This window comes from Mercenaria mercenaria, chromosome 6 (assembly GCF_021730395.1).
Source record: "Mercenaria mercenaria strain notata chromosome 6, MADL_Memer_1, whole genome shotgun sequence".
NCBI classification, from domain to species: Eukaryota; Metazoa; Mollusca; class Bivalvia; order Venerida; family Veneridae; genus Mercenaria; species Mercenaria mercenaria.
Window position 1 is genome coordinate 27,842,057 of NC_069366.1, and position 124,983 is coordinate 27,967,039.

General features: G+C 35.9%; 2 protein-coding genes across 2 annotated transcripts; one reads left to right on the forward strand and one right to left on the reverse strand.

The window, feature by feature from the left end:
• Positions 1 to 22,500: 22,500 nt before the first annotated feature.
• On the reverse strand, positions 22,501 to 61,244 carry LOC123550597 (VPS9 domain-containing protein 1-like). The gene is made up of 14 exons (XM_053545467.1): positions 61,088 to 61,244; positions 52,005 to 52,077; positions 47,903 to 47,998; positions 47,270 to 47,471; positions 44,816 to 44,921; positions 44,259 to 44,321; positions 43,393 to 43,445; positions 42,756 to 42,843; positions 41,305 to 41,390; positions 39,293 to 40,324; positions 35,953 to 36,137; positions 33,286 to 33,358; positions 32,529 to 32,633; positions 22,501 to 31,134 (listed from the first exon to the last, which is right to left on the reverse strand). Exons 1-14 carry the CDS (start codon positions 61,178 to 61,180, stop codon positions 31,041 to 31,043), a joined length of 2,349 nt encoding a protein of 782 aa, XP_053401442.1. The 5' UTR covers positions 61,181 to 61,244; the 3' UTR covers positions 22,501 to 31,040.
• Positions 61,245 to 71,513: 10,269 nt separating this feature from the next.
• On the forward strand, positions 71,514 to 119,490 carry LOC123550596 (apoptotic chromatin condensation inducer in the nucleus-like). Its single transcript, XM_053545464.1, is given in 22 exon segments — positions 71,514 to 71,672; positions 78,581 to 78,617; positions 79,437 to 79,450; positions 82,547 to 82,619; positions 96,190 to 96,673; positions 97,812 to 98,095; positions 98,620 to 98,653; positions 99,321 to 99,464; positions 99,963 to 100,046; positions 101,058 to 101,153; positions 102,738 to 102,908; positions 103,549 to 103,594; positions 106,705 to 106,777; positions 107,962 to 108,146; positions 108,994 to 109,149; positions 111,916 to 112,228; positions 114,964 to 115,205; positions 116,594 to 116,701; positions 117,824 to 118,223; positions 118,711 to 118,782; positions 118,785 to 118,817; positions 119,429 to 119,490. Coding segments are annotated over 22 exon segments (3,195 nt in total). The 5' UTR covers positions 71,514 to 71,534; the 3' UTR covers positions 119,437 to 119,490.
• Positions 119,491 to 124,983: the final 5,493 nt, after the last annotated feature.

A 124,983-nucleotide genomic window follows, 5' to 3' on the forward strand; every position in this document is an offset into this window, starting at 1 on the left:
GACCCAGTTTCAAACTTGACCTAGATATCATCAAGATGAACATTCAGACCAACTTTCATACAGATCCCATGAAAAGTATGGCCTCTAGAGAGGTCACAAGGTTTTTTTATTATTTGACCTACTGACCTAGTTTTTTAAGGCACGTGACCCAGTTTCAAATCTGACCAAGATATCATCAAGGTGAACATTCTGACCAATTTTTATGGAGATCCATTCACAAGTATGGCCTCTAGAGAGGTAACAAGGTTTTTCTATTTTTAGACCTACTGACCTAGTTTTTGACCGCACATGACCTTGTTTTGAACTTGACCTAGATATCATCAAGATGAACATTCAGACCAATTTTCATACAGATCCCATGAAAAATATGGCCTTTAGAGAGGTCACAAGGTTTTTCTATTATTTGACCTACTGACCTAGTTTTTGAAGGCAAGTGACCCACTTTCGAACTTGACCTAGATATCATCAAGATAAACATTCAGACCAACTTTCATACAGATCCCATAAAAATATGGCCTCTAGAGAGGTCACAAGGTTTTTCTATTATTTGACCTCCTGACCTAGTTTTTGATGGCACGTGACCCACTTTCAAACTTGACCTAGATATCATCAAGGTGAACATTCTGACCAATTTTCATGAAGATCTCATGAAATATATGGCCTCTAGAGAGGTAACAAGGTTTTTCTATTTTAAGACCTACTGACCTAGTTTTTGACCGCACATGACCCAGTTTCGAACCTGACCTAGATATCATCAAGACGAACATTCAGACCAATTTTTATGAAGATCTTGTGAAATATATGGCCTCTAGAGAGGTCACAAGGTTTTTCTATTTTTAGACCTACTGACCTAGTTTTTGAAGGCAAGTGACCCACTTTCGAACTTGACCTAGATATCATCAAGATAAACATTCAGACCAACTTTCATACAGATCCTATGAAAAATATGGCCTTTAGAGAAGTCACAAGGTTTTTCTATTATTTGACCTACTGACCTAGTTTTTGATGGCACGTGACCCAGTTTCGAACTTGACCTAGATATCATCAAGGTGAACATTCTGACCAATTTACATGAAGATCTTATGAAATATATGGCCTCTAGAGAGGTCACAAGGTTTTTCTATTTTTAGACCTACTGACCTAGTTTTTGAAGGCACGTGACCCAGTTTCGAACTTGACCTAGATATCATGAAGTTGAACATTCTGACCAATTTTCATGAAGATCTTGTGAAATATATGGCCTCTAGAGAGGTCACAAGGTTTTTCTATTTTTAGACCTACTGACCTAGTTTTTGAAGGCACGTGACCCAGTTTCGAACTTGACCTAGATATCATCAAGATGAACATTCTGACCAACTTTCATAAAGATCCCATGAAAAATGTGACCTCTAGAGTGGTCACAAGGAAAAGTTTACAGACGCACGGACGGATGACGGACATTGCGCCATCACTAAAGCTCACCTTGTCACTTTGTGACATGTGAGCTAAAAAAATAGAAATGCATAAAAAACTTGGTGCAAGATAGTCTGGCAGTCGTGGAAGAATGACGTCATTATACCCGACATTGATGTTAAAACAAACTTCTTTCGTAATGATGGCGTTCACATTAACAATGTTGGATTAAAATTTTATTTAGACTATCTAAAGGATACCATTCTTAAAAATATTTGAAAATATATGGTAGTAGAATTTTGGGGGATAAATTAAAATTTATTGTGGCAGAAAAACTCTGTCAACTGGAAGGTGATCTCACATCAAGACAGAAATTTGTCAATTAACAAATATTTGCCCCAAGAGAAACCAGAAGTTAACAAGAGCACCGCCTTGCGGGTGCTGACGCTCATCTGATTTTTTTTTGTGTAATAGAACTATTGTCCTACCCATGATTTTCTAAGTCTAAAAAGGGCCATCATTCTTGCAAAAAGCAGGACAGAGTTATGTTTCTTGATGTTCAGTGTCCATTTATGATGGTGAAAAACTGTTACAAGTTTTAAAGCAATAGCTTTGATAGTTTATGAGAAAAGTTGACTTAAACATAATACTCAACCAAGAAAATGATTTTCTAAGTCCAAAAGGGGCAATAATTATTGCAAAAAGCAGGATGGAGTTATGTTGCTTGCTGTACAGGATCAGCTTATGATGGTGAACAAGTGTTGCAAGTTTCAAAGCAATAGCTTTGATAGATTAAGAGAAAAAGTTGACCTAAACATAAAACTTAACCAAGAAATCTCATATTTTCTAAGTCCAAAAGGGGCCATAAATCTTGCAAAAAGCAGGACAGAGTTATGTTTCTTGATGTTCAGTGTCAACTTATGATGGTAAACAAGTGTTGCAAGTTTTAAAGCAATAGCTTTGATAGTTTAGGATAAAAGCTGACCTAAACATAAAACTTAACCAGGCAACGCCGACGCCGACAACCACTCAAGTGATGACAATAACTCATCATTTTTTTTCAAAAAATCAGATGAGCTAAAAATGCCAATGACACTTGGCATGCTGTAAAAGGTGTTTTGAACGTAATCAAATCAGATACAAGTGACCCTAAGCATCTGTATGGTAAAAGCTGGCACAACAAGCTAAGAGACAAAACTAATTTCGTTAAAAGGCAAGTTTACTATTCAATGAAAAACTGCCAAGGATCAACAGAAAGACTACAACAGAGATCAACAGAATGACTATTACAGGGATCAACAGAAAGACTACAACAGAGATCAACAGAATGACTATTACAGGGATCAACAGAAAGACTATGACAGGGATCAACAGAAAGACTACGACAGGGATCAACAGAAAGACTATGACAGGGATCAACAGAAAGACTACGACAGGGATCAACAGAAAGACTATGACAGGGATCAACAGAAAGACTATGACAGGGATCAACAGAAAGACTACGACAGGGATCAACAGAAAGACTACGACAGGGATCAACAGAAAGACTATGACAGGGATCAACAGAAAGACTATGACAGGGATCAACAGAAAGACTATGACAGGGATCAACAGAAAGACTACGACAGGGATCAACAGAAAGACTATGACAGGGATCAACAGAAAGACTATGACAGGGATCAACAGAAAGACTACCACAAATTCTTGACAGCATTTCCTTTCATTATCAAGATAAACATGAAAACCGTTTAGCAGAATCATGATGTAAAACAGACAGGACAGGACGTGTTGCTCTCCCCTTCCTTGTTTTTGTATTTGTTTTAAGACAGGAATAATGCACGATCAAAATTAATTCTTAAGGAAAGTTTTACAGTGTCTGTTCTTTCCAAAGCAATCAAAAGTCTTCAAATATACAAGACACCAGAAGACTACATTCACTGCATGGATGCACATAATGTAGAATCATTTAACAATGCATGTCTGATATATCTTAACAAAAGAATATTATTTTGGCAAAAAAGAATACGAAAGAAGAACAAACATGGCAGGTTAGACTGGAATGAAAATATTGACAGTCCTTACACATCCTTTCTATGACAGAAGAAACCAGAAATTCCTGGAAGCAGACAGGCAAAAATGCACTGCTTGACAAAACTTTCATCTTCAAGTCTGTGTTGTGGGCTAGAATTATAGATGATATTTACCATATTGCCAATTAATGTTTAGAACTGTGTTTGAACTTGAAAGTAAGAAACTGTGAAGAGATTAATATACAAGTTAGTATTTTCTAAATATAATTATATAATAATGATAATAATAAGAATAAATTCTTTATTTAAAGAGGGTAAGACTCATTAAGTTTCATACATAACATACAAATCTTACATTCAATGAGGCCCTTTAACAAACACAAAACCATTTAATCATACATATGAAAATGTCACAGTCATTCCTTAGAGAAGACTTGTAAAGAAGATAAACATGGTCACATACACTGAAACTCTACACTGTATTAATTAAAAGAAAGTTTCTAAGTAAATATTTAAAAGAATTTACTGAGCTGGCATTTCTAATTGAGTAAAATATATCTTTCCAAATTTCTAAGGTTTATTATAATCAAGTCTTCTAATTTAAAACTAAGTTAAGATTTTACTGATTCATTTAAAAAGAAATAATTCAATGTTTTATACAGATGTTACAACAGTCAGTTATGATTTAAGTTTATGAATAACAGCATTGTTCTTTGCATTTGCTAACAACTGTTAATTAATATGAATAATATAAACTTAACTAAAAATGTAAATACACATTATCTGTAAAATACAGTATATTATATATAAAAATAAAATAAGTGATCTCTATGCTGGTGACCACAAGTCACATAATTTTGAGGTAAGCAATAAAAGCGTCTGCTACAGATAAGCCACACCTTCAATTTGTGTGTCGATTCCCCTTTAAAAGTGAAACAAGAAACGCGGCAATGCCACGAAACCAGGTTTTCAACACTTTTCATAAGAATAAACAAGAGTGCCAGAATGTCACAATATACACCCGTCACAGCAAATTTCTTTACTCTAGCACCTGTATTTGCAGATGTAATTTTAATTTTGTGGTTGTTTAGTAATCATTGTAATTCTTTTGTTTTTCTAAGTCCACAAAAAAACTCCTTACCAGGTAGAGATACCTTAAAATACACCTAAAATAAGAAAGTAACAACTATGTAGTACCACAGAAAAGTGGTCTTGGTTTTTCCCTATGGTCAATTATAAAAAAGTTACAATATAAGTTATTTATAGTAACAACTAAGGGAAGTTAATCTTAAAAAAAAAAAAAAAATACAAAAAAAAAATTGTAAGTCCACATAGAAATCCTTACCAGGTAGAGATTGGTCAAAATACACCTCAAAATTGGATGTAACATGCATGTTGTACTACAGAAAAGTGGTCTCGATTTTTCCCTACGTCTGGTAATGAAAAAGTTACAATATAAGCTATTTATAGTAACAACAAAGGGAAGTAATTCTAAAGAAGGGAACTGCACAAGACACTTCGTCTCATGATGATGTATAATTGTGCCAAGTTACATCAAAATCTCCCTATGCATGAAGAAGATATGCTCCGGACAAAGTTTTCATTCTTGTATCCTTAGACCTAGGGACCTGGTTCTTGCGCATGACACTCCGTCTCATGATGGTGAACAATTGTGCCAACTTTCATCAAAATCCCTCCATGCATGTAGAAGATATGCTAACCTGCTAACCCTAACCCTAACCTAACCCTAACCCTATTTTTAGTAACAATGACCTTGACCTTGATCCCAGAAACCCCAAAATCAATCCCAAGCTACAACTTTATATAAGTTTTCTATACACCAAGTTTCATCATGATAGCTCATTCCTAAGTTAAGTTATTGACCGGAAACCCTTTTTCTATTTTAAGTAACAGTGACCTTGACCTTGACCCCAGAAACCCCAAAATCAATCCCAGCCTTTGTCTTGATATAAGCTACATACATACCAAGTTTTATTCAAATATCTTTACCGAAACAAAAGTTATTGACCGGAAACACCAGTTTGACGCCGCCGCCACCACCGCCCGCCCACCCGACCGACATCTACCCCAATCTAATAACTCAGGTTTTCGTTGAAAACCTGGTTAACAAACTGGTTCTTGTTAGAATGTAGCACAATATTTGTTTCGAACATGCAGAACTTCCTCATTGGGTAGTCATCCGTTGTTACTAGTTGTACAGACATTACAATGTCATGGACTTGCATTTGTAGGAACCTGGTAATAATTGCAAACTGGGTGCATAACTTTTGAAGATTGGCATTAGTATAAATTATGTGTTGTTTGCTATTTAAACAATTACTGAAAATTATTAACATTAATGCATTATATGGTAGATAAAATAAATCCTATTAATATTATGAAATAATAGCGTTTATTTTTGCGTCAATGAAAGTGTATATTGGTATCTTTGGTTACTAACCAGATGCATGGGTCAGTTAAGTTCCGTTGGAAGGAATTTATATTTGATCGGACGTTCTGGTCAGTCATTCGTTTCTGTCCAGCCATCACAGATACATCAGTAAATTTGTTAAGTCTATTAACATCGGCACCATCTTAGACCTTATGCCGGGAAGAGAACGTGGAGTGAAACATAAGGCGACAAGGCTATGCAAGGAACCAATTCAAGATGATTCCCGCTTGAATCAACCTGATCCAGATATATGGATTCTGGGTGATTCGATTCCACACTGGGCAGGCATCAGGGATTTGCAGACAAATAAACCAGACCTTAACGTCCCGGGTTACACAGTTGGATGGTGCGGTATCCGAGGACTACACTGGGGTGCACTTGGCCCTCAAGATCAATAAGATGCAACATCTTGTTAGGTAAACCCCCCTTAGTAATTTTCATCCACCTGGGTGGAAATGATTTAGCAACGGAATCATTAACTAGACTCAGAAATTCAATTTAGAGAGAGATTTCTTATTTATGGGAGGCTGCACTGTCCGCCATGTTGGGAAGACAGTTTGGCTGCAAATAAAATAGAGTCCAAAAGAAAATGAATAAATCGCTGGGATTGCCAACAAGTTAAACTACACCCTTTATCTGACACAATTTCTATGGAGATTGATACCACAACATTGGGATTTTATCGCAGAGACGGCATCCACATGTCCAATGTGGGCTTGGAAATGTACTTAGATTACATTAAAGACAGTATTCTCAAACATATAAATTTAGTTATTTGTTTCATGCAAAAAACACAAACTATGCATTCTTTTGACCTGACAATTTTTGTGGTTCCAGTTAAATGTTGATTTTACGTAATAAAATCATGTAGACAGTATCAAGTGTTTTATTATCTGGACATCTTTAATTGCGATATCTAATATTTATACTTTCATTATCATTGCTCATTTGGGTAAATTTTCGGGGGAATAAATTTTTCAAATTTACTGTGGCAGAAAAGTGCTTTCAGCGGGGAGAGTAGGCGGGTGCATCTATAAATTAATTGTTGTAACGCTAAAATTGTGGTTCTTAGCGATACTATGGATGACTTGTTCATAACGCCTTAGTTGAGCTGGGAACTGTGATTTTCATAAATCGTAATTTACTTAAATGGGGTGTCGGTTTCGGGCTACTACACCAAGATGATTTAGGTTAAGTGTGTCAACCCCATGGCCAGTTGACCACATTAGTTATCAACCTGGTGGTTGGTTGATGGTATTTGATAACAACCTGGTGGTTGGTTGATTGTATCAATTAACAACCTGGTGGTTGGTTGATTGTATTAATTAACAACCTGGTGGTCGGCTGTTTGTATTAGGGCAGAAATTTAGATCATTCCGTAGGAATAAGATGAACACGTGCTATCATGCTATTAAATGTAAACTGAGCGACAAAGAAAAAACTCTCAATGTCTGCTTTGATCTTCTTGAAGACACGGAACTGTTACAAATCTTTTTTGTCTGGTGCTCTGAGCGAATAGCCAACATGGGCCAATGCAACTGTTGCAGCAACCCAAGTGTTAGATGTCAACATGCAAAAGCTACTGGTACCCAGGGCCTGGGCATCAGAACATGAACCCAGTAGGTGATGTTATTTGCCCTCATCCCTACAGCCGGGCCTAGGTACAGGAAGCCACTTAACGGTGTGGATAAAAATAACAATTCAAAATTTAGTGCAACCACAATTTCTCACAATGGAATAAAATCTATGATGAAGCATTTCTTTACAGAAGCCAGCATTGACACAAACGATCGTAAGAAAACAAACCACTCTGCATGAGTATCTCTTTGTACATAATACAATAAGAAATCTGCGGACAAGGTCATAACTAGCCAGTGCAAACACAGGAGTAACGCTGTTCAAGCTTATCAGAGAGAAGAATTTGATATTTTGAACAATATTAGAGCTGCACTCCAGCCTGAGTTGAAACAAGAGGGCCAAGATGGCCCTAGGTCGCTCACCTAAGAAACACACCTAACAGTGTAAAACATGTTTGACCTAGTGATTTCATGGAAACAAATATTCTGACCAATTTTCATTAAGATTGGACCAAAAAATTGGTCTCTTGCGATAAAACAAGCATTTTCTTAGATATGACCTAGTTTTTGACCCTAGATGACCCATGTTCAAACTCGACCTAGATTTTATCAAGGCAATCATTCTGACCAAAATTCATGAAGATCAATTGAAAAATACAGCCTCTATCACATACACAAGTTTTTTCTTTGATTTGACCAAGTGACCTAGTTTTTGACCTCAGATGACCAATATTCAAATTCGACCTAGATTTCATTAAGGCAATCATCCTGACCAAATTTCATAAAAATCAATTGAAAAAAACAGTCTCTATCGCATACACAAGATTTTTCTTTAATTTGACCTAGTGACGTAGTTTTTGACCTCAGATAACCCATATTCAAACTCGACCTAGATTTCATCAAGGCAATCACTCTGACCAAATTTCATGAAGATCAATTGAAAACTACATCCTCTATTGCATACACAATGTTTTTCTTCGATTTGACCTAGTGACCTAGTTTTTGACCCCAGATGACATATTTTCGAACTCGGCCTAGATTTTATCAAGGTAATCATTCTGGCTAAATTTCATGAAGATCAGTTGAAAAATACAGCCTCTACTGCATACACAAGGTTTTTCCTTGATTTGACCTAGTGACCTAGTTTTTGACCCCAGATGACCCATTTTCGAACTTGGCCTAGATTTCATCAAGGTAATCATTCTGACCAAAATTCATAAGGATCAATTGAAAAATACCGCCTCTATCGCATACACAAGGTTTTTCTTTGATTTGACCTAGTGACCTAGTTTTTGACCCGAGATGACCCATTTTCGAACTCAGCCTAGATTTCATCAAGGTTATCATTCTGACCAATATTCATGAAGAATAATTGAAAAATACAGCCTCTATCGCATACACAAGGTTTTTCTTTGATTTGACCTAGTGACCTAGTTTTTGACCCGAGATGACCCATTTTCAAACTCGGCCTAGGTTTCATCAAGGTTATCATTCTGACCAATACTCGTGAAGATTGATTGAAAAATACAGCCTCTATCGCATACACAAGGTTTTTCTTTGATTTGACCTAGTGACCTAGTTTTTGACCCGAGATGACCCACTTCAGAACTCGGCCTAGATTTCATCAAGGTTATCATTCTGACCAATATTCATGAAGATTAATTGAAAAATACAGCCTCTATCGCATACACAAGCTAAATGTTGACAGACGACAGACGACGGACGCCTGACATCGAGCGATAAGAAAAACTCACCTGAGCATTGCTCAGGTGAGCTAAAAACCAAAAGTCCAAGTAAAAGGTGATGCACTTGAGCTGGAGTTGAAAAAAAAAACAAGAGGGTCATGATGACCCTGGATCGCTCACCTGAGTAACATGAGCTACATGTTTCAAAGATCAAACTGATGATTAAATATTAAGAAAGTCAGTAGGTCACATTCATGGTTAATGAAATTCTGTTTTAAGAATAGTGTGCAAAACTGTGTATGCCATCAAAATTTCAAGGCTGTATCTTAAAAACCAAGAAACTAGGTCAAGGTCACAGACAAGTGACATCATATTACTTGTTGTCATCAGGTAATTATAATTTAACAGTCTTGGAAATAGGATCAAATGAATTTTTAAGTATCTTTTCCTATATAGCTCACATACTAATTAAGTGACCCCAGGGTGGGGCCTCTTTTAACCCCAGGGGCAAAATTTGAACAATTCTGGTACAGGACTACTAGACAATGCCTCATGCCAAATATCAAAAGCATAGGTTGTATGGTTTCAGACAAGAAGATTTTTAAAGTTTTTCCCTATATAAGTCTATATAAAACTTAGGACCCCCAGGGCAGGGCCTCTTTTCACCCCAGGGGCAAAATTTGAACAATTTTGGTTGAGGACTATAAGACAATGCTATAAACCAAATAGCAAAGGTCTAAGTGTTGTGGTTTCAGACAAGAAGATTTTTTAACTTTTTTTCATATTAAGTCTATGTAAAAACTTGGGACCCCTGGGGTGGGGCCATATTTCATCCCAGAGGGCTAATTTGAACAATTTTGGTAGAGGACCACTAGATGATACTACATACCAAATATCAAAGCACTAGGCCATGTGGTTTTGTATAAGAAGATTTTCAAAGTTTTCCCTATATAAGTCTATATAAACCATGTGACCCCCGGGGCGGGGCCATATTTGACCCTAGGGAGATAATTTGAACAATCTCGGTAGAGGACCACTAGATGATACTACATACCAAATATCAAAGCCCTAGGCCGTTTGGTTAAGTACAAGAAGATTTTCAAAGTTTTCCCTATATAAGTCTATATAAACCATGTGACCCCCGGGGCGGGGCCATACTTGACCCCAGGGAGAAAATTTGAACAATTTTGGTAGAGGACCACTAGATGATGCTACATACCAAATATCAAAGCCCTAGGCCATGTAGTTTTGTATAAGAAGATTTTCAAAGTTTTCCCTATATAAGTCTATATAAAACACGTGACCCCCGGGGCGGGGCCATATTTGACCCTAGGGAGATAATTTGAACAATTTTGGTAGAGTACCACTAGATGATGCTACATAACAAATATCAAAGCCCTAGGCCATGTAGTTTTGTACAAGAAGATTTTCAAAGTTTTCCCTATATAAGTCTATATAAACCATGTGACCCCTGGGGCGGGGCCATATTTGACCCTAGGGGGATAACTTGAATAATTTTGGTAGAGGACCACTAGATGATGCTACACACCAGATATCAAAGCCCTTGGCCCTGTGGTTTTGGACAAGAAGATTTTTTAAGTTTTTCCTTTCGGTTGCCATGGCAACCAGAGTTCTGCATGGAATTCAATTCTTTGAACAATTTTGAAAGGGGGCCACCCAAGGATCATTCCTGTGAAGTTTGGATGAAACTGGCCTAGCTGTTTATGAGGAAATGTCGTTTAAAGTAAAAGTTTACGGACGCCGGACGAAAAGCGATCACAAAAGCTCGTGAGCTAAAAAAGTACAATTTTCTTCATTTTTAAATTTTTTCTTCAATTTTACTGAAAAGAAAAATCTACTATTAAATGCTTTAAAAAGTGACAAGGCTAGCACTTATATATGCATTAAAATTGCAACACACATTAAAATGAACAAATATGATGAATTTAAACTTCTTGGGGGTCTATTAGTTCAAGGGAGACAACTCCTATAAGAATATACATATGTATGTAATAAGAGAACAGAATTTGATTCTTATAATTCTCTGAACATTCTGAATGATTTCACTTTAAGTTTAACAGCATTTCTGTGCTATTTTTCAGTGGAAATACCAACTGTAACAAGCTGGTACACACAACCAAATTGTGGGAAATGGTAAATTGTGTCACAAGAGCACACTTGCAGCACAAACTGGAATGCCAAGGCTACCTTACATTTGATCCGGCCTCATTGCAGCAGTGGGGTTTCGGGTGGCGTGAGTCCGAGCGATTTTAGTTGTACACAGAGATCAATACTGAGAAGGGTGGACCAAAACCAGCAACAGCGAATAGGGGAAGCTCTGCAGCATTTACTCAAACACCAATAGCTACAAACAGCCTTAGAAAAATATGTCTGGGTGGGAACACTCCAGCCCCATCTGGGAGCTGTTTACAGAAAAATGCAAACATAATAGATAACATTGTTACTGAAGAAAACAAGAAAGACATGAGGAGAATAAGGGAAGAGCTGAAGGTGAACAAATATAGGAACCAGTCAAAATGCAAGATAAATGTACAGGCTGATGGCATGTATAACAACAAATTATATAGTGGTGTGGGGCGGACACCCTTACAGCCAGGGACTCAAGTATGTTACACTGTTGCTGAAAATATAACATCTAAAAAGCAAATAGTGGCCACTGAGGCTGTAAATAAACCATGTTCGAAACACAGGTTTCACACGAAAGAAGATGAAGATAAAAAATCCAAACCATGCTCTGCCACTGCCAGCACTGAGACAACGATTGGCAATAAAAAGACCTGGGCTAGGCACTGCTTTGAAGATCTACACAAGGATGGCCTGGAAATAAATTATTTAACCACAGATGCAGACACCAGTGCTTACCGGGCTGCACTGGACATGTACAATGAAAAGATCACCAGCACAGAGCCGTTCCATCAATTTGACACCAGGCATCTTGCTGAAAATCACCGAAAAGCAAATGCACAACTGCCCGAGAATTTTAAGCACGATGCCTGGTCATGATGCAGCATTCAGAAAATATCTACAGAACAGATTCTCTCTTGATCTAAGCAGATGTATGGCAGAATTTGACGTGGCATATATCAAGCAATCCGGAAACTTTTTCAACCAATCCGAAGCCACCTTTAAACAACATTTTTTGACCTAAAGACAGATTTTATTTTCATAAAAATAAAATGTTTCACATTATTTAATAAAAATAAACCATTGTAATTAAAAAGATATCAAATTTTGAATACAAGTAGACATGTGACAATTAGAAATATAAACCATTGTAATTAAAAAGATGTTAAATTTTGAATACAAGTAAACATGTGACAATTAGGCAAGAACAAATGTGTAACATTGGTCAGTCAACTATCAAACTGTTTAAGCAGACAACATGAAAATTTGAGTGAATACTAGATGCCCAAGGGCAACATGTTCAGCCCGCCAGCTGTCAAAAAGACTGGGAGTTGCACACAAAACTCTATCTCACTGAGAAACAAATTTGTGCCAAATAAAACAATTGTGCCAGGTTATTTTATAATTCCACATTCAATGACGGAAGTTATTGTCCAGACAAGGTCAATTATAGCCACATTTGACCTTTAAACTCCGAGTGTGACCTTAACCTTTTAAGATATTGACACGGGTTTTGCACGCGACATGCTGTCTCATGGTGGTAAACATTTTGCTAAGTTATTTTAAAATCCCACAATCAATAACAAAGTTATTGTCTGGACAAGGTCAGTTATAGCCATATTTGACCTTTAAACGCCAAGTGTGACCTTGACCTTTAAGATACTGACGCCGGTGTTGCACCATCTCATGATGGTAAACGATAATTGTAGGTTATTTTATAATCCCACATTCAATGACCAAAGTTATTGTCCAGACAAGGTCAATTATAGCCATATTTGACCTTTAAACTCCATGTGTTTTAAGATAACGACGCGGCTGTTGCACACGACACGCCATCTCATGTTGGTGAACAACTGTGCTAAGTTATTTTAAAATCCCACGATCAATGACAAACTTATGGTCCAGACAAAGAAATCCGGATGGACGCACTGACGCACACGCACGCACATACACTGAACAGCCATTTGGACAACTGTCTTCCCTCCCTTACGGGCTTGACAAAAAAATCAGACAAGTTTTGTAATAAAATGCAGCTGATTTTCGTAACTTTTAATTATCGTAACTTTTAATTATCGTAGATCTAGTTTCTACATGACCATGATGACTGTATTCAATTTTTTTTTTAAGACTGTCCGCTCTTCTTTTGTTTCCATGAGTTTAAAAACCCCTTCAGCTACGCTGTTGTATTGCAATTACATTGTAATTTTCACGACGGCGCTTGTCACACAGTGTTATATGTTTACTTCCGAGATACACAATTCTAACTTTCTTTCAGAATCACAACAAAATGAGAAGATGACACAGCATTATAATTTTTTAAATATATTTTCCAGTAGCATATCTATAAGGTAAATAAATGTCCCGTTTATATGCTAAGAATTTCTTATATAACATGAAGCAGCATTCAAAATACGTCTAATGCATTATGGGCGGGTGGTTTGTTTGTTTGTCTGTTTTGGGTTTAACGCCATTTTTCAACAGTATTTCAGTCATGTAACGGCGGGCAGTTAACCTAACCAGTGTTCCTGGATTCTGTACCAGTACAAACCTGTTCTCCGCAAGTAACTGCCAACTTCCCCGCATGAATCAAAGGTGGAGGACTAATGATTTCAGGCACAATGTTGTTTATCAAACAGTCACGAAGAACATACGCCCCGCCTGAGGATCGAACTCACGACCTCGCGATCCGTAGACCAACGCTCTTACCTACTGAGCTAAGCGGGCGGGCTTATGGGCGGGTGGGGTATTGCATATACGCATATACAGCTAACCTGCATTATAAATTTAACCCCACTAGACCTGCGGGTCTTGAACCTTAGACCCCAATGACAGCGGGGTCCCAGTGTATATGTTTCATGAAAAAGGAACACATCGACAAATTTTTGATGTACACGAATTTGTTACACCAGTTTTCGCGTTCTTGATTAACATTGATTCTACAATCATTACACAGTGTATGGTTTTCGGCAACAGAAGAACGTGTTGAAGAAGAACACAATTAATTGAACTCCAATATTTATTTGTAAAACTGGTAATTTTATCATGTTTATGACTATTATGTTAAAATAACTTGTGGAAGCGCCTGAGTCAAGGGCTGATGGAAGATAAACTAGTTATATAACAGAAAGTGATACAGTGCTTAATCAAAATGTCAAAATTACTTTTGTGCTCATCACACATTCACTGGTTGGAGATGTTTCTGTTGCAAAGAAATGGTTGCAATTCATTTAACTTAAAACCACAACCAATTATCAACTGCAAAGGATAAGTGGAGGAAAAATTAGCAATAAATACCATGTTTCCCGAAGGGAAAGATGCACTGCGCATTATCGGCTGAAGTACTTAATTGTTCAAGCAGGAGGCAACGACTTAGACTATTCTTCAATGTCTGTAGAAACAGTCGAGCTAATCATTTTACGACTGGTGAACTTATGAAATCTGTTTAAAGCAAGATACAATATCACGGAAGTTATTGTGTTGCAGCTGCTTCCCAGGCCTGCCCCCAGGTACCTGTCCACCAGTTCCTATGCAGACTTTGTTCACCACGCAAATCGGGTGTTGAAGCGTGAACTTGGAAATATAACTTCAATGTCCTATTGGAAAATCAAGAGAGTTAAAATTCCAATGTGTAACATATTCTGCGATGGCGTGCATTTCAATACAGCAAGAATGACAAAATATTACAATAACAGTTGTGGAGCGGTAATTAAACTTCTGAAGTTGTGAAAGAAGATTGGAAAAAAATCTCGAGAAGTTTCTAGTGACACACAAAATGAGAAAAGTTTCTGATAGAAACTTTTGTGATAAACACGGAATTGTCTAGCAGCGTGAAATACTGACAAGATTTAAGTGGCTTGTTTATCCGACTGTTATCAACGTTTATGTATAAGCACAGTGATTACATTCATTTGTGCAGAAATTGTATTTTTGCCATTTTTAAGTTTTTTATACAATATGTATGAGTGTCAATACTTAGGTTCTTGGTAAAACAGTAAATAACAACATAATCTATAATGACAGATATTTATGTAAATGTGCAGGTACATGTGTAAAATTTTTCATACATTTATGTACAAGCTGTGTCCTGTTTTGTTATTTAATTTATTTAATTTAAAATTTTAGGAAAGACTGTTTTTCTCTTCAAATAAATATGTGTAATTTTTAAGAATATACACAAATCCAAAACATATTACTGGTTTCAGCGGGTTCTCAGCACAATTAAATTTTTCACGGAAGTATATAATGTAACTTTAAATCAGTTTCTTTAGCTTGTAAGGAAGAATTGTAAGTATTTTGTCATACATTTGTTATTGTACATCTTCACCAAAATATTTGATTTATGTGGTAATAATTTTGTACATTTTAATTGTGATTATAGTGAATTGTAACTTTGAAATATTATGTCCAAATTCCCAGTGTTAATAGACTATTGGCACATATCAATTTAGTATAAGATTTGTTGACCTAATAAGGCGGATTTTTTCAGTAAAGGTTGATGCCTTAATTCTAAGGCGTTGATGACACTGTTTATGGTATAGTTAACTTAATCTGTTTTGGGTAGAGTGCCCTAATTATAAGATAGCTGCACAACTTGTGGGATGACACTGTTTACTGTAAAGTATCTTAATTATAAGGTACCAGAGGATGCACAATTTTGTGTTTTATGTAAATGATTATAGTAGATTTGATACCTTAATTCTAAGGTTTCGGGGACACCATTATTGTGAAGTATCTTAACTATACACAATGTTTTCAGTCAAGTACCTCAATTGTAAGGTAGATGCACAATTTTGTGTTTTATGCGAAGCAATACAGTAGTCTTGATACCTTAATTCTAAAGTTTCAATAACACTTCTTTACGGTTATTGGTTAAATACCTTAATTTTAACGTGAATGTGCACAATTTTGTGTTTTACTTCAAACATGTTTTTATAATACATCTCTAGGCAATAATTTGATTATCAATAAAAAGTTTCAGTTTTCTGTCAGGTGACATAATCCTAAAATACCACAAAATTTTGGGTAAATTTGTCCTAGGCTTAGTTTACAACTGTAACATAGCAAGCTTTATCTCCAGAAACATCTGGGTACCGTTTTACAAACAAGAGCTGTCTCCATAGGATGACACATGCCCCCGATGGCACTTTGAATGAATAGTTATGGCCAATGTTAGAGTTAAGGACCTTTGACCTACGGACCTGGGTCTTGCGCGCGACACGTCGTCTTACTGTGGTACACATCCATGCCCAAATTTTTTTAAAATCCAAGCATGAATGACAAAGATATGGACCGGACACGCCCATCAATGCACTATGTTGAAATATGACCTTTAACGTCTAAGTGTGACCTTGACCTTCGAGCTACGGACCTGGGTCTTGCGCACGACACGTCGTCTTACTGTGGTACACATTTATGCCAAGTTATTTAAAAATCCATCCATGGATGACAAAGATATGGACCGGACACAAATGCACTATCATGAAAAATGACCTTAAACGTCTAAGTGTGACCTTGACCTTTGAGCTACGGACCTGGGTCTTGCACGCGACACGTCGTCTTACTGTGGTACACATTCATGCCAAGTTATTTGAAAATCCATCTATGGATGACAAAGATATGGACCGGACACGCCCAACTATCATGAAAAATGACCTTTAACGTCTAAGTGTGACCTTGACCTTTGAGCTACGGACCTGGGTCTTTCGCGCGACACGTCGTCTTACTGTGGTTCACATTCATGCCAAGTTATTTGAAAATCCATCCATCGATGACAAAGATATGGACCGGACACGAAAATTGCGGACAGACCGACAGACTGACAGACGGTTCAAAAACTATATGCCTCCCTTCGGGGGCATAAAAATCTTAAGATTTCACTTATCTTAGCGTAAGATATTGACTTACGAGAACTTTTAAGATTTTCTTAAAGTGTTTTACAAACGGTCTCGTAAGTAGCAAAGATAAGATCTGTCGTAAGTTATTAAAAACTGTGGTCCAGTCTAACTTAGTCATGTGGGTACCGTCACGTGAGGAGGAAAAAAATGGTCGACGACAACACCGGCAGACCAAGGCCAACTGGCCTTGCGGCGAAATACTTTGTCTCGTGAATGAGGTTACTGAAAACTACGACTTCATCTCATCGAAATTTAACTCACAACATACTGCTGGCAGCTGCCAGCAGTTTTGGCGGAATTGTGTGAAAAAGTAAAGCTTTACGCTTAAATGATATCATTTCATCTAGTTTACTTCAGAGTTCGGATATTACTTGTAATCTTTGTTGATAATGACCTGGGTACCGTTTTACAAAAAATCTGAAGATTTCACTTATCTTAACGTAAGATATTGACTTACGAGAACTTTTAAGATTTTCTTAAAGTGTTTTACAAACGGTCTCGTAAGTAGCAAAGATAAGATCTGTCGTAAGTTATTAAAAACCGCGGTCCAGTCTAACTTTGGGTACCGTCACGTGAGGAGGAAAAAATGGCCGACGATAACAACACCGGCAGACAGCGCAAGGCCAACTGGTCTTGCGGGGAAATAGTTTATCTCATGGATGAGATTACTGAAAGCTACGAGGTGGTGGCATCGAAATTTAACTCACAACATATTGCTGGCATTCGCCAGCAGTTTTGGCGGAATTGTGTGGAAAAGTAAAGCTCCTGGGTACCGTTTTACAAAAAATCTTAAGATTTCACTTATCTTAACGTAAGATATTGACTTACGAGAACTTTTAAGATTTTCTTAAAGTGTTTTACAAACGGTCTCGTAAGTAGCAAAGATAAGATCTGTCGTAAGTTATTAAAAACCGCGGTCCAGTCTAACTTAGTCACGTGGGTACCGTCACGTGAGGAGGAAAATGGCCGACGATAACAATACAGGCAGACGGCGCAAGGTGAACTGGAGTTCCGGGGAAATTGTTTATCTTGTAGATGAGATAACCGAAAACTACGAGGTGGTGGCCTCAAAGTTTAACTCGCAACATACTGCTGGCATCCGCCAGCAGTTTTGGCGGAATTGTGTCGAAAAGTATAAAGCTCCTGTATCATTTCGTCTACTTTACTAAATTACTGAGTTCGGATATTACTTGTAATCTTCGTTGATAATGACCTGGTTTTTACAAGTGATGCATTTTTGCCATGCGTGGGGGTATTAAAGTGAAAAACTGTTATGTTTTCCAGGCTACTCAGCCCACATATTACACCTGACTATTTAATTTTAAGAGTACTCCTTGCCTTTGCAAACTATACTTCAAAATCTGGGGGTACACTTTGCTTTTTATTTGATTACTTAAATTTGTTTATACATTTTTTACATGCAGAACTCTTGTGGGTAGGGTATAAGAGATGAAGAAAATTTAGAAAGTTTAAAATGTCTTTCCAAAGTTAAGGACTATGCAATTTTGAAATTATAAATTAGGTGGGTAGGTTACATGATATTATTTCGGCAGTGGCTATGATTACGGTACCGTAATCCTACAATCGGAGGCTAGGAGGTTCCGTATTCCTAGACAACACTTGGAGGATAGGCTAGGATAACGGACATATTTATGAGGCATCAAATGTATAATTATTAGGACATGCATAAATGTAGTCCAAATAATTTGACGTCAAAAGTGATTCTGAGATATTTTCGTGATAGGTCATAATAAGATATTGACCTATGCAAAAATTATCACAATATCGTGGCTCACGTACAATTAGTTGAACTAGCATAAATGATGTTTTAACCTTACATATTTATCTTCAAATAGCGTTTTGTTTTTCATGCCTGCCCTATTATTTCGTGTTATCGATCAGCCATTTTAGGTTAGTATAATCTTAAGCAGATGATATCTTAACTAAGATTTGTTCTGTAAAACACCAAAAATTCTTAAGTCAAGAGTAAGATATATCTTACGCTAAAACTTATCGCAAGATCTTTTGTAAAACGGTACCCAGGACATTATCCTTACAGCTATCAGCTGTTACTGAGTTATTGCCTGTAAATGAGATCCACCTAACAGGTGTTGATAAGATAAGAACAGTACTAATTGATTTTGGGAAATAGGTTAACAAAGTCACTGTTTCCATGGTAACCACTAGTCTGTATCCATATTAAGGCAGACTGTATGACTACAAGGTTATTATTAGAATTCCTGGAAAAGGGTCATGACTCATAGCTCGGACGGATCGTTTACCATGGTGATGTTATGAGCTTCTTTCCAAATTAGGTGGTTCGGGTTATTATTACAAGAGGGCCATGATGGTCCTGAATCGCTCACCTCTTCCCACATGACCCAGTTTTGAGTATGACGTCGTTTTTTCTATTATTTGACATAGTGACCTAGTTTTTGAGCTCATGTGACCCAGTTTTGAACTTGACCTAGATATTATCAAGATAAAAATTCTGACCAATTTTCATGAAGATCCATTGAAAAATATGGTCTCTAGAGAGGTCACAAGGTTTTTCTATTATTTGACCTATTGACCTAGTTTTCGAAGGTATGTGACCCTGTTTTGAACTTTATCTAGATATCATCAAGGTGAAAATTCATATCAATTTTCATGAAGATCCATTGAAAAATATGGCCTCTAGAGAGGTCAAAAGATTTTAATAATTTTAGACCTACTGACCTAGTTTTTGATCGCAGTTGACCCAGTTTCAAACTTGACCTAGATATCATCAAGATGAACATTCAGACCAACTTTCATACAGATCCCATGAAAAGTATGGCCTCTAGAGAGGTCACAAGGTTTTTTTATTATTTGACCTACTGACCTAGTTTTGTAAGGCACGTGACCCAGTTTCAAACCTGACCTAGATATCATCAAGGTGAACATTCTGGCCAATTTTTATGGAGATCCATTCATAAGTATGGCCTCTAGAGAGGTGACAAGGTTTTTCTATTTTTAGACCTACTGACCTAGTTTTTGACCGCACATGACCCTGTTTCGAACTTGATCTCGATATCATCAAGATTAACATTCAGACCAATTTTTATACAGATCTCATGAAAAATATGGCCTTTAGAGAGGTCACAAGGTTTTTCTATTATTTGACCTACTGACCTAGTTTTTGGCGGCACTTGACCCACTTTCGAACTTGACCTAGAGATCATTAAGATGAACATTCAGACCAACTTTCATACAGATCCCATGAAAATTATGGCCTCTAGAGAGGTCACAAGGTTTTTCTATTATTTGACCTACTGACCTAGTTTTTGAAGGCACGTGACCCACTTTCGAACTTGACCTAAATATCATCAAGATGAACATTCTGATCAATTTTCATGAAGATCTCATGAAATATATGGCCTCTAGAGAGGTCACAAGGTTTTTCTATTTTTAGAACTACTGACCTAGTTTTTGACCGCACGTGACCCAGTTTCGAACTTGTCCTAGATATCATCAAGATGAACATTCTGACCACCTTTCATACAGATCCCATGAAAAATATGGTCTTTAGAGAGGTCATAAGGTTTTTCTATTATTTGACCTACTGACCTAGTTTTAGATGGCACGTGACCCAGTTTCAAACTTGACCTAGATATCATCAAGGTGAAAGTTCTGACCAATTTTCATGAAGATCTTGTGAAATATATGGCCTCTAGAGAGGTCACAAGGTTTTTCTATTTTTAGACCTACTGACCTAGTTTTTGAGGGCACGTGACCCAGTTTCAAACTTGACCTAGATATCATCAAGATGAACATTCTGACAAATTTTCATGAAGATTTCATGAAATATATGGCCTCTAGAGAGGTCACAAGGTTTTTCTATTTTTAGACCTACTGACCTAGTTTTTGAAGGCACGTGACCCAGTTTCGAACTTGACCTAGATATCATCAAGATGAACATTCTGACCAACTTTCATAAAGATCCCACGAAAAATGTGACCTCTAGAGTGGTCACAAGCAAAAGTTTACGGACGGACGGACGCACGCACGCACGGACGGACGACGGACGACGGACACCGCGCGATCACAAAAGCTCACTTTGTCACTTTGTGACAGGTGAGCTAAAAAAATTGCTCAGTTTTCTTGGAAACACGATAATATGTTAGTATATAAGCAGTGCAGCTACAAGGAGTTTAGTTAGGTTTTAAGTAGAAGTTTTAGAGTTGAAACAAGAAAGTTTAGAAAAAGTTTTGGGAATTAGATTTAGATTTGGTATATATAATGCGAAGTTCTAACAGATTAAAATAAAAGTTAATAGAAAATTAGAACTGGACTTAGTTTCTTTAATCAACAAACATGCGCCGTTACACAACAGCCCTGTTGAAGATAGGGTAACAATTTTGTTTAAGAACTTTTATTACCTTAATTCTAAGGCAAAATGATTTAAGGGAAAGTGTAACTTAATTTTAAGGTTGCCCTAATTTTAGAAAACTAATAAATGGATTTTTTAATCTAATACTGTCTAGACATTCTGTTTAATACACTTCAACATTTTGTATTACCATGATGCCTTTCAGGTATACTGCCATCAAAACAAAAGCACAACCCGACACCAAAGGCTGCTGCTGCATCTGCTGCCAAACAAACAAAAACCGCCGAACACAGAAGTGGCTTGTCGGATGAAGAAAAGCAAAAGATGATGTAGAAGCTAGTGCCAGCGGTAACTTAAAGTGTTGTTGAAACTCTGGCTGCCATGCAGGTCTTACCTTTCGCAAATTCTAATCATGCACCATCAGCTGAAGTACAGAATCCAAGGGAACGACCATCAGATGAAGCAGTGCCAAGCACATCAGCAGGTGCATCCTCTTTACCTATTAATTTACATGTCAGTCAGAAAGTAAGAAGCAAAATCTGGGCTAATGAATATGTAGATTTGGCAGGTGACAGTGATTCAGAAGTGCAGGAATCTTTTAGAATGGTGGAATCAACTGCTGGTACTCTGGTTATGAAGAAAACACCAAATCTGACGAAAGCCATTACCTCCCTGCCAAAATGGTTTGCCACTTTTAATTGGTATGTGGCTATCTACTCGGAGAAATTCCCTGCAGCAACCCCAGGCCTTATGCAATATGTGGAGAAAATTAGGAAATTGGTACAGCGCTGGTGATGAGGCAGCTTTGTTCTATGACAAAACTTTCCGTCGTCTGTGACAGTATGACCCTTCCTTATCGTTCAGTTCCTTGCATGGCAATACCTACACCGAAGCCATTGCCATGGGTATTAGCCAGCAAAGGAAATTTCTTACAAAACCATTTCGGGCCTCCCCCCCCCCCCCCCCCCCCCCCACCGACATGTCTGCCAACGTTGTTCCAGGCCTCACAGCAAGAAAGCTTGTTTTCAGCAAAGGTAACCAGAACATATTAAGCAAGTCATCTCTGGAAAACAAGCCATCGTCAACTCCTCTAATAAGCGATAACCAGCATTAGTCGTTGTAAGACTTGGATATGTACACCTGTAAACATTGAAAAATTTTCATACTGGTTAAATGGCTACACAAAGACGAAAAAAGATTTACTGGTTAAGTTATTTTGGGACCTAACCTTTGATAATTTTTATGTTTTGGGTGATATAGTGTTATATTGCCCTTCAGAAGTCATAATTATGTATATGCTTTACTAGTTTATGTACATTTTTGTATAATTGGGTTTTGCTGCATTTTGAAAAATGATGTTTGCATGATTTGTTTTTTTCAGAAAATCGCAATGGAAAAGGTACACATCGTTACAATGAGCCTGGTTGTAATGGCAACATGTCGATTTGAGGTACGTTCACAAATCTTTCTTTCTTATCTTTTTACAATTTCACTTACAATTATGTTCCTCTTTATATGTAACTTAAAGATATAATTTGATAATTATATAAACTAAATGTCTATGTACAAATGCAATCACTACTGCTTGTCTTAACTTAAAAAATATGGATGTCATTTGATAAAAAAAACTTCCAGTTTTGTTAGTGGCATTTCATATTCAATTTGTGTTATTTTTTATATTAATGCTGTATTTAGTTTTAGGTGATATAGCGTTATATTGCCCTTTAGTAGTCATATGTATATGCTTTACTAGTTTATGTACATTTTTGTATAATTGGGCTTTGCTGCATTTTGAAAAATGTTGTTTGCATGTTTTTGTCATTTACTATTAAATGGCCAAGTCAATTTTCAGAGTGCATAAATAAAATTTTGTTGTTTCTTCAAATTACTGAACTTAGAATTTTTTCCAGACTGTGTTCTGATATTCTAAATTTTGTTCTGATGTTCCAGACTATGTAATGATGTTCCAAACTATGTTCTGATATTCCAAATTTTGTTCTGATGTTCCAGACTTTGTTCTGAGGTGAAGAAGGTGTAATTCAGTGATGTCTGGCAGAACGCCAAACGTTACATTTGGCAACGTCACATCATTATGTTCTGTAAGCTGTTGGAAACAAAATGGCGTCGAGCAATGCAGGAGGGCAATACAATGGACGTTTTTTTATTATTCTTGGCTGGATAATCTAGGTGGTTAAAGGTGCCAAATAAAGACAAATAAAAAACATAAATCTTAAAAAAAAAAAAAATACACATTTTGAATTATCTACTAAACATTACGACAGCCATGCAATACTCCCTTGAAGTCAAACATGTGCAGAAAACAAATGATTTTTTGTGTATTTTCTTAGACTGGCATGGGCGGTTATTTTGTCCTACTTTAGTGTCTATCGCTCAATTGGGGATCACGTATATCACCTGTATTATAAGAATGATTTTCGTGAATTTTTGTGATTCCCTATGCTATGTTTGTAAACATTATCGTTGGTGTTTGCATCTATTCATAAATTATATGCTGTGTACGTGCAAATCTTTCCTAGATATGGCAATGGGTACACTTGAGAATTATGATAGGCATGTCAAAATTCATATATATTTTGAAGACAGATGATGTGTATAAATTTTATTTATCATTCAGACATTTTATATCATTGCTGTATTACATACAACCACAGCAGTTATCAAGCGCATTGTCATGATAAAAATGAAAAATTATGAAAAACTTTTGATGTTTGTGTTTTGTTTTGTATTGTAGGTAGTAATGATATACTGACAATTTAACTGTTATTGTTTCCGAACTCCCTAACGGCATTAACTTGCTCAACATCTGTTACTGACAACATCTCAACAAGTAACAAAAGCGGCTACGTACATTTGTCCGATGTTCAAAAACGAAAACTTTAGTCTGACTGGTTGAATCTTTCTATACAACTGTCTGTGTTTGTTTAGATGCAGTAATTCCAAAAGATACATTATAGCAAAAACAAGTATTTGGCGGGCGCTCAACCCTGAATATGTTACAACTTCACATGCTGCATATTATTCCTATATGGTTTCATGTCTCTATTATTTTTAAGATATATGCAATAAAAATCTTGAAGCACTTAATGAGATAAATGCGACATAAACTTTTATGTATATTTTCGACTACATCAAGGGCCATAACACTGGTATTTCTGAGATATGCCCGACACTAATTCGACGGACGGATGGGCAGGCAGGTGAGGGGAACACTAATTGCCCCACCTAAACATATTTATTTATTTATTTGGGTTTTACGGCACACCAACACAGTATAGGTTATATGGCGGCAAACAGGACTACAAATTTTGGTTCCACATCTCACCTTAACATAACTTGAATGGGGGCACATAAAAAGAATTATTTCATATTGCTACATTCTCTATGCAAAGGAAATCATTTACGGCCAGTTGCACCTTAAATTATACTTAATAACACATCTTCTTGAAATATGTCCTAACATTTCATGCGAAAAAAGTATACGGCTTTCTTTTTACCGCAGGATACAATGAAAATTCAGATTATTTCAGACTGAATATCTGGATATGACATGTATATGCACTTGCTTATTTATACTTTGTCACTCAATTTTATATTTTGCATATATGTTGTGGACCATATTGTAAATTGGTAAATATGCCAAATGCGTAATCCACAGAAAATAAAGTCTTTACTTACTTACTTACTAATTGTACAATCTAAGTAGGTAACTTGAAAATTACCACATATATTCAGGTGATAAAGACAACTATATAATATGATTTGGAAATACAAGAATGAAAGTATGTTTCAGAAGGTATTAGATTTTTTAAAACGGAATGACTAAATATCTATTTACAAACACAGCATACGCCATGGGAAAATGTGCAACCTGAAACGCCGCCCATAGCGCCATTTGAGACTTTATCATTTTTTGCAACTTCGTAGCTCGAAAACGTCACTTCCGTTGAGGTCAGATTTTGGAACAACGCGTGCTAAAATTTATGGCTACAACTAATCAGAAAGGGTCAGCCACAAACTTATCACTTTAAGTTAACAAATTCGTGTGCAGTCAATGTCGCTGTGGGCTAAAATTTATCTGGTAGAAGTGTATTTCATTAATCTATCAAATGATTTTCTTATGACTTTTTATATCAAAAAAATGCACAAGAAAATGGGGGTAGGGGAAAATTTATGAAAATATATCGAAAACAAAGTCGGTGACCCCTGATTTTTGTTTGCTCATTTTACAGTAAAACAAATTTTAAGATAATATTAGTTTTTTTTAAAAAAATTTATGGACAAGTTTTTGCACACTACTTGGTCATTCCGCACGAAAACAATAATTTCATAGTAAGATTTTGGCATGATTTTTGCATAAAGTGAGCATTTCTTCAGCAAATAGTGAGAGTATATATCTGAAAATTACATCAATAAAATGAACGCCCCAAAACTTAATTAATCGCCATGAAAACGGCAATGTCATAACTATTTCCAACTAGGCTAAAAGGTGAAATCTCGACATCATTTGCGTAAAAAAGTGTGCATTTGACCTTTTCAATAATTGTACATCGGGTGAAGATCAACTTTTGCTGTTATTTACGTTATCAAGGATGCAACTTGTTTTTGAAAATCCCGCTCATTACACCTTCTTCACCTTAACACGTTTTCTATTTTGCAGATGAAATGCCAGAAATGGTCAGCGACAGTAAGCAGCTGCACCTTGCCCTGTTGGGTTCCAACAAAACATGTTCGGTGGGTACATCAGTCACCCTCCCCACAAAGGGACCAAACTAACCAGACCAAAAGGAAGTATAAATCTAGAATGACTGGTAGTTTGTCAAGGATCAGGGACAATGTTAATGGCTTTCCCATTGTTTATACTCCAACCCAGACTTGGGGTCTTACAGGGCAACGATGGGAACAAAGCCAGCAACAAACAGATTCCATTTCCTCCCAGTCTACCACAGTCAATCGTGCAAATCTCTAAAGGTTACACATGAAAAATCACTTGGGCGAGGAACATCCAATGACCAATTTCTCCATTACAGTAAACAACCATTCACAATTAAGCCTAGTCCCAACCAGCAATACCAAGAAAATAACGTCAATCAAAGCCAGGACTACGGCATTCCTGAGGTTTGTTGCAATATTCTGAATTCATCAAAATATCCCACTGAAACACCCCAGCTATATGAAATATGGGGAAATAGAGACCTTGCCTGAAGATGTCCTTGACTGGAGTGGTCATTTTATGACACTCATTTTAGGATGTTCAGGGAACACCAGATTATGCAGTGGGACCTGCTTCACACAGAATTCTGAGTCATGGCAACCACCCAACATTCACAACAATATACATTCAGGTAATCGGTCCTTTATTCAGGGCCAAGCAGATCCTTGCGTCCTGCCCAGAATTCATTTTACAGGCCTTCCAGATTCCTTGACAATACCTGCTGGACATACAATAAACGAGGTTTATGCATAGATTCGAGATGCACAAGGCCACATGTCTATGGATTCTGCAGTGGATCACACCATGCAGGGCTCTGTTTGTTCACATGCAAAGAACAGGCCAGCATGTTCATAACACAAACAACCAAAAGCCCCTTACCCACACCCAGTATCCCCTGTACCCCAAAAAAGTTGTTTCCTTGGGTCAAAACCAACTACGCCACTAAAGGTGGAGGTTTTATTAAAATACCTATCGAGTTATCATGGTTCTGACTACTTAATCCAGGGCTTCAGAAACGGTTTTCATTTAGGTTGCTCAGGTCCTCGGCTGCCTACTTCATACTCGAATCTCAAATACTGCTAGGAGTTTCCTTTTAAATTAGTAGTTCAACAAAAACTACAGACATAATTGTCTGCCAATCGCATCAAAGGTCCTTTCTTGGACCATCCTTTTCTTGGCCTTCAGGTCACTCCCATAGGGCTGGTCCAAAAGAAAGTGGAGAGGAAGAGGTTGTTTTAGGCAAGAAACAAGAATCTTCAAGTGTTATGGTAGAGGCATGCATGAATGTCAGGAAGGTTTTAAGCAATCTTGTGTGGATGGGTCTTAACTTGCACCAAATTGACAGCATGTTTTCCTTATCCTCATAATCACTTTTTCACCAAGAGGAGCATGTAATATATGTCATTTACACTGTGGGGTTTCCAATTTTTGTGGATTTCCCAATTTAGCCAATCCACAAAATTTTATCCCAACAAACAACTTAATGTCCTATTTATTTCATATGGAAATGTTGAAATCCACAAATACATATCCCATGAAAAAGCTGTTTTGGCCAAAACCAAGGAAGTTTGTCCCCATACAATTAACTGATTTCACAGTATTCAATATTTTTACATTTGTATTTAATATTCTATTATATTGCAGGCTCAACAAAAATTTATTCAGTGCATTTTCAACTGCCCTCAAGACTATATCAACCTTTGAGAAGAAATTTGGAGTTTTAAGTATACACAACAAAAATGTCTGAAAGCTCTTGCGGTCTTGCTCTCTGTCTGTCGGGCAAAATTGAAATTCATCTTCCAGAGATGAAGGAAGTTCCTAGCAATATCATGTCTTCCAAGGAAGTGAAAACTACCCCGGTAATGGAAATACCAGCTTAACCAAAAATTGCTACATCAAACAAGAGGACCATGGTGATCCTGAATCGCTCACCTCTTCCCACATGATCCAGTTTTGAGTATGACGTCGTTTTTTCTATTATTTGACATAGTGACCTAGTTTTTGAGCTCATGTGACCCAGTTTTGAACTTTACCTAGATATTATCAAGATAAAAATTCTGACCAATTTTCATGAAGATCCATTGAAAAATATGGTCTCTAGAGAGGTCACAAGGTTTTTCTATTATTTGACCTATTGACCTAGTTTTTTAAGGCACGTGACCCAGTTTTATACTTGACCTAGATATCATCAAGGTGAACATTCTGACCAATTTTCATGAAGATCCATTCAAGGGTATGGCCTCTAGAGAGGTCACAAGGTTTTTCTATTTCAAGACCTACTGACCTAGTTTTTGATCGCAGTTGACCCAGTTTCAAACTTGACCTAGATATCATCAAGATAAACATTCAGACCAACTTTCATACAGATCCCATCAAAAATATAGCCTCTGGAGAGGTCACAACGTTTTTTTATTATTTGACCTACTGACCTATTTTTTGAAGGCACGTGACCCACTTTCAAACTTGACCTAGATATCATCAAGATGAACATTCTGACCAATTTTTATGGAGATCCATTCATAAGTATGGCCTCTAGAGAGGTCACAAGGTTTTTCTATTTTTAGACCTACTGACCTAGTTTTTGACCGCACATGACCCTGTTTCGAACTTGACCTAGATATCATCAAGATGAACATTCAGACCAACTTTCATGAAGATCCATTGAAAAATATGGCCTTTAGAGAGGTCACAAGGTTTTTCTATTATTTGACCTACTGACCTAGTTTTTGACCGCATGTGACCCACTTTCGAACCTGACCTAGATATCATCAAGATGAACATTCAGACCAATTTTCATATAGATCCCATGGAAAATATGGCTTCTAGAGAGGTCACAAGGTTTTTCTATTATTTGACCTACTGACCTAGTTTTTAAAGGCACGTGACCCACTTTCGAACTTGACTTAGATATCATCAAGGTGAACATTCTGACCAATTTTCATGAAGATTTCATGAAATATATGGCCTCTAGAGAGGTCACAAGGTTTTTCTATTTCAAGACCTACTGACCTAGTTTTTGAAAGCACGTGACCCAGTTTCGAACTTGACCTAGATATCATCAAGATGAATGTTCTGACCAATTTTCAGGAAGATTTTGTGAAATATATGGCCTCTAGAAAGCACTAGGTTTTTCTATTTTTAGACCTACTGACCTAGTTTTTGACCGCACGTGACCCAGTTTCGAACTTGACCTAGATATCATCAAGATGAACATTCAGATCAACTTTCATACAGATCCCATGAAAAATATGGCCTTTAGAGAGGTCACAAGGTTTTTCTATTATTTGACCTACTGACCTAGTTTTTGAAGGCACGTGACCAAGTTTCAAACTTAGCCTAGATATCATAAAGGTGAACATTCTGACCAATTTTCATGAAGATCCATTGAAAATTATGGCCTCTAGAGAGGTCACAGGTGAGCTAAAAAGGGGCGTAATTTTGTAAAGAAACAAAGCAGAGTTATGGAATCTGTGCAAAGCAAATGAGTTCATTGCATTGATCAAGTGTGTGAAGTTTCAATTCATGGGTACTGAGATACCAGCTTACATACAAAAACTTTACCAACAAGAGCTGTCGGAGGAAAGCAAAGCTCAAATATTCAACAGCCTTGTAAACTGCATAAGTAAAAATGTTGAACAAAAACATAAATCCAGATGCTCTCACAAAAAAATGCCAAAAAAGCTTCCATAAAAACTAAAGTATGCAAAACAAATTCAAGTACAATATATATGAGCCGTGCCATGGGAAAACCAACATAGTGGGTATGCGACCAGCATGGATCCAGACCAGCCTGCGCATCCGCGCAGTCTGGTCAGGCTCCATGCTGTTCGCTAACAGTTTCTCCAATTCCAATAGGCTTTAAAAGCGAACAGCATGGAGCCTGACCAGACTGCGCGGATGCTGGTCGCAAACCCACTATGTTGGTTTTCTCATGGCACGGCTCATATTCACAAACTCTAAAGTTTTCTAATGAACTAGCACTATTTGGCTGGTAATTGCTAAATAGAGGTAAATTTGAACAGTTATGGTCAAACACAAAGGGTACTATATCTGATCTTGTTCCCAAATACCAGACTGGTTTTCTGTTCCTTGTTCAAGATCTGTCACACCTTTTTTTAGACAGTACTTACAAATTAAGACAGTTTCAATGTTTGAATGAATATAGCAAGGCCATTTTTGCAGAATTTTCAATACACTGGTTTTTTTATACTTTAAGATATGGTTTAACATCTACCATAGAATATAGTGCAATACTTGTGGGATCTGCAGTAGAATGGGTTGATATACTTAAAAGCTGCTGCAGTAGTATGGCTAAGCCATTTTTGCAGAATCTACAGTAGACTGTTTTTTTTTATATTAAAATATTGTTTAAACATCTATGTTTAACGTCTAGTAGTGCTTTTATATAACATACTTCAAGGCTGGTTAATCAAGACTTAGTGTAGTGGGACTGTAATATCTCTAGAAGACTGGTTTAATATACTTGATACTAAAAGAATTGTTCACTATCTGTGATACAATAACATTGCAAGTTCTGCATAATCTCTAAAACAATGGTTTTATATGCTTAGAGAACAGTTCAACATCTGTACAGAATCGTAACATAATTTGAAATAGTTTCACATCTGTTGTACAATGGCACAGCAACACAAAAATGTTTTAAACCTCAAGAAATTGAGGTCATTGGACACAAAATATTTCCTGTTAAACTATAACGTTTTCTGCTTACTTATACCTTCAGATATGAGATAACTGGTGGCTGTCTGTAAAAACATTAAACTATCACGTTTCCTGGTTACCTACACCTTCAGATATGAGATAATTGATGGCCGTCTGAAAAGACGTTAAACAATAACCTTCCTCGCCAAACATGTACCTGGAAAAAACAGAGTAAGAAAAATTCATTGTTATTAAATAGATGTAACAACCATACAGGATCTGTTCCTTTATGAAACTGCATTTTATACTATATGCCAATAGTTAGAATGAAAATATGGGTAAGGGTTACAATTGTTTCATTTCAATCTGACTCTCACCTGGAGGGATCAAAATCACACTATGTGATGTAAAATTGTTCTGTATGAACAAGCTATCCAAATTTCTTGTAGGTCAGTGGTTCCATCAAGGTTAAAAGACTGTCCAGGGGTATACTGAGTGTCTTGCTCCATTCTGATGAACTAATGTACTTATGAACTTTAGATGAATTAACTTTAATAATATTGTGATCCACTTTCAACCCCCTATCACATGAATATTCTGTATATTTTATTCCTTTATTATGATCCACTTTGGTTTGGTGCACGTTAGTAGTCTGTACAGAAGTTGTCTGATTAATTTTGGGATCAGATATGCAAGAAATGCAGGTACAATTAATTTGTCTGGCAGATTGTTAATATTAAACTTAGATAAAATCTATCCAAAAATAATACCATAGAATACCAAAAATCTGAAAACAATAATACTTGACAGAAACTGAATTGCATTTAAAACTGTGTCAAAGGCTACAGAACTGAGTTAGGGAACCAGTCTCAAAACTCTAGCATCTGATTAATAATATCTGTCATGTGTTTACAAATCGGATAGAAATATCCGTCCCGAGGGCACCTGCGCATTGGGTAGTAATGAGGCTTGCCAAATTACCGCCCATGCGCAGGTGGCCGAGGGACGGATATTTCCATCCAGTTCGTAAACACATGACTGATATTTTTTCTTGCATATCGTATACATGTTAGCATTTTATTCTGGCAGATTATTTTTCTTGCATACCATATTTTACAAAAGGTAGAAATACTTTCTCTTTAGCACACTTTCTTATAGTAGAGAATGAACACAAAGCGCGGGAAATTAACGTCCGTAAGCAGGTGACGTCATGATGTTTTGCGTTACGCACAATAACAAAGTTCCGCTTTAGTTTTATAGTTTGTAGCGTAACGTTATGTTTTTACAATAAACTAACGTATTTTGAATCGAGAAATATACTATAAGGAACGGAGAGAAACTATCAAGGTACCTGCTTTTTTCGTATTTTTACATAAACTATATATTATCAGTGCATGAACCACTAGTTGTCATTAACAGCACGAGAGTCATCTGGCATGGGGGGTGCCAGATGGGTTTTGCCGGCATGGGTAAAATCAACGGAAACGCCAGTCCGGTGTGCAAGAATGGTTGTTTCTGTTCATAATTTTGAAATTAACCAATGAAATGCTGCATTCTAAGACTGGTCTCCAAACTCTGTTTTGTAACTGTTAAAGCCTAGTTTTAACTCACCCTTCATGTATAAGTTTCTCCATTGCTTGGCACTCAGACACAAGCTGTGGTAATCCACTTCTAACAACAACATAACACAGAATAGGCAGTAAATCATCTGCTCCCCTAGAATATAAACAATAACTGCATTATCCAACTTCAATATATGAGCCGTGCCATGAGAAAACCAACATAGTGGGTTTGCGACCAGCATGGATCCAGACCAGCCTGCGCATCCGCGCAGTCTGGTCAGGATCCATGCTGTTCGCTTTTGAAGCCTATTGGAATTGGAGAAACTGTTAACGAACAGCATGGATCCTGACCAGACTGCGCAGATGCGCAGGCTGGTCTGGATCCATGCTGGTCGCAAACCCACTATGTTGGTTTTCACATGGCACGGCTCATATGCCTATTCATTATTATGGCAATTAAAACCAATCAAGAAATGTTACGAGTTTACCTGAAAACAAAAATAACGCCAACATTAATGCAACATTGTTTTTTTAACAGAACATTTTTAAGGGATTATTACTGCTAGAATATATTGTAACTAACACACTAAATAACTTTTCTTTAAAGTTGATTTACTTTGAACAGACAAGAAGTTTTATATTATAAAATGTCTGCTTTAAACTCATTTTATCATTTATGTAAAGGTGTCAACATGCGAGACAGTACCTGATCAATTTTATAACAAAATGATATACATTGATAAATCACCTACAAAGAATTATTTAAAATGGAAGCAACTATATAATTGTGTAGTGTATGAACTTACAGACTAGGTGCCTCTGTATCTCTCTGCTTGTAATACTGTTCTACACAGTGCATCACTTCCTTTGAAGCTCTCACTGAAACATATACATCTACACATATTTAGAACCTTTTTAAGGAATTTAAGTAACACTGAATTTCAATCAGGTTTTAATAGTGTCTGTGGAAGGATGTATTGAGACTTATCAGGATTCATTTTTTGTTTGTTTTTGTTTTGTGACATTACACCGTCATGATTATAGGTCTTGTGCGAGTTAAAAGCTTTTCCTTGTGGAGGAAGACCCCAAGTGCCTCTCTCTTCATCATTTTAGGCAGGCATCTGGGTAGAATCACCAACTTTCTAAATGCCAAATGGTTGACTTCCTTATATGCTAAGTTTCGTACAGCTGTGACAGACAAGTGATTCAATGTCAAAGGCTTTAACCACTTAGCCACCAATGTCCCCTCAGAGTCAACTAGAAGCAATTGAAAACTGGAAGTCTCATAGCTCCACTAAAATAATTCGAACTGAATATGCCTAAAATCTTACAAAACAAGATCATCTTCAGGAGTTACCACAACACTGATGGGTTGATCATAAAATTTTCCTTCAACTTTCTTAACAAATTAGTAGTGCTGTGGTCTAGTAGTACACACTTGGTTGCCAATCCAGAAGTCCAGGGTTCAACTCTGATCCAGGCACTTGATATTTTTAAAGTGTCTCCAACCCAACTAAAAGGCTAGTAGTGGTTCTTCCCAGGAAAGAGTTCAGTGCTCTAAACAAAGCACATGAATGAACCAGACTGTCTATTCATGAGCTAGGTAAGTTAGCCAGACATGCCTGTAACTTAACTTTCTCTGACCCTGTTCTGAGGGCTTTGTCTCACTCTGTCCATGTGGCAAGACTTATGTTACTGAATCTTTTTATTACAATCTATTTACATTATAATAACAGCTTGCATGCAAAACTTCAACACAAAATATTCTAAGTCAGCTGAGGACCATCATCTGAATTAATTTCATCCAAGACTTCTCTACTTGAGTATGTAAGAAAGTTTTTCGAGAAGGATGTCTTGTGTGAAGTTTCAATCATTACTAACATACAGCTTCATAGTTAGTAAATTTTTTTACAGTGTTACAGTTTTGCATGCAACTAAGTGGAAAAAGTGCCATATTTCACAATAAGTTCAACCAAAAGTTATCTTACTTGGCTAAGTTGGTTTGATGACTGGGAAGCATTGTGTGCAGTTTCATTGCCATAAAAAAAAGCTGCCACACAGTTGTTACTGAGATATACGGCTTGATATTTAGTTTCACACAAAACTTTAGCCAAACTTTTAGTTCAAAAATGGGCCATAGTTTGCATTACATTCAACCAAGAGTTATGTAACTTGGATATTTCAGCTGGTTTGATGACTGGGATGTACTGCTGGAAGTTTCAATCCAATAAAATATAGTTTTTACAAAGATACAACTTGATGCTTTTTAATCACATGGAACACTTTAACCAAATTTTCTAAGTCGAAAATGGTCCAATTCTTGTACCAAATTTAGCCAAGAGTTATGTAACTTGATAGTTTCCAGTTATTTCAATAGGTATTTTGACTTGGAAGCTGTGTGTGAAATTTCAATCCAACTAGAGATGCTTTTGAGAAAAGCGCATGTCTCCCACAACTGCCCCTATGAAACATGTCTGGTGTGTCTAGATGGCTTAGATGAGTGGATCCAATTAGATAGTCTGGACGAATGGATCCAGTAATTCAAGGGCCATAAACCAAAAAAGCCTGGGCGGATTTGGCTAGTTACTGAACCTGGCTAAGGTCTTATGGCCAAACACATTTTGTTCAAGTTTGGTGAAGTTCGGATGAGAAATGTTCGACTTAGAGAGCAGACAAGAGTAAAAAGGCAGATTTTTCAGTAATTCAAGGGCTGTAACTCCGAAATGCCTTGACCGATTTGGCTAGTTATCGAACTTGACTGAGGTCTCATGGTCAAACACATTTTGTTCAAGTTTGGTGAAGATCGGAGGAGAAATGTTCGACTTATAATGCGGACAAGAGTAAAAAGGCTGATTTTTCAATAATTCAAGGGCTGTAACTCCAAAATGCCTGGACCGATTTGGCTAGTTATCGAATTTGACTGAGGTCTCATGGTCAAACACATTTTGTTCAAGTTTGGTGAGGATTGGATGAGAAATGGTTGAATTAGAGCGCGGACAGGAGTAAAAAGGCCGATTTTTGGTAATTCAAGGGCTATAACTCCAAGAAGCCTGGACCGATTTGGCTAGTTATCGAACTTGGCCAAGGTCTCATGGTCAAACACATTTTGTTCAAGTTTGGTGAGGATTGGATGAGAAATGTTTGAATTAGAGTGCGGACAAGAGTAAAAAGGCCGATTTTTGGTAATTCAAGGGCCATAACTCCAAGACGCCTGGACCGATTTGGCCAGTTATCGAACTTGGCTGAGGTCTCATGGTTAAACACATTTTGTTCAAGTTTGGTGAAAATCGGAAGAGAAATGTTCGACTTAGAGTGCGGACAAGCTTTGTGACGGACACACACACAGACTGGAGTAAATCAATATGTCTCCCACACCACTGTGTGGTGGGAGACATAATAATATAATGGTTACTGAGACAATGTTGACAGAAAGAAATTCAGGTTCTCAAGAATGGTATCAAAATAAATCATACCTAGACAATCTAATTTCTCCAACATTGTGTGGCACTGAATGACCCCTTCCAGTTCTGTGACAGCTGACTGGTATGGATAATCACCAAGACACAGCTTCTCCCTCACTGCAAATGTCTCAGGTGTACATGACTGGTTCTCTGTCATGATGAAAGCTAAGGCAATCTCTTTGGGTTCATTTGCGAGTCTGAAATGTTAATACCTAATCATTAAGCACTACAAAATTTAATGGAACACTATTTCGTTATTTCTGCAAGTTTAAACCAAATGTAGGCAATGTCCACTTTCATTAATATAAGTTTGCATAGATTTAGAAATATTGAAAATTTTTCTTATCTGAAAATTAAATATTCAAAAGAAATTACAGAAATGGGTGTAATGACAATGGCATGCTTTTTCAACAAGAGCTGTTGAAACACGTCTGACAGAATGCTCATCTGCATGAAAATGTTCACCAACATGGTATTATTATAAGGTATAAGCAAGGGTAAGGGATTTGGGTGGGGAGTAGTTCTATGATATGAGGGGTCTAAGGAGAGCACCTAAAAGCTGTAGGTGGAAGTGATGCATTGAGTAGGGAGAGGGTGTAGAGGAAATGGGGCAAGGAGATGGGGTATGAGGGATAAAAGTCAAATTGAGAGATGTGCTATAAAACTTGGACCAACATTATTACATGATCTGAATCATCTGATACCAATGACCTTGACTTTTACACTTTTGAGGCACTTGATCCTAAACTGAAAGATGACTGTCCCTTACTATAAGGTCAACTGATGATTACAGGGTGAGTAGTTGAGAAGATACCATGAAATTGAGATGTGTGCCACAAAACTTTAACCAACACTATTACAATGAAGATTAGATCCCAGTGACCTTAACCAATAGGATACTCTGACTCTAAGTAACAGAAGTCAGTCCCTTACCAAGAAAACCCTTAAGTGAAGTTTGATGATATTAAGGGCTGTAGTTAAGATGTTATAGAGTTGAGAAGCTTGTCTGAATGCAATGAGTACAATAGTCTTGTTCTTCAGATAGTTAAGCTTGAAAGGTATTTAACTGTATCAAAGAAACAAGAGCTGTCCGTAAGACAGCCAAGCTCGACTATTCGAAATATTGTCCAAGAAGCAGGAAAATATTACCCAAAAAGGTTAAATATCAAAAGAGTTTTAAGTTCAAAAGAGGGAATAATTTGACCAAAATGCATATCAGTTATGGGACTTGCTGCTATCAACTAGTTTTATAACCCCGAAGGCACATGTGAAGTTTCAATTCAATATCTGCATTAGTATTGGAGACAGAAACTCGCATGTAAAACTTTAACCAGAATTTTCAAAGTCCAAAAACGGGCATAATTTGCCCAAAATACATGCCAGAGTTATGGGACTTGATCCAGTGAGGTTAGTAATTGATCTAGAAAAAGAAAAAATAAGTTTCAAATCTATATGCCTTTTAGTAATAGCTGTATGTACTTGCACGCAAAACTTTAACAAGAATTTGCTAAGTCAAAAGGGGGCATAATTTGGCCAAAATGAAGGTCGGAGTTATGGGACTTACTGCTATCAACTAGTTTTATAACCCCGAAGACATGTGTGAAGTTTCAAATCAATATCTGCATTAGTTTTGGAGATAATAACTTGCATGTAAAACTTTAACCAAAATTTTCTAAGTCTAAAAGGGGGCATAATTTGCTCAGAAAACATGTCAGAGTTATGGGACTTGACTCAGTGAGGTTGGTAATTGATCTAGAAAAAGAAAAAACAAGTTTCAAATCTATATGCCTTTTAGAAATAGCTGTATGTACTTGTACGCAAAACTTTAACAAAAATTTGCTAAGTCAAAAGGGGGCATAATTTGGCCAAAATGAAGGTCGGAGTTATGGGACTTACTGCTATCAACTAGTTTTATAACCCCGAAGACATGTGTGAAGTTTCAAATCAATATCTGCATTAGTTTTGGAGATAATAACTTGCATGTAAAACTTTAACCAAAATTTTCTAAGTCTAAAAGGGGGCATAATTTGCTCAGAAAACATGTCAGAGTTATGGGACTTGACTCAGTGAGGTTGGTAATTGATCTAGAAAAAGAAAAAACAAGTTTCAAATCTATATGCCTTTTAGAAATAGCTGTATGTACTTGTACGCAAAACTTTAACAAGAATTTTCTAAGTCCAAAAGGGGGCATAATTTGGCCAAAATGAAGGTCAGAGTTATGGGACTTGCTGCTATCAACTAGTTTTATAACCCCGAAGACACAAGTGAAGTTTCAAATCAATATCTGCATTAGTTTTGGAGATAGTAACTTGCATGTAAAACTTTAACCAAAATTTTTTAAGTCTAAAAGGGGGCATAATTTGCCCAAAATACATATCAGCGTTATGGGTCTTGACCCAGTGAGGTTGGTAATTGATCTAGAAAAAGAAAAAATAAGTTTCAAATCTATATGCTTTTTAGAAATAGCTGTATGTACTTGCACGCAAAACTTTAACAAGAATTTTCTAAGTCCAAAAGGGGGCATAATTTGGCCAAAATGAAAGTCAGAGTTATGGGACTTGCTGCTATCAACTAGTTTTATAACCCCGAAGACACGTGAAGTTTCAAATCAATATCTGCATTAGTTTTGGAGATAGTAACTTGCATGTAAAACTTTAACCAAAATTTTCTAAGTCCAAAAGGGGGCATAATTTGCTCAAAATACATGTCAGAGTTATGGGACTTGACCCAGAGAGATTGGTAATTGACCTAGAAAAAGAAAAAATAAGTTTCAAAGCTATATGCCTTTAATTGATGGCTGTATGTACTTGCATGCAAAAACTTAACCAAGGTGTGACGCCGACGCCGACGCCAGCAATCTGACTAAAGTACTTGATCTTCTAAACGAAGATCTGAGAACGACCCATTCACATTCGTCTTCTGTATATTTTGGATTTCCAGTATTGCTATTTTCATTTTATCCAATCAGACGACTTGTTCGAATGTCAAAGAGTAAGAAAAATGTGCAGTCATTCCAGGGCTCGAACCCGGGACCCCTCGCTTACAAAGCAAGTGGCCTACCGACTGAGCTAACCGGCTATCTAGTACATTATGACATAAAAATTGTAAACATCAAAAGTCAAGGCTACAGGTAGATTTGCAAGATGTTGTAAGTTAGGCTCTGATTGGCTAGCGAAAGGGTCGTCAGAACGAGGCAATGAATAGGTCGTTCTCAGATCCTATGCGTAGCGTAATAGGATATGTACTTTAGTCAGATTGCCGACGCCAGGGTCAGTAGAAGAGCTAGACTATTCTTCGAATAGTCGAGCTAACAAAACTAAAATGAAGGATCAGATTTAACAATACTGCTAACCTGAAAAGAACAAGCAGGTATTTCCATATTGGTTTAAAGAAGTATCTTTCAAGTAAAACATTGCACTGGTCCCGACCCTCTGCACTATCCAACTGCTCAAATACTATGACAAACAACACTTGCAGCCTCTCTATGCTAGTTAATATATCCTCGGTCATGCCTTTCAAATGTCTATGATATGCTTCATTTTTAAGCTGAGCAATTTTACTATACAGATTTTCAAAGCTAGGATTCTTTCGCAATACTTTTGGTTGACTCGCTTCTCTTGTTTTGGCTTCAAGTTTATCAGCCATTAAATCACTGGTTTCATCAGATTCATTCTCTTTTTCACAGGTAACACTATCATCTTGCACTGTTTTATTGTCATCACTATCACTATTATTATTATCAGCATCTTTGTCTTCCATGTCACTGTCATCATCAAAAAGATCATCCATATTTTCTTGGTTGTATTTTTCATACTCTTCAGTTGCTTGTCTAGAGAATGATTTTAATCTCTGGTTTTCTTCCTCCAATTTTGTTTTTAACTTACTCCCATCTATTACTGCTTTTTCAATATCTCTTTTAATCTCTGCGGAAACGTCTGCTAAATCTTTGGCATTTGAGTATTTGACACTATCAGTGTCAACACTGAAATCTTCTATATCATTATCTTTAGTATCAAGGTCAGCCATAGGTTCATTGTCTTCAGAGTTTACCTCATCCAAATTTCTAACATCTTGGTCTTCTACAATACGTATATCACTATCAACATTAGACACATCTTGTGACTTACTCAAAGAACCATAAGTGGAATCAGTTTCTTGCACAGTGTCTAAACTGGATTCAGACCGAGCAAGTTTTGTGCCTGGTTTTACTTTTTGGAATGACACCTTGAAGTCTTTTAAATTCGAATCCTCATAAACAGATCTTGGTAAGGGCACTTTAATCTTTTCCACTTTATTTAACTTTTCTTTGACTAGATGTATAAGTTTGTCTAGCATGGTTCTTTGGTATACTTGTAACTCAACAGTTAGCGGATGAGCATCACAACTGAAACAGAATTTTAGTAAACTTTAATAATCATAGTTTCTTAAATCACAATAACAAATACTTCTTATATTCTTTCCGCACCTGTAACGTAATAAAACGTATTAGTGTCTGATGGCCCTTTCACGCTTCCTTAGAATCAACATTTTTTACACGAAATTCATTTTGAAAAATCTTTTTGAAATGTCTAAGTCTGCAGCTCTTAAATGCAGAAATATCTTACACCCAAGGCATATACTGAAACTTTCAGACAACATCAAAAAGGACCACTTGCGCGATTTGACAAAGTTGCAAATATTTCTATGTACCCTTGCTCTGTTATGTACCCAAAAGGGATTTGTGTATATTCCAAGGGCAAATATGTTTTCGTAGACGAAAAGCTGACATATCGTGCTAAAGCCCAGGAATTTTCAATCGGCACATACATTTTGACGCGGTGACCCGTGCGTGACCCCTGACTATACCAAGAAATAGCTGAAGGTTGAGTGACATCATTTTCTGTGTTGTCAAAAATATACAACATATGCCTGGCTAGACTGCATAAAAATGTGCCCGTTGTCCTAAGGATATCAGAAAATGTCTATGTGTTTTTAAAGACTGTCAGTGTTGTTACTAAGTGTGCTGCAGAAGTGTGCTAAGAAAAATGCAAATAAAGTTCACTGTTATTTCTCTTATTTGGTTGTAGTTTGCACAGCACCTGTTTATTGGTTTTGATACTTATCTACCTGACTAGACAATTTTATCAATCTTAACAACCTCCATTTGCCAAGTCTAACTGAATATTCTACAGACAATACAATTTTGAGAATTTTCCACCTAGTGAACAGATCTTTCTCCGGAAGATGAAAGCATACATGTACACAATCTTGCAAACCAAGTAGGTAGTCTGACATCGTTATCAGTAAGTTTACACAAATTCCTTCAATTTTTTAAATAAATTATGAAAACAAATTTAGAATGTATAGTAATTCCATTAATCCTACCTTAACACTGCCGTAATTAGCTCACTTATAACATAAATGTCTGCAGGAGACTCTTCAAACTTTTTTCGTAATTCCATCATCCATAACTGAAATGCCATTAAAAAGTTATTCAAATTAATTAAAAGTAACAACAAGAACTGACACAGGAGACTCAATTAATTCAATGCTGCATTATGAAACCGGGCACAATTTTGAGGAAGCTGGGGCTGTCACAGGAGTGTTTTATTTCTCCAATGTGGATGAAGATATTGGATGTGTCAAATGAAATTCTAGTAAAAAGGGTGCATTACTCATACCATTTTGGTGCCATTATCATAAACATTGTGCCATATGATGTGTGTGACTATGTGAAAAAATCGTTTTATGTTTGAATAAAATCCATTAAGTAACAACAGAGATATCGTGAAAAAAGCATAAACATCAAATTGAATTTCTAAGTAAAAAGGAGACATAAGTCACAAAATATTTTGTGCCACACTTATGGACCTTGTTTCATATAAGGACAATGATGTTGAAGAACTATATATGTTTGAATCAAATTCAATAAGTAATAACAAAGATAAAGTGAAAGTGCACCAACATTAACCTGAAATTCAGAATTCTCAGTTTCTGGTTTTGTCATCATTTATTACTTTAAAATAAAGGACATTCTGACCAAGATATAATTTCATTTTAGGCAATACTCTGTTTTGTTTTTTTTTTTTCAAATTATACTGTTTCATTTGATGAAGGTAATTCCCATTCTGACTGTATTCATATAGCCTTGAATGAATCTACTGACTTCAGAAATAATGCCCCTTCAAATTTTTGTTTCTTTCCATAATCTAACAAGAAGCTGCGTTCAATAAACGCTTGATGCCCCAATGGCATCCTTGTCGATACAAAGCAACCTAAGTCCAAAACGAGGTCAAGTTCAAGGTCAAACTGAGGTCAGGTGATGTATGAAGATGAGGAATGGTCACAGGTTACATCTGCATTAGTATCAAGTCATTCTAGTAAGGGCTATTGATGCTAGACGAAACGGTCCCATTTGGTTAACCTTGTACAGATGGATGGACGGACGAACGGATGGACAAGACAATCACTATAATGCCTCCCGCATCAGTAGATGCCAGGGGCATAAAAATATGGGTTAAGAAGTTAATATTTTAATCAATCCTGCTTGTTAAAAATGACAAGTTTGACACATAAAAATTCTGCATGCTAAATTAATCGGTACAGCATGAACCCATTTTCAGTCTGGAGGTCACTGTGACATTAACCTTTGACCTATTGATCCCAAATCAAAAGGTCTCATCAAAGACCACAGGCAATCATCCTAGAAGGCATTCTCTAGTTATTGACTGGTCTACCTACAGACAGACAGATGGACGGACAGATATCAAAGCAATTTACCATCTCTTCTTTAAAGAATGGCAGAAAAATATTTAACAATTCAGCAATATACCCACATTTTCCTGTTCAAACTCTAGTACTTTCTTGTAAACCTGCCTCTGTTGTTGCTCTTCTTCAGACAGTCCTACAGGAGTGTGAAAACGCCTAAAACACAACCATTGCAACAAGGTGACATGTTGATTGAAAAACATAAAATATATTCATAATTCAACTATACTACTTCATCTAATATTAAACAGGAGTACTGACCAAACAAAACTGTACATCTTCTGATTCATTTCAATGGTGTTTAAGTCACACCAACACAGTGACTTTCCAGTAAAACCATAGAATGTCCATGTTCAAGACCAAGGGTAGGCAATTAGGCTAGATGGTCACTGTATCCTAGTCCAAGCACATATCAAAGACTATACATGTTGAAGCATGGGCAGGCAACAGGGCAGAACCACAAAATGTCCAAGTTCAAATCCAGACAAACATAATTATACATTCTAGTAACATCAACACCATTCAGGTCATCTGGACACTTTTCATTTGAGCAGATTCATCATTCTCCTACAAAATAAGTTCTGAGATTAGGCCAAAGCTGTGCAGGGCAATAAGTTCAGTCATCTAACATTCCCCTCTCTCATGCTGATACCCTTCTAGGTAAACGTACAATCCAACCAATTTCAGAATCAATATGAAACCTACCTTGCTGCTTGTTCTTCCAAGCGTTGCTGTCTCTCTTTCATTTTCTTGGCTAACTATGTAGCGGTTAAGAATTACAATTAATTCCACTTTTAAACATTACCAAAATGTGACTTGACACTTAGCACAACAAGACATTTGCTTAGCAAGAGTCATATTTTGTAAAGACTGTCTACAATGACCACCCTTTGGAGAATTTCAGAAGGTCTTTGTAGACAGGGAGTCTCTATACACAATCTGAGTAGGCGAGGTCTTGGTTTTAGGCAAATAATACAATGTTGTAGTTAGCATTTTATTAAGTTACTTTAACCACTCTGACAAAGCATGGAATATTATATTTTACTTGACCTTTTAAAGCATAGTTTAATATAATCTGCATCACAAAGAAATCAATAGGAATCATCTGCTGGTCATGGCCAACCTCCCTATCAACTTTCATGATCCTTGGCCCAAGTGTTCTAGAGTTATCATCCAGAAACCGTTTAACTGTTCCGGGTCACTGTGACCTTCATCTTTGACCTACTGACCTCACAATCAATAGGGGCCAGCTGCTGGTCATGGCTAACCTCCCTGTCAAGTCCAAGCGTTCTTGAGTTATCATCCGGAAACCATTTAACTGTTCCAGATCACTGTGACCTTGACCTTTGAGCAACTGACCTCAAAATCAATAGGGGTTATCTGCTAGTCATCAACTTTAAAATTTATTATCCTAGGCCCAAGTTTTCTTGAGTTATCATCCATAAACAAATTGGTATATGGACCGACCCACATACCGACCGAGCAACTGACATCTGCAAAACAATATACCCCACTTTCTTTGAGGGAGGGTATAATAAGCTTGTAACAGTACAGTCATGTAAAAAAGATACAGCTTCTTCCTGGGCTCTGGCTATGGCTAAATTTTCTACCATCTTCCTCTGTAGTGTCAGACTCTGGAATGACAAAAAACATCACTATACTTTGGGTCATTCCAATATGTAGAATTCATTCAGAAAGTTTCTAATACTACAAATGATTACCTAAAAGATTTCCTTCAGAATATGTGCATGTATATAATTTTCAGACAAGGCAAGAAAGAAAACATGTTCATAATTATGAAAATCATTTTTTATTGTGAAGTAAAGTATATCTAAGGCAAACTCCATAATACTGTCTTCTGACTGGCGTCAAACAGCAAAACTTTGAACCCTAACGTGCCATAAAGTATTTATTCAGAATCAAACTTTTCTGTTTTGTTAACTGACATTTATCATTTGTCTTATAAGTTTATAAAATACATTCTATTCTAATCTAAATTGAACTATTTTCTCCAAGAAATTACTTTAATCCTAGTTATTGTGAACATCATTGCTAAATGTAAGTCAATTTTCCTGCAAGGCCTCTGCATTACTGTTAAACCTAACAATTATAGTGAATGTGTATTTACCAGATTAGCACTAGCAGACTTGTTCTTGGCCATGGCCTGTCTTTTCCTCAGTGCAATCAGTAGATGCTGATTCTGCCGTGCTGCAATCTCCATAGGTCCAAGTTTCCTGTAATTTACAAATCTACATTGCATACGAGTCACACAAACACAATTTAGGCATACGGCAACTTTTCCATCTTTTGTGAAGGAAGATCCCTAAAAGCACCTCCTGAAATTCTTTCAGGCAAGAGAGGGCACCTGGGTAGAACCACTTACCTTCCTTTAGCAACCTAAATGGCTTCCTCACATTAACCCTTATCAAGCTGGACATGACTGATTCTACCTTTGCGACCAGTGTAGGTCTGATCGTGATCTGCACTGTTCGCCATTCAGTCAGTATCTTTTTGGTAAGCACCCCTTTTCAAAGTTAATGATACTGTCCAAATTGAAAGGTAGACAAGTTCATTATAGAAATTTAGCAGGGTAAGGGTTAAAAATTCTAAATTCCTTGCAGGGTTTCAAACCTACAGCAGTGAGAAGCAAGTCAGTAAGCAACCTTAACCACTTGGTTACGAAGACATCAACCTTATATTTAATATCAAATTTTAACAGGGTAAGTTAATGCTTTTGTGAGTTTTCTAAACACTTTACTGACTATAAAAATGTTATAGAAAAACAAACTTGCTTAAATGTGTGAAATCGTTTTAAAATGTCATTCTAATGCAACTAATAACAAGGCAGTCTGAAAGACAGCTATATCCCCCGCCACTGCTATGGATAGTGAAAGGTAACTCATTTGATTTTAGCTGTGACCTTGAACCTTGAAACTGAACATGGCTGACTATGATTTCTGTCACGGTCTTGATGGGTGATCATTTGACCCAAGTTCATGAAAATCCTTCAAGGGGTTTAGGAGATACAGAGCTGAAAACTTTCACCTTCATTTGTGACCTTGACCTTATTGACATGGCTGACTCATGAAGTTCTTGATGAGGTGATCATTGACCCGAGTTTGATGAAAATCCTTAGGGTTTAGAGATACAGAGTGGACACAAAATGGAAGGCTAAACCTAGCGAACCTAGTTGTGCACCTGACTTGAGCTGGCTGGTGACTCATAATTCTGCAAAAAATCGTTTGATGAGGTAATCATTTTACCCAATTTTTATAAAAATTCATTCAAGGGTTTAGGAGAATATAAAGCGGACACGAAATGGAGGGCTCAAACCATTTCGACCTAAGCTTGTGACCTTGACCTTGAAGCCAGCATGACTGACTCATGGTTTTCTAACATATTCGTCTAGTGAGTGATATTTGACCCAGTTTGATAAAATATCTCAAGGGACCTATTTTAGCTGTACCTTGACCTTGAACTGACATGGCTGTCTCATGAATTCTGCACAAACTGTACTTGATGAGGTGTCTGACCCAAGTTTCATGAAAATCCTCCAAGGGGTTTTAGGAGATACAAGCTGAAACCTTTGACCTTCAGTTGTGACCTTGACCTTGAGTTGACATGGCTGACTCATGAGTTTTGATGAGGTGATCATTTGACCCGAGTTTGATGAAAATCCTTCAAGGGGTTTAGGAGATACAGAGTGGACACAAAATGGAAGGCTCAAACCTCGACCCTTAGTTGTGACCTTGACCTTGAGCTGGCATGGTTGACTCATAATTTCTGCACATCGTTCTGATGAGGTAATCATTTTACCCAAGTTTTATAAAATTCCTTCAAGGGGTTTAGGAGATATAGAGCGGACACGAAATGGAGGGCTCAAACCTTTGACCCTTAGCTGTGACCTTGACCTTGAGCCAGCATGACTGACTCATGGGTTCTACATATCGTCTAGATGAGGTGATCATTTGACCCAAGTTTGATAAAATTCCTTCAAGGGGTTTAGGAGATATAGAGCGGACAGAAAATGGAAGGCTCAAACCTTTGACCTTGAGTTGTGACCTTGACCTTGAGCCGACAAGGCTGACCCATGGGTTCTGCACATCGTCTTGATGAGGTGATCATTTGACCCAAGTTTCATTAAAATCCTTCAAGGAGTTTAGAAGATATAGAGCGGACACAAAATGGAAGGCTCAAAATCTTTGACCTTGAGTTGTGACCTTGACCTTGAACCGACAAGGCTGACTCATGGGTTCTGCACATCGTCTTGATGAGGTGATCATTTGACCCAAGTTTCATGAAAATCCTTCAAGGGGTTTAGGAGATATGGACCAGACACGATTTTGTTACGGACGGAAGGACGGACGGACGGAAGGACGGAAGGACGGACGGACGCAGACCATTCCTATAATCCCTCCGCCACGGCGGGGGATTAACAACAGACTTTTCTAAATATGGGAAAAAAATGGACATAAATCTAGAGGTGTACACCTTTTTCAAGTCTTTCTTCTTTTAAATCACACAGTTTTATACGTGAACATATGTGTAACTTCAATATTTCAAGTATAAAACATCATCTTACCTTGTGGTACTACTGGACATACTATCTAATGTAGAAGTTAAAGTTGCATCTGTTACACTAGGTGGCCTGTTGGGTGTTACTGGTGTTGTTTCTCTTGTCACTGGTGTTGTTGGTGTTGACTGTGACCGTGACCACAGAGGCCCAGGACCAGAATTCAGGGGTAAATTTGTAGGTGTTTGGATACTGGACTTTGGTGCTTTTTCTAAAAAATAATACAAATAATGATTACCAAACTATTACAAATTTTACGAAAAAATAACCTAAACATAAAACAAACATTTCTTAAGCATACTTCATACAAGGACAAAAAGCTACTGTCAACTTAAAATACACACATTCTCAAGGTTCTTAATCATCAGAACACTCCTGTAATGTTTGATTAAAACTAGCTTGGTAGCTTAGAAGATATTCTTTTAAGAAATTGTGAATGATGAATGGACAATGGACAGATGGATGATCAGATGGACATAATATAATCCTAAAAGCATGAATCACCTGTGCTAATAGTAAGGTGAGCTGAAAAAAAAACAAATGCTGACATGTAACAAGAAAACATGCCTTTTTAAGGACATACTCCATTAATGGGCAACCTTTTTTTTCCATGGAAAAATATGCAAGTTTACATGTACATACCTAAACGCTGATTCACTATACTGGCCACTCTGTCCATACACTGCTGACCTAGTTTCACCATTTTCTCAATGTCCTTTGTCACAAACACATGACCCTCTGAAACAAAGCAAATATACATCAATAAAAGAACAGAAATCTTTTTGACAAAATTTGCCTGTTTTGTGTTTAGTGCCATATTACCAGTATTCCAGTTATGTAAAATGAGAATAAATCTCACCAGTTTTCCTGGTTTCTGTACCAGTGCAAACTTTGTTCTCTGCAAGTAACTGCCACATTCTGTCTGTCTTCATATGAAACAAGGTAGAGGATGAATGACTTCAAACACAATGTCTAACAAGAGCACCGCCTTGCGGGTGCTGACGCTCATCTGATTTTTTTTGTGTAATAGAAATATTGTCCTACCCATGATTTTCTAAGTCTAAAAAGGGCCATCATTCTTGCAAAAAGCAGGATAGAGTTATGTTTCTTGATGTTTAGTGTCCACTTACTGTTGCAAGTTTTAAAGCAATAGCTTTGATAGTTTATGAGAAAAGTTGACTTTAACATAATACTCAACCAAGAAAATGATTTTCTAAGTCCAAAAGGGGCAATAATTATTGCAAAAAGCAGGATGGAGTTATGTTGCTTGCTGTACAGGGTCAGCTTATGATGGTCAACAAGTGTTGCAAGTTTCAAAGCAATAGCTTTGATAGTTTAAGAGAAAAAGTTGACCTAAACATAAAACTTAACCAAGAAAACTGATTTTCTAAGTCCAAAAGGGGCCATAAATCTTGCAAAAAGCAGGATGGAGTTATGTTTCTTGCTGTACAGGGTCAACTTATGATGGTGAACAAATGTTGCAAGTCTTAAAGCAATAGCTTTGATAGTTTAGGATAAAAGCTGACCTAAACATAAAACTTAACCAAAAAAACTGATTTTCTAAGTCCAAAAGGGGCAATAAATCTTGCAAAAAGCAAGATGGAGTTATGTTTCTTGATGTACATGGTCTGCTTATGATGGTGAACAAGTATTCCAAGTTTCAAAGCAATAGCTTTGATAGTTTAGGAGAAAAGTTGACCTAAACATAAAACTTAACCAAGAAATCTGATATTTTCTAAGTACAAAAGGGGCCTTTAATCTTGCAAAAAGCAAGATGGAGTTATGTTTTTTGCTATACAGGGTCAGCTTATGATGGTGAACAAGTATTCCAAGTTTCAAAGCAATAGCTTTGATAGTTTAGGAGAAAAGCTGACCTAAACATAAAACTTAACCAGGCAACGACGACAACCGCTCAAGTGATGACAATAACTCATCATTTTTTTTCAAAAAATCAGATGAGCTAAAAACTACGATATTTCATGTAAAAAAATATCTTGCTTAGCATCAAAGACACAATGCACAAACTGTAGATCTGTGCTCTCCCTATACAAGGGGAAAAATTTGGACCAAAAAAATGAATTTTCTGTTATGTTAGAAACATGAAACTGGAATTCAACGTCCTTTTGGGGAATTCATCTTACTCCATACCAAGCGATCAATGACAGTGTTTTTTTTTTTTCAGGTCAATTTGGGGCCGAAATTGGGCCCCAATCACAATGGTAAATAGTATGTTTTTTTCCCCAATTTCAAAGCTAAAATTTCCGAAGTTATTTTTTTCTATTTTTTTTCCAATTTTTCAAACAAGACTGTACCTATGAAACCTTTAACATTTCAAACACAAGACAATTTGTTAACTTAATGCACAATGATAAATTTCATGACCATTTTATTTTTTGTGATATTTTAATAAAAATATGACTTTCAACAATTCCCAATTCAGGTGCTTTACAGTGCATTTTTCCCAAATTGTAAAGGCCCCAGCCCCATTCCCAAATCTGTGGGAAAAAAAACATTGACTGATTCAGATCTCTTCAGGTCTCGAGGTGTTTGCTGTCTCTACATTTCCTTTTGATCAAGTTACTGAGTACTGTTCAAATTATCAATTGCAGGTGAAACTAGATGTGTGTGCATAGGACACTGGTGCCCCCATGCCTGTCACTGTCTAAGTCAAGGGCCATAACTCTGTGCTTTATTTGTAAAATCCCAATTAAAACACCAGCTCTGAGCTGCACAACTTCACGTTCTGAATAACAATCCTGTGAGGTCTGACAGATAGATGGACAGACATGGGCAAATCTAAGTGCCCCCTCCCGCCAAGATTTCTGGGGGAGGGGGGCACAAAACATCTTCAAGAGTTTGTTTTTTAGGAAGGTGGGGGGGGGGGGGCAGGGGGCTAGGAGGGGTGCAACTCGCAAATTAAACACCTATGCCTGACATGCCCAACTTGGGAGTTTTTGCCGCCGGACAAACAGATTTTTCCAGAGCGTTTGTCCATGGGCACATGAATTTTGGAGCCTTAAAAATAATAAAAAGCCGAATTTCGATCATTAATCATTCGCAAACGTTTTATTTCTTCCCAATTTTGCATAAACCTTGCTTAAAAAACGTAATACATCCGCAGACAATACCTTACCTTTGTGGGCCTTTTGCAAAAAAGCACCTGCTATCAGAAAATTCAGCTTCCACGCTGGTCGTATCGAGGCAGCCAAACGGTGTTATAGTAAATATATCATGCGCAGTAAATCGTTGCACTGAAAACTTGTTTTCGGCACGAAATGGACAAATATGTCGTAATAGATCGGGTGGTTCAAAGCCGCCTGAACAGTCTAAAGAACCAGAAAGGCGCAAATCAAAAACACAAAGAGACAAATAGTATGTTCGCAAATGCACATGAGCGTTTAAAGATAGCTGGTTGGTTGCGAAAGGGTGATAGCTCGGGCACGCTCAGATGTGGTAATTAATGTATTGAAACACAAAATGTTGGTTAAATAAAGCAGTTCTAATAAACCTCATATGATGTGGGTGATGATGTCGTACAACTATTTAAAGTCTGAATCAAATTGTTTGGTAATAACAGATATAGAGTGCAAGTGCATCAAAACTTTAACCTGAAATTTTATGTAAAAGGAGGCATAATTCAAGAAATACTGGTGCCAGATTTGTTTTTAAGTCTGAATTAAATCTCTTCTGTAATTACAGAGATATGGTGTTCCATGTGAAAATGTACCAAAATTAAGCTTCAATTCTAATTAAAAAGTGGGCATAATTCATAAAGTATTGGTGCCAGAGTTATGGACTTTGTGTCATATGATATAAGTGATAATGGTGAACAAAAATTTTTTTAAGTGTGAATCAAATCCATTTAGTAATAACAGAGATAGAGTGAAAGTGCAGCAAAAGTTTAACATGAAATTCTATGTTCAAAGGGGCAATAATTCATGAAAAATTGATTTAGAGGTATGGCCCTTATGCCAGATGATGTGGGTGATAATGAGGAATAACTTTTTTAAGTTTGAAACAATCCATCAAGTAGTTACAGAGCTAAAGAGAAAATAAGAGAAAGTGCACCAAAACTTTAACCAAGGTATTGACATAGGGGGGCGCCGGCTCCGACACCAGGTTGAGTAGGATAGCCCTCCATATACTATGTATATTCCAGCTAAAAATATAATGAAATACTTCAACAAAATAAAGGAAAGTCATTCAGAAGAAGGTTTTCTTTTTAACTGGGTCCATATTGCTGAATAACAATCCTTTGATGTTTAATGACTACAGGTCAAATACTTTTTATCATGTATGACATAAATACCAACAGACATACAGTGCCCACTACCCCTCCCCAGTAAAACAAGAGCTGTCGGAGGACAGCAACGCTCGAATATTCAACAGTCTTGTCAACTGAATGAATATTAAAGTCGAAAAAAGGGGCATAATTTTGTAAAATTGCAGAACAGGGTTATAGAACCTGTACGATAGATATCAGCTCATGACAATGGACAAGTGTGTGAAGTTTCAATCCATTCCCATTAGTGGGTACTGACATATCAACTTACATACAAAAACTTAACCAAATCGGACGCAGACCCATGGGCGAGTCCAATAGCTGTACCTATTCTTTGAATAGTCGAGCTAAAAAACTTAGTGAGAGGGGAGAGCCAAAATAAAAGTCAAAACTTTTATCCTCGATATATTGATCTGACCAAACTGATTTATCCATGCATGTAAGAATTGTATAAATATTTACCGTCTGTATAGAGAGTTTTGAGAAGACCAGTAGATACTCTAAGCACACATTCCAGATACTTCTTGTATGCATCCTGAAACAGATTACAGTTTAAAGTGATTTTCCACGGAATAATTAAATTTTTTACTGAGAAACATTCTTCTACTTGTATGTTGTCAAATAATTGTTTTCAACATTGAAGCAATGAAAATTGTTAAGATCGGCGTACTTTCAATGATTCTGATGGGAAATACCACGGAACCACTAACTGTAGTCCACATAACTAAGCTTAAGGTGCACAAGGCATGGTTAAGACTAAAACTCCTAATGCACAGTGAATGTATTCCAAAATCTAATTTACATCAATTTTACTGACCAGCAATTTATAGCACAAGCGAGGAGTAAAGACCCAGGGTTCGAATTTAAGCTCGCATACTCGCAAAATGCAAGTACATTTTGAAAAATTTTGCAAGTGCAAATTCTCAAGTAGAAATTACGACGGTTTTCATTTCATTAACTTTCAGTTTCAATCTGCTGTAAATACACATTTAATGACAGTAACTACTGGTATGTGCGCACACAATATTTGATGGAAAAACCATGTTTTGTACTACACACGCTTACCGGTAGTGTTATGGAGGTCAGAGCCTTGTTTCTGCCTAAAACTAATGAACAAAGTTGGAAATTGCAAGCTGAAATTTTTTATACTCGCAAAAATTTGAAAATGCAAAAATTTGTTGAATTCTAACCCCCGAGACCCAGGGTGTAATGACCCAGAGCCTGAGGAGTTAAGTCCCAGGGTGTGTCGTCCTGGAAGTATAATGTCTTGATACCATTTTTTGTGGTTCATTTTAGGACATTTATACATGTTGGAGTATTTTTTTTAACAATGTAACAGTCTCAGGAAAAATGTGAGGCCTCGACTGGGACTTGAACCTCGGACCTTCGGCTTACCATGCCAACGCATTACCAATAAAGCTACAAAGGCCACCCGATGCGAGAACCGCTACACACCTTAATTCCCTCTTATTGTGAGACATGGCACTCCTTGCCAATGTCTGCCGTAGACTGTTAACCGAATTCAGATGCACCCCCCAGCCAAACTGCTTCGCCTTGCATGGGCTCTAAGGGTGAACATCTCGGTAGAACCTCAAAATGTAACAGTCTCAGGGAAAAAGGTGCAGCCTCGACCCCGACTCAAACCTCAACCCTTACCGTGCCAACGCTCTACCAACTGATCTACCGAGGCCACCCGATACGAGAACTGCTACAACAACATACTGGTTCAAATGAAACAGCAAGGTCTGAATGGACTATGACTTTGATATGTGATATAGCAAGTTTTGTTGTATGCCTGTTTCTCGTCGATTCTAGCTTTCTCATCGATTCGAGCCCTTGTGTTTTAGTAAAATTCATGCTCATGTAGCATGTTCTTCCATCAGAAACTTGTGTCATTTACATATTAAAATGCCTTGGAAAATATTAGTCATGAAACCACTGAAGAATTGAGTAAATATCTGTTCTAATATTTTGCATCAAAAATTGCTTATTTCAAAAGGAAATTACACAGTGGATAATATTGTGAGCCCAAATTTCAAATTATAAGCATCATGAGCATATTTCAACTGTTGTAACGAGTGAACAAGAATTCAATCTTGATAGAAATTTGCTTTATGGAAATAGACTGCGTAAACATTGACACTTATTGACCTACCAAACAAAGGGCTCAAATCGGTGAGAAAGTTTTAAAATGATGTGGAGTTTGACCTCATTCGGTCTCGTGCAAAAAAGTACATATATGCATAAAGGAAGTGGCAATTCCTACGGTCCCGTAAGCCTGTGAGGCTATTCCTACGTATCTCCCATAAGATTGGTGAAATAGCCCGCAGGTGGCTATTCCTACGGCTCAAAAGACAGTTTTGTATGTCCATCTTGTATTGCATTGTACTGAATTAATTCAACTGTTATATTTTCAAACAAAATGTTTACTTTTCAGTATCATATTTCGAATATAGGAAAAGGCTAATTTATATGTCAATTGAGCAATATTGTTGCCATCACATAGTGTATTAGTTACATAATTTAAAGCACATTTTATTATAGTTAAATGACAGCTTTCAACTCTATCCAGTTGAATAGCTGTATTAAACTACATCCAGGCCATATCTCGGGGAGGTCTTATCACCGAGAAAGGAACATACAACGTGTAACATGATATTCAAAACATGATGTAAACTTAGAATAATGACATATTTATTACTCACACTATTATCATTACATTCATTGAATTCATTGATTTGTTGCATATATCTATACATATATATCATTCGATGACAACAATAATACACATAGACATAAATTAGCCTTTTCCTATATTCGAAATCACTTCCTGTTCTCTCGATGTGATACTGAAAAGTAAACAATTTGTTCGAAAATATACCATTGGAATTAATTCAGTACAATGCAATTCAAGATGGACATACAAAACTGTCTTTAGGGCCGTAGGAATAGCCACACCTGCGGGCTATTTCACTATTCTTCCGGGAGAGCCGTAGGAATAACCTGTGCGGCTATTCATACGGGACCGTAGGAATAGCCACTTCCATGCATAAAAGATGATAACATTGTAATTCTTAACTGCTTAATGTTCATTGTTAAATGCAAATATTTTTGTAACAACAAACAAAAATTATTTAATTGAAACAGGTTTACAAAAATATGTACACCCTTAAAAGATTTAAGAGGCTCAAATCAAGGAGAAAGCAGCATACAACAGGTTGGGGAAGGTATTAAATTTAGCTAATTTAGCTATTTATAGCTAATATAGCTACATATGGCTAAAAAGTGAATAAAAGAAATGTGTATTTTTCTCAACCTTGCTCATAATTTTAACACGAGCATCCTGTCACTGTGTCCATCTATTTCACACAATTTTCTACACAGAATTGATCAATCAAGTACAACATTTACCGTTGCAGTTATTGTTAATTGCTTTGTTTAATTGGAGAATTAAGCCCAGTTGTGCCAGTAACCACAATAACCTGCATTAAACACCTAGAGTGACTTTAAGGCCAATGTAAATTGAATCAAAGTTTAACATCCCCTGAATGGTAGTTTTCTGCCCATTACTAGATCTATTTCAAAGTATTTTGATATTACATAAAATTTTGATGGTTTAGCTTATGCTACAAGTATGCACAATTTTGTTTAATTGCAATTAATGTCAGTTAGTTATTGTTGACACAAACACTGAACACAAAAACAACTTGTCTTAGCCTAACAACAATGTGATTTGTTTTGTTTTGTTTTATTCATTTTTATTTGTTTACGCCGCGCTGTGTAGTTATGACTGTTTCCAGCCAAACTAATCAATCGTAGACCCAGCAAGATTTGAATTTTGAGACCCGTTGCCAAATACAGGTCGATGCCTGGATTGATTCCAAAGAATTAGATCAATATGCAATAATAAAAAGAGGACCTTAATTCAAAGCCCGGGTGTTAGTTTGGAACATGTCTGGGTGTTGGCTGGAGTATTTTATTGTTTTTTGCAATGTATTAATTGTTGTATCCCCCTGAATTTTGTCTAAATTGCCAAAATATTGAATAGATTATGAGATATATAATTAAATTTATTAAACATTATCATCCAGAGTAACAGCCACAATTACCTTTCTTATCGCATAGTGCGGCAATTTTCCTTTGATCTTTGCAGCATGTTATACATAGTAACACACATTACTACTACAAAACTGTGCTGATATCTTACAAAACTGTTGCGATATATATCAACACGGAAATCTCTATGGAGTTTCATAAGAAAAAAAGTGTTCCGATATATATCAGCACAGTAAAACTGTTCCGATATATATCGGAACACTTTTTCTCTATTGAGGTCCTATCAAGGGAGTATAATTTTTTCCTTTCAAAGAAAAGATGATTTTAGCTCCAATTTACAGTTCACAGAGAAAGAATTGTCACAAACACCTACATTTATAAAGTAAAAGAATAAATAAACTAGCATATTTCAAAAACTTGATAGTTATTGCCAAATTCAGAAATACATGAAATATATGAAATTCTGAGATTTCTCAAATGTTTCTTTTTCTTTGATTTTTTTTACAAACAAAACAACAAGTTTTACAATATGTCTGGCCAATGAAATGCAAAGATTTAAACCCAATGCAGAAATTTGTTGGGTACTTTTATCTGGGGAACATATTTTCTAAAACAGAAGTTTTAGTGTTTCAGTCAGCGAGGCGCAGAAAGGGAATCAAAATAGTAAAAATAATAAAAACAAATTTAAATGAAAATAATATATAAATTTTAATGATAAACTATGCGATAAAACAGTTATAATATGTCGTTATTTTTCTCTTCACATATCTGTCTCGGCCTACCGGCCTCGACGATATGTGCAGAGAAAAATACCCTCGATGTACCCCTAGCTCTGATATATCCTGGTAACACACTCTCACACATACTATAACTATTACTTACTTACACTCATGAAACGCCAGAGAAGAACTGCCACTAACCATGAACTGTATCTATACTCTAAGCTTTATTTTATTAACATTAAAACTTAAAAACACCTTTAAAAAGAGCCATTTATATACGTCCGATTGTTGTAAGTACACAGGTTATTTATAGATTACACGCCATGCCTACTGCATAATTGTGTCATATCGATAAATATGCTTACTCCATATACTCTAATACATTCAATGTACTTTACCGATACCATTTTACTCTATGTTTTTAAATTGCTGTCATTTTGTCATTTTTTAATGTTTTTCAGATCTGTTTTTTGCACTTTCTAGCCTAAAGTCTGAATTTAATGATTATATCGGTATTAATTACTTTACCCATTATATAGAAAAGATATTTATGATCGCGCTGTATGAAATTTAAGTTGATTTTATCAAAATTCGGCCGTTTCTATGAAATTTTGCTTATTTTTATGTTAGTATTGTACTAAAAATACCCTTGTATTCTAGCTATATACGTTCTTTAGCGATACCAAAAATTTGGAGCAAAACTATGGACTAATAAAAGTTTTACACGCGAATCCTGTGTACCTGACGTCTAAATTACGCGCGAGAGTTTTTACCTAAACTTTACCTGTTTACCTGTTGTTTGTTTACCATTGTCTGTTGCCGTCTGTATGTTTACTGATCATCATCACAACTGGATTTTCCTATGGTGGCGTCTTTCTAGTACCTGTTTTCTTGGACTGGGTGTTGTTTATGCCACCATAGGTCCCTACTACATATATACACTGCTGGCCTAACTTTAATTTAACGGAATACATGTATTTGATATTTTGATATTTCCTTTATCATGATTTTATTCTTTTTATATAAATTATCTTTGTTCTTATATTATTAACCATGAATTTAACTTGTTTAAAATTTAGATCTAGTTAAGATTGGTAAAATTTGATAAAAGTTTGATGAAATTGATAAAATCAGAATCGGCCTTAACAACAATGTGATGACCATGCAGTTTTTATATATGGCATTAAGCTGGTAGGAGGAAATCATGTGTAACTGTATTATTGCATTGAATTTCTATGAAAAATGTGCAAGTTTAAATCTTCATTCAATTCTTTTCACCTCCCTTGGATTGGTTACACATTATACATGCCAGCTATAAAACATGTTGTGTGATATCACAGATCTTTCACAAATCACAACTTTCTGAACATATTTTCATAGATGTGTTAAATTAAGGGTGCTTAGGAAAGAAGAGCTGAAAATTAGCAAAACTGTGAAAAATAATGTTTGTTTTGTGTACTTACCAGATAATTTACTTTGTCACAGATTGTGCGATGCAAGGATAAATTGAAATTATTTCTGAAAAAACGCATCGGTAAATAGATCTAATTTATTTCATTTCTCTAAAATGTTACAAATGCCAACTTCAGATAATATGCAAGTACCGTATTTTCCCGAATTAAGGCCCCCCCTCTAATTAAAGCCCCCCCCCCACCCTTTTTGGAGGGAAAAAAGTCAACAAGAACGGAAAAAATCACCTACCTCATTTTTATAAGTCCACAAAATAAGTAATTCAAAGGTAAATATCCAATTTATTAAGAAATAAACACACTTTTCAAAACAAACAGCCCCTGTACCGAAAGTATAAAGTATACCACTAAGTATCCAATTATCAAAACAATAAATATGTGAACGGTTAACACAAACGTTTATACATCAAACTGATAACGCCTAACGGTTTGTGTAATGTCAGCTGGTGACATTAAAACTTTAATGCCCTGGACTGTCACAGTCGGTTACGTCCGAGTGCTCGCTGTCAGTATCACTCTCAGACAGGACGACTTCACTAGAATTCGCCGACATAACATTTTAGATGACCTGTTCCCCAATGTCAACATCGTCTTGGGAAAAGCCCTCGAACGGCTGGCTATCCTCCAAATCCTGCTCCCCGTCAGACTGCTGCTGGAATAGATGATCATCTGAACCATCAAGGGCTGAAGTGATACCGCATTTCTTAAATGATTTGCGGATGATGTCTGGGGTAATGCAAGCCCATGACTCTTTTATCCATTTCAGTACGAGTGGCTTTGGCGGTGGTTTGCAATTACCCCCAGCAGTCCTTTCAACCTCTCCCTCAAACAGCCACGTGTCGTTTAATTCAGCCATTTTCGACTTGAAAGGTCTGTTCCAGGAAACATCTGCTGGCTGTAAGATTGAAGTACAACCGCCCGGTATCACGCTAAGATCGGTGTTGCAATTCACACACAAGTAATTCTTAACAACAGGTGTCAAGTGACCACGAAAAGCGTCCCAAACAAGCATACGGCAACTCATGTTGTTTTTTCCCCACAACTTCTGCAGTCAAAAGAGAATACTGTCTTCTGTAGCCCACGACTTTTTCCCCGCGTCGCACATATACACTACAATGCCCGATGGAATGTCCTGTTGTTTGAGCGGCCTAACTCCAGGTAAGTGAACTAGAAGCGCCAATTTTGTTCCATCCGCATACGCTCCGAGTGTAACAGTATATTTCTCCTTTTCACCGCCAGTAGAGGTCACGGATATTTCATTATCGCCCTTCACTGCATAGGTACTTTTGCCTGGCATCTCCAAATATACAGGCGTTTCGTCCATGTTACCTATGTCCATATCAGAATAGTCACGTAGACGTCGCATGCGAATGACGTATTTCAAAAATTTATCTACCAAGGCATTTGTGACTTCTACGGTTTTCTGACGAATGTGAGTTGTACGGCGAAATGTAATGCAATGTCTTTTCTTAAAACGAGTGAACCAGCCATTTGACGCCTTAAAAGACTGAGATCCGAATTCCCTGTGAAGCCTCAATGCTTCTACTTTAAGCGCTCTTCCGGTGACTCTAACTCCAGCCTCCCTGCTTTCAAAAAACCATTGTACAAGTCTCTCTTCAATATCGGCAAACCGTACTGGCCGACCGGCTCCTTTGGCTCGTTTTTGCGTAGCCGCCAATCCCTCAATTGTTATTTTGTTTTTGCACCATTCTCGCACACGTTTTCTATCAACTTTGAACAAATTTGCTGCAAAATGTTTACCTTTTTCTTCAGCAACTTTAATTACTTTTAACTTAAATGCCGGCAAATAAGCTGCGCGCCTGACCATTGTTGATTTACAAGTGTATTGGCTATTAGCTAGATCTACCCGCATGTACTAATTAAGGAAAAGGTTATCAGAGTACAACAGCTGTTCGGGTCATGACGTAATAACGTCGCGAGCATGTCAAAACATGGAATACATAAAATACCGTATTTAAATGCATAAAAGATCCATTGCATTAAATTGGATGCCAAATAATTACGTTTTGGAGGGGTTAAACAACATAGAAACACTTTCTAGTTAGTTTAAACGATGTTCTTAATTTCTGAGGAAAAAAGAAAAAAAAAAAAAAATTACCTCAAATAAACGCCCCCTCTTTGGAAAATGTAACGCCCCCGGTAGTCCAAATAATTAGACGTGAAAAAGTTGTCATTTGACGTTCAACAGTCAATATTCTGACATTTTACATTTTTACTATCAAAGCCTTTTTCGACGTCTAAACGCTAAGTATGAAAGAAGTGTAGCATAGAATCAATTTCTAAAACATTATAAAGTCGGTAAACTTTGTACCTAATAGGAACAAAAATACCTTTGCTTCAATTCTGCAAGGTTAAAATGATTTACAATCAATTATTATCCGCGAAATGACGCTTTATCTTTTTGACATCGAATGTTTATATTTGACATGCCACCATCTTGTTTCGAAATTGAAAGTACCAATTAAATTTGATCGGCGTTAGACGAAAAAATATTTCCCGCCAAATACTTTCATTGTAATTTTGATTTTTTTCATCATAAATATATATTTTCTATTTTTATCCTTACAAATTTTAAATGTCTCTTCTGGAAATAGAAAGATTATTGACATTTATAGTTTCTCTGTATCAGAAAGCGAAAAGGTAACTTTCGTTCAAAAAATAATTCTAATATGCAAATCATGTTTACATCCGGAACACCCTTGGTTATTACCGTGCCACTATTCAAAACTTTCAATGGATTGGATACTGGATTAATTAATCGGTTAATTGATAACAAATGAGGTAAAATATAACTTTTAATTGCTGCCATAAAACACATTTATGATTATTCTTCATACTCAATGTGAAAGTTTCAGTCATTTTTGCCAGAAAGTCGTCTAAAAACCTTCAGATCAAAATTCAAATCTGAAGCGATTTTTGTGCTATACGTTATTTCAGTTCAACGTTAAGACCTGACATAACACGGAAAATAAAAAAATGTAAAATATCAATTAAAATGAACTTATAAAGTGATATGAGTTATGTCGGGTCTTGTATTTAGGACTAACGCCCCCGGGGGCGTTAATTCGGGAAAATACGGTAACTAATATGCAGCTATTAACAGTTTAAGAGCAATTAATGGAAACGTGCAGTTCTTTTGTTCAATTTTTAGCCATATATAGCTATATTAGCTATTAATAGCTAAATTAGCTAAATTTGATAGCTTCGATCCCCAACCTGTACAAGAATTACAAATTTGAGAAAACCCCCATGGCATGACAGAAAAACATCGATTTACTTCGTTTCTTTCTTGCCTGTCGAATTTCAGTGCTTCTGAGACATCTTTCATTAATGTTGAAAGACAGGCTGAAAGCACTGTCTGAGACGACATGATGTAAAAACCTTTAAAAACAATATTTTGTATCAGGAAATCACTATTTTCCTCATTTTCTCAAGTGCAAGGAACGATAACTCTGCATATAAATGGGGAAAGGATAAAAACTGAAATTCCCGTAACTGACCGTATCTGTCTGCCCATAAATGTGATAATATGTATGATACCGATCGTCTTTGCTGTATTTATTACCGTACATAGTGCAACACATTCAGTTGGCCAAGCCTTCATATACCATGAACAATATATAACGCTGGATCAAGCGAGAATGGGCCTATTTTTCATCAATTTTTCATGTGACAAAAAATTGGTTCGAGTTCTAGTTACTGCTGTGATTCAAAACATTCAGGACAGCTTGAAAATGCATTGAACCGTATTGGAGTATTAATTGCTGGTATGTATTCTTGGTATAGATAGTATGCCGTTTTCTAATATTCTCAGGGGCCTTGATTAGGGGTTCTTTTATTCCCAATAACAGCTTGACCACTTCCAAAAAAAAAAAAAAAGTATTAGGGTGTAATTTTGTAAAAAATAATCACTTGTCTTTTAGATAGAGCCGTGTGATCTTACAAAAATTATCCTGTTTAATTGTTTTGATGCAGTATTTGATACCACCCCCAACGTCAGAAATGGACCAAGAGTTTCTCATTTTCCCGTGGACTTAGATTTGATTCCAAACTCATTACCGTGGTGCAGTGTAGAGATATATTCTATATTAAATGGAATTTAACCCTGACAAATGTGAAGTCCTTAGAGTATGTAGGAAGAGAAGTCTCATTGTTTATCTCTACAGGTTACATACCACAGAGTTAAAGTCCATCTCATCAGCTAAGTATCTAGGAATAACAATCACCAATGATCTGAACTGGTCACAACATATAGAGAAAATAACTTCTAAGGCAACCTCTTCCCTTCGATTTATTCAGAGAAATGTCAAGACGACAGGCAACATAAAGGCTAAACAAGCCGCATACACCACCTACGTCCGCCCCCAGTTAGAATACTGTTCAAGTGTGTGGCATCCCTGGCAGAAATCTCTCATCTATAAACTTTAACGGGTCCAAAGGTCAGCAGCTAGGTACGTAATGAATGATTACAACTACACAAGCAGTGTTACTGAAATGTTGAAATCCCTACAATGTAAATTCCTCCAGTATCGCAGGTTAAACTGTTCACTGCTTTTGTTCTACAAAATAAGGTCCCACTGTCACAATTGGCCAAGGTTACCTGACCCCCATTAGAAATCTTAACTACTTGATCCCTCATTTTTTGCACTCAATACTTTGCTAACTCTTATTTCCCTAGAACCATCCCTTCCCACATCAGTCAAGGCTAGCCCCAGACTCAGTATCTTTACAGAGAGGCTAGCAGTGGCCACTATGTAATTTTGCCATTCCGTCCTATTTTAACTATAGTATACTGTCCTTTTATCTTTTACTTTTAATACTGTAATATTCTAAATTTCTGTAACAACTGTTTCTCAACAGCGCCGACCAGCTATATCATTTGACAACTATAAGATAAAACGAGAAAAAATGAGAAATTCTGAGAATACTAGAAAAGGGGATATATATTACACTGTCGACGGATTTTCAGGACGACAGAGGCATACGTCAAAAGAAGGCCACATAACGACATTGGAGCATGTTTTGACGTAAAGATACTGCTGTATTTTGCACAGAAATGATAGACCCGAGCAGAATCAATACAATATAATTAGCAAAAAATAATAAATATTAGGATAAGTCAGTGCTTGACATTTTTAGGACCGATGCACTGTTCAATATAATTCAAAAATAGGATATAAATCATAGGGGAAAATGGCTTCCCTTGTTTCAAGCCAAGAGTTATATCAGAAGCTTGACAAATTCATATTTGCATTAAATTTGACACAAGACAATACAGAAGAATAAATAAATTTTATCATTTTACAAGTTACATCATTTCTAATCAGTTTAATCCATAAAGGATCACTTGTGCCAAAGGCCTTTTCATAGTCGATAAAAATATAATACAGTTTAGATTTGTTAGCAAATACCTTCTGAATAAGGGAATGAAGAATGAAAACAGTGCCCGCTATAGATCTTTTATCTCTAAAACAAACTGTTCATCATAGAAAATTCCCCCTGGTTCACACCATTTACTAATTCTATTTCAAAGCATTCAGGAAAATATTTTGGTTGTGCTTTTAACCATCGTAATGCCCTTATAATCGCAAGGATTCTTAGGATCACATTTCTTATGAATAGTATATCTATCGCAGAACTATGATCATAGAAACTGACGTAATAAGAATCACAATACAAATGATGTACAGATAATATTGTCTGGAGTTTAAAACTGTAATAAAATATCAAATCAGGTTTTCCGTCATGTGTCATTTTTTGTTGTTATTTTTTCTGGTCTTTTGGGATCATGGGGTACGTTCCTTTCTACTGTAAATGAATTCCGCTTAAGTCTGTGCTAGGGGCATGAGTGCTGTTGCACAATTTATTACCTCGCATGAACAGACTAAACCAAACCGAGTCAGCTATTACGTTGTTTAGCTGCGTTCAATACTTCCGAAGGATCTTTTCACATCTTTTGTCCAATTTCTTTTTAAAACCACTTTTTTTCTCTCTAGTTTTCCTAATCTTATGTGGCAAGCTGTTCCAATCTGAAATTGCACCGTAGAAAAACGCTGATGAAGATCCATTATTATGATACAATTTAAACTAGAATAGTTGTCGACACAAATACAATTTTTCTTGTATTCTTATTATAATAAAAGATATGCTATAGAACAGTTGAATTATTTTGACAATGTAGCATTGCTTTTATCAGCTGTCACAAGACTTGCGCTTCCGCATTAAAATCTTCTTTTTTGTTTTCAATGTATTATGTAATATCAACCAAGTACTTTTATATTGTGTACAAACCTTTGCTTCATTTTATTATTGAATTGTTTTAGGTAACAAATGGCATTTGAAAATAGTTATACTGTCATTCGCGCACAATAGATGCGACCTAGCATTGCAGAAGTTCCACTATATCGATTTTATTCATGTGCTTTTGTTCATAAAATCGACAAAGTATTTAAATAGGATCAAAAATGGTATAAGAAAAAACAAAATTATGTAACCACCTCAGTAGTCAATGGTAGTGTACCCACTGAGTGCTGGAGATCGGGTGCTCGATCCCGGCCGCGTCATACCAAAGACGTGAAAAATGGTACTGGCAGCTTCATTGCTTAACAATCATTATTCAAAAGGGACGTAAAATAAACCCAGATAAGTGTCTGTTAATATTGATTGATTGATTGATTTATTGATTTATTGACATTTAGGTCTACACCACTTGATAACAAGAAATGCAAGAACAAAACCACGGACCAAAATCTATAAAGATTATTACTAATTATCATAAAATATCGCCCATATTGATTGGTACGTTTATAATATTGTGCCTAAAAGCATACCTTTAAAGGTCCAATACTAAGGAAAGTGAACATTTTAATTTCTTTTAAAAAGCACAGAAACTATTTCATATTATTGGAAAATGAAAGTTGGTATGTAGAAATTCGAAATAAATCGCAGTATATGTACAATTATTTTTCTATGAAGTTTGAAGAAAGTTAAAAAGACCTGGGGGGTCATTCTGTCGATTCATTGAAATTTCAACATAATACACATACATTTCTTTGAGTTCCAAAGACCTTCTGTAAATTTTGACCTGTCAATCTTCATTATTTAGTGTCTTGCAGAAGTCTATGCACTGGCTATGAAAAAAATTGCCAACTCACTTTCCCTTAGTAATGGACCTTTAATATGTTTGAATTACATGTTATTAGGATGCCAGGGACCTTTGGATAACCCATTAAGCTGAAAGTTTATTTATAATGGTGTCCAATAATAACAAAAATAAAAAAGAATGACAACAGTAAAACTAAGAAACTAATGTTGACCGGGGTCAAAGCTTTGGTGGAAAACGGAATTATTAAAAGTATGATTCAATTAAGCTATCACAATCATAAGTATCTAATAAAAAAGGTATCACATAAAAAATAACTAGTATATAAAATCATTTGTACTGTAAGTCGTTTGTTTGTTTAATAAGTGTTTTGTAACTAGCAACTTGTACCTCTGAATATTTATTGTACTCTTAACATCATCTGGCAGTGAATTCCAGTCTCGTATAACAAAGTTTCATATACTAGACATGGTATCATGTTTTGTTTCCTCACAGCAAAAAAAAAACAACAACAAACAAACAAACAAAAATGCCTTTTGAATAAGATGGACATTTATCATAATTCACTCTGTACATATGGTTTAATCTCAGCCGTTTCACTCTATTACTAATATTTAACATATTTAAATATACAAAATCTTCACTAGTAATAGATTCCCTAGGAACATACCCTTCAAAGAATCTGATGACCTTATTTTGCAAAATGTGTAACTTATGTTTCAGACCATCTGCTATTATTTTGTTTGGTTGCATTATATTCTTTTTATTAACTACCACAACGGCACTTGAAGCGTCGTGCGGCGGCTGTAAAACGTCTCCCCGTACTTGGATTCAGTGTTGCTGTATTTGCTGGTCTTTTGGGATCATGAGGTCCATTCAATACCACTATGATACAATAAGTTCTGCTAAAGTCGGTGCTAGGGGCATGAGAGGTATTACATTCCATTACATTTCATGAACAGACTCAGTCAACCGAGTCTGCTATTATTTTGCTTGGTTGCACTCTATGCTTCCAAAAGATCTTCGGACAGATTTTATTAATCATTCATTCCAGGATGAACACATGGATAGTCAAAATGACACTATATTAAAGCAGAACACATAATCTTTTTCTGTTAAAATCTGAACATCTACTCTGTTTGTACAGAAATTTATGTTGACAACATGTTGAGTTTGTTTACTTAATCTGCGTTTCGGTCCAAAAAGAATAAATTCAGTTTTTCCTAGACGTAATGATAATTACTTGTTTACCAACCATTCTGAGCAAGTTTCTAAAACCTGACCAAGTCTGTCTGAAATGTATTCAAGATCATGATGACTAAATAAGATGGTACTATTATCAGCATATAAAATAAATTGACAGTCACTCTCTATACTTGTTACCACATCATTAATATAGCACAGAACACGAAGAGGCCTGTGGCACTCCACGTGTAACAGGATTAGCATTGGAGAGAGATTTACCTATATTAATTACTTGCTTTCTACCTGATAAGTATGACTTAAACCATGAAATTGATCTCCCATTAGTTCTAATTTACCAAACAATATATTGTGGTCTGCTTTGAAGGTCTAACATGATCATACCATTAAAACAGTAAATAAGTGGAAAACCACAGGTCGCCCAACACGACATAACGAAAATGTTGCAGGGTTTGGAGGTGTTCACTTCAATAGTATCCAGTAAGTGTATAAGGCAACTATTAGTTGAGTATGATTTTATGAATCTTGACTGATACTCATACATAATATTGTTAGGTACCAAAAAAGATTCTAATTGCACATAAACAGCCCTTTCTAAAATTTTAAAGACTACACTCGGGATGCTCACTGGTCTATAATTGCCTACTTCTAAAGTAAAACTAAAATCCTAAACTGATTGATTTGATTAAACGCCTATTTCTATACAATGACATATTCAGTGGCGTTGTACATTTGATTTAACAAAATTTAAAATATTAATGACGAAATGTAAAAACTCACATAAAATTAAAAACTAACAGCTACTGTTATCGCATATAAAACAATTATCAAAACAATTAAAACTATGCCATGAAGTCTCTAAAATACAGTATCTTAAGATTTTTAATGTATCAAGTGATTTACTTTTTGGTAATTCTAACGGCATTTCATTCCACAGTTTTGGACCAATAGTACAGAAACGTCTGTCATTAAATGTTTTGCACTTGTTGTATGGAACAACATAACGACATTCAGAATCTTTAGCTCGACTATTCTTCTCGACTATTCAAAGAATAGTAGAGTTATTGGACTCGCCCGTGCGTCGGCGTCGGCGTCGGCGTCGGCGTCGGCGTCCCAATTTGGTTAAGTTTTTGTATGTATGTATCTCAGTAACCACTTGTGGGAATGGATTGAAACTTCACACACTTATTTACTATGATAAACTGACTTACACTGCACAGATTCCATAACTCTATTTTGCCTTTTTACTAAATTATGCCCCTTTTTCGACCTAGATTTTTTTTGTTAAGGTTTTGTATATAAGCTGGTATCTCAGTACTCACTAATGGGAATGGATTGAAACTTCACACGCTTGTTCACTGGCATGATCTGACATGCACTAAGCAGGTCACATAACTCTACTTTATTTTGTTTTTCCAAAATTATGCCCCTTTTTCCACTTAGTAGTTTTTGGTTAAGTTTTTGTATGTAAGCTGGTATCTCATTATCCACTGATGGGAATGAATTGAAACTTCACACAGTCATGATCTGAGATGCACTGTGCTGGTCCCATGACTCTGCTTCGCATTTTATCAAAATTATGCCCATTTTCGACTTAGCAGTTTTTGGTTAAGTTTTTGTATGTAAGCTGGTATCTCGGTATCCACTAATCAGAAAGGATTGCATGACATGCGGTGCTAAGGTTCAATAACTCTACTTTGCATTTTTACAACATCATGCCCCTTTTTCAACTTAGCAGTTTTTGGGTAAATTCTTATATGAAAGCTGGTATCTCAGTACCCACCAATAGGAATGGATTGAAACTTCACACACTTTTCCACTGTCATGAGCTGATAAGCACTGTGCAGGTACCATAATCCTGTTTTGCATTTTTACAAAATTATGCCCCTTTTTTCGACTTTTGTATTCATCCAGTTGACAAGGTTGTTGAATAGTTGAGCATTGCTGTCTCCGACAGCTCTTGTATAACGATCTCAAACATTGTCTAGGAACATACTCTGTAAGCAGGTGCTCTACCCATGTGACATCTTTGCATGAAAGAAAGTACCTTAAACTCAGTCCATGCTTTCACCGGCAACCAATGTAGTCATGCAATGCTTGTTTGGAACTGTCAGATTTCCTCCTGTTAAGTTTTGCACACACGTTTTGAAAACGTTGCACGTACCTCGCCGTTAATAGCTACGATTTTTCTTGTGCAATGGTTTAACTCTAGCTTGTTTAAATTCATCAGAATAGACAGATTTACAATGTAAGTAATATGATTTTTAAGAAAACTGCACCGTCTTTTAAAAATCTTGCTTAACATCATCTAATCCAATACTTTTACTAATATTCGTACTACACAGTTCCTTAAAATCAAACTCTTCAGAAATATGCCATAAGTGGAATTCTTTATTTTCTGGATTTTTAGTCTTTATAAAAATGTACCTGGCATTCTGATTTCAAATCATTTTTCTGTTTGGCATATGGAAGTTTTTCTAACTGTACAGAGGCAATAATACTAAAAAACAACAACAAGAAATTTCAAAAAAAAAAAACCCACAAAAAACAACAACATTAAAATAACTAAATATCTAGTTTGCTGCATTTAGAGATTTGTAGCTCATCCTAAATAAAGATTGTCTTTCCCTTTTTACCTTTTCTGAATCCAAGGATACATGTGGCCGTCAAAATATAAAAGATATTGTAAGTTACTTCAGTCAGGACTAGAGACATTCTTATATATGATAGAGATTATGAAGGACACAAATTCATTGACTGAATTTACAACTATTTGAACTACATGAATACACATATGATTTCAACTTCAACTTCAACTGTCTACTGCCGAACAATCGTCTAGCGATTATGACTGGCAGGCGCTGTTAGGAAACAGTGTTTTAGTAAAACTTTTAGGACAAGTCTATCATATCGATATCATTTAAATCAAACCCATAATTGAAATAATAACCATTATCATGCTGGACACGACTGAATCCGCTTATGCGACCAGTGTACGTAGATATGCATGATCTACTGTATACTACCCAACAATCAATTCTGATTATAACTGGGAGACGCTTTGTCTGGGACAGACTGTTAAAAGATGAGCAAGCTCATTAGGTGCAAAGTTACAAAGAACTGCAAATACTAAGATTAAAAACATAGATATAGATTGGAAGGTTACAGTTGCCAGCCTCTCAGTGAATAGAATCAAACTGGGGATGGACTGTATGTGTAGGGGAATACAGTTCCATGAACGTATTGTTCTTGGAAAAAGGAGTTAGAATGGTCCCAGATAGCAGACATGCGTTGGCCCAACGTTGGGCCAACGGTAGACTCTTCGTTGGCTCAACGAAGATTTCCAACGTTGGCCCAACGCCATTTTGCTAATTGGCGCAACGTTGGCCCAACGGTTGGTACACCGTTGGCCCAATGACTGGAATCCTACACTTATCGTTGGCCCTCCATTGGGCCAACAACTGGTATCCAGCACTTATCGTTGGCCCTCCATTGGGCCAACAGCATTTTTTCGTCTATCATGGTTGGTCCAGCGTTGGGCCAACGCTATCCCAACGATTACAAAACTGAAAAACGACTAAAACTAGCATTATTTAGTACGTATTTTATTTTCAGATAGTTGTGATTTTGTTAAAGTTTAACAACAAAAAATCTAACATTTATTTAAAGCTTGTTGGCAATTTTCCTGAAGAAATATAACAGAATATTTCATCACTACAACATGTCAAATATTGATTCCAGCCTTTTATAAATCTAAATGTTTGTCTTTTTTCAGTCAATGATTAAATCCTACTAAAGTGAATTACTGTCTGTATATTAACTCATTATATATCCAAGTTCTGTTTGATTGTTTTCTTTTCTCACTGAAGTTGCTGCTTTCTTTTTTTCCTTCTTTTTTTTCTTGTGCACCACAGTGCTAGGCACTCCATTATTACTTTCTTGAAAAGCACCCTGTAAAAAAAAACAAAAATCATAATGTTGATTAAACCATCAATGTCAAATTGATAACAATATAACTAAAGAAATGCACATAAACCTCTGGAAATAAACTTGCGTAAAATGTATGAAATTTATTTTTGTCTGTATTTAACCGAGAAAAATATGGTAGAATTAACGAGAATATGAGTTATTTTATTTAAAGACTTTAATACTCAACACAAGTGCCATCCGCCAGCTTTAGATAAAAGTATTTAACGTATGTTCAAGTCACATGGATATTACTTGCATACAGGATAAAATTAAGAAATTCTCTGTTTACAAGATTCCACAACTTTATCAAAAAATATTCAAAAACTTCTACTTACAGTTTATAGCTGGTAGACCGGGTTTTTGTTAAATCTAGATCTATCACATGTATAATAGTTTCTTTACTTCACATATCTGGCCTAGAGAGTAAAATTAACCACATTTTCTGGGATTTCTTACATAACCCGGGTTAACGAGAGTTCATGTTCTGGAGTACTCAACAGATTTATTGTAAACATTTTATGACTGTATAAAATTAGATATTTATTATAGAGTTAGTAGTGTTTTTGTCACATTTTTTTTCAAGGTAGATTTGAAATAGTCCAAAATGTCATTACGGCTGCAGATATGTTTTAGGTTTAATTAGCCTAAATTTAACTGATTACGAATTGGTGCAGAAAAGTATTTAATTATTAATTTAATATTGCATGTTACACATACACAACTAGTGTACCTGTAGGGGCTTGTGATAAAACAGTCACCTGTAAAATATATAATTATTATATTATTACTTTTAATGGGCCAACGTTGGGCCAACGATGTTTTCTCTGTATAAGTCTTTCTCTGAAAATCAATACTGGGCCAATGCAGAGATATCTGTGACTGAAATTCAAAGTTGGTTCAACGTTGGCCCAACAGCTGTATTTACAATAGTTATTAATCATTGTTGGGCCAACAGTGGCCCAACAACGATTATCCTTTGACGGTTTTCCGTCGTTGGCCCAATGACTTCATGTTTACAGGGGTATTGCATATGAGATTGTGGGATCAAGTAGTTCATGTTCCTTGTAGGTGTGAGGTGATTATGGTCAACTGCAATAGGACTGTACTTAATTTAAAAAAATATAATTAGGGATTTTTTACGTGGCGTTGTTCAAGGAATTGCCAGTTGAGATCTTGAAGCATTTGGGTGACACTGCCTGTTTGACCATAGTTGTTACATACGTATCGAGCTGCAGATTGTGGTACTCGTTCAATTTTGTATGTGAGGGATTTTTGTGCAGTCTGATCGTGATCTTCACTGTTCGCCATTCAGTCATTATCTTTTGGTGAGCACCCCTTTTAACAATTAATGGCATTGTCCAAAGATGGATAAGTTAGCATAGTAAGTGACATCATTTAATGTACGGTATTGTACGTGAAATTCCATTGGTTTTAGCTAGACTCAGGCAAAATGGCGGACGAAGAAGATGTAAACATTGGTGGAAAGCCAATTTCTTCTCTTCGTGTCGTTGATTTGAAGAAAGAATGTGATAAAAGGGGTTTATCTAAAAGTGGAAGTAAAAGTCAACTTGTTGACCGCCTGAAAACGGTAATATATCTTACAGTTATCTCAACACACAACGTTTGACATGCGTCGTGTTCAAACAAAGCGAGTTAATTCCCTTTGCTTGGCCGAAGCGTAGAATATATATTCAATAATAAAGTTATCTGAGCTGAAACCCACCATGCTATGAATCCATCTACATACTTTCCAGCAATCAGTGCTGATTAGGATTTGGAAGTGGTTGTTTTGAGACATGTGATTGTCTTGGTGTTTGCATAGGTGACAACTGCTGATTGAAAACGGATTGATCAGGTCGGATATCCGGGCACTTCAGCGTATCGCGTTGCGTAGCAACAAGCGGAGGTGACAGCAAACGCTAAATTGTAATTGAAAAAGACAGTTTAATGAAGTTTTCCTTAGTGCTGGTTATTTTTCTTTATTTAAAGTAAAATTTTGGGCAATATTAAGAAGTCAGTGAATTTATAATGTAGCATGATGTTCGAGAAATCACTATCGAGAAAGAAATCTTTCTTTTTTAGGTTTCAGACGTGATATTCATCATTAATCCGTGTAAGCTACAAGGTCTCATATTTGTGACGGACTGAATGAAAATTATAATTTAAAAAATCGGAGGTCTTTACAAATAAATAAAACAGAAAATCTAGCTCATCTAATTAGGTTTCTCAATTCGTTTCACTTTTCTGATTCTATTTTGTAGCCTACCATTAAAACAGTTCTGAAAGCCAGATAGCTTATACTGTGGTGTCAAAAGTGATTCAGTAACGCCAAATTTAATTAAATCAACACCTCTTACCTAGATTCTGATTAGTATGAGATTTAATAAAAGGTGTCATAATTTAAAGCATAATAGTACATAATGCGTAAAAACTGGATAAGGGATTTTTTTCTCCCTCGAAGCGTATTAGGATCAAAATAGAAGATCTTTAACTGCATTTATAACACAAAGGTTTATATATATATATATATATAAATATATATATATATATATATATATATATATATATATATATATATATATAATATATATATATATATATATATATATATATATATATATATAAACAATTGTTTTAAATGTAATATGACATCTAGAGCTACTGTCTTACACGTGGAGATAAAATGATAATTATTATACAATGTAATAATTGCATCATAGTTTCTTTTCTACGAAAAGCCAGGACGTATCAATAAACTGATGACTTCCTAAAATACGAAAATACTGAAAAATGCTGATCTCTGTTTTGTATTAAATTGTCAATTAATTAAAACTGTGAACGATAATTTGCACGCTTTGTCTAGAATAATTTTAGCCATACCTTGTAGTTTTCAAAATCCATATTTTTTGTTAATTGTTAGACTGTCACAATTGACTGCTTCCACATATAATAAAATTAAAGCATTCATTCAAGTCATAAGTTATAGATCACTATGGAAACCAATCAGTATGTGGTATATTAATGATAATCAGTTTTGACTATCACTAATTAATAGATTGATTTCCTGTTTGTTTCATCCCTCTCATGTACCCTTTCGGGGCCTTATGGTAATTTCCTGTTTTATCCGTTTGATGTATGCCTTCAGGGTCTTATGATATTTGGAAGATGTACATTATTGTTATTTGAATGTTAACTGACTAAGGGATTAATAGAGCTCCTACATAAAAAAAACCTTAATCAATACACATATAGTTCATTTGAAATTTTAAAATCAATTCACCAAACTAATTTTAAGCTGGAAGGACATTTCTTCCAAAAAAAAAAGAATAAATAAATAAAATAAAAAAATATAAAATAAAAAAAATGACTGCAATAAGATTACATATATAATAAGTTTTTAACTTTATTTAAATGACTTTCATACTTAATTATAGCATTTTACATAAACTAAATGAAATATATCGCACAAAGTATATTTCAGGAAATGGCAACAATATAAAATATTTTATTTCAGAGCATTAAAACATTTAGAAAATCAGCTTATTTTAAAAAGACATAAAAAATCAGAAAATTAATTTACTTATTTATTTTATCTGTTCTTTCTTGAGAAAACAAACAAACAAAAACTCTTTTTCAAGACACTTGAAAGATTCTCTGAAAGATGAAATAAACAACTGCTACGATTTTAAGCAAAGAAGTTGAATAAAAAAAATGTTATGTTCTCAGATATTTAGTTTATTTTAATATGTAATATAATGCAAACAGAGAAAATGTTGAATAAGCTTGGGAATTTGTGTTAATCATAACTGATCCGTAGCGCCAAAGAGCTGACAATACATAATCTGTCACTTTTTCCAGCCTGTTTTAAAATGCTACAAAATCAATTATCACAAAAAAATACCTACTTTTTTTTTTGAAAAATATATAGATTGTACCATTGGGTAAGCATATAATAAAAAAGATGACTCTTGATTTGTTTTTTTTTTGAAAATAAAAACATTACAACCCACACCGCTAGTTAATTCGCTACGAATTGCGAGGTCCTGCTTTCACCTCCAAGGTAATTTGCATAATCGACTGCTCCGGATGTGACGTCATGCCGACCTGATCAATAGTTTATAAAGTTCAGGGCTCCAGATAAGATGCGTGTTAGCATAAATTATGCTTTGAAATAATGCATATATGCATGTCTGATAATTTTTAAGCTTATAAAAACGTATATATGAAATTACAGAAACGCATACAATGACTTTTTACTAGCGTAAACAAAATCTGAATCGTCTGGATGCTTCATGTAACAGAGCATGGTAGGCATTAATTCTCCCACATAATTTGAAAGTACACACGCATTTAATGGTACTCAAACTATATTATACACTTGATGCGTGCGTACAGGAAGGTCTAATACGGGGAGTAGAAACTCCGTATAAATCAATACATTTATCTGTATTATGCTGTCGTCCATACCTGTAAATATCGACCAGTCGTTAGCAATCGATATTTTGTTTTTGCCACTATCGATTAGCGTGTAATTAGCATATTACCTCATGTTAATCATGGAGCTATAACACTTATTGTTCAAAGGGTTTACCAGTCCATCATGCCCATTCACGCACTGCAGTACGTGAATCACGTACAAAATATCAAATGCACGCATAAAAATCACTTGTTGGGGGCACATGCACGCAGAGATTCGGAACTCCAGTTCAGCTGCAAAATCGCTGTTTATTTCATCACGCACTTGCCAATTGTTTGGTATGGTCTAAAACGCAGATCCGGTCCACGAATGTTATAATTTCGTTTCCATCACCGAATTCTCGGCGTAATTGTCAGCTGTATAGAGGGGTTTGGTAAATGTTTTAGTCGGACGTCACACGGGTCGTGTGCAAAAAAAGAATGGATACGAAACGCAAAAAGGCATTTTAGCATTAATAAACTCAGCAAAAGGTTAACAGTATTTTATTTTTCGATATTTAACTGCAATTTTGATACACATTGCATATCTGTAATAGTTTGGGCATTTATTATTGATGGACGAATTTTACCAGTCTTCAGTTGACTCTATTATTTCGGACGAATCGTGTTCCGTTCACGAAATCGGGAATACATGAACCTTGCTGAAAACTTATTTATAATTAGTATAATATAGGGAGGGGTCTTTTGATTCAGAATTTCTTATCTTAACTTTGGAAAAACGTTTTACATTTTCTAAAATTATCTCATCTGTTATACCCCAACCACGAGAGTTCTGTATGAAAAAAACAACAACAAAAAACAAAAAAAAAAGCATATAATATACAAATTTCAGTAGTTAAATAGAAAATTTTCAGATCTGCCATGTAGTGTACCCCCAAATTTTGAAGTGTACCCCTATTTTGCAAAAGCAGGGGGTACATGTACCCTCAACTTTAAAAATGAGTGGGCATGCAGCCAGTCACATGTTAGTTAAGTGGCGATAATTAGATGATCAGAGATTGATCTAAAGGGATTCTGAAGCAAAAACAGCATGCGACTGCATGTGGTGATATGCTTAATTATTATGAATTAACTTGAGCTCATTTCCCTGAAGAAATATTTTACCACATACCTTCAACCCTTTATCAAAGGGCCGATTTTTGTTGGATTTGAATAAAAAAAATGGAAAATAACAGAAAGCTGACACTTTTCTTAATCTTGTAGAGCAATAATTATAATTATTGTTTATAATGTCAGATTTCCACATACAGAAACAAACATTTTTCTTGAACGTTGGGAATGTTTCAAACGAAATTGTCGTTTAAACTCCAAAAATTAGTTTAATAGATTTAATCTTAAAACTGATGTGTGAAAAATACAATGTATTTAAATTAAAATAACAATATTTTTTTTTTAAAGGCCGGCAACGAAGTTACATTTAGTATTACTATTCCGAACTTTTAGATAAAACTGCAGAAAATCATCTAGGTTTAACACACATTTAAATGGTGAAGAACAGAGCAATATCATAAACAAATATTTTCAGGCATCAGTTTACAGTTTTGACTTGCTATTTTCATTAAAATATGTCCTAATTTCATTGTTCTAAATACTCTGAATCAACAAGGCAAATATCATGTAAAACACGACATCTTTCTCTCTGGGTAAGACAAGTCTAGATTTAGCCATTTTCACAAGGCGAAAAGTAACATTAATGTAGATATTTTCCATTTAAAAACCGATGCAGGCAATAATTTCATGGCAGAACTTTTGTTTTCAACAAAAAAAAAATCAACAAATGCTTTCCCAGATTTTCACTGAAAGGAGGAGTTGAACTGTAAGGCGTAAGTGTTTGAGTAATAGCAGAATAACCTACGGCATACGCTTCGATTGAACGACAGCATAAGATAAGATAAATGCCGGTTTCCAGGCCCCGTATCAGTTGTTCCAGGTGCGTAAATCAAATAATAGATGGGAATTAATAATATGGTGTGGTAGTTTATTTTAAAGCAGTGTCAGTTTAAAATATCAACTTCCAGTGCAGAGTAAACAACAAAAATGTCTCTTTCTAAGAATGTAAAAGTGAACAAACACTACGCAAACATAGCTAAAGTTATATTGAAAATTGGATTCAGTAGTGAGTGTGAAGCCAAAGCAAGCCAAGGGAGAAAAAAGAAGCAAAATTTAAATATTGAATTGAAACTGAACTGCAAACAAATTCATGGGTGTTATGTACTCAATAAATATGTTATAAAACTGATATCTGTTTTTTTTTTTCATATTCATAAATTTTCAGGAGTAAAATTACTCCTAGTCAATTTCAGATTTTACCATTTTCAGGGGTTTTTTTTGGCCGTTTTTATAGCCGTTATTCGGCTATATTCCCAATGCCAAAAAGTATGTATTTTTCCCAAAATTAGTGTAAAAATTCCCAATCTACATTCTGAAAAAATTTAATCAAAATTGCACAAAAATTGACCTAGTTATGGACAATTTCATAATGGAAGTATGTTAAAGATGTTCTACAATGTGAAACAGGTGTATGACAAAGTGCTTTTAACACATCTTTACTATATCCTATGAGACTAAATATTTCCCAATTTGGAACATTTACGCGTCAAAATTCCCAATTTTGGGGGTATAGGCTATGTTCCCAAATCAGCTAGAAAAATCCCTGATTTTACTCATTCACAAAAAATATGCTGAGTGAATATTCATAGGCCAAAAAAATTATCTGGAGCCCTGAAAGTTTTCAAGTAATTTTGATCTAATTGTTTTCTCACATACTAATAACTTGGCAGAATTAAACAACATTTTAAAAAAAATTTAAGAAAAAGTTATGAACAGTCTTTAATTGTAATTCTTCGAGTAATTTTAAGATGCTGTTGATGTGGTCGTACCGTGATTATTTCTCCACAAAATTTCAATTATTTTCAAATTTTGTTGCAATGCTGGGTCAGCAAACATTGTTGAGTATAGGGGTAAAGAGAAATAAAAATGATGCTAGTGAATCCTCAGACTCTTGAGACCAATAGTGACGTGCAAAAATGAGATGACCAGTCAGTATTTACGTTTAGTTAAGGGTCCATCCGCCTTTTTAGGTACAGTATAGGTTTTGCTATGTAGAGTATAGACCCCCGGCATGTCACCAGGCATGCCGTTAAAGAAGCTTTTTGAAGCCAAAGTAGTGAAAATTTACCTCAATTTCCGTAGAGTATATGCCAAAGACAAGTAATTTTGAAGCCAAAAGTGGGTCAGTGTCGCGGCCAATGAGACCTAAATGACAGCCCCTCCATAAAAATGAGATGAAATGCACTGTACATTTTATATACATGTATGATGACTGGTCTGTAGTAGAATATGAATTAATGCAAACTCAAGTGAAAACTTCTCGATGAAGTCACGACGTCGTTAACATCATTGAAATACGATAATCATGTGCCGGGTTCATGTAGATAAGTATTCTCGAGGAGGCATAACTTTTGACTGCATTGTCACGATCATGTCAAATTTGTGAAGTTAGTAGAAAGATTGTGAATTATGACGGTGCATTTCTTGCTTTGCTTCATTAAAGTATATAAAAGCTACAGACAAAGTCTATGTTATTTCTGAACAGCCCTCGTAGCTGGCTGGTAAACATATATTAAACAGGTTTGATGGTTTATCTTAACAGTTTTATCTTTTTGCCATTATTTAAGTCCTTTGTTACACTGTCATATGGTACCAAATAAGAAACAGTAGTTAAAAATAAACTACCGGTATTGAGTTTTATGTTTGCATTCAACCTAAAGTAGTTGTATACAGGTAAATTTTACTATCTAGGATGAGTTCAATTATTTCATTAGACTGTTCATAAATTGATTGCCGGACACCTAGAAAACCGTTAGAGGATAGGCTAAGATTGCAGACTACCAGTCCAGTCAGTTACCAGACAAACAGACACTTTCTTCTGACTTCATATACAGCAACAGTATACTGTATTATTCCCTGTCTGTTACACAGTTTATTTATGATAGTAATTTCTCTTTTACTTCATTTCAGCAACTCCTTCTAGAAAACCTTGGAAAAGATAAAAATGGTATGTATCTAATAGTAAATGTTAGTGTACAACACATGTAATTTTCAAAAAAAAAACAACAACTAAATTTGTGATATAATAAATAATCCCTCCATTTTAATTGAAACATTCTAAACTTGTGTTGTTCGTTAGTTTGCAATTCCTCTTGTTCAGCATTAGCTGGTAACGTTTCCAATGCAACATCTTCTTGGTGATATATAATATAGTCTCGCTGTAAAATCTAACTCACTGACATTAGCTGGATTGTTTTGGCTTATGCTTTATTCTGTTAAGGTAATTTTCACTTCACTGGATCTGTAGCAATAGCTTATTCCAGTGTGCTTGCTGAGCAAAGTAATTCACATGAACTTTTTAAAAAGTTATTTGTGAAATCAGAACATTTCTAGTATTCTTGGATAAAATTCTCTCAGGTGATACTTCTGCCATAACTGCTTCCGTAGCTATAAATAAACAAGAATCTAAAATGTGATAACTGATGACTGTTAGTATGTAAGAATGCGCTGACCTATAATCCTCAAACTGGATATGCGCACTGTTCTTGCACAGTGCATGACTCATTGGGTCAAAAGTCAAGGTCACAGTGGCTGTTAGTGTTAAAAAATGATTCTGTTCAATAGATTCAGAATTTGTTGACCTAGATGATCCTCAAACTTGGTAGGCACATTATGAATGGGAAATTAATACTTGTATGTTAGTGTGTTACAATGTAATTTATTATGATTAAAATATTCAGTAAATTCAAGCAAGGTAATTTGTGTGATGAAGTATTTACAAGAACTTTTGTAGTATTTTAAAGATATTTTTCTTTCTATTTTGCAGCACCTTCTCATAAGGTAAGTAATAATTTTATATATTATATTCAAGATATACTGCTGCAAAAGTTTGATCTGGCCCATTCTGGTTTACATAGGGGAGGTGGGGTGGGTGGAGCTTACATGATGTAATCAATCAACTTAAAATGGAAATATAAATAACAAGTAATGTAATTTCTAACCAAGTTTTATGTTCTGTTGTCATGTCATCCAACTCTGTTTTACTCAAGTCATATAATATATATTTGTTAATTTTAAAGTTTTGTGGTTATTATTTATATCCAAATTCAAATGACTGCTATTGTTTCTTGACAAAGAAATCATGACTGACAAAATGTCAGCAGATTTGTTAAACTGGACAGACCACCATGTTTCTACCACAGTAATACTGATTAATTATCTTACAGTAGATCAACACATGTGCATATTCCATTTCTGCATACAACGAGTTAGACATAGTTTAGTTTTTAGCACTGACACCTGAAGCAAGGGCTTTGTTTAAGCTATTATCACAGATGGGTTGTCTGGTGTTCTGTGTCAACATCATTTCATCTGAAACTAATGGCCTGAATTATACCAAGTATGGTGTGAAGCATCCTGGCATGGACCTCTTAATTTTATTAAGTTTGATAAATGATTCCGCTTGGGTCTGCCATAGCTAAAAATAGAATCAACTCCTACCCATGAACCACTTTATGGGTCATCACCAAAATTTCAAACTGCCATATCTGTTTCAGTACAGGTCCAATTCTAAAAAATCTTTCAGCCTCATGAAGGGCCGTTGGATGACTCATAAAATCAGCTTATTTTGAGGCGTTTCTTGCCCTTCAACACATTTCTTGATTCAGTAATATTTGCTTATCATATCTTAGATAACATTTTTTAGCTCGACTTTTCGAAGAAAAAGTAGAGCTATTGCACTCGCCCCGGTGTCGGCGTTGCCGTTGGTTAAAGTTTTTGATAAAGTCAAATATCTCTGTTACTATCAAAGCTATTGACTTGAAACTTAAAATAGTTATTTACTATCAAAGTCTACACCAGGAGAAAGAATCCCCATAACTCTGTTTGAATTTTGACCGAATTATGCCCCTTTTTAACTTAGAAATTTTTTAAAATTTTTTTTGATAAAGTCAAATATCTCTGTTACTATGAAAGCTTTTGACTTGAAACTCAAAATAGTTATTTACGATCAAAGTCTACACCAGGAGACACAAATCCCATAACTCTGGTTTGAATTTTGACAGAGTTATGTCCCTTTTTAACTTGGATTTTTAGCTCACCTGTCACAAAGTGATAAGGTGAGCTTTTGTGATCGCGCGGTGTCCGTCGTCTGTCCGTGCGTCAGTCCTTAAACTTTTGCTTGTGACCACTCTAGAGGTCACATTTTTCATGGGATCTTTATGAAAGTTGGTCAGAATGTTCACCTGGATGATATCTAGGTCAAGTTTGAAACTGGGTCACGTGCCATCAAAAACTAGGTCAGTAGATCTAAAAATAGAAAAACCTTGTGACCTCTCTAGAGGCCATATATTTCACAAGATCTTCATGAAAATTGTTCAGAACGTTCACCTTGATGATATCTAGGTCAAGTTCGAAACTGGGTCACGTGCCATCAAAAACTAGGTCAGTAGGTCAAATAATAGAAAAACCTTGTGACCTCTCCTGGGGCCATATATTTCAAGAGATCTTCATGAAAATTGGTCAGAATGTTCACCTTGATGATATCTAGGTCAGGTTCGAAAGTAGGTCACGTGCCTTCAAAAACTCGGTCAGTAGGTCAAATAATAGAAAAACCTTGTGACCTCTCTAGAGGCCATATTTTTCATGGGATCTGTATGAAAGTTGGTCCGAATGTTCATCTTGATGATGTCTAGGTCAAGTTTGAAAGTGGGTCACGTGCCATCAAAAACTAGGTCAGTAGGTCAAATAATAGAAAAACCTTGTGACCTCTCTAAAGGCCATATTTTTCATGGGATCTGTATGAAAATTGGTCAGAATGTTCACCTTGATGATATCTAGGTCAAGTTCGAAACAGGGTCATGTGCGGTCAAAAACTAGGTCAGTAGATCTAAAAATAGAAAAACCTTGTGACCTCTCTAGAGGCCATACTTATGAATGGATCTCCATAAAAATTGGTCAGAATGTTCATCTTGATATATCTAGGTCAAGTTTGAAAGTGGGTCACATGCCGTCAAAAAGTAGGTCAGTAGGTCAAATAATGAAAAAACGTTGTGACCTCTTTAGAGGCCATATTTTTCATGGGATCTGTATGAAAGTTGGTCTGAATGTTTATCTTGATGATATATAGGTCGAGTTTGAAACTGGGTCAACTGCGATCAAAAACTAGGTCAGTAGGTCTTGAAATAGAAAAACCTTGTGACCTCTCTAGAGGCCATACCCTTGAATGGATCTTCATGAAATTGGTCAGAATGTTCACCTTGATGATATCTAGATCAAGTTTGAAACTGGGTCACGTGCCTTAAAAAACTAGGTCAGTAGGTCAAATAATAAAAAACCTTGTGACCTCTCTAGAGGCCATACTTTTCATGGGATCTGTATGAAAGTTGGTCTGAATGTTCATCTTGATGATATCTAGGTCAAGTTTGAAACTGGGTCAACTGCAGTCAAAAACTAGGTCAGAAGGTATAAAAATAGAAAAACCTTGTGACCTCTCTAGAGGACATATTTTTCATGAGATCTTCATGAAAATTAGTAGAATGTTCACCTTGATGATATCTAGGTAAAGTTCAAAACAGGGTCACATACCTTTGAAAACTAGGTCAATAGGTCAAATAATAGAAAAACCTTGTGACCTCTCTAGAGACCATATTTTTCAATGGATCTTCATGAAAATTGGTCAGAATTTTTATCTTGATAATATCTAGGTCAGGTTCAAAACTGGGTCACATGAGCTCAAAAACCAGGTCACTTTGTCAAATAATAGAAAGAATGACGTCATACTCAAAACTGGGTCATGTGGGAATAGGTGAGCGATTCAGGACCATCATGGTCCTCTTGTTTTTTACTGGCATAGCTCTAATTCAGAGTCAAGCACTGAGAAAAGTTGAGCGCACTGTCTTACGGACAGCTCTTGTTAATTTGTTATTAATTATCCAGTTTGAAGAAGAGGAGTGCCAGAATGAGTTCATTAAGCAGTACCTTGCCCAGCAAAAACAGCTCATAGAACATTGTAAGTAGATTTTCATCATATAGTATATTATACTGTTAAGTATGGAATGTTTATATGACCAGTGTTTTGTAAATGTTAGATAGATCATTTTCAGGTCTTCTTTCATCATTTTGGGCAGAGGAAATTGGAAAATTGCATTGTGAATTATCGACGTTACAGGCACCTAATCACCTGCACCGCAGAGTGCGCACACCAACATATATTATACCTTGTCATGGACTGTAACTCAACTTACCTACATAAAAGCTGAAAAATCCACAAATCTCTCCTTTGAAAAATTCCAAACCAAGTTTTTAGGTCGTCTATTCGAAGAATAGTCAGAGCTATTCTACTAGCTCTGGCGTCGGCGTCACTCCTTTGTTAAAGTTTTGCGTGCAAGTACATATAGCTATCATTTAAACTTTAAGGCATATAGTTTTAAAAATTAATTTTTCTTTTTCTAGGTCAATAACCAACCTCACAGGATCAAGTCCCATAACTCTGACATGTATTTTGGCCTTTTAGACTTAGAAAGTCCTGGTTAAAGTTTTGCATGCAAGTTACTATCTCCAGAACTAATGCAGATATAGAATTGAAACTTCACATGTGTTATAAAACTAGGTGATAGCATCAAGTCCCATAAGTCTGACATGCATTTTGGCCAGATTATGCCCAATTTTGAACTTAGAAAATCCTGGTTAAAGTTTTGCATGCATGTACTTATAGCTATTATTGAAAGGCATATAGCTTTAAAACTTACTGGTATTGTTTCTTTTTCTAAGTCAGTAACTAACCTCACAGGATCAAGTCCCATAACTCTGACATGTATTTTGGGCAAATTATGTCCCCTTTTTGACTAAGAAAATCCTGGTAAAAGTTTTGCAACTTCACTTGTGTCTTCAGGGCTGTAAAACTAGGTGATAGCTTCAAGTCCCATAACTCTGAAATGTATTTTGGCCAAATTATGCCCAATTTTGGACTTAGTTCTGGTTAAAGTTTTGCATGGAAGTTGCTATCTAAAAAACTAATGCAGATACATTTAGGGTCATATTCCTGCTTCTTGAACAACAATTCAGATAGTCAAGCAATGGCTGTCTTACAGACAGCTCTTGTTTTAAGTTACAATTTTTTAAAGGAGAGATTTGTGGACTTCTCAACATTTATATAGGTAAGTTGAGTTACAGTGCATAACATAGAACGATATATATCGGCCTGCACTTACACTGCGATGCAGGTGCCTAGCCCAAAAATCGGGCATCTGTGATCAACATTGATGAGAATTTAAAAAAAATTGAAACTTGCATGAAGAAAATCAACAGTTGTTATGCCTCCCTTCGAAGAATGAGGGGTATATTGTTTTGCAGATGTCAGTCGGTCGGTCGGTCGGTCTGTATGTAGACCAGTCAGTTTCCAGATGATAACTCAAGAATGCTTAGGCCTAGGATCATGAAAGTTTATAGGATGGTTGGTCATAACCAGCAGATGACCCCTAATGATTCTGAGGACAGTAGGCCAAAGGTCAAGGTCACAGTGACCAGAAACAGTTAAATGGTTTCCGGATGATAACTCAAGAACGCTTGGGCTTAGGATCATTGAAGTTGATAGGGAGGTTGGCCATGACCAGCAGATGACCCCTATTGATTTTGAGGTCAGTAGGTCAAAGATCAAGGTCACAGTGACCCGAAACAGTTAAACAATTTTCAGATGATAACTCGAGAATGCTTAGGCCTAGGATCATGAAAGTTGATAGGGAGGTTGGGGGCCATGACCAGCAGATGACCCCTATTGATTTTGAGGACAGTAGATCAAAGGTCAAGGTCACAGTGACCTGGAACAGCTAAACCGTTTCTGGACGATAACTTGGGAACGCTTGGGCCTAGGATCACAAAACTTAATAGAGAAGAGAGGTTGATCATGATCAGCAGATGACCCCTATTCATTTTGAGGTCAGTAGGCCAAAGGTCAAGGTCACAGTGACCCAGAACAGTTAAACGGCAGGCCTTTTTTTTATCAATTTGGGAATGCCACCGACACCGATGGAATTGGGAAAATGCTGTCGGAAATTATCTTAATTGGGACAATTTGCAAATTACTAAAATCTGCATAAATGTGTTTTTGTGTGAAATATTAATGAATTGTTTTTCAGTAATTGTTCAACAGTATAACAATTTACCTAAATATACATACATATTAGCAAAACTATCTTAAAACAGCAAAATCCCTAAAAGGTATAATCATTTGGGAATTTTAAATTTAACTTTGGGAAAAAAACATACTTTTTGGCATTGGGATTACCTCCTTTTACCGGAGGTAGATTTATAGGGAAAAAAAGCCCTGAACGGTTTCCGGATGATAACTGAAGAACACTTGGGCCTAGGATCATGAAAGTTGAGAGGGAGGTTGGTCATGACCAGCAGATGACCTCTGTTGATTCTGAGGACAGTAGGCCAAAAGTCAAGGTCACCTGGACCCAGAACAGTGGAACTTTTGTGTACAGTGACCAAATAATTTCTGTCCCTTGTGCAATTACTGAATGCATCAAGGGAGGCATTTTGTGTTCTACAAGCTCTTATCTATAGCTTCAGGAAATTTAGGCAAGAGGTATATCAATGATTTTGCAGCAGAAGTTTTACTTCTGTTTCACTTTCAGAAGAGGAAGCTTTTTTTTGTGCACCAGAGTTTTGGCCCTTGACTTTGTCAAGATTTGCGTAAAAAGGGCCTAAGTTTTTGTCGCACATATCTCAAGAAGTATTTGACCTAGGGTCATGAAACATTATAGGAATATTAGTCAGCATATGAAGTTGTGCACTTGGGATTTTGTACCGAATTTCTATGAGTCAGATCAGAGTTATGGCCCTTGATTGTCAAAAATATGCATAAAGAGCATACAAGTTTGTGTCACATCTCAAAAAGTATTTGACTTAAAAGAGTCATAAAACATCTTAAGATTGTTACATAGCATGTGAAATTGTGCACAAGAAAAGAACACAAAAAAGTATATCAATGTAAACGATAGGTCTATATTTTAATAACAAAAACATTCACCATGACTAAGCAATATTTTGGGAACTGCTGTCCATCTTTTCCATAACCAGGTTTTTTCTTGATCACTCTTGAAGACAATACATTTGAAGTTTTACATCAATCTTAACAACTCCAAGGTTGTTAATAGGACTGTAAATATCTTGATTAGTTTTGTTTATTTCTCAAATATCTTGATCACGTTGGATAACCTGCTGGATTGTCCCAGTGGATCTGGAGTTCTGGCCCTTGAATTAATATGAAATCATTGATATGGGTTGGATCAATCCATTAAATTACGTTCAATCCATGAAATCAAATCTCTATGAGCAAAGGGACGTCCCATTTATCTTCATGCCCCCAGGAATCTGTCTTTTGGATGAAACTACTTGAAAGCCATTTCCGATCAAGAACTTGAGAATCATTTAACCAAGAACCTTCAAACTTCATAGGATGATAGGGCTTATAGAGTAGGTGACCCCAATTTTTTGGTGGGTCACTCAATTGAAGGTCAAGGTCTCAGGGTCCAGAAAATGGAAAACCATTTCTGATCAATAACTGGAGAACCATTTGACCTAGAACCTTCAAACTTCATAGGATGATAGGGCTTATCGAGTAGATGACCCCCTAATGTTTTGGGGTCATTTGGTCAAAGGTCAAGGTCACGGGCCTGAACATGTCTCTCAGTCTGAGCGTCACACTTCATTTCCAATCAGTAACATTTGACCTAGAACTTCAAACTTCATAGGGTGATAGGGCTTACAGAGTTGATGACCCCTATTGTTTTTGGGTCACTTGATCAATGGTCAGGGTCACAAGGGCCTGAACATGGAAAACTGTTTCCGATCAATGACTTGAGAACCACTTGATCCAAGCTGTAGAAACTTCATAGGATGATTGGGCATGTAGAGTAGATGACCCTTTTTAGCTCATCTGATTTTTTGGGGAAAAAATGATGAGTTATTGTCATTACTTGATCGGTGTCGGTGTTGGCGTTGGCGTTGCCTGGTTAAGTTTTATGTTTAGGTCAGCTTTTCTCCTAAACTATCAAAAGCTATTGCTTTAAAACTTGCAACACTTGTTCACCATCAGTAGCTGACCTAGAACCTTCAAACTTCATAGGATGATAGGGCTTATCGAGTAGGTGACCCCTATTTTTTGGAGGATCACTCGATTGAAGGTCAAGGTCACAGGGTCCAGAAAATGGAAAACCATTTCTGATCAATAACTGGAGAACCATTTGACCTAGAACCTTCAAACTTCATAAGATGATAGGGCTTATCGAGTAGATGACCCCCTAATGTTTTGAGGTCACTTGATCTAAGGTCAAGGACACAGGGGCCTGAACATGTCTGTCAGGCCGACCATCACACTTCATTTCCATTCAGTAACTGGAGAACCTAGAACTTCAAACTTCATAGGGTGATAGGGCTTACAGAGTTGATGACCCCTATTGTTTTTGGGTCACTTGATCAATGGTCAGGGTCACAAGGGCCTGAACTTGGAAAACTGTTTCCGATCAGTAACTTGAGAACCACTTGAAATAAGCTGTATAAACTTCATAGGATGATTGGGAATGTAGAGTAGATGACCCTTTTTAGCTCATCTGATTTTTTGAAAAAAAAATGATGAGTTATTGTCATCACTTGATCAGTGTCGGCATTGGCATTGCCTGGTTAAGTTTTATGTTTAGGTCAGCTTTTCTCCTAAACTATCAAAGCTATTGCTTTGAAACTTGCAACACATGTTCACCATCAATAGCTGACTCAGTACAGCAAGAAACATAACTCCATACTGCTTTTTGCAAGAATTATGGCCCCTTTTGGACTTAGAAAATATCAGATTTCTTGGTTAAGTTTTATGTTTAGGTCAACTTTTCTCCTTTACGGTCAAAGCTATTGCTTTAAAACTTGGAGCAGTTATTCGCCATTAAAAGCTTACACTGTGCAGCAAGTACCGTAACTCTGCATTGCTTTTTGCAAGAATTATGGCCCTTTTGGACTTAGAAAATCATGGGTAGGACAATATTTCTATTATACAGAGACAAATAAAATCAGATGAGTGTCTGCAACCGCAAGGTGGTGCTCTTGTTCATTTTGGGGTCACTTGATCAAAGGTCAAGGTAACAGGGGCCAGAACATGGAAAACCATTGACATAGAACCTTCAAACTTCATAGGGTGATAGGGTTTACCGGGTAGATAATTCCAACTGATTTTTGGGGTCATTTGATCAAAGGTCAATGTCACAGGGGCATGAACATGGAAAATTGTTTCCAATCAGTAACTTGAGAACCACGTGACCCAGAATGTTGAAACTTTATAGGATGAATGAACATGCAGAGTAGATGACCCTAATTGATTTTGGGGTCAGTTGATCAAAGGTCAAGGTCACAGGGGCCAGAACATAGAAAACCATTTCTGATCAATAACTGGAGAACCATTTGACTTAGAACATTCGTTCTTCATAGGGTGATAGGGCTTACAAAGTAGAGGCCAGGACATGGAAAACCGTTTCCAATCAATAACTTGAGAACCACTTGACCCAGGGTGGTGAAATTTCATAGGATGATTAGACATGCAGAGTAGATGACCCCTATTGATCTTGGGGCCATTCTTTCAAAGGTCACGGTCACAGGGGCCAGAACATGGAAAACTGTTTCCGATCCATGACTTGAGAACCACTTGACCCAGAATGTTGAAATTTCATGGGATTATTGGACATGCCAAGAAGATGATCCCTATTGCATTTCAGTCTCTTAGCCAACCATCAGTGTCTCTTTGACTTTCGCTCCTGTTCCCTTTTGACTTCTTGCCTATTACTACTATGCGTTGGGGGAGACATGCGCTTTTCTACAAAAACATCTTCTAGTTTCTTAATGAATTTGATTCAAACGGTTGACATTCCAGATCATCATGCACATCATATGATACAAGGTCCATATAAACACTGGCACCACTTAGAATTTCAGGTTCAAGTTGTGATGGACTTTTGCTCTGTCTCAGTTGATACTAAATATATTTGAATCAAACTTAAAATAGTTGTTTCACATTATTAGCCACATGATATGACCCATGGTGCATTACTTTTAGAGAATTTTTTCATCAACTGTGTCCCTTTTATACTTATTTAATGTCTTGATGCTCTTGATCTCTAAAATACATTTGAGGCAGACTTAAGCTTTTTATGCCCCCGGCATCTACTGATGCGGGAGGCATATAGTGATTGTCCTGTCCGTCCGTTCGTCCGTCCGTACGAGGTTAACCAAATGGGACCGTTTCATCTAGCATTAATACCCCTAACTAGAATGATTTGATACTAATGCAGATGTAACCTGTGACCATTCCTCATCTTCAGACATCACCTGACCTCAGTTTGACCTTGACCTTGAACTTGACCTCGTTTTGGACTTAGGTTGCTTTGTATCGACAAGGATGTCACTGGGGGCATCAAGCGTTTATTAAATGCAGCTCCTTGTTGTACAGTATCTTCATCAACATTGGAGCCATTAAACACTCCATAGACAGCTCCAGCTTCCTTAGATGTGCCCAGTTACACTATCCAGAATCAAAATAGCCCAGCGCATTGTCTCCTGTGACAGCTCTTGTTTTGTGTCTTTTCTTCACTGGGCCCAAGCATTTATCATTTTCAAACATTTAAACCTAAGGTTTCAGGTGCTGGTTATGTTTGAAACTTGAGCTGAATGTTCCACTCAAATTTTTATACCTCATCAGATTTGTAACAGGAGTAAAATATATTTCATATTAACCATAATTATACTCCTGAAAAAAAAACACCCCTGGGACTCTGCATTTTACAAAAGCAGGTGTTTATTTCATAAACCTAGGCCAAATAAAAGAAATGTATAAATTACCTAAAATGAGTGAATTTTACATTTTTACCAACTTAAAAGTGGAAATAGGGAGACTATAAAGTTTATTTTGTACTCTTTCTGTGTTGAGGTAATAAAGACTTCTATTCTACATGTAAGGCAGATCATAACAACTGCACCTTCACAATACTGTATTATCAAAACCATTCATGAATAGGTCTTGACAGGGGTTTATAATATAGCACAATCTTGAGATGGTCCCTAGATATTGCATAATTATTATCTCTTACAGCAAAGAAAAAAAAAAACATTATCTGATGTGCCATGTGTTGGTAAAATGTCAGAAGTCTATTGATAAATGGTGTATTCAGATAGTTTGCTAATTAATGTGCCATGGTTGTGTTTTGTTTTTGTGAATGAATTCAGCATGAAATTCTGAATGTGACGATTGTGTTAGGAAAACTGGATATTGTCTAGCAAAAAAACTGTAGAGAATTCTATTGATTTTCAATATAATGAAGTCTTAAGAAAATTATGTTGCTAGGAAGCCTGCAGAAATGCTGATGTTCAATAAAATGTAGGTCTTATGTTTGGTTTTATGTGATTTTAAACATTTGTTATACAGGAGATGTTAGTACAGGTATAATTAACCTTGAAAATCCATTTATGTGAAAAGGGAAATATGGAAATGTTAATGTTTTGTTAAAATTGATTAAATATTTAAAGAAAGGAAAATATTTTATTAGATGTATTGAATTGTATCAGTGTGTTGTTTTTGTTTAATGGGGCAGCAGGGGTTTAGAGAATATTTCATTAATCAAGTGGCATATTCTTTGTGTAGTTTAATGAAACTTGGTACATGGATAGATGTCGGTATGGAGAGTATGAACAAAGAAGGTGTTGCTAAGGCAACAAATTGTCAAAAAATGACAAAAAGTCGTATAGTGGGATCCTTGGATAACTTAAAAAAATACAAGAGATTTTTTTGATGAAACTTGCTTTGTGGATAGATTGCAATATTGAGAATAAGCAATCTTTTGATTATGTTGCTATAGCTAATAAAAATATGGCAGTAAGTGGATTCTGTGGTAACTTAAAAAGTACAAGAGATTTTGTTCATAAAAATTTTATAAATAGATAGATGGCAATATGGTGAATACGCACATCCTTTCCTTTATTGCCATGGCAACAAGTAGTCAAAAAAATATGACCAAAACGGCTGATTCAGGGATATCTTAAGAAGTGTTTGAAGATCCTTTCATGAAATTTGATAAATGTGGAGAACATGCACATTATTCTATTTTCTCTGTCCATTCATCTATCAATCTGTCTATGCTTCTGTTAGTCACAAATGGTGGATTCTGTCATAATTTTAAAAGTACAAGAGAATTTTTTCGTTTAAAATGGGACTCGGAGTAAAAGCAGTTTGTAGAATATATACAGATAGTTTTATTTTGTTTCTTTAGTCATCTATTTGTTATACGCCTGAAGGGATGTATTATGTTATACCCCCGATGTCTGTCTGTCCGTCCGTTAGCAATTTCATGTCCGTTTTGTAACTCTTGAACTGCTTGAAGGATTTCAAAGAAACTTGTCACAAATGTTTACCACACTGAGACAACATGCAGAGTGAATGTTTCGGATGACTCGCTTCAAGGTCAAGGTCACACTTAGGGGTCAAATGTCATATATGACTTTGCTTTGTGTATATTGCTCTGCATTGCAGTGCTCTTGTTTTTATTTGGCAGATCCCTTTTTTGTTCACTTACAATAAAAAATAAATGTATTATTGGCTGTAGGGAAAAACTGAGACCACTTTTCTGTGGTACAACATGGATGGTACCTCCAATTTTTAGGTGTATTTTGACATACCTGTACCTGGTAAAGATTTTTTTTGCGGACCATGAATATTTTTTAATGGACTTAGAATAATTTTTTAATATCTCCCCTTTGTTGTTCCTGTCCTTTGGGCTTCAACAGTCAAGTTCTTAAAATTTTGCTCCCATCCTCTGATGTAACCCTTCGGGCACATATTTTGTCTGTCTAATTATCCATGAAATTCAATCACAAAAGATAGATCCTTTGTCAACTTTCAAATTACCAGAATTTTTATGCCCCCAAAGGGAGGCATATAGTTTTTGAACCGTCTGTCGGTCTGTCCGCAATTTTCGTGTCCGGTCCATATCTTTGTCATCCATGGATGGATTTTCAAATAACTTGGCATGAATGTGTACCACAGTAAGATGACTTGTCACGCGCAAGACCCAGGTCCGTAGCTCAAAGGTCAAGGTCACACTTAGACGTTAAAGGTCATTTTTCATGATAGTGCATTGATGGGCGTGTCCGGTCCATATCTTTGTCATCCATGGATGGATTTTCAAGTAACTACGCATAAATGTGTGGCACAGTAAGACGACGTGTCGTGCGCAAGACCCAGATCTGTAGCTCAAAGGTCAAGGTCACACTTAGACGATAAAGGTCATATTTCATGATAGTGCATTGATGGGCGTGTCCGGTCCATATCTTTGTCATTCATGCATGGATTTTAAAATTATTGGGCATGAATGTGTACCACAGTAGGACGACGTTTCTCGCGCAAGACCCAGGTCCATAGCTCAAAAGTCAAGGTCACACTAAGACGTTAAAGGTCATATTTCATGATAGTGCAATGATGGGCATGTCCGGTCCATATCTTTGTCATTCATGCATGGATTTTAAAATAACTACGCATGAATGTGTGGCACAGTTAGACGACGTGTCGCGCGCAAGACCCAGGTCCGTAAGTCAAAGGTCCTAAACTCTAACATCAGCCATAACTATTCATTCAAAGTGCTATCGGGGGCATGTGTCATCCTATGGAGACAGCTCTTGTTTATCATGAAAACTGACTTCTAGTTGGTGGGTTTTTTGAAGAATATGAAAGTTCTCCAATTAAGTTTCAGTATAAAAAAATGTGGTTCCAGTGGCCACAAAGATGATGTATACCCCTTTAGTAGGGAACTTGTTTTGCTTAGCACTAATCTTGTTGAATATGCCATTCAATTTTGTGAACTATTGTAATAAATTCTCAAGATCAAGTTAACTGAACCACTCTGTATTAACGACAGCTGATGAATTCATACCAGAATGAGTAGCTAATCTAAACTGATTTAAACTGTAAATTAAAGAAAAACATGAATAAAATATTTTAAAGACCCACCACGACCTAGTGACCTGCATTTTCGTCCCACATGAACTTCATGCAAGTCAGTCTGATATTACTGGTATAATACAACTATTCTACAAGATGACAGGACCTGGTGGACAATTTAGGCCCTCCCTGAATTAATTTGTTTTAAATTCACAACTTCATCTGCAAAGTTGTTCAGTCATCTCTTTTTCTGTATAGTTTTAAAAACATAGTATAATAACTATCTTACACTGTAGAAATAAAGTGTGGTCTAAACTCACCTTAATGCATCAAGTACTGTGCATACTACATTAATCTAATAATATATTTAGACATTTTCTTGGCCTTACATATGTCTTTGTCATTTTGTAAGTAGATGCAATCATGTTATTTCTCTCTTTTTTTCATGCAAACCATGTATAATTAACATCATGGAAATTCAAAAGAATACAGTTATCTTGTGAGGCGTCTTTAAGATATTAAAGTAAGATGTTACACAAGCTGTTTTGCAAAACTTTTTGCTTTACCCCAGACAGCACAAAAATTAGTGACAATGACATTGAAATCCTATTGTATTGCTTGCATGCCTTTCATGATTTATGAGAAAAACATTGAATCACATTACCAAGGGTAACTGTATACATGTAAATGTAATAAATGATAATACATCTGAGGAAGGTAAATATAATGTATGGTACTTATGGATTTCTATGTAAATCATTTAGATATTTCCTTCACTGACACCACTTAAAATAATTAAGGACTTTGTTTATTTATTTAAATCAGCTTAAAATGTATTTTTTCTTCCAATCTTTTCATCAAGTCTAGGATTTTGTTTTTTTACAGACATTGTGTAAATATGGACAATCCATAAATTTAAAGATATTTCAGTGTATAAATTTACAGACTGGGTATATGAAATCTGTTAAAATCATAATTTAAATCGAAACCGCAGGTTAAAATTGTAAAATTATACGAGGTTTACTGAAGTATGATTTCAATTCCACGAAATTAAAATGAAATGTTTCACTTATTACTTGCATAGCTAAAACTAATAGGAGAATTTTACACAGGTTGGATCACTAATCTTTTCGCATTTTCTGAAAATTCAAGGTCATCAGTATTGACAGAAAATCATGAATATCCTTCATTTATGCATGCAGTCTTAAAATCTTTAAGTTTAAACTTACAGTTTTAATTTAAATTGTAATTTCAACAGATTTCATATACCCAGTCTGTAAATCTATAGACTGAAAAATCTTTAACCCTTACCCTGCTAAATTTCTATAATGAACTTGTCCACCTTTAAATTTAGACAGTACCATTTACTGTTAAAAGGGATGCTTACCAAAAGACTGAATGGTGAGCAGTGCAGATCATGATCTACACTGGTCGCAAAGGCAGAAACAGTCGTATCCAGCATGGTAAGGGTTAAGGTTTACATGTAAAGTGTTTGAGACCACCTCTTGGGTAAATTTTCATTTTGGATTACCCGACAGACCCATAATATTCATAACATATATATATATACGGAGTTGTTCAGAAGAAGTAGAAAATACTTTATATAGAGGTCACCTTGTTTGGTAATATGTATTTTGTCTTACAAAACATGTACTTCAACTGTCCACATTAAATTTTTGTACAAAATATCAAACTTCTTTTTCAAACATATTTTTTCTCTAAATTTGTTTTTGTTGTGTGTCTTACATACTTATTTAGGTACTCGGGGAAATGAAAAATAGTTTACTTTTATATTGGTTGAAATACTGCAGTTTTTTGTCAATTTGACAGCTCTACTTTCACTTTCATTTTGCAGTGTTTGCTTTTTTTTTTTTAAATGTACATGGTTTGTAACACTTTCAACCCCTGGAGTACCTGGACAAACATGTTAGACAAACAATAATAAGAAAAGTAATGACAAAATACTTTTGAAAAAGAAGTTTGATATCTTCTACAAAATAGAACACGAACAGTCAAAGCACATGTGATATAAGACAAAATGTGTTGTCCAAAAGGGAATAACCTGTCTTAATAGTTTCTTCTATTTATTATGAACAATTTGGTGTATTCTTTATGATAGACCAAGGCCTATGCAGTGTAAAAACTAAAACAAAAATTCACCCGAGGGGTGGTTTCAAAAGACTTTACTTGAACCTTAAATTTATGGATTGTTCATGTATTTACAGAATGTCTGTAAAAAAATGGCGAAATCCTAGACCTGTTCATAGTTACCTGTATTAAGAAAAGAGAGTTGTCACATTGTCTGCTGCTAATTTATAAAAAAAAATAACAGAAAATGAATGTTTTTTGCAGCACGTAGCACTTGTCTTTCCAGTTAATACAGTTAATATTAGTTCACACAAGAAAAAAATCATATTAAGGTTAGCTAGTTTTAAATACATGGAAAAGGAAAAGGTTGCTTGTATGGGTAGTCGATGAAAGTCCGTACCTAAATGAATGCCCACAGCAGGTGTCATATTACCTCCCCAGCATCCAGACTAGGCTGATACTGCTGGAAACAGTACCAGTACCAGTTTAGCTAGCCCAGCACTTAACTGTGGTTGGATGTTGGCTGCGGCCGGGAGTCAAACCTAGATTAATCTTTTTTTGTCACTGACTCCATATGGTAAAGATGGGTTCTCTTGGACTTCTGAAAATAGATGAAACCTGTATATTGGTTTTGCTGTAGTTGGGCTTGTGGAAGGTCGGTGGTTCTACACTGGTCTGACCCATGCCTTCAACAACGCAAACCTTTTTGCCATTATTTTTGGAATACCACCAACACTGATTGATTAAGAAAATGCCATTAACTTGGGAAAAATTGGAACTTACCATAATCTGTATAAAGATATTTTTTTATAAATATTTTGTGAAATAGCACTTTAATAATTGTTCAAGAGTAACTTGCTTACTTAATACACATGAAAGCTTACAAAGTAGTAAAACAATTTTAAAACCCAAAATCCTAAAAAGGTAACAATTACTTGGGAATTTTTATTTCAATATTGGGAAAAACCATACTTTTTAGCTTTTAGGAATGCCTCCTTTTACCAGAGGTAGCTTTATAATGGAAGAAAGGTCTGCAATGCAAAGACAGGTACCAGTCCATAGATCTTCCTACACCATCAAAACTGTAAAACTTTCCATATGATCTGAGCGGAGATGTGACACTAAACCCAATAAATAATTATGACTTCTATCAGAAAGGTCATGAGACGGCCTCAGAACCAGAATTTTATTAAGCAGTTAGCAGATGTGATGTTTTTAACCCTTACCCTGCTAAATTTCTATCATGGACTGATCCATCATTCAATTTAGGAAGTACCATTTATTATTCAAAGGGGTGATCACTGAAAATTTACTCACTTAATAGCGAACAGTGCAGACCATGATCAGCCTGCACAGACATGCAGGCTGGTCTTGGTCTGCACTACCGTAGTCGCAAAGGCAGAATTACTTGCTGTCAGCAGGCTAAAGGTTAATGTTGCAAAATATCTTCACTGCAGTGGATTTATGCAAATGATCACAGTTTATGAGCATAAGTACTCGAACATGTATTGTTTTATTTCAGTGAACAGTTCAAGTCAGGAGAGCGATGCTGATGAGTCCCCAAAGAAAAGTAAATCAGTGGACCAGTCTCCACCCATCCGTTCACCACCAGTAGAAATTTCTCCTGAAAAACCAGCCAAAGAGCCAGCACCTGTCCTTGAGGGGAAACAAGGGCCAGACTCACAAGCAGAGAATTCTGAAGCAGTAAAGGAAGCAGTCTTAGAAGGGGACAGAGAACCAGTCAAACAGGAAAGCAAGAAACCAACTGCTGAGGGAGAGAAGGAACCAGTTTCTCAGGAAGACAAGGAACAAGATCCACAGATAAACAAGAAACCAGCCACTGAGGAAAAAACTGAACTTGCAGGAAGTGAAAAGGACAAGGATATTGCTGAATATAGGAAAGATAAGGAACCTGTAGAAAGTAAATCAGAAGGAGCAATTGAAGACACAGATGCAATGGGGAGAAGTAAGAGGAAAATATCTAGACTCGATTCTGGTTCTAAAAGGTATGAATGAACAATAAACAACATAATTTAGCCAGGTTATTCCTTGTCCAATTTATAAATATATATACAGGGGCTGTAATTGAGAAAATATTTTTTTATTAAGTAGGAAGCCAGAGTAAAAATAATAAATAGTGGTTATTGATTTGTAATTGTTGATTTATAATGATAAGTTATTAAAACATATACCTTTAATGAAATAAATAGCTGTTAGATTTATAAAAGGTTAGTTGCTCAACAAGTTTGTTATATAGAACTTCTGACTATGATTATATAGATCATATGTTAGTTCTCGCAATGATAAATGAGGCAGCAGCCCTCTACCTCTGCATCATGTGGAGAAGTTATTTACAGGGAACAAGTCTTTACTAATATCAAATCCAGGAATATTTTTTAATGGCATACACAGAGATAATGATAAACATGCAGTTTTTAGAAAGTTATTATTTAAATAAAACAATTCTCACAAAGTTAACTTGTTAGAAAATCTGTATTTAAAGTAAAACAACAAGGAAGTACTCTGATAAGAATATTTGGGTCAAGAGATTGTTTCACAAGATTGTTTTAGATCTGTAATATCTTTTCCATATGCAAGTTTAGGTTTGATTTAAGATAGGAAAGAAACCCTCTCATCAATAAATAGTTTATCAGAGAAAAGTTTGACACAGACGTTTAGTGGATATTTTTTGTTATATTATTTTTCTGGATGTCTCATATTACGCATAAATTTTTATTATAATATTGAAGTTTGTATAAAAAATTACTATATACTAATACAGAATTGCTGGATATCCAGATATAATATCAACAGGTGACATAAAGCCTGTAGATTGTGTTTCTCCTGTTATGAAATTGCAAAATTTTGTGTGCGATGGATGTGTTAATACACGGAAAGTGTCAATGATAGATACCTTAGATATATTGTATTATTACGATACCATTTGAAAGAATAGGTATGCAGCATGACTGTTTACAGTCTGTATTTTTATCAACCAGCAATGTGATACATACCTTTCATGAAATATACACCAATATGTAAATATTTACGAAGGTTCTAAAACCACAGGTGTGTATGTAACTATGGTAAAATAAAGCATAGGCTATGAAATAAATTAAATTCATCTAACCAATCATTTTTCAGCCAAGGTGACATATCTGTTGTCAAACCAATGGACAGAAGAAGTAGAAGGTCAAGAAATTCTGGATCAGCAGGCGATGAACGCAGTGTACCAGTAGAAGGTTCAAAAGAAGTTTCTGGTAAAGTTGAAACTGAGTCCACAGCAGTTGCAAGTACAGTTGAAGGTTCTGAAGATAAAGAAAACAGAGAGAAGATGGAAGTAGATATTGCTGGGAGTGGTAAGCAAGAAAATGGGGAAACTAGAAAGGAACAGAAAGGTGAAGAGAAAATAAAAGTTAATGAAAAAGGTAAAATATAGTTAATATATATATATAATATATATAAAGTTGAAACTCAGTATCTAGATCTCGCTTTTTCACGAGACTCTGGCTATCTCGATGACATTTTCAAGTCCTGTCTTAAAAGCACGTGCACAAAATATCATCTTTAAGTCAAATTTTGGTTACATCGATGCAAAAAGCTTGATTCCTTGGAATTTGAGATACCGAGTTTCAGTGGTACTTACCGTACTTGTTGGTTATTGTAAATTTATTGCATAAAGTCAGTGATTTTTCCTCATATGGCAATAGTGCCATCAGAATATTTGCAGAGGACAAGTTACAATACCACTGCTGTTCTGATCAAGTTAGTAACAGATTCCACAAATCATAATCATAAAAAATAGTCCTGTAGCACAATTTAGACTGTCAAATTTAATAGTGTTTCTTACACCAAAAGTTCAAAATATCCATTAATATTTATGAAAATGTAAATATGATGAGTGAAGTTTTTTGAATTATTTATTAGTTGCTGTGTTTCATTTTCTTTCCAGACGACAGAAATGTTCGAGGTAGATCAAGCTCCAGGTATGTTAAATTCCATAGCTTGGATTGAGTTAAGAATTGGCAGAAGGAAAATAGCTATAATATTCAATTAACATGATAGTGTGAGTCACACACTCTGTGACGAAAATATGTATTGATTCATTATTTATATGCAAATCGGTACCTTATCTCTCATAGAAGTTAAAACAGTCTGTAAGACATTGTCCAATCATCTCTCCTTGTAATGTGTTTGTTTGTTTGTTTTGGGTTTATCGCCGATTTTCACCAGTATTTCAGTCATGTAACGGCGGGCAGTTAACCTAACCAGTGTTCCTGGATTCTGTACCAGTACAAACCTGTTCTCCGCAAGTAACTGGCAACTTCCCCACATGAACCAGAGGTGGAGGACTAATGATTTCAGACACAATGTTGTTTATCAAATAGTCACGAAGAACATACGCCCCTCGCAAGGATCGAACTCACGACCCCGCGATCTGTAGACCAATGCTCTCACCTACTGAGCTAAGCGGGCGGGCTCCTTGTAATGTGAAATGATTTGTAGAATGAGAGCAAACATTGTAGATACTTTGATGGAATGTGTACTAGTATGTCAAAGTACGTTCAGGCAGTATAATATTTTGCGCCTGCTTCTACTTAAAGAATAAGAAATTTGTGTTTAACAATTTTGTGATAATATTCAAATTTTCAGGTCAAGATCTAGGACACCCTCTCCATCACAGAAGCGTAAGCAGCCGTTGCAGGTCAGCAGTAGCACGAAACATCCTGCACGATCCTCATCATCATCATCCAGTTCCTCGAGCTCCAGCAGGTCCAGAAGACCAAAAGTAACCAAGTAAGCAAACATGTTATACACCAATCTTCACACAGGGTTGGTGAAGTTATTTGCAAATTGGTGTGACTGTCAGTTTGGATAAGTATCTCCAGAGTTAGGGCTATTAAATTAATCAAAATTGACAACTTGTCTGCTCAGTAAGTAGAGTATTTTGAAAACCAAAAGTAACTTGATGTGACAGGCATATATTGTGGCCGTTCAACATAGTTGTTCTACTATTTTAACCTTTACCCTTCTAAATTTCTAAAATGGACTGGTCCATCATTCAGTTTGGGCAGCGCCGCTTGTTTATCAAAGGGGTGTGCACTGAAAATTTACTGACTGAATAGCAAACAGTGCAGATCACGATCTTGGTCTGCACTGGTCGCAAAGGCAAAATCACTTGCCGCCAGCAGGATAAAGGTTAATAATGTCAATTTTGATAAAATTTGCTAAAACACATGCTGTTGAATTTTTTGTGTAAACTAAAGTTAGATAATAGGAAATTACTTTGTTTAGGAAAGGGAGGTCATCATCTAGCTCAAGTTCCAGTTCAAGAAGTAGGTCAAGGACTCCAGAAAAGAAGAAGAAAACCATTCTTAGGTAATATTACAGTAGTTTTTGAAGATGAAAATGCTGAAACAACGTGTCACTTTCTACTGTTTGTTCAGTCAAATCTGTAACAGGGTTTTTTTATGCCTCCAGCATCTACTGATGCGGGAGGCATATAGTGATTGCCCTGTCCGTTCGTCCGTACGAGGTTAAGCAAATGGGACAGTTTCGTCTAGCATCAATACCCCTTATTAGAATGACTTGATACTAATGCAGATGTAATCTGTGACCATTCCTCATCTTCAGACATCACCTGACCTCAGTTTGACCTTGACCTTGACCTCATTTTGGACTTAGGTTGCTTTATATGGACCATCTCTTGATTAACCAAATGGGACCGTTCCATCTACCATCAATACCCCTTACAAGAATGCATTGATACTAATACAGATGTAAACTGTGACCATTCCTCATCTTCAGATATCACCTGACCTCAGTTTGACCTTGACCTTGACCTCGTTTTGGACTTAGGTGCAAAATCTATAGACAAGGATGCCACTGGGGGCATCAAGCGTTTATTGAACGCAGCTCCTTTTTTTTTTCGTGAATTGCAACTTTTTTTTGCAACATCCAGATTTAAGTTTATTACATTATTATACTAAAGATTCCAGTAGTAGGATCTTTCTGAAATTTTAAGATATTTTTATTAATGTTGGTTTTAAAGCTTAACTGTGTAAAACTCGAGTCCATAAGCATTTAAAAAAAAAATCCAAAATCTTGCATATTCTTTTAAAGGGAAATGTTGCTTTTATGCTGAAAGATCTCCAAATACTAAAACCTCTTTGGGGACCGAAATTTCTGAAATTTTCAATTGAAACATCCTCTCAAAATTGATTTTTGCTGATTATTTCAAAACTCATGAAGATTTTTTGTCACCACCCACAGATTAAGTTGGAATGATGGATAAGATGAGGTTTTGTGTAGTAGTTAGAATTATTCAGAGATAACTTTCTCCAGTATGAAATTGCTACAGTTTCACAAGTTTGGTTATCATGGTAACAGGAAGAAGACTGGGAAGGCAGAGAGGTCTGGATCTAGTTCCAGAAGTAGGTCAAGGTCACCATCAGCAAAGAGGGTGAAGAAACAGCCTGCAGTCAGGTTAGTGTTTGAAAAGAAATTACTGTGTAGGTTATTTTGCCACTTAATATGATGAGCTATAAGTAAAGTTAAAGTATTTTGCAGTAGAATGGAGAAAATTTTCTCAATAACTAAATTTCAGAACTTACCATGTAGACAAACTGCAAATGTGCTTGACTAGCTTAATAAGGGAAATCTTAAAATGTTAGAACCAGTTGTCACGGATTGGTCCACTTGCAGTAAAATCTACCTGGTGTACAAGAAACATTCATCCTCTACCTTTGATATATGTGGAGAAGTTGGCAGCTGTTTGTGGTGAAACGGTTAGTACTGGTACAGAATCGAGGAATACTTGGCAGGTTAACTGTCTGCCATTACATAAGTGCAATACTGTTGAAAATTGGCGCTAGACCCAAAACAATCAAAACAGCTTGTAGTAAGTAGTCAAGAAGATCTTTCAGATTAATGTTAACTGAGAAACAGCTTGTAGTAAGTAGTCTTGTAGTAAGTAGTCAGGAAGATCTTTCAGATTAATGTTAACTGAGACACAGCTTGTAGTAAGTAGTCAGGAAGATCTTTCAGATTAATGTTAACTGAGAAACAGCTTGTAGTAAGAAGTCAGGAAGATCTTTCAGATTAATGTTAACTGAGACACAGCTTGTAGTAAGTAGTCAGGAAGATCTTTCAGATTAATGTTAACTGAGAAACAGCTTGTAGTAAGAAGTCAGGAAGATCTTTCAGATTAATGTTAACTGAGACACAGCTTGTAGTAAGTAGTCAGGAAGATCTTTCAGATTAATGTTAACTGAGACACAGCTTGTAGTAAGTAGTCAGGAAGATCTTTCAGATTAATGTTAACTGAGAAACAGCTTGTAGTAAGAAGTCAGGAAGGTCTTTCAGATTAATGTTAACTGAGAAACAGCTTGTAGTAAGTAGTCAGGAAGGTCTTTCAGATTAATGTTAACTGAGAAACAGCTTGTAGTAAGTAGTCAGGAAGGTCTTTCAGATTAATGTTAACTGAGAAACAGCTTGTAGTAAGAAGTCAGGAAGATCTTTCAGATTAATGTTAACTGAGAAACAGCTTGTAGTAAGTAGTCAGGAAGATCTTTCAGATTAATGTTAACTGAGAAACAGCTTGTAGTAAGTAGTCAGGAAGATCTTTCAGATTAATGTTAACTGAGAAACAGCTTGTAGTAAGTAGTCAGGAAGATCTTTCAGATTAATGTTAACTGAGAAACAGCTTGTAGTAAGTAGTCAGGAAGATCTTTCAGATTAATGTTAACTGAGAAACAGCTTGTAGTAAGTAGTCAGGAAGATCTTTCAGATTAATGTTAACTGAGAAACAGCTTGTAGTAAGTAGTCAGGAAGATCTTTCAGATTAATGTTAACTGAGAAACAGCTTGTAGTAAGTAGTCAGGAAGATCTTTCAGATTAATGTTAACTGAGAAACAGCGCTATTAAAACTAGAGTACCAACTAAAAACATGCCTCTGGGTCATTTTAAAGATTAGACATGTTTTGCATTTTTCTTGAAAAGAAGCAGTCTAAGAGGAAAGATAATAACAACTATAACTTGCAATTATGTGATTGTGTTGTATATGTTTAGTTCCCAGGAAGGTACGCAGAAGCAGAAGTCACCAAAAAAGAACACTGAAGAGGTCAAAAAGAGGTCACCGTCAAGGTCATCAAGTTCAAGGTCAAGGTCTCGCAGTCCTGTAAATACTAAAGAAGGAAAGGTTGCCAGAGAAAAGGCAGACATTAAAGAAACACAGCAGGAGTATGTTTTAGTGTTGACTGTACCAAATTTATATGTAGAACAACTATGATGGATCTGTTAAAGTAAACATTTGAAGATTGAAAAAATGATTAGTATCAGTCTTTTGGGATATGACAGCTGGAGATTGAATTTTGGACTAATGACTGTTTTAGCAACATTTTTCTTCAGTAGATTTTTGTGATACTGTTTTATCTGCAATATTACTGTCTGGCTGAGTGGTAACAGTCATGCATTTCCTAAACATTTTCAGTTAAAATGGTTAAAAAAATTAAGAGAGCCCCAACTTGTACTTTAGTTTAATGAGTCCATGGCTGACAGGTTATGGTTGTTGTCTTACAATCAATTTGACCTGCCACAGCAGCAGATTTGATACCCAACAAGGGATGTATCGATATAGAATTCATAGATGTAAGACAGTCATCCAGTTGGTAAATAAAAATAATGTTCAGCCAAGGAGCTCATTTGTGCCTAAAAGAATGCCTATAGTGCTACCTTGACTTTTCCTCTACAATTGAACACTTGAAAGTAACTGCATGACCTAAATTATATCAGTGTAACTTTAAACCCATCTAAACTAATTAGCTAATCAGATTGTTTTTGATAACTTTGAAATATATGTTGATACATTCTGTACTTTTAGACCAATGGAAACAACACAGTCCTCTGCCAGAGATTCAGAAGACAAGGTAAAATATTCTTTCCATGTTAACTATTTAACCTTTGTTTTATCATAGTAACCATACCACAGAGAAGGAGTTTCACCTTTGTTAATGTTGTAATTTCTAAGTAAGCGCACTCTATTGTAAAAGTATATTTAAGAATAAGTGACTATAGATGAGATAAAAAAAAAAAAACAACAAAAAAACAACATCACTGTACTGCTGTGCATGTCCCAGCTTTTCATTATAAGGAAGAGCAAAAATGATGTATTACAAAGTTTACCATCGTTTTTCAGTGATTGACATCAAGGATAGAATGATATAAATATGTTGGTTATGAACATACAATGTCTCCAAAAAGGTTTTGTATTCAATCTCTCTACAAATGGTTGCGCAGTTTTAGCAATATCACTTTAGTTTTATATTTAATCTTTGATTTTCATTTTCTAGAAATCTATTTGAAAAAATCATTTTCTGGAAATCTGTTTCAAAAATTGACGTATTTAAAGGCAGTACAGTGAAAGTTACGTTTAATAGACATAACATTTCTTAAAACTTTATTTGAGCCGTGCCATGAGAAAATCAACATAGTGGCATTCGCGCAGTCTGGTCAGGATCCATGCTGTTCGCTTTCAAAGTCTAAAAGAATTACAGATACTGTTAGCGAACAGCATGGATCCTGACCAGACTGCGCGGATGCGCAGGCTGGTCTGGATCCATACTGGTCGCAAAGCCACTATGTTGGTTTTCTCATGGCACGGTTCATTTACTATTTCTCACTTTGCTTGATTTTAGAATTATGTGTCTATGTGAAATTTCATAGCAGTGTAATTGTTAATCTATAATATGTGTGAGAGGACATACTTAATGTTGTAGTTTGAAATCTGCACCATACGATGAACAAATAAGTGTCATTAAACTTAATGTATGAGTGACCTCATGTAAATGAATTTACTGTGTCAGTTAATCTCGTTATGAAGTAAGGTATAAGCTATAAATGAATTTACTATGTAACTTACCACATTTTGAGATGAGATGTAAATTATATATGAATTTACTATATAACTTTACCTCAAGGTCAGAAACTCTGTCATGGGTATAAGATTTACTACAGCATTATTACTGTGTGTATGATATTGGATGAATGAAGCTGTGTTCCGGTTATCAAACTTTTATCGTCCATTGCATATTGATAGAAAAAATGCAAGACTTTTCAGGTAGTGTATCCTGTATGACAACTGGCAGTGTTCACACAATTATTTTCTTATTTTCGTATTTACTACATTGGCAATTTTCGGCAGTCAGTGTTTATCGTGTGAGCATGTTTCATACACATAAAGACCGTGGGAATCCCTCACTGAGAATTCTGATTAATACGGAAATAGTTCTTTGTCATGACAGGTCCACAATTTAAAACGTCTGGCTGATATATATATATATATTTTTTTTTTTTGGAATGAAAAAAACAAAACATTTTTGTCATTGGTCTCCCTGAGTACAAAAAATAAATCCTAATTTTTGTCAAATAGCTAAAAAGTATATGAAGTAAAGTTATTATGAATTCATAAACTTGATTGAAATAAGGCTGATATTGCCTGATTAAAAGTTGCAAAGTAACGATTACATATTGCAGTGTAGATGTTTCACAGAAGGAAGGAAGCGGCTTCATTGATTCATTGTATGAGTGCTTAATTCATCTTTAATATTTTCTGTCTTAATTTCTAGATTATTTTTTTAAATTAGTAGAAATTTCATAAGGTATTTAAGAGAAATGTTTGGTACATCTTTTAATATAAAACTCCTTCTCTATGTCACATGATGTTTGTAATTATGCTCTAGTGTAAGAGAGGCTTGGTCTGGGGTTGATCCAGGGATCTCTATGAGCACGGTTATCTCCCCTCAGTTTTGCCAAAATCCAGTGCCAACCTTATGACCTGTCGAGACATAAAATCCCCAATGAACCTGACAGATCCAAGGCACAGATGAAGATATTTGTTTGTAAAATAATTATGACTGTTCACAGTTTACAAAGTTTTATTAATTGGTGAACATTTGTGTGAAAATGCCATAAAACAACGGATTACGGAGTGATGGAAAAATGGACACACAATCCATGATGTTTTAAGTTGTGCAAGGAACTCTTAGTGTTGATTGAAAAGAAATAAATGAACATCATATTTGGAGATAGGAAGTGTCAGAAAAATGCATGTTAGCATGTTGTGTAGTTGTTAAAAAGAAATCGCCTGATGGCGAGGCACTTATATAAGATAGATAAAAAATGATTGAAGTATTTAATCATCGGAGGCTTCAGTGCCGAGCATGAATTATATGTGACATGTGACTATATAAAGAACAATATCTGCTGTGGAGAAAGTGCATTAAAACATGTCACAGAAGAGATTTTACATAATGATGACTCGTTTTTCACTCGTTCATTGTTCGGACATACGTTGTTCTTTCTGCAAAAGTTGGACATTGTTCGTCTTGCAATCTCTGTGAAATTAACTGTTTGGGCATATGCTTTGAAAGAGATATTCATGGAACTTTATACATGCCCATTTTATGAGAAATATATTCAGGATAGTTTAACACACAACTGCAGGAAGAAGGGTTCATTGGGTCGATAATGCACTGGTACCCGGTATTTTGTCCAGTTATATCCCCCTCATCATGAAGAGACGAGCACAGCAGCAACAACACCTAGATGGGACCCGTTGCCATGGTAGTGTTGGTATAGGATATAAACATCCATGTTGTTCAATATGCTATAATGTGACCTCTTTCTTACAGTGGATTATACCTGTATCCCAGGAGGCTCCAGCTCACATTTATAACAATTTCATTGACAATATATTGCAGTCAGTATTCTTGGATTACCATAATATTATACTTGATGTTGACTATTTTTGAGTGTAATTGAAACTTTGAAAAATCTTTACCTCTAAATGGAATAAATTTGCTTAATAACCATATTCTTAAAAGGATTAATTAGGGTAAAAATATTTCTAAAATGTCCCAAGTTGCTATTTCTATATTTTCTATCATCTGAAAAAGAGAAAAACATGTAAGAGAGAAACTATTCACAAAATACAGTTGAAAACAATACTTGAGCAAGGTATTATATAAATATATTGTAGATAAATCCTGATCCAAGTAAAAATGGTACACAACAGTCTGAGGTCAAGGTCACAAAGAAGATTTCACTCAACAGTAAGTAGTATTCTTTAAAAAGTAAAGGTAAATTTTATTTAGCGTCACTTTTTTTAAACAATTAACATAAGCTCTGCAGAGCTTTTGAGAGACCCTATTTTATGAACAGTTAAAACCAGTTATACCTTACCCCCAGCAATTTGCTTGGACCCATTTACAGCAAAGCCGACTGAGGCAGTCATGATAAAGTGCCTTGCCCAAGGGCACACCTCAATGGGAGTAGCCAGGATTCGAACCAGGGGCCTTTCACCTCCGTAGGAAAGCGTCTTAGGCCTCTCCACCAATGCGTTCTGCTAATACATGAAAAAGACACAGATCAAGCTAACGGCTTTCCCTGTACAAATTGTTGTACATTTTACCAATGAAAATAAGTGAAGCTAGTCAGTAAAATTTAATTTGATAACACTTTTTTGTGCATAATGTGTCGTGATGTTTTGTGTATTAGTGTAGGGACTTGTTGGTATTCACTTGACAGGTTCCAGGGCATGAAATTTATACTTGTTATTAATTGGTCTTAGATTGCTTACATGTATCGTAACATCTGTAATCCGATGTATGGAAATACTATGTTTAAACTTAACTCTTTAGTCTTATATCATTAACTAAAATAATCTGCATTTCCAAAAAATATACAATAATTCAGGGCTCTAGGATTGTATCAGATTTCTACAGTTATTTATTGGTCTTAAATTATGATATTAATATGGAGATCTTAAACTTCTCCAGTACCATTGGGATCAGTAATAATGAATATAAGCAAGTTCAGGGTATGCCTTAACTTGGATGAGGAATGATTCTCACATAAAGAAGTGTTATTCTTCCAAATGCTCTGACATATGTAAACCCGCCGGTTTAGCTCAATAAGGAGAGCGCAGATCTACGGATCTCGGGGTTGTGAGTTCGATCCTCGGGCGGAGTGTATGTTCTCTGTGACGATTTAATAGAAGACATTGTGTCTGAAATCATTCGTCCTCCACCTCTGATTCATATAGGGAAGTTGGCAGTTACTTGCGAAGAACAGGTTTGTACTGGTACAAAATCCAGGAACACTGGTTAGGTGAACTGCCAGCCGTTACATAACTGAAATACTGTTGAAAGATGGCGTAAAACCCAAAACAAACAAACAAACTGACATCTGTTTACTGTTTACATCTGGTATATACAAGCCCTTTCTGTCAAAAAAGGGAAGACAATTGAGGACGCAGGGAAGACTCCAGAAGAGACGGGAGACACGGAGAAGGGAGAGGGAGGGGACAAACTGAGTGAGGAGAAACCAGCCAAGAAGAGGAAGTGGGGATCACGCTCAACCTCAACATCTCAGAAGACGAAGAAAGCATCCAGTATTCCTATATCAACAGAAAGTCTGAAGGTACGGAATATTTAGGTTGACTATTTGAAGAATAAGGGGGGCTATTGTACTTGCCCCAGTGAGGCCATCGCCATTGCTTTTAGATAAAACTAAAAAGTTTTATGGCAGGCTACTCATTTCACTATAACTTCTTTACTTCTGCCCCTATTTTCATCAAACTTCACATAAGGACTGGTCTTTATAACGGGCAGACAGCAGCTAGTCAAGGATCAAGGATCTCAAAGGTCAAGGTCATTGGGGGTCAAATATTGTAATTAATAGTTTGAGTTAATGTTTTATGGCAAGCTTCTGAATTTCACTGTGTCATTTTAACAATCAAATAATTATTATGTTACTTTTTTGGGTCAGTAGGTCAAGGTCAAGGTCAGAGTGACCTCTGGTCAGAAAATGGTTTCTACTTAATGTGTAAAGAGTGATGTCATCTCTTGTTCTGGGGTTCAGTTGGTCAAAGATCAGGGTCACATTGATTTTGTGACTGAAAACAAGATCATCCAAAAACTATAGAACACCTGTAGCCAGTAGATAACTCTTATTCTGTTTGGGTTTGCAAGGTCATAGTGATCTTGGGCTGAAAATGGGACAGGCCATCATTGGAGCATATGTGTTTTATAAACAGCCCTTGTTACAACCTTGTCTAAAATATAATAAAATTTGAATAATGCCTGAAGGGGGAATATCTGAATATTTTGTTGTACAGGTATAAACTAAATATGTTATATTGCTGTACAAAACAGGTTAGAAATTCAGAAGTTCAAAGGTCTGAAAATACCCTCACATGCTGCATAATTGAATAGATGAAGTACTTTTTTTCAAATTTTAAATAATGAAATATGTTCTGTTCTTGTAGAATCTTATACCAGACATCAAACCTTCACTGAAACTGGCCCCTGAACCTGTCCTTGAAGATGAAATGGATTATGAGGATGATACAACTACCACGGAGCAAATGGTAACTGATCAGGAAGACACCAGATCTGTGAAAATACAGAGGACAGTTACACAGGTAAGTTATGTTGTTATCTCCCTTTGAATGAAAATGATACAACTACGACAGAGCAAATGGTAACTGACTAGGTAGACACCAGGTCTGTAAAAATACAAAGAACAGTTACACAGGTAAGTTTTGTTGTTATTTCCCTTTGAATGAAAATGATACAACTAACACGGAACAAAATGGTACCTGATCAGGAAGACACCAGATCTGTGAAAGAACAGAGGACAGTTACACAGGTAAGTTATGTTGTTATCTCCCTTTGAATGAAAATGATACAACTACCACAGAGCAAATGGTAACTGACTAGGAACACACCAGGCCTGTAAAAATACAAAGAACAGTTACACAGGTAAGTTTTGTTGTTATTTCCCTTTGAATGAAAATGATACAACTAACACGGAACAAAATGGTACCTGATCAGGAAGACACCAGATCTGTGAAAAAACAGAGGACAGTTACACAGGTAAGTTATGTTGTTATCTTCCTTTGAATGAAAATGATACAACTACCACAGAGCAAATGGTAACTGACTAGGAAGACACCAGGTCTGTAAAAATACAAAGAACAGTTACACAGGTAAGTTTTGTTGTTATTTCCCTTTGAATGAAAGTGATACAACTAACACGGAACAAAATGGTACCTGATCAAAAAGACACCAGATCTGTGAAAATACAGAAAACAGTTACACAGGTGAGTTTTGTTATCTCCCTTGCATGAAAATGATATAACTACCATCTGTGGAAATGACAGGAGTGACTTGTGTAAGTATCACCCTTTTAAGGAGGATGATACAGCTGTCCTGAAGCAAATGGTAACGGGACAGGAAACCATAATGTATCTGTTAAAATACCAAGAACACTAACAAAGCTGAGATATCAGTAGGTCTGTTGATAGAAAAATACGCACCACAGGTGAAATTACATAGCTTACCTTCAGGAAATTTCGCCATAATATCCATCTATATAAAATCAAGGTAAAGTTTGAAACTGTCAACAAGGGTCAAAGACTAGGTCACTAGGTCAAATTAGTAAAAAACTTGGATGAAAGTCTTGTTTAATTTACATAAAACATGGTCAGAATGTTCATTTGAATGAAATTTTTGGTGTATTGGATCCGATGCTAGCTTTTTTGCAATAAGAAGCAGGCCGCATGAGTCAGTGGTAACTCATGGCTGTCATGTTATTAGAATGCAACACAAAATATATCTTCATGTTAACCTTAATTGTCTCAAATTTTCAATTCAACAGTTTATGTGAACACTTTACAGAGATTTGGATTTGTCAATAACCATTGGTGCATGCTTCCTTAAACCACATGTTGTAATGTTTCGACAGATGTTTTCTTTTTGTCATTATATCTTAAAATCAATAGAATAAACTAGATAGAAAGTGATTCTATTCTTAAGTTAGCATTTGGATTAACATACATGTTGCTATCATGGTGACTTTGAGTGAAAACCTGTTTGTAAAATACAAACACATATAATGATATTTATAGGGATTTAATTATAGGGTTGTTGACTGAAAATGAAAAATGGTAAAATATCATTATCAATAACATCTAAGGACAAAAAAGTAATACATCAGCAGTAGTATCAGAGGTTCTAAGTTTTACGGAAGTTTTAACACAAGTGTTTAAAAAATTTTAATCATTAGGTTTCTTTCTTGTTATACCCCCACAAAACGAAGTTTGAGGGGGTATATAGTGGTGAGCTTGTTGGTCTGTCGGTCGGTCGGTTGGTCTGTCGGTCTGTTGGTTTTCATGGTTTCCGGACAATAGCTCATGAAAGGCTTGACCGATTTAAATAGTTTTTGGTATCAGAAAATAAGGTCAATTTTGACTTTGAGATCAGTAGGTCAAAGGTCAAGGTCAAGGTCACAGTGACCCTGAACAGTTAAACAGTTTCCAGATGATAACTTGAGAACGCTTGGGCCTAGGATCATAAGTTATGGTACACAGGTGTAACATATGAAATACAGGTCAAGTTCAACTTTGAGGTCAATAGGTCAAAGGTCACAGTGAGAGTTAAATAAGTAAGAGTTAAATGGTTTCTGGATGATAACTTGAGAACGCTTGGGAATAGGATCATAAATTTTTGTACACAGGTGTAACATGATAAAATACAGGTCAGATTCGACTTTGAGGTTAGTAGGTCAAAGGTCAAGGTCACAATGACACAAAACAGTTAAATGGTTTCTGGATGATATCTTGAGAACACTTGGGCCTAGGATCATGAAAATTGATAGGGAGGTTGGTCATGACCAGCAGATGACCCCTGATGATTTTGAGGTCAGTAGGTCACAGTGACCCGGAACATTTAAACAGTTTTCGGACAATAACTTTAGAACGCTTGGGCCTAGGATCACGAAACTAATAGGGAGGTTGATCATGACCATCAGATGACCCTATTGATTTCGAGTTCAAAAGGTCAAAGGTCAGAGTGAGTTAAACCTTTTCCGGACAATAACTTTTAAATGCTTGGGCCGAGGATCATGAAGCTTCATAGGGAGGTTGCTCATGACCAGCAGATGACCCCTATTGATTTTAAGGTCAGTAGGTTAAAGGTCAAGCAAGTTCGGCTCTGACATTGGCTTAGTTCTATGACAAGGCATATCTTTTGGGGTATAATTCGTCACTCCTGTGACAACTATAGTTGATTTTATTGTAACTTTTATGTAAAATAATTAAAAACAATGTGAAGCCTGTTTTCAGTTTGCAGGCTTGTTAAAACTTAACTATACACATGGTTTCAACCAAATCTTTTGTAATTTAAAGGATGTGAAGAAAGAACGGGAGTCTGGAGAAAGCGAATCGGAGGGTGAAGCTGATAAAGAAGAGACAGAGGGCAAACAGAAGTCAGAGTCTGCTGATGATAATGAAAGTGGCGATGATGACAGTGATGACAATGATGATAAGGATGAGGAAGAGAAGAAAGATGTCAAAGTAGAAATAAAGGAGAAGACAGCAATGGAGGAGGGGCCTGCAGAGGAAGGGCCGGAATCTAAACCAAAAGCGGAGGCACCTGTTAAACAAACCAAAACCATCACTGTTACAACAAAAGTGAAGAAGGAGAAGAGAGATAAGAACAGTAAGTTTATAGATTGATTGACAATGTAATGTTATTGATAAGGTCTTCCTTAAAGATGATGTTTTTTGGTTAGGCATTGTAGACTTGCACCATAGGTACATTCAGAGTATTGTTGCTAAAAAATTGTAGTCGCACTTATGCAGTATAAACTTGTACACTCACAGGACATGATTCTCTGTCATAACAAAAATCTTTTCTTGATGTCAAGCTGTATACCGGGGGATTCTAAATTGTGGTGCTTAACCAGATTAACTTACTTGGTATGTCTCAGAAGGAGTTAATTTACATCATATAGACTATTGAATTTCAGTATAAATTTATTCTCTGTATTGATATTATCTGTGTCTCTAATTTTGAAACCTAAGCTACACAAATACCGAGGTTAAGGTAGCGGACCCATAATGACATTTGGCAAATTTTGTCCAATTACATGACTGTTACTTTATCCTTTATCAGCATTCTTCAGCTGTTACTGTATCTCAAACAGTCCTGTCAATTTCTATACCAACAGATGCTGCAGTTGCATGCAAAGAGCATATAATCAAACAGTAATTGTTAATAATGGTCCATTACCAAAAAAAAAAAATGTTGATCGTTATTACTAGTCCACTACCTTTAAAAAATGTTGATTGTTATTACTGGTCTACTACCTTAAAAAAATGTCGATTGTTATTACTTGTCCAAAAATGTTGATTGTTATTACTGGTCCACTACCCCCAAAAATGTTGATTGTTATTACTAGTCCACTACCTTAAAAAATGTTGATTGGTTTACTGGTCCACTACCTTAAAAAAATGTCGATTGTTATTACTGGTCTACTACCTTTAAAAAATGTCGATTGTTATTACTGGTCCACTACCTTAAAAAATGTTGATTGTTATTACTGGTCCACTACCTGAAAAAAAAGTTGATTGTTATTACTGGTCCACTACCTTAAAAGAATATTGATTGTTATTACTGGTCAACTACCTTAAAAAAATGTCGATCGTTACTGCTGGTCCACTACCTTAAAAAATGTTGATTGTTATTACTGGTCTGCTACCTTAAAAAATGTTGACTGTTATTACTGGTCCAATACCTTAAAAAAATGTCGATTGTTACTACTGGTCCACTACCCTAAAAAATGTTGATTGTTATTACTGGTCCATTACCTTATAAAAGTGTTGATTGTTATTACTGGTCTACTACCTTAACAATTGTTGATGGTTATAACTGGTCCACTACCTTAAAGAGAATTGTTTTCAGTCCTGACCGACTACCTTAAAACTTTTTTTATTATTATTACAGATCCACTACCTCAAAAATTGCTGATTGTAATTTTTGGTCCACTACCTTAAAATAAATATGTAGACTGTTATATTAGTAGTATTTTTAGCTCGACTATTCAAAGAATAGTAGAGCTGTTGGACTCACCAGTGCGTCCGTGTTAAGTTTTTGTATGTAAGCTGGTATCTCAGTAACCACTGGTGGGAATGGATTGAAACTTCACACACTTACTGTGATAAACTGACTTGCATTGCACAGATCCCATAACTCTTATTTTGCTTTTTTACAAAATATGCTTCCATTTTTAGCTCATCTGATTTTTTGAAAAAAAATGATGAGTTATTGTCATCACTTGAGCGGTTGTCGGCGTCGGCGTCGGCGTCGGTGTCGGCGTCGGCGTCTGCGTCGGCGTTGCCTGGTTAAGTTTTATGTTTAGGTCAGCTTTTCTCCTAAACTATCAAAGCTATTGCTTTGAAACTTGGAATACTTGTTCACCATCATAAGCTGACCCTGTATAGCAAGAAACATAACTCCATCTTGCTTTTTGCAAGATTTATGGCCCCTTTTGTACTTAGAAAATATCAGATTTCTTGGTTAAGTTTTATGTTTAGGTCAACTTTTCTCCCAAACTGTCAAAGCTATTGCTTTGAAACTTGGAATACTTATTCACCATCATAAGCTGACCCTGTACAGCAAGAAACATAACTCCATCTTGCTTTTTGCAAGATTTATTGCCCCTTTTGGACTTAGAAAATCAGTTTTCTTGGTTAAGTTTTATGTTTAGGTCAGCTTTTATCCTAAACTATCAAAGCTATTGCTTTAAAACTTGCAACACTTGTTCACCATCATAAGTTGACCCAGTACAGCAAGAAACATAACTCCATCCTGCTTTTTGCAAGATTTATGGCCCCTTTTGGACTTAGAAAATATCAGATTTCTTGGTTAAGTTTTATGTTTAGGTCAACTTTTTCTCTTAAACTATCAAAGCTATTGCTTTGAAACTTGCAACACTTGTTCACCATCATAAGCTGACCCTGTGCAGCAAGCAGCGTAACTCCATCCTGATTTTTGCAATAATTATTGCCCCTTTTGGACTTAGAAAATCATTTTCTTGGTTGAGTATTATGTTTAAGTCAACTTTTCTCATAAACTATCAAAGCTATTGCTTTAAAACTTGCAACAGTTTTTCACCATCATAAGTGGACACTGTACATCAAGAAACATAACTCTATCCTGCTTTTTGCAAGAATGATGGCCCTTTTTAGACTTAGAAAATCATGGGTAGGACAATATTTCTATTACACAAAAAAAATCAGATGAGCGTCAGCACCCGCAAGGCAGTGCTCTTGTTCGACTTTTATTTTAATTCAATCAACAAGGCTGTTGAATAGTTGAGCGTTGCTGTCCTGCAACAGCTTTTGTCAGTACGCCCAGTTGGAAAGAAAAACGTAACGTGGTTATTTTTGCAGAGGAGATTAAATTGGTCAGGCGATTGGACTCTGGAGGATCTGCCTTAGTAAAACCTGATGAGCCAATCAAAGCACGAAGATCACCGTCCCCAGCTCGGAATCCAGCCAGCAAGATTATACACATCAGGAATTTAGTGCGACCATTCACTGTCAATCAGCTGAAAGAACTTCTCAAAAGGAATGGGAACCTAAATGAGGAACTCTTCTGGATTGATAAAATCAAGTCTCATTGCTTTGCAGTTGTAAGTTTTTATGATTACATGATATTTCTCACTATTAAATGAAAAAAAGACAAATGTTGAGGTATGCTTTCGAAAAAAAAAATTTGTGTTCCAAACTTTTTTGTTTAATGGTTATGGTTTCGTGTCCGAAAATGGTATTGTTTAATGGTGATGGTCTGTTTCTCAAATCTGCTAGCAAGTTCTTGATTGTAGTAGGGACAGTTGAAACTAATGGGTAAACTGTTCTAAGATTTTCTTAATTGTGCCCCTTGACAATTCTTACTAACTTATTTTGAAGAAGAGTTAATGCATTGTGTTCAACATACATGAATATTGTAACTTCCAATAAATTGTGGCATATTAAAGTTATCCAATGGCCATCTTTCTCTTAAATATTCTATCTTCAGATATTTTCTTCAAATGTAGCAAATCCTCATCAAATGAGCCGTGCCGTGAGAAAACCAACATAGTGGGTTTGCGACCAGCATGGATCCAGACCAGCCTGCGCATCCGCGCAGTCTGGTCAGGATCCATGCTGTTCGCTTTTAAAGCCTATTGGAATTGGAGAAACAGTTAGCGAACAGCATGGATCCTGACCAGACTGCGCAGGCTGGTCTGGATCCATGCTGGTCGCAAACCCACTATGTTGGTTTTCTCATGGCACGGCTCAAATGTATTTAGTTTTACTAAATTTATAAATTAAATTCTTATATAGAACTACATTCATAGTTCAGTGTAATGCAGACAGATTTGATTATTAAAAAGCTTCCAGTTTTTTTAGTGGCAGTACACACATCTGCTGTGTTTAACTATACATGTAAGGAGTGTACCATTTTAAACCTAATGCATAGTACTGGTAAAACACATTAAGTTTATGATTACATAAACTATATGTACTAATTTAGTATATTTTCAAATATGAAATTTGGGTGTAGTATACCTTTAAGAGTACCATTAAATTTCAAAGTCCCAAAGGGATAAAAATGTATTATTATTAAATCTATATTTATAGTCCTTTCCATTGGTCTAGATGTAGTCACATGATCAATGATAAAAAGTCATACTGACTCGAAGGCGGAGCCAAAAACACATATTGACCGTCAGCTGTGATGTCATCACGGTTTGACGTCAAAACAATGCGACATCGTACACAATTTACCACAAAAAAATGACCAAAGGCTGCAGATATTTGTATTTAATGCTTATACTTATGAGTAAGCTGGATTTAATAATAAAACAATTGTTGCCTTTTAAGTTCGGTCGATACGGGGATTTATCGACCTGATAAATCCCCATATCGACCTCACCAAAAGGCAATAATTGTATAATACTAACTAGCTTATGTAATTATGAATGGCTTTAAAAGAATGTATGAGGGATAAAGTGTGTGTATAATATTTATTTTCTAGTATGATACAGAAGACGAAGCCATAGAGACCAGAAAGGCTCTACACAATACAACATGGCCGCTGTCTAACCCTAAAACACTCATTGTAGACTTTGGATCCGAGGAACAGGTAATAAAAAGGCTACTGTCATAATTTATTATTAGAAAAAGGACCATACAAAGAATCTAATCGGAGATTTAAAGATTCATTCATTTCCTATGAAATCAGTTTATTTCATGGGCATGAAATTATGTATTTTTTGGCCCAAACTGGTGTATATATATATATATATGGGGATATAGATTCCACTGAATGGATTTTGATGAAAATTTACAAAAATGATCTCTGGGTAGCCCTCTTTCAAAGTTGTACAAATGGTTCCGGTTCATTGAACATATGGGTCTTTCTGGTTAAAAATAGGTTTTCAGCTATCAGACTTTAAAAAATCTTTTTCTCTAGAGCTTTGATATCTGGCATGTGATATAAGGGTTTGACTACCATTATTGTCCAAATTATTGCCCTGAGGTTGAAAATGGCCACACCCATGTGTGACATGTACTTACTACAGGCTTTTTGTCGAGCCCGCTTGCGGAAGCGAAGACATAGTTGTCCAAATGGCTGTTGGGTGTATGTGCGTGCGTGCGTCCGGATTTGTTTGTCCGGACCATAACTTTGACATGCATGGAGCGGGGGTATTATTCATCACTCCTGTGACAGTTCTAGTTGGTTTGGATTTAGTTTTCTGGATTGATTCACTTAGGAAATCCATGAAAATTAACCCCTCACAAATGTTAATTATTTCACAGTAAAGGATGGCTTAATAATATGGTCATTAGGAGTAAACAATGTTAACTGTTTAAAGAATAATTATTTTCCAGCAAAGATAAATTCAAATACATTCGGAATCAAAAAAATGTTTAGAAGTAGAAAAATGGCATAAATCCCCGTCTTTCTTTTTGAATTTTCTTTCTTTGTAGAATGGTCATCTCAATTTTGTGTTCAGTCTGTAACTTTCTCATTCATGGATGGATTTGACTAAACATTTACCCAGATATTACATACCAGTTACCACATGCATTGAAATGAAGCAGTATGTAGGGCATGTGCCTTCTTCAAAAGTAGTAGCTTGTTGAAGATTGTAACAGCCTGGTTTTATATGGCAACCTTTTGATCTTTAAAATGTTGATCTATTTGATTTACATGTGTATTGTTCAATTAACAGAAAATTGAATGACGTGATTTCTTTTTCAGATGGATTATTACAGAGGAGATGAGAAACCTATTCCAGCCCCTGACAAGAAAGAAAAGGCCTCCCTGAGGGAACAGAAACAGAAAGAGAAAGAGGAGAAACAGAGATTAATACAGGAGGAGAGGCAGAAGGAAATAGAAAGACGACAAAAGGAAAGAGAGCAGAGAATGAAAGAGAGATTAGAAAGGGAGGAACATGATAGACCTAAACCAATTAGAGAATGGGACAAAGACAAGAAATCGAGGGAGGATTGGGACAGAACTTTACAGAAATCTAGGTCAAGGTCACCCAGGGATCGAAGAGGTCATAGGTCGAGGTCTGGATCTCCAGCAAGGGAAAGGAGAAGAGAAAGAAGTAGAGAGAGAAGTAGAGATAGGACAGGTAGAAGGGAGAAAAAGAAAGGTAACATAATTGATGACTTTGATAAAACTTTACAAATTAATACTGTAGAATCTGGTAAATAAGCGTATATTTGAATATGAGCATACAGGAAAAGTGAGTGCATAGGGTGTTGTCATGATTCTGTTTGATAAGAACATGTGAAATTTCTATTATCATTATGTGAGCATACAGGGTACAGGTACATAAATTATACAGAATCTTTATACAAACTGTAAGAATATGCTTTATCCAAACCATATAATATGTTTTATCCAAACCGTAATAAATATGGTAAAATAGAATTTTAATTACTACTGATATTTAATAGTGTTCTTCATGTAGAACCATAAGCAATCTGCCCTTTATTAGTGCTTAACCAAACAGTTTTGGTGAAGAAAAAACAAAAACATTTTCATAAAAAAGGACAGTGTAAGACAAAATTGTGCCTGCTTAAGAAAAGGTATTTTTGAGTTTTAAAATTAATGGAAATATTAAATAAACTATTCAGGTCCAGAGAAGAAGGAAGATGAGCCTCCAGCTAAGTTATTGGATGATTTGTTCAAGAAAACCAAGACAACACCTTGTATATACTGGCTGCCACTTACAGAAGCACAGGTATACATAAATAATGTCAAAAATTAATGCCAGAATTTAGGCAGTCTATTAAAAAATATGAATAAAATTAAATTTGATCTTTAAGCATTTTAAGGAGGGAGCAAGTACTGGAGTTTTACCCACAAGAGGATCAGTTTGTTAGCACCTGTACTGGTTGCACTTTTCCATCCCTCACTCTCTGTTTTTCCTTCCATCATGTCTTATCCAGAACTTGATCCGTCGAAGGATTTTCGTATTTTGTCCAGAAGTCCATCCATCAAGCGATTTTCATGTCCAAAGCTCTTATCCATCAAGTGATTTTAATATAACTTGGCACAGATGTTCCTGACAATGACTCATCTTGTCTGTTCAGCACCCAGACTTCTATCTCAAAGGTTAAAGTCACACTTAAGGGTCAAGGTCAACAGGATTTTTTTTCATGTATGTTCTGTAAATATGCATGTAGTATATATGCAACTATGCAGCCAATCTGTAACTCTGCTTTAAAAGTATTTCCTAAGCAAGAAGTCTGTCCCATCAAAGTTTTCATTGTCAGATTTTTAGTCATATTTTAGCTAGGTCACTGTTTGCAAAAATATTTCTTTCCTACTCACTGTTCCTTCATATCTCAGATTGCTGATCGTGAGAAATTCAGGAATGCAAGGCCAATATTAAGACAGAAACAGGAGGGAGATCGGGTCAGTCCAATGAAAGAAATACCAGAGGATGCCAGACCTGTTGCCAGGAGACGGCAAACAAATAGTCCAGTTGCCAGTAGGAAAATATCTCAGGTTAGTACTTTCATGAGTATTTTAACTTTAAGGTGGCAGTTATTAGAATGTTTTAATAGTTCTTTTGTAGCACAAGGGCACCTGTTCTCCTTGTAGCTTTTAAATTACATGGGGCCTCTCTAGCAGAGTGGTTAAGGACTTGCCCCACACCTCTAAGTGTGACCCCTGTTGGGGGTTATCATGTGAGGAAATTATCCAGCCGGCTTGCTGAGTTTGTGGTTTTACCCATTTGCTGCTCCCTCTACCCTAAAGACTGGAAAATTGCCTAATGACTTAAATGATTAAAATCATGTCCGTACCTTACAATCCCAGCAAACATAAATCTCTGGCATTTTTATAAAACTTGATAAACATTTTACTTACAGAATATCTGCCAAAACATTTTTGACAAAATACGGTAGAAATTTGCTGTGTTTGATAAAGAGAAAAAGTGTCGAGTTTTGCTTGTTCATTGTAATAACTTTTTTTTACTGAATTGCAACCATGAGGCTACATGAAATTAGTTATAGACATCTAGACTAGTATCACTTATGTTGACAGTTTAAGAAAATGCATTATTTTCAATGGAATTTCTTTAGGATGATCAAAGCTTTTTTGTTTAACATAAAACTTTGTGTTATCTCGCACAGGATTCTAGCATTTTCATTGGTTAAAAGGTGATCGCATGGTGACCCCTATATTTCCCTGAAGCCAGGGTTAGTTGATTATCATGTTGGTTTGGGCTAAAAATAAGTGGTCAATAAAACAATTCAATGATTGGGTTTGTTAGTAACTCGTCAGGGAAATAATTATGTGGGTTTAATTTGATGAATTCCCCAAATTTATCATGACCCCATATATTTCAGTAAAGGGTCAGTAACAGACCCAATAATTAATAATATACAACTGTAAACATTAACGGTATTTTGTTGTTCTCTTATAGGAAGGTGTAGGTGATAGACCTAGAGGTAGAAGGTCAACACCAGAACGTCGCCGGAGAGAAAGTAGTCCTAACCCTCGCAGTAGGAGTGGAGGAAAGAGGCGATAGATCTATAAAATATAGTGCAGCTTTTTGATATTTTTCATTTCGATAGTTTTATGAAAACCTGATTACGTGATCATGATTGTAAAAATTGATAAGATTCAATAATCAGGAATCGTGGATGGATGCTTTACATTTTAATGATTATAAGTTAGATGGAAAAGTTTGTTCTTAATTATGTTTTTCTTCTTTTTTCTGCAGATCAGTCAGAGTATTGTTTTCTTAATTTGGATACTGAAATGAAATGTGTGTGAAGACACAGTACCTTGTGAGATATATTAAGTTTCAGTGTATTAGTTAGCAAAGAGTATCCACATATCTTGTTTCAGGTGCTTTAAAGGGGCCTGTCTCTGGATTTATATCAATTTTTCGGGAGAGTTCAGAAAGTAGTTTAATTTTTTAATATAAAGTGAAAAGCTAGGGGATTCAGTAAGTTGTAAGCAGTATTTATTTTAGGGTTTGGTTTAGTCAGTAAAATATATATAAAAAAAAGCTGTCCAAAGTGACATGTATTAAAAAATTGGTGTGATATATTTGAAATTTATTTTGCACTTTATTTCTTAGAGAATATAGACTTAAAGAGCACTGATTTATGATTCTAAATATACCACAAACTTTTTCATTTGTTGGTCAAGAGGCAAGTCACTTTTACCTTCTGTTGCAGTATACTAGAGGGAAATAACTCTGCTTGTAATAAACATTGTAAATTGTGTGTATGTGAAACTTTGTGCACTTTTGAAAATACCTTATTTATCCTTTAAGAGTCTGTTAAAATCAATATTTTACCTATGTGGGCAGCAATATTGTATCTGTTGGTAAAAAAGTTATGTAAACTGTTTGAAATTCACTTGATTATTGAATTTTTGTATTTATGGTATAAATAATCAGTCATTGTCCTCTGTTTTGATATTCATATATTTTTAGATTCATCAAAAGATAATTGAGCTGCGCCATGAGAAAACCAACATAGTGGCTTTGTGACGAGCATGGATCCAGACCAGCCTGCGCATACACGCAGTCTGGTCAGGATCTATGCTGTTCACTAACGGTTTCTCTAATTGCAATAGGCTTTAAAAGCGAACAACATGGATCCTGACCAGACTGCGCAGATGCGCAGGCTGGTCTGGATCCATGCTAGTCGCAAAGCCACTATGTTGGTTTTCTCATGACGTGGCTCATATTGTATTCATCTTCATGATAAGATGTTCATGTTCCATTTATTTCAGTGTAAATGTTTCATCAATAACTTACAAACTGCTAGTTTCATAGATTGAATACAGCATAGTATTGTATATTATATGACCCAACTGCTGGCGAATACATTTTTCAATTATATGAAATGATTTTTCCAGTCAAATCGTGATTTATTGTTGAATTATATACAAAGGCCTTACAACAGATATTTACTTTTGGGTGTAAAAGCCTTTGAAAAGAATTTATTTCAGTTCTTAGTCTTATTCTACAATATATGTATATCATTATGGTGTAAAAATGTCTGACATCTAAAAAGAATAGCTTTTGTATAGCTTTGTTTCTGGTGCCGTACTTACCTAAACCCTTACACTGCTAAATTTCTATCATGAACTTGTCCATCTTTCAATAGTGCCATTAACTGTTAAAAGGGGTGCATACCGTAAATGGTACTGACTGAATGGCGAACAGTGCAGGTCTTGATCAAAGGCAGAATCAGTCATGTGTCCAGCATGATACGGGTTAATCAATAATGCAGATTTCAGCAGATATATACCTTTGTTTAAGTAGTTGTTAATTACTGAAGTCATGTCCGGAAATTCCTATCAACCTATCAATTAAAAGAAAAATTGTAACCATTGGCCAGCATTTTATAATTATAAAGGACATGTTTGAGTAGTTATTGTTTTTGTTAACCAATTTTGTTTAGATATTAGACAAATGCACCAGTTTGTATTTCAAGATTTATTTTACTTTATCAAATGCTAGAAGCTCTTGAATAACTGAGAATAATCAGTGATTTTATTGTTCTTTGTCTGTTATGAAAAAACAAGCATAAAAAGCATCTGGTTTTGTGAGTGGTAGATCTTTTGGGGACTTTGATTATGGACTGTAGTTTAATCTTACTTTGCATTTCTTTCTTGACTCCGAAATTTGGCTGCATTACTGTAAAATCGTGTAATTTCGTGGATTTGGTCAAGAGGACTATTTCCAGTTGATATGAATTTGTGGATTTCAAATATTGCATGTAAATTAAATGGAAATTTTACTTGTTTGTTGGGATTTTGTTTCATGAATCGACTGAAGTATGAATTCCACAAAAAATAGTCCTCCAGGAAAATTAATGATTTTACAGTATGTACCTTAGATTTTTTTACTGGTAGATTCAAGTTATAAACTTTAGACAAGAGATAGCATGCAGACAGCAACGTGTATTGAAGAAATTTCTGTTCTCTTACTTTACTATGGAATTGTTTGTAGTTGTTGATTTTGAATTAAGATAAAAGAACATTTAGCATAATTTTCCAACAATTTCTAGATTGCCTACATATTGCAAATGTAAGGTTAACATTTGATCAGCTGTGTTACAGCCACATCTTTTATTTCTGTTAATGTAAAGAGGATTCTTTGATATGCTTTTAACTACATTTGAAATTGTCATTTGTAAATCACTTTTCACATTTCCATTGTTTTTAAAGATAGAAACAAAATAAAATATTATTGAAATAGATCATAATATTTGTCTTCTTTTTAAAGTTAAATCTTTGTGGTTTAGTACTGTTGTTGACCCATTAGTGAACAAGAATGCAATCATAAGTATCACCTCGTCACTACTAGGAATAATGACAGAACACACTTGTCAGTGATATACATTATACCAGATTTATAAAGTACCCATTTTCATGAAAAAAAAAATGGAGAAAGGCAGCCACTCAGGGTGCCAATTCATCCGCTACTAGTACAGCCACAGAGGATTGAGAGCAGACAGAAAAATCCATTAGATACAGACCATCCGGCTATCTTAGCCTGCCAGTTTGTGACTAGACAATCTGGTTCTTGTCTGTGCCCAGTGTATAGCACCGAAACATGCAAAGCTGTCTTTCCTGGTAAGAACCAATACTGGCCTTTTATACTCCAGAGCATCTCGGAAATGTCCAGTGCCTAGACTGGGGTCTGAACCCAGGCCTCTGGATTGATAGTCTTAAGTGCTTTACCACTATGAAGAAGGGATTTACATGCAAAACCTTATGGAGAAGGGATTTACAGTAACTGCAGCAGAATGTGTACATGTAGATAGGATTTTTTGTTTTCATAATATTAGTGTAAAATATATAAATAACGAAGATTCTGATGAAGGTAACCTAAAAAGTTGGGAATTTCTTTAAATAATCTTTCACATTTTATACCAGTTTTGATGTTTTGGTTGTTTGTCTTTAAGGTGCCTTACAAAACGGAAATGTGATTATAATTAATTTGTAACACTACTTGAGACTCGTGCAGGCAGACAAATATGAAAGGATTGTATAATAAAGAGGAACCAAAGGAAATACTACAACAAATCTTTGCACAGTTCTGAAATACACAAAACCCTCTTCAGTAATAGTGAATGATTATTTATGTCTATAAAAATATACATTTAACCCTTATCATGCTGGACACAATTGATTCTGCCTTTGCGACCAATGTAGATCACGATCAGCCTGCACATCCATGCAGTCTGATCATGATCTGCACTGTTCGCTATTCAGCCAGTATCTTTTTGGTAAGCATCCCTTTTAACAGTTAATGGTACTGTCCCAATAGAAAGATGGACAAGTTCATTACAGAAATTTAGCATGGTAAGGGTTGATTAGAAGAGCTCAATAGCAGAATGGCATCATAAAAGGTTAATAAGCACGCCATAAAGGATAGTTTAATATTTAAAGCCTGCTAAATTTCTAAAATAGACTGGTCCATTAATTTTGGACAGTACCACTTATTATTCAAATCAGATGTGCAGGCTGATCTTGGTCTGTACTGGTCGCAAAGGTAGAATCACTTGCCACCAGCAGGCTAAAGGTTAAACAAGATCAATATTGAATTGAAAAAAGGGACTGTGTTGGTATAGCTATGTCAGTATGGGTTATTATTTTGCTTGCTTCACTCACAGTATTGATTCTGGTGGTTTGAACTTCTGAATGTAGGTCTAAGATGTATCTTCCAGTCTGGTCTCTTATGTTCTCACAAAGGGACATAGGAGGTTAGGCGTACAAGCATATTACATGCAGGTCCAGATTCCTAGGGGGTCTGAGGACATGCTCCCGGGAACATTTTGTTCATCTAGAGTGCCTGTAGGTGTAGTTTCTAGCATATACAGGAACAAATACAAATATGCAAGTGTAGTCAATAAAATTTAAACTACATA

Coding starts and splice junctions, on each gene's coding strand:
- LOC123550597 (XM_053545467.1), bottom strand. CDS start 61,180: ATGTCGTCTCAGACAGTGCTTTCAGCCTGTCTTTCAACATTAATGAAA. Junction 44,322..44,815: donor AGTCTGCTAGTGCTAATCTG/GTAAATACACAT, acceptor TTGTCATTCCAG/AGTCTGACACTACAGAGGAA. Junction 33,359..35,952: donor GGAGAAATTAGATTGTCTAG/GTATGATTTATT, acceptor TATATGTTTCAG/TGAGAGCTTCAAAGGAAGTG.